The following is a 113,321-nucleotide window of genomic DNA, read 5'->3' as shown; positions in this document are numbered from 1 at the left end:
CTGAAAGATCACTGGTTCAATTCCGGGTCAGGGCCCATGCCTGGGTTTCTGGCCAGGTGCTGCCCTGGGGCATGTGAAAGGCGATCAAGTAACGTTTTCTGTCACGAATTCTCCCTCCCTTCCCCTATCTGAAAATAAATAAAATCTCCACCCCCCCACCCCCGGCCAAAATACCAAAAGCCAAAAAAAAAAAAGGGCATGGAACTCAGAAGTGCTGGGAGCTGAGATGAGGCACCTGAGTAGGTGAGGCCGCCAGCAGAAGGCGGAAGGCTGGGTCGGCAGGGACGGGGGCACTCGGCCACCGCCCGGCCGAGTCATTGACAGAGGCTGGTCTGAGGGAGGGTCTAGGAGGCGCACGAGGCCTCGCCCAGGCATCACCAGCAAGTCCAGAGGGGACAGGAGAATAAAAGGCAAAATGACAAAGAATCATTTGCTGTCAGGAAAATATTTTCCTCAGGATGCGTATTTTTCAAGTTTTGTGGTTTAGCCCTTGACACCTGAAATCTATCAATTTCACTTGAACTGTGTTAATGCCAAGTCGAGACCAGACAAGATGCCAAGCAGCTCAAAACGCCGTCATTGCTATGCAGGTCCTACGGGCCCCGGAACGCCCACCCACACCTCCGCCCGGGCGCAGGGGAATGACAAATGGACCACACTGCTTGATGCAGCCATTAAAACGAAATTAATCTGCCATTTCTGCTGCCCCAAATTGATGAGCATATAAGAACTCATTTATAATTGCTTATTTCTACTTCACAACATTCCTTCCAGTATTTCTGTTCTCTAAAAAAGTCCATTAACATCACATTATTTTTTATAACCTTTAAAATTAATGTTGATTGGAAATATGCTCTCACATCAACCTAAGTAAATCTGACCATCCCCACACACGGGCGGGGCCCCAGCCTCCCGGCCGAGTCGGCCTCTGGCTCTGTGAGTGCAGCCTGACCACCTCGGGGGCTGTGACGGGAGGAGGAAGAGACGCATTTTGCTTTACAGGAACAAAAAAGGAAACAAGGTTAAAATGAAGTTTATTGTTTTTTTTAATTTTTTTAAATAAAACTGTTTGTGAAACAGCTATTGTACCCCCTCGGCAGAGTGACCCCTGAAAGATGCACTAACCCTTCTTAAGGCCTTAACAAGAATTTTTTTTGTACTTTTTTTCTTTTTCTTTTTTTTAAAACTCAGATATTTAAAAAATTATACACTTTACAAAACAAAACAGAACAAAACAGAACAAAACGATACAACATAAAGAATCGCGTAGCTCGGGGCTGCTCCCCGGACAGGGCCCCTTCTCCTTTACGGAAATGGAAGCGAAATGAAAACTGGGTGTCCCGGTCAGCGCGCCCCACACAGCCTGCACCCGGCCCCCCGGGCCCACCTCCTGTCCCCCCGTCCTGGGGCCTGGCGGGGCCCTGCCCGCCCTGCACTCAGCGAGGCACTCGGGGTTCTCACCGGCCACAGTGACCCAGCTGTGACCTTGGGGCATCTGCCAATTTCACCCCCCCAAAAAGATAAAAAATTTAAAAATAATAAATAAATAGTGTTTCTGGAAATGAAAAAATTTATTTTTGTGTTCAAACATCGTTCTCCCACTCTTGAAACTGTGGACCGCCCCCACTCCCCTCCCCCGAAACCTCCCCACTTTGAGACAAATGGACGACAGAGGTGGAGTCGTGTGGCTGTTCCGCTTGAGTCCCGGGTCTGGGGGGGGTCTGTGAATCCGTGTGAGGCAGGCTGACCGTCAAAGCCACACCCTCAGCCTTTATGAGAGTTTGAGTTCAATTTCACATTTAAATTTCACTGTTATTGGAACCAATTTGGAGTTCTTTAACTAGATAATTTTAAAATAGAATCAATAGGGACAGCGCACCTTTCATTTAAACAAAGTCTTTCCAGACTAAAAATAGATTTATATATATATATTTTTATCCCTCCCTTTTAATACCCCCCACCCTTTCCCATCACCCACCCTCCCCCCACCCCCCACACTGTCACTATGGAGATTGTGTCCATGGAAACAGCCATCGTGACGTCTTGGGTCTGTCTTTCCCGCGGAGTCTCGGGTAGAGTGTGATGTGAGGACTTGGGAAGAGGAGCTGTGGCAGGCGCGGGGGGCCATTTCCATTCCATCGCGCGAGTCCACCACCGTCTCACCTCCACAGTCTCACCTGCAAGACAGAACAGACGCTGGGGCTGGACACCTCCACGTGGCCCAGCAGCCGCAGACCCTGTGCATGGGCTGCTGACCTGGGAGACACTCGACACCAGGGGCAGAGCCGTCGCGTGGCCCTGGGCCTGGACACGGCTCAGGGGGGTGATGACCTCTGGCTGTGAGGGACCAAGACTGAGCACCCACCCCTGAGAGTGTCCGCCTCCCCAGAGTGGAGCGGGCTTCGGGAAGGGCCCTGGCCTGGGGGCCGCCCACCCAGGGCCCGCAGTGCGCTCTGCATTCCAGCAGCCCACGGCCACTCCCAGCTGTTCCCCGCGGCTGTGTGCTCAGAGCCCTGTCCCTGGGCCCCTGGGCCCGGCTCCCCAGCCTCCCCTGTGGGTGGCATGGCGTCTTTCAGCCCAGGCTCCAGGCTCAGGGAGACCTGAGGACCCACGTGGGGTGCACGGGGCTGTACCGATGGCCACCTCCTCCTGGGCCATTACGTGAGCGAAGGTCTCGGAGAGACGCAGCCGTTTCCGAGGACTTCAACCCAGAGAAATGGCCCAGGCGCCGAGTGCAGCAGGGCACAGCCTCACCCTCACGTGCCGCCTCACCCACGCTGCCGCCCGCGCCCGACAGAACCTGGGACAGCCTGGGTGCCGCCTGCCCCTTCGATTCCATAAAACTTACTGATCTGCACAACTTAAGGCTGGTTTGTGTGCACAGGATGAGAACACTCTATTTGGGACACACACACACACACACACACACACACACACACTCTCTCTCTCTCTCTCTCTCTCTCTCTCTCTCTCTCTCTCTTACTCTCACTCTCTCTCTCGCTGCCCTTGCCAGAAAGAGTCCGAACTGCCTGGTCAAAAACACAGGTCAATAGGAAGACACCCTATAAAAACAGCAGGACAATGTCCCCATGGAAACCCTACGCTCCAGCCACCAGGCCCTGGGGACACAGGCCAGGGGCGGAGCCACGCTGTTCCTGTGAGGATGACCACGGGGACAGTGGACTTCAGCCCTCGTGGTCACCAGGAAGGACTCTCCACACCACACCTCAGCTTTCCTGAGGCTGCAGCCGCCAGTGGGGGGACAGCAGTGGTCTCCTCCGATGCCGCCTCAAGGACCGAAGGTCCTTTGTAAACGTTGTGACAAAAGTGGAACTAATGGGGGACCTGGAACAATGACCAGAGGGGCAAACCTTGGTGGGGTGTGGGACACCACCATGAAGAGCGCTGTGCACGCCCCGGGAGGCTCCGCCCCAGCAGCCTGGGCCCCCACCCCCACCCTGCCCCCGACTCTCCTTGGCAGCACCCCCCAAGCCCCCAACCTCGAAATGAAGCTCAGCTTCTGGACTGCCCGGCCCGCAGTCTCCCCCTCGGGGCCACAGGGGCGCCCCCTGGCCTTCCTGCCTTGCCAGCAGGGACCGGTCCCCGGGCTCAGGGACTAGACCGGCCCGAACGTGCGACCCCCAATGGAATGGGACCCTGACTTCTCAGCTGCCTCAAAAAAACTGGTCCTTCAGGAGGGAAGACAGGAAGAGAATTCTCGAAGCACCTACTATGTATCAGGCACTCTCCCAGGGCTTTACAAACATTTTTTCATGGTGACAGTGAGAGGCCTGACCCCGTATCCTGGTGGAGCTGGGAGGTGACACATGTGACCCAGAGGACTCTGACTTCCAGCCACCACTGCTGTGTGGCCCCGTGTGACCCATGGGACAGAGCAAGAGCCCAGGAGCAGATGCTGGGCCGGCCTTGGAGCCGGGTGAGCGCGCAGCCCCAGGCTGAGGGTCTGCCCCTGGTGAGCAGGGTCTCCCGGGGGCTAACCCCCCCACATGCCCTCGCCCCTGCCCTGCGTCCTCCACGCAGGCGCCAGGCCTCTGGCCCCGGAGCCAGCCCGGCCGGGGACTCTCCGCTCAAACGGGCCCGCGGGCCACCTGTAGGGGCTGAGAGGGTCTCACTCTGAACCTGCACTGACCAAGGGCACAGTCAGGGGAGGGGACACCTTCGGGGGGCACACACTCCTTCACCCACGACTCCCTCAGCACCTCACGCTCGCTCTGGGCCAACAGCCCTGGTCACCATCCTCCCCGAGGAGCCAGCCTGGTGATAATGCAGATGACAGTGAACAGACGGCTGGGAGCCGAGGCGATGCCAGGACAGGGTGGGGCGAGGGTCTGGACTCAACTCCTAGAGTGACGAGGGCCTCTCAGGGGGAGGAGGGGCAGGACTGGAGGGACGTTTGCTAAGGGCCACGTAGCTGCTGCTGGGTAGCTCATACACGGGTGGCTACGTGCGACTCTCGCACCACGGAGGCCACTCGGAAAGGCTGGGGGCATCCAGGTGGCGTCCCCTCAAACCCAGAACAAGGCAACGACCAGATGGAGGTCCTGCTTCCCAACCACTGGGCGGGGTGAAGGGCCCTGGCAGGGGAGTGGGAACCCCTGTCCACTACGGGAAGTGACAGGGGACAGGTACAGGGGTGCGCCATCAGAGTCCCACCCACTGGCCACGTGGGGGCAGCCAGGCGACTCAGTACCAGGAGAGAGCGGCGACCACAGGCCGACCACATACCCTCAGGAATGGGCGGGAGGTGGCCCGCTGGATGGCCGCCCACTGGCCCGGCAGGGGGTGAGTGCCGGGCACCTCGCCAGCTGTGGGGGTGGGAGTTCGGGGCCCGGGGCCCGCGTTTTCTGGGAGGCTGCACCCTGCCTGCCCCCGCCGTGCGCAGCGCACCCGTGGCTGTGAGGGCGGAGTACCCAACACGTGCTGGGGCCTTGCCCACGCCGGGCTGCGCCAGGCGCGCTGCAGGCATCTCTTAGCCGGTCTTGGAGCACAGGGACAGTCGGGGCCTGACCCTGGTCACACGACACCGTGCACTCTGTGTGAGAAAGGGGGGTACCAGGCAACGGGACTCACACGTACACCCACTGTCCCCTCTCTGCCTGGAAGGGAGGCCCAGCGAGGGCGGCTCCGGTCTCTGGCACGGAGCCCAGGTGAATGCTCCTTTTGTACGGGTGTTATGTCTCTGTCCCTGATCACTCGGAGAGGTAAAAGTTTTAAAAAAGATTTTACTTATTTTTAGAGAGGAGGAAGGGAGGGAGAGAAAGGGAGAGAAACATCAATTGCTCGCCTCTTGCGCTTGCTTCCAACCCAGTACCAAACCCACGCCCCAGGCATCTGCCTCGACCGGGAGTCAAACCCCCAACGTTTCGGTTTCTGGGACGATGCCCAACGAGCTGAGCCACACTGGTCAGGGCCCTAAAAGTCAATGTTCTGACCTCGACAGACACGAACCTGCCCGCAATGACAGGCCGCTTGTCACCGAGCACAGTTTCTTTTGTGTCGATGGGGACAGCACCGCCCACCTCTGAGGAGTGAACGAGGCTGCTGTCCCCGCGGGACAGGGTCACCCAGCAGCCCGCAGCCAACGCGGGGGGGCCCCCAACAGCGCTCGGCTCTCGTCCGAGCCGGGCCTTCCAGGGCACTTCCGGGATCTACTCTGTGGTCCCTACGGAAGGAAGCCAGTGCCGACCCCCTGGGCTGGGCAGAGGGATGGTCGGGGCAGCGGCAGAGCATGCCCAGGCACAGTGACACCATCAACACTGGGGACCTGGGGGAGGACCAACAGAAATGTCCTCGAAGAGCCGGCCCGGCTGCCATCTTTCCTGGAGGGCTGCTCAGCCAGAAAGGACTTTGGCCGCCGCCGATGACGACCACCAGGTCCACCCGCTCGACTGCTTTCAGTGACCCAACTGCCTGTCCTGTCCTGCTCCCCACTTCCCACCTCAACTCCCTGGAGACGGAAGGGAAAAGCAGGACTGCGACGTCCCCCACCCCACCGAACCTCTGAGAAAGCCCTCGGGGCAGCTGGCACTGGGACCCACCCAGGAGACGACCACAGTGAGGACTCCTGGGGTCAGAAGCCTGCCGAGCCCCGTGGTGACCCTTCTTCCCTGTCGCTCGCTCCCTGGGGTTCCAAGCGCTGCCCCGCTGAGCCGACCAGGCCCCAACGCCCCTGTGACTGTAGTGTCCCGTTTTGGTTCTTCTTTTGTCTTCAGGAGCTGTTCTCCTCACCCCTCGGTGACTGGGGAGGGCGGGGAGCCAGCAGCAGGCGGCAGGCCCGAGGCTTCTAGAGACCCAGGCTTCCAGGGCCAAGCCACCAGCCCCGACGGCAGCCCACGGACACGGACACAGAGGGCACAACTCAGCCCCGGGAGGTTTCAAGGAGTAAAATGAAACTGGATGCCAAAGTCTACTAAATCTTTGAGAGGGCTTTCCTCCCCTTTGTACTTCTGGGGGGAAAAAAATCCTTCCTAGTACCATGAGAAAGAAGATTTCAAGTAACAAAACTTGGGGCAATTTTTAAAGGAAAACAAAGACAAAAACGAGACTCACCAAGGCCTTCCGGACACAAGAGTAATTAGGAAGACGCCGCCCGGCTTCCAGAGCCTTTCCGAGCCGGGCGGTGGTGCGTGCCCTGCGGGAGCACCGCACCAGGCCGGTTCAGCACGGCCCCCGGCCCTGCAGCGAGGGGACTGTTGAAAGCCCCATACCACCTTTCCTAAGCAAAAAAGGACCAAACATTCTCTCCACCTGGCGGTGGCAGTTCACACGCTGACACGCTGGCGGCGGCCGGCAGGGGGCAGAGCCGTGACGCGCGGTGGGAGCGGGCAGGGGCCGCGCCGACTCACCTGTGCTTGCTGTACTTTCCACTCCCACGGCGCACCGCCCCCCTCACCCCCGCTCCGACTGCTCTGCGCTGAGGCTGCCTTTCGCTGGCTTGTTCTGCAAGGCGGGGAGAGGGCACGGGAGTGGGGGCTGACGCCGGCAAAGCCCAGGTGGCAGGCGGGAGGGACAGAGGAGCGAGCGTGGGGGTCAGGGCGGGTGGAAGGGAGGAGAGGAACGGCACATGGAAAGGAAAGAAAAGGCAGAGTCAGTATTGAGTGACAAACAGGAGGGACCCAGACAGGGTTTTCTGAGGCAAAACCTGACCATTAAAAAAGGGAAGTTTTAAAAACAAAAACGTAGATTAAGTAAAAACAGACAGAACACTGTACTTTCCTAGGATCGTCTGTGGACGTCATTTTTAAAGAAAAGCTGAAGCAAGCACATTTCAGGAGTGGTCTGAGGGCAGACCTGTCCGCACGATCGCTTTCTAGTCCTTTCTGGCTCTACTTGGAGGCAAAGACTGTGAGCAGCCCGTGGCCACCAGGTGTCACTGTGACCTCGGCCAGAGGAGAGTGGCCGCTGCAGGAGACTCCAGGCAGAGCGCCCTTCTCGGGTCCCCTGTCCAAACCCTAGCCACTCGCGTGCACCGCACCTCAGAGGCAGACTGCCGCCCCTGACCTTCCACCCTTTCCCAGAAGAGGCAGCCAAGAGGCCACCGCCAGGACCCGAAGGGAAACGTGGCGGTAGCAGCCCCTCAATCGCCAACTGCAGACCACGGGTTGCTTCCACTGAGCCGAGACCTGGAAGAGCCGGCGCCTCCCCCAAACCCTGGTCATCTCCATCTCCCCTGGTCCGGGAAACCGCTTTGCTTATGAATCAAGGCCCATAACCAACCTTACCTCACGCCAACCTGGGAACTGGGTTTCCATTTACATTACAGAGGAAATCAGTACTGAGTCTGATCTTCTAATTTCTGGTAACAAACACGATTCTCCAACACACTTCTCCTGGCGCCCCCCACGCCACCGGGGGTGCTGACCCTGCGGCCACAGGTCTCCCAGGGCCAGGAGGGGGCGTCTTGGGGGCCTCGGACTCACCTTGTGCTTGGGGCACCTCACCGAGAAGTTCTCCTCGTGTAGCAAACAATCTGTAAGACACAAGCGGACAGTCAGGCCGCGCTGGCGGGTGGCAAGAGGAGCAGGGCCCAGCGACCAGAAACCCCTCCACCGGGGCTGCTAGTAGGGACACATTAGAGACACCCCGGGGGAGCTGCAGGCCCCGACACAATGAAACGTAACTTAAAAATTAACATTTCAAAATAGTTAATGGTACACAGGAAGCACTCATGATACAAAATCGCTTGAAAAACCAGGATATATAAATGTGTGAGTACAATCCTGACTTGATCAAAATGTTTTATATGCATTAAAAAAGCATAAAAGAAATCTACCAAATGTAACAGTGTCTCTTTGGGTAAGATTATTACAGTGAAATTATAGGTGATTTAATTTTTTCTGTATTCCCATCATGTTATCATATCATCTTAATCAGAAATGACCTCAGGCCCTGGCCGGGTAGCTCAGCTGGTCAGTGCATCGTCCCCATGGGCAGAGGCTGTGGGTTTGATCCCCAGTCAGGGCGCACACAGGAATCAGCCGACGAGCACATAACTGCAGACAAATTGATGTCTCTGTCTCTCCCTAAGATCAACTGGAAAAAGTCCCCGATAGATGTGTTTAAAGTCTCCCGCTCTGGGCTCAGCCCCCTGCACAGGCCGCAGCCAAAGCCTCCGGGTGAAAACGCTGACTCTGGAGGCACCATGTCCCCGCTGCTGACAGCCTCGGGGCAGACGGGAAGGAGGCCAGGCCCAGGGCGCCCCGCTGTCCCCTTCGCCCACAGCCCACATAGACAGGGAGCAGCTCCCACCCGAGCTGCAAAATCCACGCTAAATGCTTCACAGGAGAAACCCCGAGAGGGGGGTATTAGTCCCGGGAGGAAAATGATGCATGCCCACTTCCAGCACGGTGACAGCGGCCTCGATGGCAGCCTCCAGGTGAGTCCAGCTCTGTGGCACCAGGCGGTGAGCGGTGCAAGGGAGGAAATCTCATTATGAGTCTGCGCCGCGCACCACAGCTCCCGGAGAATGACAGCCGGGTCACTGGTGCAAGATGCGGTGGCAGAATGCTAATAAATATTGATCGCACATTCCCAGACTGCTCTCAGGCAATGTGGCTGGAGGCAGTCGTGGTACTTAGCCTTGCTAAATTTGCAGTTTAACTCGGTTTAAACGGAGGTCCAGATTAGCAGTCTGAGTACCCACAGACTCGAAGGGAAATGGTGAAAAAGCAGTGGAACACACGAATGAAAAAGTCTGAGGTCCTCCTGCCCTGAGTAACCAAAAAGGCCCTTTCACAGTTTGGCTCAGGCCTGCGGCATCCCTGCCTCCCTCTGCAGTCCTGGAGTATCTACGAGGCAGGCCAGGGCCCAGGCTCGGCAAGCCCCGCGCCCCTCCCCGTGAGACAGGACACAGCAGCACGTGAAGTGTGTTCATCTGAAACCCACGAGCACACGGCGTGACCAGGGCTCCCGCTGTACAATCTGCGAGAGAGAGAGAGAGCCTCTGAGTTGCAAGGGGCAGAACGGTGCTCTGCTTGCTGGCAGTCTCTAGTTTTGGGACAAAGAGAAAGGGCAGCACCCACGTGGGCCGCACCACCCTTCTGTCACAGTGGTTTTCAGGAAGGAGGAAGGGACCATGGCACCTGGCAAAGGTGCACCAGAAAAACAGAGGCGCCTCAGTTCCCCTCGGCCATGAAGAGCTGCAAAGGGCCATTCATTCGTACCATACGTCTATAGTTAGGAAAAGAAATGAAACAATGTAGGTACACACTAAAAGCAACTTGGAAGTAATGCCAGGCACTTCTGGAAATGGAAGTCTAAATGAATCTGCCAGAGACAGTGCCCACCTCCGGCAAAGCCTCCCACACAGGAGCCTGTGGACAGACGCTCTCGTCTGGTCCCGTTACGCCCACGGGCCACCCACAGGGTGGCCCTGGCCCTGGCCCTGGTGGGGAAGAGCCAGGAGTGGTAAGAGGGGTAGCAGACTCTCCCGAGGTCTCTGAACAGGGGCCTGTGCCGACTGGTCGACAAGATGGCGTCCAGACGCGCCACCTCGGCAGCCCTTCAGGGCAAGCTTACTTCTCCCGGTGAGCTTCCCCGAGAGAGGGCTCTGCGGAGCTCCTCCTCACCAGCTGTGTGGACACCCACACGCACACACAGCCCTGAGGCTGCTGAGCCGCCCAGACGCCCCGCCAGCCCGCCCCTCTATAACAGAGCTGGGGCCAGGCAGTGCTCGTCCTGAGGGGGTCCAGGCGAGGGGAGCAACAGGCCAGGAAGCCCCACAACTGGATTCTGTGGGGCTGACTGGCCTCTGCAGGGAGGTGCCAGAGCCCCGTCATTCCTACTGACTCACCCAGGGCTGAACCCTGGCCCAGGAGATCCAAGTGCGCAGCGGCGGGGAGGGCAGCGCCCTGAGGCTGCAGAACAGCCTCCCGGCTGCGCCTCCTGGCGGGTCGGAGCTGAGAGCCCTCCGGGCGTGATTCTTCATGCACAGCGGAATTATTAATGAGCCAGCGCAGCACTTTTTTCCTTTGGTCTTAATTGTTGTGGCTCATTGCACTGAATACATTAAACCTTTCTCTTTTTTTTAAACCAGAGCTCATGTTCTTATCAATGCATTTCCCGCCTGGAGCCAAATCTGGCGCCTGTGATGAAACAAGCCACACAGGTAACAGTGATGCCACAAACTTGTTGGGGGGGGGGGAATGGGACGGTGGGAGCCACAGAGCCTCATGGAACAAAGATTCTGTTTCCATGGGGATGTCCCCAGCAATCAAAGTTTCCCTGAGACAGCAACGGCTCTGAAAAGTCTGCACGGTGGATGGCAAGGTGGACCCGGGCGCCCTGACTTTCCTGACTCCACAGGGACATCAGGGACTTGCTGTTATCGTAATCAGAAAGAACGGCAATCGGGATCGCCTTTCCTGGGGGCAAAGGTCCTTCGCACACAGAACAGAATCAGGGCAATCCGCTGGATACTCAGCCACCAACTCTGCCAAATAGGGATGTTACCTACTTACCTGGGCAGGCCACACAAGACAAGCTCAAACAGAGGGAGGGACAAGTGCCATCTGTTTACTACCCTGCAGCTGGTAAAGCAGCCCCACTGGAGAGAAGAGCCATGCCTTTCCCAGAGAACCCACCCCACCCCCGAACTTGACCAAGGCGGCACCAAGCCACGAGCTGTCCAACTGCCAGCCACACACGGCCAAGTGCATCTAGGTGGAAAGAAAAAGTCCGGCCTGGCATTCCTGCTACATTTCGGTGCTCCATTGGTTACCTGTTGCTGTGGCTACTGCACTGGAGAGGGCAGCCTGAGGACACTTCCACCCTCCTAGGAAGTTCTGCAGGGCAGCGCGGCCTAGTCTCTGGACGAACTACCCGGAGCCTGGTGTGCAGACAGCAGAGCACCCTGGGGGCGCGAGGCCACCTGCCTGTGCTCACCTGGCTCACCTGACAGGGCGGGCAGCCGCCTCTTGCAGTCTCCCCCATGTATAACTTACAAACAACTGCCAAAAATATGATACCCAAGATTCTTCATTTAAAATCACAAAGCTTAAGTTAGAAAATAAAACGCTAGGATGTCAGGGCCATCTCGTCAAAATGAGAAAAGGCAACGGTTGGCTCCTGAGAGAGAAGGATTTAATAGCTGTTCCACAGAATATGCCAGACCACCTCCCCGGGGGAAGTGCGGCTTGGCCTCCACGCGGAACATTTAGGGGAAGAAAGAGAATGAGAGGGACAGGCCACTAAAGCCCACACTCCCTGCACCGACATTTAAGGGGCCCTGGCCACCAGCTGCCCTCAGTGTGTGCAAACACACACTTTGATGAGAATCTAACCTTGGCATGAGTATTATCTTCCTGTACCTTTCTTGTGGTGTGTTTTTTTAAGCTGCTTCTCCTTCAGAAACTTGGAAAGAAAAGAAGAAAGAAAAAGGAAAGGAGGGACAGAAGGATGTGAAAGGCGGGAGGCCCGCTTGAGGAGATGTGACTGAGCTGGAGGGAAGGGCGGATGACGACTCAGGCTCTCTCCCTGCCAGTGGGATCCCTGGGCGCCAGGCCTCGCACCTGCTCCAGCACCGGGTGGGCCACGCCCCCTCGCCTCTCCTGCCGACCCCACATCAAACCCCACCCCCCAGACAGCACAGCTGCTCCTGAGGGAAGTCAGTTCCCCTCCTAACCTGGAAGAGGCAGAGCTAACCAGCGCGAGGCCACTGGTCGCACTGCTCCTCTCCCTCCTTCCTGACAGCCAGCACCGCGGAGGGCCAGCTGGGTGAGGGTCTCAGAAGCACCTAACGCTCAAAAAGGAACTGGGAAACGCCCACTGAAGGGACAAGACTTCAGGGAAAAAGAGGTTCTCCCGGGCTGCCCGGGCTCCGAGCTGGGACTCAGGTCTTCTGCATCAATCCCTGGACGACACTCCGTGAACACAAGGTTTCTCTTCTTTCAACAGTTATCACATGGCCAAACGCAACTCTGATCATCCCAGTGGGCTTAGGAAAAGCGTCTGGCAAAACGCAGCAGCCTGTCGTGATGCCCCCCCTCCAAACTAGGAACAGAAGGGACCATGCTCAGTGCTGACGAACATCTGCACACAACCACAGCTCTCGCTGCAGGTAGGGGTCAGCTCCCCCCGACTCTGCCCTACACTGCGCCAGGGGCTCCAGCCAGGGCAATTAGGCAGGAAAAGAAATAAAAGGCAACTTATGGGAAAGAAGTCAAACCATTTGCAGATGACATAACTTTTATATAGAAACCCACTAAAAAAGTATTATAACTAAATCAATGAACTGAACAAAGCTGCAGGACCTAAGGGCAAAATAACACAATCAATTGCATTTCTATACACCAACAATGAACAATATGAAAATTAAATTAAGGAAATTCCATTTAGAATTGCATCAAAAATAAAAAATGCTTAAGAATAAGTTTAACAAAAAGATGAAAAACTTATACTCTGAAAACTGTACAACTCGGCTGAAAGAAATCAAAAACCAAAGTAGGTGGAAGGACGCCTGCGACCACGGTCTGGAAGACAGGGCACTGGGAAGACGGTGCCTGGCCTCATCGTCTGCAGACTAATGCAGGCCCTGCAGGAGTTTCAATGGCTATTTTTTAGAAATCGACAAGCGGATCCTAAAATTCATATGGAACAGCAAAGGACCCAGAACAGCCAACACGATCTTAAATGAAAGGACCCAAACCGGAGGACTCGCCCTTCTCAGGGCCAGACCACACCACGGAGCTGCAGCATCACGACAGGCGGCCTAGAGAAGCCCAGAAACAAGCACACGCCTGCGACAACTCGCTTTCCACGCAGGTGCCAAGATTACCGAGTGAGGGAAGATCAGTGTTTTCTACGAGCGGTGCTGGGGCAACTGGAATCCACGCGCCTAAAAAAGGAGTGGACCCTTGCTTCACACCACGTGTGAAAATTGACTCAAGCTGGACCAAAGGCACACGTAAGGGCTAACGCTGTGGAACTCGTGGGAGAAAACACAGGCATCAACCTTTGAGATTCTGGATTACACAACAGTTTCCTAGACACAAGAAAAAGCAGCAAGTAGCAAAAGAAACCATAGACAAACCGACTCCCCCAAGACACTCAACACCACCAACCAGCGGGGAAACGCAAACCACAATGACACGATGCCACTGCAACCGGCTGGGGTGGCGACAGCAGAAAGTCGTGACCGGTGCCTCTGAGGGCACTCGGAGGTCCCGGGCCCCTCACGCCTGCTGGAGGGGACATAAGATGGCGCAGCCACTCTGGAAAACAGCCTGGCAGAACCCCAAAAGGTTACACGTGGAGTCCCCACGTGACCCAGGAATCCCACTCCGGGCCTCACGCCCGTGAGAACGGAAACATTACGTCCACACAGGGCCCTGCAGGCGAACGCTCACGGCTGCATCATCTGCAACCACCAAAAAGCAGAAGCAACTAGGGACGGATGACACATAAAAATAAAGGTATGTTCTTCTAATAAAATTTTGTCTGGCAATAAAAATGAAGTTTGATAAGACACTACAACACGGATAAACCTGAAAAACGCTGTACTATGTAAAAGAAGCCAGGCACACACGCTGCGTCTTTTACTCGAGTAGAAGAGAAGTGACCCACCTCTACGGGCAGTCCGGAGGAGACAGACCCACGGGGCAGGAGGCAGACCAGCAGCTGCTCAGGGCTGGGGGTGGGGGTGGGAACTGACAGCTAAAGGACACGGGGCTTCTACCCGAGATGACGAAGTGTCCTAAGATTGACTGTGGTGATGGCTGTTTATTGTGAAGCCACTAACACCCACTGAACTGTATACTCAAACAGGTGAATCATCTGTATTCTATGAATAAAGCTCAAATGATCAAATTAACAGTTATTAAAGCTGTAGTAATTGTTATAAAACAACGATCTCACTTCACTCCTTTCTGCTCCCCTCTCTGCATTCCTTCACAATTTACAGACAGAACAGGCCAGAGGAGACAAAGAACTGCAGGAGGGAAAGAAGGCACAGTGAGCGCACGCACGGCCCTGCGCCCCGTCTTACCTGCGTCGATGGCACACGGGTAATGGTAGCGGAAGGAGCAGCCTTTGTTGTAGCAGCCCAAGGTGGCACCTGCCTCTTGGCAGTGGGAACATTTCTGAAAGGAAAGGAGAAGCCAGACTTCAGCATCCCAGACTCAGCTCCCTCCCTCCGGGCTGTCCCCAGACCCCACTGGCCAGACACTGGCATGTGTCCTCGTGGTTACTGGAGTCTGTGGTGGCAGGAGGAGCGGGCCAATCCCCGACCGCCACTCACTGCCCACACAGGGAGGCAACCCAGAAGTTCCGACTCAGGGCAGGCCTCACACCTGCTCACAAACCACCCTACAGAATGCGCGGTGGGGAGAGGCCGGGCCGCGGCCCCGCCCCTGGCACGCCCGGCCTCTCCCTCATTCCCCAGCCGCCTAGAACCGCCTGCAGATCTCGCCTGTTTATCTCCGCCGTGCGAGTCTCGGGAAGAAGAGGAGGGTAAGATAGTAGAGTTATATATAAACCTTTCAGAATTAAAAGTGGAATTTGGTTTTCAGTTCTTATATTTGTAAGACTTTATTTTTATCCCACTTATCCCAAATGCCCAATACAAGTATATTTCCCTTTTCAGAAAATATGGGCTCCTGTGAGCAAATGGTATTTTTATACACAAATCCTATTTTAAATGCACTAGGAAACCTGCCATGAGTTTCTGGCCAAGTGAGACATTATTTTGTAATTGAGATCTCCTCCTTAAATGGTCAGCTTTTCTTACAGTGGGGCACTTCTCCGTCATCACTCTGAAGTTGCTGCTGTAAGCAGAAGAAATGTAGTAAAAAGAAACAAAAAAAGGGGGAAAAGGAAAAACAAACAAAAAAAAAGAAATAGAAAATAAAATAAAATAAAATTTTAAAAAAGAAAAAGAAATGTGTCCCATCACCAATCACCACGTTTGTAAAAGTCAACCGCAGTGGCCCACTGGAGGAAGGATGCAGACTCTTCTAAGGCTACCTGGAAGACAGCAGCACTTGGTCCCGATTCTGGGAAAAATAAAAGTGATCCCTAAGCAGTCACCCCCGTGGAAGAGGCTTCCCCACTCGCCCACACCCTCCCCAGGTACAATGCCCCGGAGTGCAGCCTGGCGGGCGTCAGTGGGGCTCGCAGGCCCACAGCAGTCAGGAGCACCTCACCTCGACCCACGGCGCCAGGCGCAGGACAACAGGGAGCTGGACGAAGCTCCGCATGCTGACACTGCGGGGAAAACCACACTAACGCGGCGCGAGGGCTCACCACGCAGCAGGCATCGCTATGCTTGACTGACTCGGACCAGCTCATCCCGTCCTCGTCAGTGCCCTGAAGCACCAGAAGGGGCGGTGACCTGCTCCATGTCACAGATGATCTGGGCTGACCACGGCTGGCATCCTCCAGAGACAAACGGGGCAGGAACAGGGTCGAAAAGCAAGTCTTTCCATAGTGTCACTTCCTCTCAGAAGCAACTCTCCTTCTGGGTGCATGTGCCCTCACTCCCGGGACAAGAAATAAAAGCCTACTGGGCCTGGAGTAAACCAAGGACAGCTGGCAGCATTCTGGGCAGCTGTAGACGTCGTCGACTTTTGGCAGTGCCACCAGGCACCCTCGGAAAAAAGGACTCACCGCCACCTGGAGGAGCGAGTGAGGCTGATCCACCGCTGTCCTGCCAGCAGCCAGTCCTGCTGCACCGCTCTGGCCACGGGAGCCAGGGGAGCCTGCTGTCCAGGGGGCTGCTGCTCCAGGCCCTCCCCACCCCAGGCAGCGGGGTGGGCACACTACGTAGAAACGGGTGTGTCTAGGATTTCTGGTAGGACAGTCTGCAGGGAAAGGAGCTTCTGGGAACATTTCACTCTTTCAAAAACAAGAGGCTGGAACAGGCCACCTTCTCACTTGGCTTCTATTGGGCTGGCCCGAAAGTTCATTATGTTTTTTCTGTAGGATGGCTCTAGTAGTGCTTAGTTGTCTTGGACTTCATTTGAAACAATTTTGTTAGATTGTGTCACAGCAGCTGTCATATCTGTGTGCATTTAAAAAAAAGTACCAAAAACTGGGGCATTGTTGTGCAGCCATTTTAATACTGAAAATGGAAGAAGATATACCAGATTTTTGGTGTATTATGTTTTCTTATGTCAAGAAAGGTAAAAATACAAAAAAATTGTATGGAGAAGGTGCTGTACTGATCAAAGGCATCAAAAGTGGTTTGTGAAGATTCTTGGTATCAGTGACATTTCAACCAAGTAAGCCTTTGCTGTGGGGCTGTCTTACGCATTGGAAGATGTTTAGCAGCAGCCCTGGCCTCTACCCACTAGAAGCCAATAGTGGGAGACAGCTGACATACTCAAAATAGCCAAATCAATAAAGTTACTGGGGAAAATGATAAATGAGTCTTTTATTTTATGAGTAAAACTAAACAGACTTTTTGACCAACCCCACGTGGGGAGAGGGACCATGAGATCTCCTGCAACCATCCCATCGCCACCAGAGGTCAGCTCTAAACACAAAGCCCAGCGCACCGAGGACAGCAATGACAGGACAGAGAACAGGGACACTTTGTGACACTGTCGAGCACTAAATTAACCAACCTCAGGACCACTCCATCTCCAGATTAGGGGGAGGACATTAAAAAAACCCCACCTTTTAGTTTAATTGTGTAACTTGACGTCAAAATATCAACACAGGACAGCACTTCGTGTCTGGGGTGCCGCTGCGCCGGACTCAGTGCTGGAATCCAGAACCTACTTCACCCTGCCAGTCAGTGACCCCACCACTCCTCACCCATGTGTTCACGGCCAAACTCCTAACCTGTGTTTCCTCAACAGGCAAACATGGACCTAATCACACTGTCCAACTCAGAGAAGTGCTCTGAGGGCTAAACATGTCAACCCAGGCTCAGGATGGTGGCCAGGCCAAAAGTGCTCCGTAAATGTGACCCAACGTGACCACATGCCAGACCTGCGCTGGACGTCCCACCCAGATCACCTACCACATGAGCAGCCGGCAGAGCGGCCTTACCTTCGCCTACGTGTACAGACAGGAGAGAAGCCGTCCAGTGCGTGTATGAACAATGGCCATTTCCTTCCTGCCTCAACACATGCCCCTCTGCCCCTGCAGGGGGCAGCTCCTTGCCCTGAACAGCCCACAGCCCACAGTTCCCATCTTTTTCATAAGGAAAGCCAATTCATCTACCTCAACCCAGTGCTTGCTGCTTATTGCAATTCAAAAGCACAGTCAATTCACTATACTGCATTCAGAGGAGAAAGACCCTGCACGGTACATTAGGGCCTAAAGAGAGGACCCCGAAGAGATCAGTTCAGTCATTCTCCAAGTGCGGTCATGGGACCAGCAGCATCAGCATCACCTGGGAACTTACCAGAAACACAAATTTTGGGACTCTGGGAAGATGGCAGAGTAGGCAGCACAAGGGCTGCCTCCCCACCTGGCCAACACCTGCACTGGCAGGATCTGTCTGCTGTAACTGTTCTGAAGCTCTGGAGTCTGCCCAAGGGTTGCAGTTCCAGGGGAGGCCTGGGTGGTAAACTGCAGATCGCTTTGGTCAGTTTCATGTCTGAGCAAAGCAGCAGCCGGCACGCAGCCTTGGGCCAGGGTGGGCAGGAAGGACCCCATCCTCCAGCTGCTGGGGGTCTCTGAATGATGCTTCCAGGAGCAGCGGTGGAGAGTCTAAAGAGGCAGGCCGCCACTGCTGCTGCTCTCTCCCCCGCCAAAGTGACTTCCATGGATTTAAGAGAGAGGCACTATTGGCCATCCGCCCTTCATTTTCTGCTTTCTCCACTTTTGGGTGCCAGACGTTAAAGACCACAACACTCAGAACTGCACCAACAGGGGAAATTAGTAGGGACCGCACCCCAGGGGAAAGGCTCGGGGAAGGCCTGAGAAGACCTTAGGTTTACACCCAGACTGACTCTGGGCACAACAGGGACAACCTGCAGTGACCGCCACAACCACAACAAAGTGAACCCTGGGGAGGTGGGCGGAGGTCTGGTTCCCCTCGTTGTCACAGTCAGATATCCAGTGTTCAACAAGAACCTCACTGGCATCCAAGTAGTAAAGTACGTCCCATTCAAAGGAAAAAAAGTCAACAGAAACCATCTCTGAAAAAGACTCACTGGCACTTACACTGGACAAACGACTTTAAAGAACTTGCTCAAAGACTCACGAAAGACATGCAGAAAGCAGAACGATGACAACGACGACGTGTGGACAAGCGAAAACATCAATGAAGAGACAAAAAAACCTAAAAAGGAACCATAAAAATTCTAACGCTGAAAAGTACAATAACTAAAATAAAAATTCGCTACAGGGATTCAAACCGGGGTTGGAGCAGGCAGAAAAAAGAACCTGTGAACTCGAAGACGGGAAATCATGGAGTCTCAGGAACAACAGCAGCAGAGGCTGAAGACCAGGCAACTGAGCCCCAGGGGCCCTGGGACAACACTGCACAGACAACCCGGAGGCCACGGCCGTCCTGGAAAGAGGGGAGAGGGCAGAGGGCGGAGACAACCTCGGAAGGAACAATGGCTGAAATCCCCCCAAATCTGGTAAGAAGCATGACTATAAATATCCAAGAAGCTCAAAAAACTGTCTAAGTAAGGTGGATTCAAAGAGATCCACACCAACACACACAATTAAACTTGCAAAGGCCATAAAAGAGAGAATCTTTTCTTGATCTTCTATCCTCACATGTTTATTGATTTTAGAGAGGGGGGAAAGGAGGGAGAGAGAGGGAAACATCAATTACTTGCCTCTCATATGCACCCGACTGAGGACCAAACCTGGACCCATTAGCCATGTGCCCGGCCAGGAATCAAACCTGAGACTTCTCAGGTACAGGGCAATGCTCCCACCGACTGAGCGCCACCAGGGACAGAAAGGAAATCTTGAGAGAAGGGGGTTATCATAAGTGATTCTTGGTGAGATTTCCTGCAGATCTTTCACCAGAAACTTTGGAGATCAGCAGACAGTGGGCTGCTGTGTTCTAAGTGCTAAAAGAGGAAAAAAGGCTATCATCCGAGAATCCCATACCCTTCAAGAGTGAAGGAGAGATTAAGACCTTCCCAAATAAACACAAGCTGAGTCTGTGACCACTAGACTACCCAGCAAGGAATGCTCAGGGAAGTCCTACAAGGCGAAATAGAAGGATACAGGGAGTGTCCACACTGTATGGAGAAACGAAAGTCTTAATAAAGGTAAATGTGTGGGCAATTACAGAAGCAAGTATTATTGCAGTGGTGATTTGTAACTGTACCCTTTGTTCCCTACGTGATTTCAGAGACCAACACAGTTAACAATGCATTTAAAAACTCAAGGTTTCTGTTTAGGGGCATGCAATGGATAAAGATGTTAACTGTGTGACGGCAACAACTGAAGGGGTTGAGCTGTGAAGGAGCAGCGGTTCTGTATGTTACTGAAGTTATTGCCCTGGCTGGTGTGGCTCAGTGGATTGAGTGCCAGCCTGCGAACCAAAAGGTTGACAGTTTGATTCCCAGTCGGGGCACATGCCTGGGTTGCAGGCCAGGTCCCCAGTGGGTGGCATATGAGAGGCAACTAATCAATGAAGTTACATCACATATGAAGGAAATAACCATGCGATCATGCTCAATTAATGCAGAAAAGCACCTGACAAAATTCAACACTTTTTGATAAAAACATTCAGCAAAGTAGGACCAGAAGGCAAGTACCTCGACGTAACACCAGCCACACAGGAGAAACCTGCAGGGAAGACCACACTCGAGGCGAAAGACCAGAAGCAGCTCCTCCAAGACAAGGAACAAACAAGGTGGGAACGGGCTCTCACTGCCAGCACAGCACCGCAAATCCCAGCCGGGACCCCAGGGAAGAAACAGGCGTCCCAACCGAGGAGGAAGAAATAAACCACCATTTGTTTGCAGGTGATATGATCTCATATGTAGAAAACCCTCAAGAGTTCACAAAAACCAGTGAGAACTAATACATGAGTTCAGCGAAGTAGCAGGATACAAAGTTAACACACATAAATCAGCTGCATTTCTATACATGAAAAATGAACAACCTGAAAAGGAAATTACAAAAACAACTGATTCTCAACAGCATCAAAAAGAGTAAAATACTTCGGAATTAATCAAGAAAATGAACCAAAAGATCGCAGTTCAATTCCCTGTCAGGGCACATGCCTGGGTTGCAGGCCAGTTCCCAGCAGGAGATGCACCAGAAGCAACCATACATTGATATTTCTCTCCTTCTCTCCTTCCCTTCCCTTCTAAAAAAAGATTAAATAAATAAATAAATAAATAAATAAATAAATAAATAAAACCACCAAAACTAAAAAAATAGAAAGAAAAAACCAAAACAAACAAAAAAATAAAATAAACAGAACAGAATAAAAACAAGAAAGAAAATGAAAACTTCAAAACATGCTTAAAGAACTTAAAGAAGACATGAGAATACCTCTAAAACTGCAGTCACCAACAGTGGGGCGCTGGCGGGGGTATGGGACAGAACAGAGTCCAGAAGTAAGCCCTTAAAGACACAGTCAAGTGATTTTTGAGAAGGGCACCAAGATCATGCGGGGGTGGGGGAGGGGGGGGTGGGGACAGGACGACAATGTTTTCCACGAATGGTGCCACAAAAACCGGCTATCCACCTGCCAAAGAATGAAGTTGGACCATTCCCTAAAACCACATACAAAAATCAACTCAAAATGGATCAAACACCTAAATGTTAGACATAAAACTCCACAGCAATAACAAAACATCCCATTTTAAAAGTGGGGCGTGGCTCAGTTAGTTGTGTGTCATCTGCAAAATCAAAGGTCACAGGTTCGAATCTCAGTCAGAGCACAGGCCTGGGTTGCAGGATCAGCCCCTGGTCAGGGTTCGTATGATCTGGTCTGCAGGCCGGCACTCAATCCGCTGACCCACACCAGCCCGGGCCCAGGACACACATGAGGCAGTGGATCGATGTATCTCTCGCATATCAATGTTTCTCTCCCTCTCTTTCTGCTTCCCCTCCCCTCTCTCTGAAAATAAATACATGATTTATTTACTTAAAAAAAGAAAAATGGGCAAAGGACTTGAATAGCCATTTCTCCAAAGAAGATACTCAAATAGACTATAAACACAGGTAAAGATGCTCGGCACTGCTCAGCACTAGGGAAATGTAAATCAAAAACACAAGACACCACTTCACACCCACCAGAGTAGCTACTATCAAAACAAAAGGAAAACAAGTATTGGCAAGGCCGTAGGAGCTGGAACCCCCGTGCACTGTCGCTGTGGCGCACAGTACGGTGGTTCCTCAGAAACTGAAAAATGGAACTACCACATTACCCAGCAATTCCCCGCGCCAGGTGCCGAAGTCGGGGAGTGCAAAGACGTGTCTCTACGTGTCTCTAGCACGTCTTCTGTTTCTATTTTCCCTTCCCGTAGCCAAAATCAATACCCGGGCTAATGCCGCTTCTAATAGATTTTCATTCTTTACTTTCTACCTGAAGAAACTAATTACACCACCATTCTCTCATAATGCAGTGATGTGGCGGTCCCTGCCGAGCCGAGCGCCCCACCCCGTCTTTGACTGCTCTGCTGCAGCTGAATGGCGCTTTTCCCGCGGACAGCGCAGTCCACCAACCAACACTGCTCCCTGCACAGACCAGGTGTGCCTGCGGCTCCCATCAGGGTGTCTCTTTCAAACAAGCTAGGGCCCCCCCATCTCACAACAGTGAAGTTTTCACTTACTGTCAAATGAAATAAAGGTTATTTTAAAGCAACTCTGACAAGAACTCTGCATTTACTGACATCGTAATCTTGGGAAATAAATGATAAAATGTACGCTTAATTTTTTGATACGTCTGAACAACGAAGTGGCCGAACACCCACCCTGACCCTCACAGCAGCCCACGTCACTGTTCCGGAGGCAGGCCTGCGGACAGGAGGCGGCCAGCCGCAGGAGCCGAGTCACCTAAGAGGGGTTTAGTCCACAGCCAGCGAAGTGCCCGGGAGAATTGCGCCTCTTCATTCACAGGAAAGCTCTTTCCTAGGAGCCGTAACTACGACCTGAGTAATCGCTCTGTTTAATAAGCATCTCCAAAGCAGCCTCAGAGCACCAAGGCATTTGGATCAGAGTATTATTAGTTCTGGTGATGATCGGTTCTGTTCGAGCCTTAAAAGATCACACGAGATGGCCTTTCCCCAGCACTGCACAGTTTTGCTCATGCTTACACTATTTATTCATGCCGGTACACCTCCCCTAAACTGTGAGCTTCATTCTTGTATCCCCGGGGCCTGGCACGCGGCAGGAACTGTAAATGTGGGCTAATGGAACGAGTGCAAGGTCTGACAAATTGGAGAGCTTGGAGAAGACTAACGAGGCCGCTCTTCAACGTGAGTTAAAAAGCCAGTGCTGCCAGAGCTCACAGAATGTGGAACAAGGCATGTGTGAATCTCCAGCCACCAGCAAGAGCTCTCTTTCCCTTTTAATTATGCCTCCTATATCTGGGACAGAAGCCTCTGCTGTCGAGCCACGGACTCTAGCTCCAAGGCAGCGACACGGTCTGCATACAAGCAGCTGTCTTCTGAGGCCCTGAAAGCATCTTTCTTCGATGCAGCTCTGTACCTACAAATTTTCCTTCAAGAGCACCTCAAGGTGTTGGTTAAAGCAACACATACCAAACCTTGTTTTGGGTCCTGGCCTCCTTAGGACTAGATAACCTTATGCTCTCTCACGAAAGCTCATGGGACCGGCTGAGGCATGTACTGCTGTTTGCCCCTCTTGACTCAGGAGCTGGGTGCTGCATGCTGGCCTCTGGGACCTTCAGCACAGCCCAGGGCACCACCCAGGCTCCAGAGCCAATCTCAGAGGCCAGAGAGCTGCCTGGTCCTACTCAGGCCCCTTTACTCACTGCTGCGACACACAGTGCATGGGTTTTCAAAGCTGCATTTACGTCTGTAGCTGTTCCATTAAAGGCACCAACTTCAGAAATGGAGTCCATTAAACACACACTTTAATAAAGCACGATGACCCCAGTGTAAGTGCCAGCCAGTCACGCCGGCAGCAGGCACTGGCTGACAGCTGTGTGTGCCTTAAGACAGAAGTCCCAGGTCTGGCTGGCTCTGTGGAGTGCACACGGGCGGTCTGATGTGAATAGTAACCAAACGGGAAGCAGGACAAGAGCCAGTGGAGAAGAAACCCCCGGTGTCAGCCCTTGTGGGAAAGTCAAAAGTCACTCATCAATTTATCTCCTGTCGAATGGGATGCAAGATTTTGCCCTGCCTTCCTTATAAAATTGTTGTGTGAAACAACTGTGAAAGTGTTTTATAAACTGGAGTTACATAATTGTTAGGACTTATAAAATCATATGAGACATCTTCTCCTATAATGTGTCATATTTTTGGCAGTTAGTGATGTCAAACTTAGACACAAGACATACCAAGCAGTTAAAACTTTGCTCTTTGGAACTAATTTGCCCCTTAGAATGCACCTGGAGAGGCAGAGCGGGTGGGCCCCAACGCCCGCTGTCTCCATGGCGAGTGTGTGTTCCAACAGCACTTCACCTCCGAGGGTACTTGGCCGCACAGTCAGCTCCTGCCAAATCCCTGAACACTGCTTCTTAGCTACTGCTCACTGCCACTGCTGTCCCTCCTAATTCGATCCTGAACAATAAAGATCAATGGGAAATATTTGTCATGTTTTGTGAAGCACTTTATGTTGGTGCTAAATAAACAGGGAAAAAAACAACACACTCTCAAGCACAAATTAAATACTAGCAAGCGGTCAAAGGCATGGAAAAGTCCCTCAAAAGTCGTACCGAACCCAAGCAGGAGAAAAGTGTCTGAAGGCCGGTCTGTTCTCCACAGGTACAACCCCTGCGTGTGGTGGGCACCTAGGCTGCCTGCCACCGGGTCAGTCACCTTGCACGTGCCGCTAGCCAAGGCCTCCCAGCTCGTCCCAGCCTGGCTATGCCACCCCCGGCACACACAGCAGAGTACCTATGGTAACCCCCACCTTCCACCCCCCCCAGAGGCCCAGCAGGTGGCACTGCCCCCCAGGGCACACCCCCTCTACCCCCAGGGGCACAGGACACAGGCTTTCTTCAATCTGAGCATAATCTTTCAGGTAGTCATCTGGAATAAAATGACCCATTTAGACCCCCTCCCCGGAAACCCCCAATCCAAAAGTGGTGCTGCTCACCCTGAAAAACAGTAGCTGCTTTGGGAAAACTTTCCACCCCATGTAGAAACCTGTAAGGGCCTTTGCGGCTGAGTGGGGGTTGAGGGGTGGCTGGCCCCGAAGTGGGGTGAAATGCACGACAGCACGACCAAAGTCAGAACCCAAGAGCAGCACCCCGCGTTCCTGGCTCTTTCGATCCACGAGAAAGGTGCACTGAACTCCCTCCTTCCATCTCTGTGCTCTCAGGTGGGGTGGCAGTGCAGTCAGCAGGCTCTGAATCGGCTGGAAGGCTTGGGATTAAAGGCCCTTTTCTTCACTAGCGGTGTCCTTCCTGGTCTTCCTGCACTTCATCTAACAGACGGGCCAGAAGTCAGCCATAACTTTGAGCAAATGAATAATGTATATTCAGAGTGGACATGCCTTCCCACAATGTGTTCATTTTACCACTTGGCAAACGAGTAACGAGAACTTATCAGGTCTAAGAGACAACTGGAGGGGGTCTTTCTCTAGGAGAGCCTAACACATCCACTTCTCCTTCTGCTGTCTTACACAGACGGACCTTCACACGTTAGGTGTGTGGGAAGCAAGGCACACCTGTTGTACCTCCAGCAGACGTGAAGGTGACCAGGGGCCGACAGAGGTAAAAAGCCAGGATGGCACCTGTTTATACAACCATAAAATGCAAGTTATTCCACTGAATATGAAGAACGGATTATGACTTCCTAACAAGCTATTCTCAGGCCTTTAACTAATAGGGCAATTTATTAATGTCTTATTAATATGTCAGTTCAGACTCTATGGCATAAAACTGAAAAGTTCGAAAACTGGAAACACGGGCCAGAAGAACACGAGTGGCAACTCGACTGGCGTGGGATCTGTCAGCTCCATTCTCTTTGCCCCTCACTGTCCCTTTAACCCGCTGGTCTCTCCAGAGGCTGGGAAGGCCCAGATGACCAAGGAGTCTTTGATCCCCAGTGGTCTCTGCTCTGATATTTGAGGGTTTTTAAAAAAAGATTTTACTTATTTAATTTTAGAGAAGGGAAGGGAGGGAGAAGAGATGGAGAGAAACATCAGTGTGTGGTTGCCTCTTGTGCACGTCCCCACTGGGGACCCAGCCCACAACCCAGGCATGTGCCCTGACTGGGAATTGAACCAATGACCCTTGGGCCTGCAAGTCAGCACTCAATCCACTGAGCCACCCCAGCCAGGGCTGAGTTTTCTTAAACGGGTTCAACTTAAAAAACGTAAAAATCTTCCCTTTTTCTTTATTCAACAAATATTTCTTGCATGCCTGTGTGAGGCAGAAGGGCTGAACTGGGGGTGGCAAGCCCATCTAGCGCCTGCCCTCAGGGGACCTACAGAACGGTGGGGGTAAGAAACCAAAACCGGGCTGTTACCACGTACAGGGGACCTCAGAGCTTTGAGGTCGGGGCGGACCTGGTGAAGGAGGTCCGAGCAGCATTCCCGCTGCTTGAGCGCAGTGGAGGGGAACCAGTAGGAGCGCTCAGGCAGGCGGGGAGGGGAAGGTGCCCAGGACAGCGAACAAACTGGAGTGAGCACTCGGGGTGTGGAGGGTGGGCACAGCGGAGCTTGCCTGACAGCAGCCCTCGGTTAGGGGCACCACAGAAGAGTTTGGGGGTGTGTGTATAATGGCATACAAGAGGCCGCACCTACTCCACCGTGGGGAGAAGACCACCAGCACCTGGTGATGAGCTACAGCCATGGGGGTCCATGAGCCGGGCTGCGGAGGCCCTCGTGTGGCGGTGCCTTCCTCGGTGGGTGGGAAGGGCAGCCCTTCGGGCGTCGGTGCAGCAGGATTCTGAGGAGAGGACACCTGCGACCCCTAGGCTACCTACTCTTAGAGAAGACAGTCTGGGCTTAGAGCAAAGTCTCATCTGGGATGGTCAGGAACAGGTTCAACTTCAAACGGTATTTTCTGGGTAACCGAAGGTAAAGCTAGAGAAACCCTTTCTGGAACACATCAGTCCCACTGTACTGAGTTAAACTGATTATGCTCAATTGCCTCAGAGTAATGATTACGTTACTAGGAATATTCTGTTTTTTAAAACAAATTTTATTTATTTATTTTTAGAGAGGAGAAGGGCGGGAGACAGAGAAGGAGAGAAACATCAATGTGTGGCTGCCTCTCACATGGCCCCCACTGAGGTCCTGGCCGGCAGTCCAGGCACGTGCCCTGCCTCAGAACTGAATTGATGACCCTTCCCAGGCAGGCAGGCACTCAATCTACTGAGCCACACCAGCCAGGGCACTAAGAATATTCTTATAAGATGCTAGGTAGAGACTAAACTTTACCAAAGTGATCCCAAGATATGACTTAATTGCTGGCTGGTGTGGCTTAATGGATTGAGCACCAGCGTGCATACTGAAAAGTTGGTGGTTCGATTCCCAGTCAGTGCTCACAATGGGGTCACCTGCCAGGTCCCCAGCTGGGGGCCTGTGAGAAGCAACCAATGAAGATTTCTTTCCCTCTCTCCTTCCCTACCCCACTCTCTGAAAGTGAATAAATGAAACCTTTAAAAAAATTAAAGATTAAAAAAGATATAACTTAAAACTTGCTTAAAAAAAAAAAACCTGTTAGCAAGCTATTTATCTTATCGCTTCTTGTTTATCCTAGAGTGGCTGGAAGAGAAAAAACCCAGTTAAAAACATGTTCCAGGTAGCTGTCATCTCCTGAATGTGCCTTCCATGGACCCGGTGGGGTTGTTTTTTCCTTGTCTCCTGCCTCAAACACAGGCAGTCCAAAAAGGAGACACAGACGAGCAATGAGGAAAACGGGGAGGAAAACTGGGGTGGAGGGGAGGTTCTGGGAGCTCCTCACTTGCACGGAGCTGCACAGTGAGGCTGTGGCTGCGGAGGGGTGAACCTGCACGGCAGGAAGGAGGTGCCCCCTGGCCTGCCTCCCACCAGCTCTGAGCTTGGGCCAGTTAATGCAGTTAAGCCTTGACTTTCTCAACAGTTCACTGTGGATAATACCCAGCTGGGGAAAAAGGAGCAGGGTGGAGAATCTTCTGAGAAAATCAATGAGGGCAATCAATCCCCCCACCGCAAACCCTGAACGTGCTCAACAAGGGAAAGAATATTTTAGACGTGACTGGTAGGGTACTCCTAAGGCACCCTGCGCAAAAACAGAAGGTAAAAAAGGAGTCCCCACAGTGATCCCACACGAGTGGAGGGCCCTGCGAAGGACTGAGGCCTTTGGCTCAGGGGCAAGGCCACAGGGCGCTAGAGAGGATGAAAACCGCCCCCCCCCCCCCCCCCCCCCGCAGGGCTGATATTATTTAGAACCACCCATCCTTGTCATCCGACTCAAAGCCAGCTATGTCACAACTGACGTGCACTTGTTCTGAACATTCACACTTTTATTAGCACATTTTCTACAGGTTAGGCCCAGTATTTTATCCCCATCCACCACTACCTACTTTAATACAGACACTGTGCTGGTGATGAGGTTTCCTAGACCAGCACTGGTACAGGGACCAGTAACTACCTCCACCCAGGTGCCCAGGAAGCTGGAGCCATTCAGGGTTTCGAATGGAAGGAACTGTGGAGATGATGGCCACAGACACTGGCTACTTGCTCTGGGTTTTGAATATTCTAGAATTCCCTAACTCTAATTCTCTTGGGTTTAGAGTCTTCAGGTTCAACAATAATAAATTTATGAAGGCAACCAAGGCAAATAAAGCAATTTCCCAAATAAAACACTTCCACTTGCCACAATTTAAGTTAAAAACCAGTCTTTGCCTCTACCTTATAGGGTATTAAAGCGTTAGAAAACAGATTTGGTTTAATCGTTTTTCTCTTGCACAAAGTGTGTACCTTAAAAAAAAAAAGATTTTATTTATTAACCTTTAGAGGGGAAGGGAAGGAGAGAAATATCAATGTGTGGTTGCCTCTCGTGCGTCCCCTGCTGGGAACTGGCCTGCAACCCAGGCATGTGCCCTGACTGGGAATCGAACCGTGGTTGTCTGGTTCGCAGGTTCATGCTCAATCCACTGAGCTACACCAGCCAGGGCAAATGTGTATTGATAATACATATTCTTCGTAACTCTATTTCTCAAAGAGTCAACACAGATTTCTCTAGGGCTTCCCTAGGCTAGCCAGACCTGGTTTCTTCCTGAAACAGTCTGCACTTCATCTTACCCACAGGTACATACACTCCATTAAAACAGTTCTAATCAGAAAGTTTTCTTTTCTAGCCAGAGAAGAAAGTGGTAACTTTGTTGAAAACACACTTTGTCTAGGGGAGTTTTTATGCATTAAGAAGAAAAGGGGTTTGTGCCCGTTAAGAAGCTAAAAAGGAGGGACTGGGAGTTCAGGAGGTTTCAGGCGTAATTAGTGAGTCTGCCGACAGGAGCAGGAGCACCAGCAGCCCTAAGAGAAGGAAGGGAATGGTCTTTTCTCTAAGTACAGAGATAAATGCTTACCGAGTTTGAAAAGTTTAAATTTAGGTTGTCTTGGGCCCAAGACTGTGTACTAGCTTATTTTTATTTTACCCTTTGTGCAAACCATGGATTGGCTTATACAGAGAAATGATCACCTTTTGTGCTTTCTGAATCTAAAAAGGCATCTTTGCAAAAGAAATTACCTGCCAGGAAAGTGACTCGCAGTATAACCCCGCTCCTCTCCTGGGCTCATCCCACCCAGGAGTTGAGTCTGTGCTTCCAGAAAGCCAATTACGGGAGCTGCTCATTTGCAAGGCACCCAGATTCAGCTGTTTACAATTTCAGAAGCAGAAATGACAAACTGACGGCCACAATGGGCCTCTAACAACATTTCAGTCACAGCGGCTTACGCTGGAACTTAAATCTCCAATGAAGCTCCAAACTCTTGGCTCTGGAGGGCTTTCTTCTTATCTTTACTGCCTTCCTGTCTACTTCCACCTCACCAATCCTTTCATCTGCTCATCCTCTGGACTGAACTGACTATTTACAAGGTCTTGTTGGGCAAAGCCATCCCATTCCTGGAAGTTCAAGGGCAGGGGCGGCCTGAAAAGAAGGGAGAGCAGAAGCACTTTTATATGGGGCGGAATTCCAGCAGAAAGGAAATCTAAAAAAACTAGCACACATTGGCGGATTTCAGCTCCTGCCAACGCAACCATCCACAGGACCACTGGTCTCCACACCCTGGGGCCAGCCTGCCAGATCCCTGCCAGATCCGACAGCCTCTCTGCAGGCTGCTTTATGGGTCACTTAATGAGGTGATAATGTGTGAGATACCTCACAGGGCACTTCAGGTCGCCTGGCTCCCACAGCAGTGCTTTTAACCCCCTTGCCTTTTCTTCCCAGAAACCCTGCCCTGGAAGGAAAAACTTGGTCCAACCCTAGAATGGAAACTTTGGTAGCAAAGTTATTGGACCAGCTTACAATCTAGCTTTAGCTGTCTAGTTCTACATTGGGTTTTACCCAGTTTCTGGAAGCATGCGTTAACCACGCTGCAGACGGTGGCCGCCACCCCTCTGACCACTCAGTATCCTGGGTGTTTCTTAGCCCCAAGAAAGTTTGGGGACGACTGGCTCATCCATCTTTGTGGATATGGACATATCTGTGTGTGTCTGGATTAGAAACTTAACCTCAGAGCAGGAAGATACTCAGGAAGAGGCCAATCCTCACCTCGACAGCTAAAAGAAAACAAACTTGGACGTAACAGGATCAGGATTAGAAATCTCGACTAAATTCAACACTTAACCTCCCCCACCTTCAAGTTTGTATGTCAATCAACTGTCCCTTACACTGTCCTGATAGGGGAGTCCAGGGATTACTATCCCCATGAGCCTCCTGACTCACCTCTCCCCGTGGTCAGCCTCTCTGCGCTCACAAAGACCCGCCCCTTGCAGCACTTACACAGCGCTGATCTAAGCTAAGGACCCCGTCGAAGATGCCTGGCTTCTGAAATGGCCACACTTCACCTGGCTAAGGGGACTCTTAGATTTAACATGACATATGAACATGACATGTTCATGTCATGAACACAAAACCCTTCCTGACTTCCCCACCATGCCTGCTCCTCCTCCAAGCATCCCTACTTCAGAGGACGGCGCCCCACTCATCCACCTGCCCTCTTCCAGTCCGGCCTGCAGAGGCCACAGGCATTAGCTCCAGCCAACCTCTCCTACCACATCACACTCTCTCTCCCTTACCCACTACCCTCGCACCATGCTGGCACTGTTTCCATTCTTTCCTCCAGTCCCTGGACCCTCTGTCTAAAATGCTCTCTGGTCTCAAAGGCTGGCTCATTAGACCATTCCCACATGAGAGAGACACATGGATCAGATGCCTCCCATACGCGCCCTGACTGGGGATCAAGCCTGCAACCTTAATATGTGCCTTGACAGGGAACGGAATCTGCAACCTTTTGGTGTACAGGATGATGCTCCAACCGACTGAGCCACCAGCCAGGGCTATTACATGCTTTTAATACTAAACACTTCAAGTGGCACCCAATGGCCCACCTCCTACCGTCAGATGTTATTTGCTTATCACATGTCTTTCTTAGAGAGCCTGCTAGTTGCAGGTTCAACCTGCACTGATCAGTCCTGGGTCGGCACCATGGTGGGCTCAGGCTGATGCTGCCCTTGGGGGACTAATCCAGGGGAAAAAGACAGTCACAATACACGGTGCTCAGTGGTGATACAGGTATAAAGGTGATACAGGTATATTCTCCCAGTATAAAGAGAGTGCTGGGATTTGCTGCCCGGGGAGCCAGGTGACAGGTGAGCTGTTTTTTTAAAATCAATGTGCTTTTCATGAACAAAGGTGTGTTAAGATGCCCAGGCCTGCTGGGAGGTGAAAAGTCTTGTGTCAGCAAGCAAATATATTTTGTTTTTGAGGGCTGCTCTTTCAAAGTGCTAATGTATTTTGATTCCTTCCAGAGGGAGCTCCAGCTAGAAACAAGTAAAGAGAACCATCTGGCAATTATCCTGTTTCTTATCTTAATGAACTACTATCCCACCAAACCAGCAGCTTTAAAGAGTTTTTTTGAAAAATAAAACAAACAAACACCAAAATAACTTTCAAGCAAACTGAGGGTTTATACCTCACATCTGCCTGAACCAAAATTGAACTTCAAGACACTGTTTTCAAAGTCTGGAACCACCTGAACCGTGACAGAGCCAGGCACACTGAATATGCCTGAGAGCAGCCAATGAGCTTCCATTTTACTGGACAGGCTGCCTCCAGCACCTAGGGAAACGGGTAAGGAACGAATCGCCAACACCGTTGCTGGTCCGGGAGCCGGCGCACTCCCGCCGGGAGGGACCGGCACCACTTCGGAATCGGAAATGCTCCTTTTGTTGACCTTGGTCTTATGCAGCTACCTCTGCAGCAGTTCTCCCGCTGTTCCGTTCTCACTGGGCACATCACAACATTCTGCTGTCAACATATTCAAATCGAGTGTCAGCTCAGGCGCGTATGTAGCCCAAACCATTCCACTGTACCTGGCTTACAGGGGCAGGCTTCACGGGGCTGAATGTTCTCTTCAGTTTCACTTCTACCCAATAAGCTTAATGACTGGACACATCTTTACTAAAATGACACGTGAGGATGCCTTCTAGAATTGACACCAGCCCACAGTTCTCTTAGTTCCTTTAAAACGACCTCAACTCTAAAGCCTCTAGGAATGCTTCAGTACCCACCAAGGAAGTCACCGGATCTCCAGTGAGGCTAATTTTTACCCCAACAGTCCTCAGTCATCATCCTGTTTATAGGTGAGGAGGCTTTACCTAAGAGCTCTAATGCCTCATTTCGGTGGTGCGTCTGAAGGAAGGACTTAAATTAACAGGAAACACTAGCAGTATCACCAACACAAGAGATAAAATTAAAGAAATAGACTTAAATATTTAAAAAGAATACCCAGTGTCATTTGGGTTCACGTGTATCTAACTGTGGGTGACCACGGCTCACTAGGACCCTTTTTGGTACAGCTGCAAGACAACACCTATCAAAAACTATAAAATGTTCACACTTTTTGACCCAGCAGTTCAACATCTGGAAATTTTCCCCCAAATAAACTCCACCAATAAAACTGTTCAGTGCTGCGTGAAAGATGGGACAAAATCAGGTGCAGGAGCAGCACAGACCGGCCCCTGCAGTGCAATGGAGAGGACCAGGCCCGCCTCCGGGGGCTGTGCTGAGGTTTGAGGGTGATAATGCACAGACAGAGCTCTGCAAGCACCCCAGGCACGCTGGCCGTCTTACGACACTCAGTTACGTCTACGGGATAAGTGTATGGACAAAATCTGGAGAAGGGGCAAATCTGCTGGGTTATCAGAACTGTGATGGACTGGCTTGCAGTTCTATTAGTTTTACAATGTGAGTAACATTATTATATTCACCATTATGCAAGTAATCTGTAACACCTTCATAAAAGGTGTTTCATGTTCCAGTGCCCAGGAGCCACCCTCCTCCAGACCCTGTGGCCACCCTGTCACATCCGCTCTTCCCAGGCCCTTCCCTGTGCTTCCCCAGCATGCAGCCGACTTAGGCCCTCAGCAAGTGTCCATCCACACCGACACTCGACCTCAGAGCCTGTGTGACTTCACAGTCAAGTGCGTGCACTCTGTCTAGGCTCAACTCAACCCACAAAGGCCCCGAGCTGCACTCTGGAATGCCTGATAGAATGGGGTGCTACTGGGCACGGCAGAGCTTTTTCCCAGGTACAGGGAAAGAGCAGAAAGGGATCCTATCTGCTCTTTCTCATTGTGATTAAATGCAGTGTTAGGCTGTCAGTAATGTCAGTATCTTGAAGTGATAGAAAACCCAAACCAGCACATTATCCCTTCATATTTCTTTGATAGCCTAATTTCTTTGATACCCTACCTATTCAGGGTTCTCTATGTGGGATTAAAACAACAAACAAGAAATCCCATGAAACAGATTTGATTTCCTCCCCTCCCCTGCCTTTTTAGCAACTCAGATTTAAAAGTTTACCAGTTTTATCTATTCAAAAAGCTAAATAAAAATCAAGCAGTCCTTATTAAAAAATTCTGCACTAGAGACCTAGAGTGTTGACTGATCTGAACATGTGTGTTAGGCTTGCATGCCTAACGTTTTCTTCTGTGGCTACATGTTAGCCATGAAACATAGTGTCTTCCTTCCTCACCCTCCCCCCCCCACTGGAGTCTTCTTACCCAACCCCTCCCCACCACTAACCTGCTGGCGGAGCTACAGGCCTCAGCTTCATTCCTCACTGTCCTTTATCTGCCTAACTTTAAATTCTGAAATGTTTCTAGTTATTTGTCCACTCCTGGTTCCCTTTACCACCACTTACTCCCTTACCATCTCTTTGTACAAATTAGTGCCACAGCCTCTCCACTGGACCGCTCACTTCTCATCTCTAAGCTTTTCTGGAGCCTCCTTCACAACGCACACAGCTGACCCCATGGACACACTCCGACCTGACACACTTAGAGTTGCTAGTGGTTCTGCATGGCTAGAACCTTTCATAAAGGAAAGGCGAACTCCTCAGGTTGCCGCAGATGGTAGTCTAGTCCACAGACACTACACAGAGTAACCACTGGGGTAGGAGGGGGTCGAGTGTGGCTGTCCTGAATCATTGCACAAACTAATCATTTTGGATCTCAGAGTACTGACCTGTCAAGTGTTTATTTAAATAACAACAACTCTGTGACTGTGCAGCCGCTTTACTTTGGCCTTAGGTAATCACTATAAAAAATTTACAGGCCACGAGAATATTAAGGCTTTTACTTAATGTGCAAGGTGATTTTATGTATTCCCTTCCTTTTGCCCCCTCTCTTTTGAGGAATCTAGTTCCTGAGGGTAATTAATATGGCACCTTAAATACCACACACCCTGCTCTCCCAAAACCTGAGTGACCCACAAGAGTAAAAATGAGGAGAAAACATGTTTCACACGCAGATCAACATGCTTATCACAGAGAGTGAGCTCTGGACACTGCTGGGAAGACCCACCACAAGGCAGGGTGGGGGGACACACGAGCTGCAGCTCACGGGGCTGAATGACAGCAACCCATGCTCACCGCAGCCACACATGAGGACAGCACCCTAGGGCACACACCAGCCCACAGCGCCCGCAGAACACCTCCCTCCGCACTTTCCAAAGAGCAGCTCGTTTAGTGCGCGTGACAACCTTCTTTACAGTCAGTGTATTAGTTTCCATATTTTACAGACGAGCAAGGAGAACGGAGGTTACAGGACTTGAGCAAGGGACCAGCTAGCAGTTCACACGAGGCGCTGTGACTCCGAGCTCTCTCCTCAGATTTTTACCGGTTTTCCAGCAAGGACTCAGATATTTACTGAATTGAAATGAATATCCACTTTGACATGTCACCTGATCCTGCTGGCTCTTTTAATATATTAGCAATAACTAGTCTACATTACAGGAATGAATTTTTTGGTCTACTATACAGTGACCTGTCAATATTCTGAATGGTTAGAGTCCTTCAGCATTTTCAAAGAACAGCCTACTCCTTGTAAGTTTTACTTTAAAATTGGGTGCAACTCTTCTTTCATCATCTCTCCACCCCTAAATGAAATAAAGAAACAGACTGCAGGAAAATCAGAGTCTTCCAATTTGTCGCAATTAGTTCTGTAAGGTAATATAGACAATAAAATTCAAGACTGCAAATTTCATGAGATTCCTCAGAATTCAGAAAAGCCAAATCCTACAAGAAAATTAACCCCTTCTCTGCACATTCTGTCTCAAGGTCATTGTGTAGTGATAAAAAAGCAGCAGGTGCTGAGAAAAGTAGGTAGTAAGATAATGATACAGCTCTCTGCTATCTGCCAGGTCGTGGGAACAGAGAGGTGAACAGGCCTGTGCCCTGTTGCGGAAGGCAGACGGGCTGTGACGGGCTGTGACGGAAGTGTGAGCTCAGATAACAAAGACCAAGTGCCTGCAGGACTGTGTGGCAGGGGAGGGAGGGCGAAGGGGAGAGGGGGCCTGTGAGGAAGCAGGAGAGGGAGGGGAACGGGGAATGTGACCAGGAGGGGGAGAGCAGAGGGAGCCTGGGGAGGTCACTGTGGGCATGTGCGAAGGGGAGGGGGCTCCGGAGTTAAAAGCAGGTCTGGGCTGCTGGCAGGCTTGCTAGGCTGCTAACTAACTAAAGGAGCAGACAGATGGGCATTCAAGGAGCACCTAGGATAAATCCTTTATTTTACAGATAACCAGAGAGAGGAACTGACCTGCTTTTGTTGTTTTAACATGCAGTCACATTCTCTTAACGTAATCAATGTATTAATGTTTTTATACTTATTAAATCATGTTTTTGTCATAATTTGAAGTAAATCAAGGAGGATGTTAGCCTGTTAGATTGGGCAAGATAAATTGTTCCTATTATTTAAACTCGTATTAAAAATAAACTTTTAAATCATAATCTGTATATTTGATCCAAAAAAAGTTAACCTAAAACCAGTTCTTCAACATACTATGGGAGTTAAAAAAAAAAAAAGAAAATTTTCCCCTGGTGGTAGTCAATCTCAATCTCTTTCAAAGGGGCGCTGTCAGCCTAGGCCTGGGAGGACGGGACTGGGGCCGGTGCAGGCAGCTCTCCCCAGCACAGAGAGGGGCAAAGCCAAGGTGCACTGTCAAGGGGCACGCCAGAGATCCTCGGTCACCAGACCCCCGTCTGCCGCCACAAGCCTTTAGGAAGTCCTTCCCATTCCTGAACGTATCAAAGGCGGTTTTTACACACCAAGTCAGAGGTATGCCTGTTTAGAGGCAATTAACTCTGTCACAGTGTCCATGCTGCTGGTCACTGGGGATTCACACATATAGTCACACCAAGGTAAGTAAGCAGGGGTAGCAGTTAGATGAAACCAAAGAGGACTGTGCAGAAATGAATGGATTAAGTCCCACACTCAGAAGAGGAAGGAAAGTACAGGTTTCTGTACAAGAACGTTCTGGTTTTCAACAATTTTCAGAGTAGTGGACACTTACAGGGAGGAGGTATTGTCTCTTCAGGACTTCATATTATTTTGTTTTAATATCATGCTTGTCAAAACACCTATAGTCACACAGGCCAAAATGGATCTCTAATAAAATATTTGTGGCCTTATCTCAACATGATGGGATTGAGAGCACGCTTTAATTAAGCAGACCAAAACTGAATGCATCTCCTAAAATCCAAGATAGAAGTAGACTCAAAGTGGATCTGGCCAAGATGGAGGCGTAGGCGGAAACACTGTGCCTCCTCGCACAACCAAATTTAAAGACAACAAAGTTTTAGTAACAAAAATGCAACCAAAACAGACAGAAAAATTGAACTGTACGGAAGTCCGACAACAATGAACCATTTGGCCAGACCGGTAAGAGGGGTGGAGTCAGCGGCTGGCAAGTGGGGTTGTGCAGGAAAAAGTGGCCAGACCGAGACTCAGGTGTGCAGGCGGGTGTTGGCAGATCTCAGGCGTGGGGTGGCAATAGGCGGACCCAGTGAGGATGCAAGGCGGCTGGCTGACCGTGGTCACACATTCGTGGGCACATAAACCAGGCAAAAAACGAGCAGTGAGACAGACTGCGTAAACCAGGGCCCCAGCACCAGGAATTGGAGCCTAAAATCACCAACTGGAAAAATGTTCAGGGGTGGAGGTGCCAGGAGAGATGCCCAGGCTTACAGAGAGTTTGTTGGAGAGACCCACAGGGTCCTGGAGGATGCACAAGCCTACACATCTGGGAACCAGCACAAGAAGGGCCCAATTTGCTTGTGGGAAACAGCAGAGGGGACTGAAATCTGAGAGAGAACAGAACAAGCACCATTGCCCCTCTCTGACCCCACCCCCACATACAGCATCACAACCCAGTGACTGGGCTGCCCCTCCCTGGTGAACACCTAAGGCTCCGCCCCTCATACAAAACAGGTGCAACCTGACCAAAAATGGCTCAATCTGAAGAACAAATCAAAGCCCCAGGGACAATACTTCTAAGCAACCAAAAGATAGCCAACCTATCAGATGCACACTGGTGCATCAGGATGCTTACAGAACTGGTTACTTTGGTCACAAATTTTAGATGAAAAAAATGAAGGCTACACTAAGTGAAACGAAGGAAAATGCACAGGGATCTAATAGAGATGGAAACAAAACTGGGACTCAAATCAATGGAGTGGACCAAAAGGGAGAAAGAAACAAACAAACAGAAAAGAATAAAGAACCAAGAATCCAAAAAAAATTAAGAGAGTCTTAGGAACCTCCAGGACATCTTTCAATGTTCCAACATCCGAATTATAGGGGTACCAGAAGGGGAAGAGGAACAGCAACAAGTGGAAAACTCATTTGAACAAATAATGAAGGAGAACTTCCCCAATCTGGCAAAGGAAATAGACTTCCAGGAAATCCAGGAAGCTCAGAGAGTCCCAAAGAAGGTGGACCCAAGAAGGAACACACCAAGGCACATCATAATTACATTAGCCAAGATTAAAATGAAGGAGAGAATCCTAGAAGCAGCAAGAGATAAGGAGACAGTCACCTACAAAGGAGTTCCCATCAGACTGTCAGCAGGTTTCTCAAAAGAGACCTTACAGGCAAGAAGGGGCTGCAAAGAGGTATTCCAAGTCATGAAATCCAAAAAACTACAACCAAGATTGCTCTATCCAGCAAAGCTTTCATTTAGAATGGAAGGACTGATAAAGTGTTTCTCAGATAAGGTCAAGTTTAAAGAGTTCACCATCACCAAGCCCTTATTATATGAAATGTTAAAGGGACTTACCTAAGAAAAAGAAGATAAAAAAGATGAACAGTGAAAGGACAGCAAACTCACAGTTATTAACAACCACACCTAAAACAAAAGCAAACTAAGCAGATGCCTAAAACAGGAGCAGAGTCACAGAAATGGAGATCACATGGAAGGTTAGCAACAGGGCGGGGGGGGAGGAGGGAAGGGAGAAGGTACAGGAAATAAGTAGCATAGACAGTAGGTAGAAAACAGACCAGGGGAGGGCAAGAGTAGTGTGGGAAATGTAGAAGCCAAAGAACTTACGACACATGGACATGAACTAAAGGGGGGGGAATGGTGGGGGAGGGGTGTGTAAGGTGGAGGGGAATGAAGGGGGGGAATGGAACAACTGTAATGGCATAATCAATAAAATATATATATAAAAAGAATATTATGACTCTGGCTGATAAATCCTTATTAACTATGATTGAAAGTCATTTGTGTAAAACTGTAAGTTTTAAATATAAATTAACACCAAAAACTCTCATCTGATTAAATATTATAATCCAAATACACATTTACGCATCTGTTTCCTTCCCACAAAAATAGGATAAACTTATGAGACAAATTCATGAGGACATGAAGAATGGAAGAGGAACAAACTTCACACAAGAGATGTCCAAATTCTGGCAGCTAGAAACAGAAGCGACAAAGAGCAAGTGATTCAGCAACTGAAAGGAAGCAGAGAGGAAGGAGCGCAGCGGAGGAGCGGCTAGAAAAGAGAGCCTGGGAAGGCAGTGCCTCAGAGAGTCAGGGGTGCAAGATTTCTCTGGCCCTAGAGAAAAAAAGCTTTTCAGGATATCAGAAATTAAGATAAATAAATAAAAGGTTAGATGAGGAAGCACGGAGAAATTAGGGCAAAAATGCAGAGAGAGAGAGAAAACACATAACAGGAGAGAAAAGATAAAGCCAGAGGATCAATCCCGGAGGTAGTACAATACTCCCTAATTAACAGGAATTCCGGAAAGAGAGAACAGAGATGAAAAGGGAGTGAAAGAAATTACCCAGGAAATACCACACAACAAATTTCCTCAACTGAAGGAAAGGAGTTTACAGGTGGCAAACCCTCCCCGAGAGGCCAGCACAGTGCAGGAAAGATCGGCCTCAAGACCTGTCATTTTGAGACATCAGACCCTGAGGAACACGAGAAGATCCTCAAACCTGCCAGGGGAGAAGACAAGACACACACATACAACAACCGAAAATCAGAACTCCAGTCCTCTCGACTGCAACCCTAGAAGCCACAGGACAAGCCAGGAGTCCTGACGCCAAGAGAGCGAGAGAAAACGATTTCAAATCTAGAATCTGACACCCAGCCAATCTTCAATTACAAGCGACTGGAATGGAGATGTTTTCGGCAGACACATGCGCCCTTCCGGGGAACCCGCTAGAGGACGATGCACTCCGCTAAGGGACGGGACGGCCCAGACTAAGAAAGGTGAGGACACAGGGTCAAGGAAAGAGCACTCACTGGGGGAAGGACTGAGTGAAGGAGACAAACCCCGGTACAAGATTATGAAACAGACCTACAGAATAAATATCCCTACTGCAAAGTCTGAATTGGAAAGATGTGGCCCTCCCAAAATAAAAAGCAAGTAATAACATGAATTAATAATTCTAGAGAAATGGTAAGTTTTAGAAGAGAGGAACTATAACCACAGTACACTGCTTAAGTATTAGAGTTAGACACTGAAAAATAGGGAAAAAGGGATCAAGAAATAAAAGTGCAGTAAGAGCTTACTACTTAGAAACAGGAAACGGGCAGAGAAACGAAATCAGGAAGCTGGTCTGAGGAGGAGTGGAGAACAATGTCTGTTTTAATAAGCTATACTGCACTAGCAGGACTCTGTAACCTACAGACACATATTATTGATAAAAGTTTAACAAATTTTCCAATAAAACAGTATGACTGAGACAGGCAGGGGTGGAGGAAACAGAACCAAAGAGAAAAAGAGCAAGCCGGGAAAGATTTCCCCCACTCACCATCTCTCTGGCTATTTCCAGCGCTTCCTGCAGGCCGTACAGCCTGCCACAGACCAGGTAGATTCCATTGGCCCAGAGAATACAACCCTCATGGACCCAAAATTCATTGCTGTCAAGAGGTAGTTCAGGGATTTGTAACTCCAGCTCGGGGCCACCTTCTGAAGTGGTGGGCATGGAGGGCTTTGAGTCCAAAACAGTCTTTTCACTGCTGCCCTCCGTGGTGGCTTTTTTACAGGGGAGGCCCCGGGCCAGGGACCGAGGGCCACCGCCACAGTCTTCTGAGCGGTGTCGCCGCTTAAACCTGGGGTGGGCAGCCAGGCTCCTCTGCTCCTTCTGCTGCTGCTGCTCCTCCTCCTCCTCAGTGTCCGTCTTGGAGCCGTTGGAAGCGCTTTTGTGCCGTACCTTAACTTTGCTCTGCATTTCTGTGGCCCTCTTAGGAGGGGGGTTCTTCGGGAGAGTGGCTGCATAATCTTGGGGATAAAAGGGTCCAAAGAGGTCACCCATGTTCCGGTAACTGGCCCACTTGCCACACAGACAGCAGACCAGGTGCCCCATAACAGAAGACTCTGTCACCACAGGTCCCTGCAGCATGAAGGACGAGGCTGGGAGCGCCTTGCTCTCAGTGCTGCTGGGCGGCGGGGTCAGAGACCTCTGCCCCTTCCGCCCCCTCACCAATTTGGTCTGTTCTTCTTCTTCAGCGTTGATGATTGTACAAACAGCTCCAAGTTCACACTTATTTACTACATGGATATAAGGGAAAAAAGACTTGTTCTTGGCATCGCTTTTATCCAGTGGCTGGGTGGCATACTTCAGTTTGATCTCGGGTTCCTGGGGTTCTACAATGGGAACTGCCTGTTTGGTTTTCCGCTTCCTTGGCTGTGCCCCAGGTTTCCTTCTCTCCCTCCTTTGCCTCTGCTTTTTTGGCTTTGGCTCTCCATCTGCAGAACCTTCTGGTACATGGGGGGGCTGAGGGGGTGGAGGCGGTGGCTGCTGCTGTTTCTTTTGCTTATTCACACTACCAATGGGTCTCCCTTTCTTCTTTCCTGAAGGGAAGTATCCCTTCGGGGGGAAACCCTCTTGTTTGGGGGAAATGGTCACTGTATCTGTCTCCTTCTCTTCAGCCTTAGGATTTGCCTCAGGGGCCAGCCCGCCTGCTGCAGGCACATTCTTTGAGTCAGGAAAGAGTAGAGGTGCTGCCCCGCCCAAGGAACCATCTGGTCTCCCTTGGTTACTCCCAGGCTTCTGTGAGGTGGCAGAAGTCATGGCACCAGGGAGTTCCTTTCCAGCACTGATCGTGTCTGGGTGTGACTCGGTCTTCACTTTGTCATCCCCACTGCCACGCCACTCTTCTGAAGACCTTGCAAGAGGCTTTTCAACGTTCAACTCCTGGTTTGCTGGACAGACAAGGTCAGATACTACCTCACCTTTTCTCTTCTCCAACTCAGCGTCCTGAGCAGCCACACCCCCACCTTCGGGAGGGCCACTCTTCAAAGATAGAATGTCATCCAGAGTCACCGTGTCTCCCCCAGCCTCTGCGCTGTTCGAGGATGCACTCCTCCTAATATTTGGGGATGTGATCTTCTGAACGATAGCTTCCAATTTCAACCCCCGTCCTTTGCGTGGGGGCAGTATTTTGGTCTTAGCGGGACTTGTGAGGGTAACAGCAGGGCAGTTTCTACTGTCTGAACTTGGAAGGTCCTTGGAGGATTCCCTCTTAGGGATGGACTTGAAGTCCTGACTGTGAGAAAGATGGGCATAGGAATTGTACGCTTTATCGGCACCTTCTTTTGGGTGAAGAAGGCGTCCTTTATCTTCAGTATTACTGCTCTTTGAGTCTTGCGACTGTCTCTTACTGGGGATGGGAGAGATAAAAGACCGGACGCGCCTCCTCATGATTAGGGGGTTTTGAGAAGAATGGTCCTCTTGACCAGGAAGCCTCAGCATAACATTGCCAGGTTTGGATGACTGCGTGGGCTCCACCAGTCCATGGCCGTCAGTCTCATGGGGTGGGCCGTACCTCTTCTGATTGGACATTCCTGGAGGGCCGCTGCTTTTGGCTGGAGAAGTCTGCCGAGAAAGATCCCAGCAAGATTCTTGTTGTAACTTCTGGGAGCCATGCTTCAATTCAATGCCTTTGTTAGACAGACCATCACTAGGCATGAGGCAGCGCCCACCTTCCTGACCGCTGGGGTCATGGTAAGTCCCCATCGGTGGGCCATACATCATACCATCTTTGTCGTTCTTCAGAGGGCTCCGCACTCTGTCTAGGAACTGCTGCTGCCTTGGGCTCTTCCGGGCCCCCTCCTGCCTGTGCTGGGCCGCAGCGATCACTCCCTGAGCAGAGCTACTGCTCCAGTCTTTATATTCCTCCTGTTGCTGTTGGTACATCTGTCTCTTGTAATGGAGCTGTGAGTTTAAACCTGCACTGGGGTCCCCATAAGCATGAGCCCGAGTGTTCGCGTGATATGCAGAGGCCAGGCTTTCAGAGTTGGGAGAAAAAGGAGCATGTAATGAACTCCTGTTGGACCTCTCTGAAAAGGTCATGTGTGGGTTCATGTGATGAGGATCTCCTCCTGGACCCCTGCTCCTCCCAGGAGACATCTTCAATTTTTCTGAAAAGTCATGATACTGAGAAGGGGACCGACCCCTCATGCCCTCCCGACCACCCACTCTGCCAGGGACCCTACGCATTGGCATAGGTCTGCTGTCTTGCGGGCCATAGTCCGAGATGGAGTCATGGGTGGCGGCTCCAGGACTGACATTGCCTCGGTAAGACTCGTGCTTGATGCTGGCAGGATGACAGTGGTCTCCAGATTTTTTGTTGTTGAAACTAGCTTGGGATTTGGACTGCTCAAAGTCTTCCTCTTTTATCTGTCCACTCTGGGATTTTAGCTTTGTTTCCATGGACACCAAGCCACCTGGAAGAATGACTGACTGGCTTAAACTTGGATTGAGACGTTCATTCCTCCCAAGTCTGGTATCGGCACCCATGTGTCCCAGCGAATGAGCCCCTGGGTCCCTGACAATCTGTCTTAGTGGAGAAATATCACAGATCACTGATCTTCTTTCAGAGAGGGAACCCCCGGGTTCGTGGGCTGATGACTGAGGCTCTATTTCAAACTTCCGGGGAATTGGATAGTCAGCCAAATTGATCTGCTTCATTTCGGGAGCAGTGCTGCTGGATTTCCTCTCCCAGGGGCCCCAGTGGGGGTTTTCTAATAGGGACCCAATGCTTTTGTTCAAAAGGCCCCTGCTAGCTAATTCATTGGTTTGGCTAATTAAGACATTAGGCCTCGTGGCTCCTTCTAGGCCACCAGAGATGCCCTGATGCTCCTGAGCACTCCTGGAGTATCTTCGGTCAGGGTGGTGGTGGTAGCCCTGAAGCACTTCCTGTAGGAGGCTGGGGAACTTCTCATTTCTACCCTTTCGCTCCCCATGGCCAGTGAAATCCCCCTTATCTTGTCCTGTAGGATACTGAGGAAAGCTACTGACACTTCTTGGCATGGACGACCCGAAGCTTTCTTTGTAACTATAGCGCAGGCTTCCAGGAGACTTGTTAGGCTCAGTTCTGCCTACAAAGCCCGGGCCCACTGCAGGGTGCCCGCTCTGGCCGTTGCCCTCTCCATTGTGGTTGGAGTTATTATCTCCGCTCTTGTTTCCTTTCCCCCCTCCTGCTGGAGGCTCTGGCTGTGGAAGTGATGTGTGTGATGTGTGACTGGTTTCTTTAGCCCCACCAGTGCTGGGTGGCCTCTGAGTGGTTGCAGGATCATCCTCTTGGGAGCCTTTATCTTGTCCACCAGGCTTTTCTGCCCGAGTTGTCATGGCTTCCCGGGAGACAATCACTCCAACAGTCTTTTCATTGACTTTTGGGTTGTCCTCAGATGATGATGGCGTGTCCTTAGCACCTGGCGAGGCCGCCTCTTCTCTGGCTGCCGGACTGGCACTGAGCCTGGGGGCTTCATTCTGAGTACCCTGTGCTGGGGAGGAGCCAGCTTTCTCTGAGGCTCCACCCTTGTAGGTGGTGTCAGAGCTGGTGCTCTGGCCACTCAGCTGCCTCACTCTCTCGCCTTGATCCTCAGAACTGCTGGAGCAGGCTCCATCCAGTGACTCTGCCATAGGGGACTTCAGTTGTTCTTCAGGCTGGGAGGAGCCTTCGGAGTTTGTGCAGCTGTCTGCTTTCTTAGAAGAGGAGGAGGGCCTCTTGGAGGTCTTCTTCTGAGGCGTCAGGGCATCAGAAAGTAGCATGTGCTGAACAGTATTAGGAAGATTGGCCACTTGAGTACTCAGGGCACTCAAACTACTCAACCCAGGATCCGTCAGTCGCTTTTCTGGCACTCCTTCTAGTCCAAACCCTTTGAAGCCTGCAGTGTGAGAATTAGGACTGGGCATCATTGATGGGGTTGGGCTAAGCTGAGGCATTAACTGTAAGATTCTGTTTCTGGAACCCATGGGCACACTGCCTTGCCCACACTGGAGATTCTCCCCACTCTGCATTAGAGGAGATGGGGTAGAGCTACAGCTTGGAGACTGAACCACAGAGGCAGCTGGGGAGGGGTTAGAAATGGGGCTGAAGTTCTGGTGGAATTGCATTGGGGACCTCACAGGAACTTCGGGCTGGTTATACTGCCCCACCTGGCTCTGCAGTGGCAGCTTGGTGGCAGCGTTGGTATACTGCATCACGTGCTGCGGGGCGTGCTGTTGTTGCTGCTGCTGCTGTTGCTGCTGCTGCTGCTGCGGTTGCGGCTGCTGCTGTGGCTGCTGCTGCTGCGGTTGCCCCTGCTGGGTCCCTTGTGGAATCTTTGCCTGTTCAAAATTTTTCATAGATTGAGGCTGATAGCTATAATTTGATTGTGTTCCATAAGCCTGTGCGTTAGAACCCACATTATGCCCTTCATACTGGGATCCAGCATTCACACTGTAACTGCTGTCATAGCTCTGTCCAGACTGGCTGAAACGCTGTGGTGATGGGAAGGAGGAAGAGGAGGAGGAAGCAGCAGAAGACTGGTAGTGCTGGCCAAACTGACCCACTCGTAACTGGTAACCAGTGGCAGAGGATGGCAGAGTTGAGGGCCGCTGCATTGGCTGCAGATGGGATGAACCAGATGCTGGCTGGCCAGTGGCCTGTGGCAGAGGCTGATGGGATTGGTAAAGCTGTTGTCTCAGCTGCTGGACTTGCTGCTGCTGCTGCTGCTGCTGGCTGGAAGCCTGCTGCTGGTACTGAGCACTCCCCGGAGAGAAAGGCCCCGAGTAGTCCTGCTGATAGTGAGATACCCCACCAAGGCCAGAGTGTTGTGCTTGAAACTGGCCCACATGACTCTCACTCCCATACTGATTGCCAAAGCTGCTCCCCTGGGGGGGTCCATAGCTCTGCACAGGCCCAGAAGGCCTTCGCTGAGGAGGCTGCGGGGTGCCTGTCGCCACGGGATCTTTGTTGCCTGCCATGTAGTAGAAGTCTCCGGCCTCTTTCCTGAAACTCTGGTAGCCTTGATGGCCAGAGGTCTCACTAGCCATCGCTGCTGTAGCTGCTGCCGCCCCTCGTCGTCCACCACCACTGCTGCCGCTACTGCCGCCAGTACCACCACCTGTACCCCCAAAATTCTGGAACATCTGGGCCTGGCGAGGGCTGAAATCTTCTAACCGGGATGAGCTGTGTACCTCCTGTGGGTAGCTCTGCTGGTTTCCGTGGTAACTGCTTTGCTCCCGAAAGGACTGCATACTGTTCAGCAGCACAGCAGCGGGCCAACAGCCCTCCTGGAAATGGAAGAAAAAAAAGGAAAATATGAGACATGCACCCCCCCAGCATAAATAAAATCAAGTCTAGATGATGGAGGAGATATAAGTCAGATGCCCAGGTGAAAAGGACTATTTGAATTTCATCTCCTTTTATGTCTTGTCCTACTCATTTCTGAAAATGCAAATATGCAGAGAAGTGGCCTAAAGAGCGAGGCAGGAGCTCTCTGCTCCTCCAGTTTAACAGCCATAACCCTGAGACATGATGGTGAAGGTCAAAGTGAAAGGACTTGGCTGTACTGGGGGCCTGGTCACCAGGGCTACTTTTAACTCTGGCAAAGTGGGATATTATCACCATTAATAATCCCTTCACTGACCTCAATTACATGGTCTACATGCTCCAGTATGATTCTACTCATGGCAAGTTCAACAGTGAAGGCTGATAACAAAAAACTTGCCATCAGTGGAAAGTCCATCTCCATCTCCAAGGAGTGAGATCCCACCAACATCAAATGGGCTGAGGCTGGTGCTGAGTATGCTGTTGAGTCCACTGGTGGCTTTACCATGGAGAAGGGTAGAGCCAAGAGGCTCATCATCTCCACCCCTTCTGTGGATGCCACCATGTTTGTGATGGCTCTGAACCATGACAAGTATGACAACTCCCTGAAGACTGTCACAATGCCTTCTGCACCATCCACTGCTTGGGCCTCCTGGCCAAGGTCATCCATGACATGCTGGAGGGTCTCAGGACCATAGTCCATGCCATCACTGCCACCTGGAAGACCATGGATGGCCTCTCTGGGAATCTGTGGTGTGACGGCCGAGGGTCTGCTGAACTAATTCCTATTCTATTGCTGCTGCCACGGCTGTGGGCAAAGTCATCTCTGAGCTGAATGAGAAACTCACTGGCATGACCTTCTGTGTCCTCATCCCCAATGTATCAGTTGTGGACCTGACCTACTGCCTAGAGAAAGCTGCCAAATGATAAGAAGGTAGTGGCCATGGATTCTACCACCAACAGTGTGTTGATTCTTCGGAAAAGGGTGGGTGGAGGTGAAAGAGGGTATGGGGGGGATAAATGATAATGAAAAAAACACAAAAGAAGAAGGTAGTGAAGCAAGCATCGGAGGGCCCCCTTGAGGGCATCCTGGGATATACTGAGGATGAGGCTGTCTCCTGCAACTTGAACAGTAATGCCCACTCCTCCATATTCAATGCTGGGGCTGGCATTACTTTCAATGACCACTTGTCAAGCTCATTTCCTGATATGACAATAAATTTGGCTACAGCAACACAGTGGTAGAACACATGCCCTCAAGGAGTAAGGAACCCCTGGATCACCAGCCCCAGCAAGGAAGAGAGGCCCTCAGCTGCTGGCAAGTCCGTGCCCCATGTCGATCCCTCAACACACTGAGAATCTCCTGACCTCCGGTTTCCATCCCAGACCCCCAAAGAAAGAGAGGGGCTTAGGAAGCCCTACCTTGTCGTGCAGCATCAGTAAAGTTCACTGTACCCCCCTCCCCAAAAAGAGTGAGGCAGGAGTCTATGGTAGTATGAAAAGAAACACTCTGGGTAAAAACAAATTCAATGCAGTAAAAACTTCATTATCAAATAAATGAGTACTACCCTCCAATTCAACTGGATAAGAATATAGGACTACATTACTACTCTCAATAAACAAAACAGAACAAAACAATTTAAAAATATTTTCCCGTTGTGGTGTGGCAGGGATGAGAAAAACACTTTTTTGCCTTGGCTGGTATTGCTCAGTGGATTGAGTGCTGGACCACAATCCAAAAGGCTGCTGGTTTGATTCCTGGTCAGGGCACATGCCTGGGTTGTGGGCCAGGTCCCCAGTTGAGGGTCTGTGAGATGCAACTGATTTCACTCTCTCTAAGTAAATAAGATCTTTAAAAATCACTTTAATTTATTTGCTTTCATGTTATTAGACTGGTCACTGAAGCAAGAATCTCAAAAAATGATGACTCAGTCACTTCAATGGCTGCCCCCTCCCCAAATTTGAGAAATGGACAGGCTTGATAACAGAATTTAGTCTCTTACAGCCAAATGCATGCCACTGCAGGTTTGTTAGTTACCAACTCCCCATGATGACTGGTGACACGACTTACCACTGCAGGGACTCCTTACTGCAGTCAGTCACACAAACTTAAGGGTTATTTCTTCTTGACACATAATTGTGTCCAAGGCACCCTCTCACCCAGCCATCGATGCCCAGGTAACAAAGAGCTGGGCAGCATAAGCCAAAGAGCAGTGACTTTTCTTGCAGATTCTTTATGGTGGTTTGCAAGAAGTTCTAACACCTCTGACCCCCATGTAGTTTTTTATTTATTATTTATTATTTTTATTTGGCAATTCAGTATTCACTGAATTATTGGTGATTACTGTGAAACAGGGAATTGAACAGTCACTTTGGAGAACAGCACAACAGAGGAAAATAAAAATTCATCAAGCCGAGGACCTGCACTCTTCCTAAAGTCATCTGATTGGGCCAGCCCTTTGCACTACCTTTGCAAATGTAATTAGCATGTGATTTAAAGCTCTTTTTAAATGAACAAGACTAGGTTAAAAACTGCTCCAAATGACTTTAATGCCAATTATTTAAAAAAGAAGTTACGAAACACAAAAGTTAGGACAAAGATTTTCTACAATGGCTGTGAAGCTAGTTTCGTAGTTTCCTTTCAGGGGGGCTGGAAATGGAGTTACTGGCAGGAAAAGTTGGTGATATTTAAAAAGGTTAGTTAGGTTCCTTATGCCCACGCCCTGCAGCGGCTCCCACCTCACTCCTGCTCTGCTCTGCTCCGCTGTTTCATGGCTCCAGGTGGGCCACTGCTGTTCCTACACCAGAACTTCGTTCTCACCTGCACCGCTCTTCACAGCCCCACAGTTTGTCCCTCTTACTTCCTTCAAGTCTCCAGGCAAATGTCGCCTGATTAGTAAGGCCTTCCTCTGCCATCCTACTAAAAAGAGCTTCGCCTTGCCCTGGCTGGTATAGCTTGGTGGATTGAGCGAGGGCCTGTGAACCAAACAACCATGGTTCAATTCCCAGTCAGGGCACATGCCTGGGTTGCAGGCCAGTTCCCAGCAGAGGCCGCACAAGAGGCAACCATATATTTATTGATATTTCTCTCCCTCTCTCCTTCTCTTCCCCTCTAAATATAAATGAATAAAATCTTAAAAAAAAAAAAAAAAGAGCTTCACCTCGACTTTCCCAAATGCCTTCCACCACCTCACCTCCTCCTCAGTACTTACTCCCAACAGACATGAATATGCTGTTTGTGTACTGTCTGTCTCTTTTCCACTAGAATGTAAATTTCTTAAAGGGCAGAGACTTTGAGCCTTTCTGCAATCCTCCCGTCACTGAGACAGTAAGCAGCACACAGCAGGCCCTCCGTGCACCAGTAAATGGTACAAGAACTAGGCCTTAGAGAACTAGGCTAGAACTTAATATAAATAGAACACAATCAGCCTAAAAGAAGGGCTAAAGATACTGGAGACCCTGCCTGTCAAATCTCTCCAGGCCCAGTTTCAAGGGGAAAAGCCTCCAACTTGAATCAATATAAGAGGCATGAGAAGACCCCAGAAAACAAACATAATAAGGGCTGAAGATGGCCAGTAACTCCAAATCCCAGGAGCCCGACCCACTTCTTCCTGAAATATCTTAGGTCTAAAATAGCTAGACAAGGGGCTATTACTTTGGTATAAAATCACATGACCCGAAGTCTCCTTTACACATTCAAATAACCTCAGAATCCAGAGGAAACTGCTTCTCATCCTCCCAAAATGCCCCTGCAACAGACTATTTTCTGCGTTCCAAGGGACCCGCTGGGCAACACCACCGGTTGCTGGAGTGGAGAGGAGTGCCCCCCTGCAGTGCTCGTTCCACACCCTGACCGAACCACAACTGCACGAGACATGGACACCCTCACTTCACAATGAGGAAACCCAAGCACAGGGTTCAAAGCACTCAAACCCCTCAGGCCAAGTTCCTAACACTACAGGACCCAGCGGGTGAATGACAGCCAGGGACAGCTGGCACTCGTCCTGTCAGAAGGTGGCCTTGAAAGTGGGTGGCCGCCAACAACCTTTCTCTCCCTCCCCCTCACAAGGGCGCCTGTCCCCATTACTTCTAGGACTGTCAAGAAGGACTCCATCCTGCCTGGGTACGTTTCCACACCAGCTCTCAAGTGCCGGTGGCTTCTGCATGCGTTCAAGCCAACAAAAAGACTAAGTCTGGCAGTTCAATGGAACGCTTCCTAGAGAGAACTGCTCCATAAGTACACGTTGTTTAATTAATCCTTCAGTAATTGAAATTAGGCTTCTGAAAAATCAAGGGTATAAACAACATTGTCACTTGCTCCAAATTCTTCCTGAACAGGAGCCCTGAGAGCTGAGGACCACTAACCTTGACATCAGCATGTCTCACGTCGGGCTACCCCTGGCTCCTGGGGAAATCCAAGCTCCAGAGAGGGAAACATTTGGGTACAATTCCTTCGAAGGTCTGCCCTTCTCCTCCTGTCGTTACAGTTCTGGTTTATGGACTACAATAGCGATTTTCAACCCTTTTTACCTCATGGCGTACATAAATTACTGAAATTCTGCAGCACACTAAAAAACATATTTTTTGCCAATTTGACAAAATAAGTATAATTCTGAGTCATCCACACCAGACAATTATTGTGCTGGTAAGTCTCATTATTTATTTATTTATTGAAAAGATTTTATTTATTTATTTTTAGAGAATGGGGAAGGGGAAAGGAGGAGAGAAACACTGATCAACTGGCTGCCTCTCACATGTCCCCTAACCAGGAACTGAACCAGAGACCTTTCAGTTTGCGGGACAACACCCGACCCACTGAGCTACACTGGCTCATTTTTTAAAGGTTTTATTTACTTACTTTTAGAAAGAGAGGGAGGGAAGAAGGGAGAAAGAGAGGGAGAGAAACAGATCACCTGCCTCTTGCAGGCCCCCAACTGCAGACCTGGCCGGAAAACCAGGCATGTGCCCTGACTAGGAATCAAACCTGTGACCTTTGGTTTGCAGGCTGCTGCTCAATCCACTGCGCCACACTGCCAGGATGGGGATCATTTTTTTCACCTGATAATCTACGGGAAAAGAAGTCTGTGGCCCTGACTAAACGGGCCTTGCATGTTTTAAAAATTCTTGCCCTGGCTGGGGGGTAGCTCAGTTGTTGGGAGTGTCATTCCGATAATGCCAAAGTTGTGGGTTCAGTCCTCGGTCAGGGCACACATAACAACCATCCAATGAAGATATCAATAAGTAGAACAACAAATTGATGTTTTTCTCTCTCCCTCTTGCTCATCCCTTTCCTCTCTCTCTAAAATCATTAAAATTTTTAAATAATTACAAATTCTTGCAGCACACCTGCTGGAAATTGCTGGACTAGATGAAAAAAATTTCATAACCAAAAGTGTCCTGCAGGGTACACTAAATATTCCTAGTGTACATGAATTATCTCGCACCAGAAAGTGGGTGCAAGTCTATTTTTAGGAGTCCCAAGTAAAGCAGTTAGAAAACCAAGTACACCAGCAACTGAAAAAGCAAACCCAAAGTCACTGTAATTTTAACATTAGCACATAAAATAATCTAAGAGACATCATTCCAATCCTATCCCATTATTTAAAAAGTAAAGCATCAGTGTGATCAGTTTTAAAGCACCATGAATGAACACAGGGGTCATTAAGAAATGTGACACTCCAAAGGAAGCAGGTCCCCACAAGGAGTCTGTATACACGCTCTGCAAAAGAGGTTTACCAATGCACCTGCCTCCCCAACTCTTCCTTGCCCCGACTTTCCCATTCCTGGTTTTCTCCCATTTTCCTAACTTCCTGAATGTTTCAGGAAGCCTCTGGAGGTGCGCTAGTGAGTGAGGTCTAGAACTTACTGCCTTACATTCAATGGCCCAGAGTCCACATGGCAGCAGCCACCCTCTCGTGGGGCCAACAACTTTGTCATCTATAGGAAACCAATGTGAGCTTCCTTTGTCCTTAGTCCTTCACAGGTCCAACATCATCCCACTCCCCGATCCATCTTTTCTCCACAAAGTTCTCCAAACCGCCCCCAAGAGTTTCCTTGAGAGGGCTTTTCAGGGACCCACTTCCTCTTTCATTTCATTCTCCATTGCCATCCTACTCTACGCCCTGGAGAAGGTGCCCTCAGAGACTGTCGAGAGGCTCTGCTGCCTCCCTGGCTTCTGGCCCCGTCTGGCTGGGAAGAGGCACGAGGAGAGTGAGGAGAAGGAATCTGCCCTCACAGCTCCGACCCCGCAGCCACTGAGGCTGGCTGATGGCTGCACTCCGGCCAGGCAACCTGCGCTGCCACCTTCTCCAGGCTGGGAACTGCTTCCTCTGCTTGCCTTCCAGGCCCACAGGTAGTGGTAACTCATGCTGTTGCTAGCCCAGGCGACTCAGCTTTCTCCATCAGTGTCCCCAAACCCTGATTGCCCTTTGTGAACAGTCCCAGCTCTGTACTGGTCAACTCAGCAGCATCATGAGCACCCTCTGCCGATCAGAAGCTGGGAGCTACCTTTCCAGAACCGCTTTCCAGCATGGTTTTGGGTTAGAACTGGCACAGAGAAACACAAGAAAGATGTGGAAGGCAGAAGGAAGGGGAGGTTGATAGGCCTGGAAGTAGCGGCAGCAGACACGGATGCACAGTGGCTTCCCCGGGAGCTCGGGAGAGCCACTCACTCTGGTACTTCGGTCTCAGATGCTCCAGAGCAGCTTCCCTGACCTTCCAGTGGATGGGGAAGCCCTTAATTCCTCTATCAAAACTCTTCCTAAGTGGAATGGAAAGCTTCCCTTTTCCTGAATGAACCCAGAGTGATACAATTAAACGCTCCTCAAATTACCCAGTTTGAGTGTGCCATCTGTTTCCTACCAGGACCCTGACTAATATAGTTCTTCCCTCATTCCTAGAATTTCAGAGCGGACTATTATCACCCGGGGGGTGAGAGACTTCTATTCCACGCAATATGGCACACCAGAGGGACTGGAAACCCTTCCTCAGCAAACACCTAGAAATGTCAGACCAAATGTACAGCCAAACTGCAAGAAAGTCAGAAATGCCCAGGGTGAAAACTGGAAGGCACGACAAAAACAAAACAGCAGGCTGGTGCTGGGTGCTCTGGCTGCTGGGGTGGGGTGGGGTCTGCAGGACTCACTCACCGCACTGCACAGTTTTAACAGCCATGCAGGGACAGAAGACAAGGCCTCTGGCCCTCATTAGGTGGTTGTAACGGGGAGACAGAACAGCCGCTTCTCCTCGCAAAGACACTGCACAGTGTTGCTTGTGGCTGCAATATAATTTCTACAAAGATGACTAAATATGCTTATTCTTGGGCAGTCACCAACTCAATTTCAATGGCAAAAATGGGATTCTTTCCTCAACTGGACCCAATTTATCATCCTCAAGAAAAACCACAACCCTTTCTGTGTGAAAGGGTTACAAGCTTTAGAATAACAAGCTTTAGAATTACCCCAAACTCCTCTGACTCTCTGTGTTTAAGATTTTGCCCAATGCTGCTACTTCCCCATATCCTGTATTTGCCCTTTACCTCTGCAGCCCTGCCCTGGGAGTACAGCAACAACCCTTTCCCAGCGCCAATCACCTGAGCAGCTTCTCTCCACCTGCCACTTGGACAGCACTGACTGCCCCGCATGCTTTGAAGCCCCCCTCACCCACCCTCAGCACCTTCCCACCCCATGTCTGCTCCTCTCCACCCTCTCGCCCAAACCTGCTCCGTCCCCTCTGTGCCACGGCCCCACTCTCACCTGAGGCCCTCTCCGAAACACCTAGTCCATAAACTCCTTCTACCACACCAGGCCATGGGGCTCTGCTCTTGGAATCTTCAGAGCTCCTGAAATATGATCTCCACAAAGTCTTCCTTAGCAGAGACTTTGCTGGCTTTTTTCCCCGAGTAAAAACACACTTAGTGAAGTGAATTTGCCTTTAATCAGTATCTAAGGTATGTGCTACCAAGGTAATAATAACTACAATTTATCCTACGTGTCAGGCACTCTGTGGTTTTACATATATTTCAACTTACGGATGAGAAGAAACCAAATTATACAATTTGCCAAAAGCCACTCCTCTAGGATAAACTGGAGCCGATATTCTATAACTCAAATTCTTTTGGTTCTAAAGCCTGTTCTTTTCTTTCACCACAAATTGAGCAAGAAGCACCCAAACCCAGGTTTTTAAAAATCCTGACAAACACCATGTCAGCTCTATAATAACGGCAGCTGTCACCCCCTTACTGCACGTCTAACAAAAGCAACACACTGTACCAGGTGCTTTACGTAAATAAAGGTACTTAATTTTTACTATAAGAAGTGTTAGTGCTCCTTTCTGTAAACTGAGGTTCAGAGCAGTTAACAAGCAAAACATTCACAGTCAAGAGCAAATGGAATATGCAACACCCACCCCAGTACCAGGTCTGGACTTCCAGCAGAAGCCATCCTTGATCTAGCAGCAAGATGTTCACAAACCAGGAAGCACTTTAGAAAGCGTCTTGGTATCCGCTGCAAGTGAGCTGACCGCGGGCGCCTAGACATATCTTCGTTTTTGTCTTTAGGTGTGAAAACATGGGCTCTTCTGAAGTGGACCAGGCACGAAGATCTGCCCAGTGCTTTGACCTGATAACTCAAATTTGATGCCCTGTTTACAGCTGGGCAGAGCCTAGACTTTCTCAGGGACTGGGGGTCTCCTATAATTTGGCTGATGGTGCTGATTTGCTCCCTGGCTTAGAATCCCAGAAAGCAGTTTAAGGAACCAACTCAGTCAGAATTTGCAAATCAGGAAAGAAAGAAACCCCGCCCTCACTGGTGTGGTTCGGTGGGTTGGGCACTGTCCTAACGGGTGATGATGGGTCAGAGTCTGGTTCCCAGTTGGGGCACATGCCTGGGTTGCGGGTTCGGTTCCCAGGTCAGGGCCTGTGCCACAGGCAGCTGATCGACATTTCTGCCTCACAACAATGTCTCTTTTCCCTTCCTTCCCCTCCTCTAAAAATAAATAAAATCTTTTGAAAAAAGGAATCCACCGAAATACTACAGATATTAAAAGCCTGGATTCTGAGGGTCAAAATTTGAATTATGTTAGTTATGCAAGCTATAAAAAACACCTACCTTCACTTGTGATCATATAAATGCTAGCAAAAAACCCCAAACCCAACAACCACAGGGTCGCAAATGTGTAGCTATAAAATTGTTCCTTCAAGTTAAGAGATGGTATCCCACCTGGCGAGGTTAGGATGGAGCTGGTACAAACAATAACAAAAGCAGCATAAATTATCACAACTCTTTGGAAGAGCAATTTGGTAATACAGTCACGCATCACTTAATGATGGAGCTCTGTTATGAACAACGTGCTCTTGGGCGATTTCCACGTAGCACCAACACCACAGAGCGCAGTTATACAGACCTCGGTGGTGCAGCCATTTACACACCTCGGCTACATGGGCAGCCTAGTGCTTCTAGGCTGCAAACTTGTTCAGCACGTGCCTGTACAGAATACTGTAGGCAACTGTAGCACAGTGGTACATATCTGTGTGTCTAAACAGAGCTACATGTAGAAAGGAGGCTGTAAAATACACTATGAAAGATAACACGTGGTACACCTGCACTGGGCACTCTCCATGAATGGAGCCTGCAGGACTGGCAGCTGCTCTGGGTGAGGCGGTGAGTGAATGTGAAGGCCTGGGACATCAACTGTCCACTACCCTAGACTCTACTAAACATTGTCCCACAAGCCCTCTGCCCGCTTCCTCCCAACACAGTCAGAAACAGAACACTGAAGCTGTCGGTGCTGCTCCAAGAACAGAGAGGTGGGCTGGAGAGACTGGGAGTGTCTGAGAGGAAGGAACTGGCTGGGTGAGGCGTAGCTCACTGTGACACAGACTGTCAGGAGAGTGGAGGTGGTCCTAGGCTGAGAGACAGAGGAACACAGGACTGCCATGGCGATGTGGCTTTGGCTACTGCATGCTGGAATAGTGTTGGATGAAAAAACTGTGGTATTCTTTTAAAAAAGCAAAAAAGGGTGTTTAACATGGAGAGGGAGTAGAAGAGAGGACTCAGTAGAAATTTGACTTTGACTTTAGAAATTTGTTTTTGGTTCCACTGACCCTGTCTAGCACAAAGGATCTCTCTGGCATTGAACTGGAAAGAATAAAACTTATCTATGGCTTATATCATTATCACTTGAGAATAGGTCCCAACTCTAGGGACAGGCTGTCACAGAAAGCTTGTACTACGGTGGCAGTGGCACTGAATACTTGCCCTTGTGAAGGTAGTGCCTGTGGGCCTGTGCAGAGATCTCGGGTCCTCAACCAAGAAGGCACAGTGACAAGCTCTGCAGACCGTCAGGCCAGGTCTGGGAGGGCCGTGGTGCCCTCTGAATTCAAGGCACTTGGGAGGACAGGCCCCTCTGTGCAGAATTGGGTCGGGGGCCGATAGACTGCAATGTCATCGGTGCCCGCAAAAGTGAGCTGCCCTGAGTGAGAGGCACTCTATCGCCAAGCTCTGAGCTACTGCTCCCATCAGAGAGAGAAAAAATTCTTCCGGAAGCATGAAAATTCAGCTCCATTATATCTGATTGGGCCACTGTCATATATGTGATCCTCTGTTGACCGAAACTTCATTATGAGGCATATGACTGTAAAAATATTAGTATCTTTCAATCCAGTAATTCTATTTACTACATTTTAATCTTAGGCAAATCTCAAAACAACCACACAGAAATCGAAGTACCAACATATTCACTCCAGTGATATCTATAAGAAAGGCTGGCAAGAATCTAATTCTTTATCATTTGAAAATGATTAAGCAAATTATGGTATGTCTGCTCAACAAATAGAACATACTCATTAACAATAATTATAAGGATTCTAGCACCAGGGAAATGCTTATTACATACAGTCATAAAGAAAAGCAGCATGTGAACTCAAACCTATGCCACTGTTACAGCTCTCTAGAAAGCGGGCATTTGTTTTGACTGTTCAGGGTGGCAGGTCTGTGGATGCACTTTCTTCCTTTTCATTTCTACTTACATTAATGCCTGTGTAAAAAATAACCACTGTAAAATGTTATAGCCTCATTTTAAAAAATATACCCCTCACTCTATCTCAAAAATATCTTTGCCTTACCTGCTCCTACAGATGAGAAAGAACTCTGCTGCCCAAGGGGAAGGAAGGAAGGCACAGTAGCCCCCGCAGTCCAGAGGCTGGGCAGGGAGAAGGGCACTTGCCAGGAACACTCTCTGCTCCTGGAAATCTAGCACCAACACCAATTGGCAACGTGGTGCCCAAGTGAGTGTGCGCACAGAAACCACCGCCTCTGAGCTTTTTTTCAGAGTTAGGCCTAAAAGCAGCTGAATATCTGCCCTGTAGTGAGCAGGCCTATTTTTAGACATAATCTCAAGCAGCCAGGAGGCTGTGGTGCCCTATCAAGCGCATGCTCTGTCACTGTACAGCAATGCCACAGGGCAGGCCAGGGGATCCTGCCCCCTCAACGACTGCCTATTAAACAGTCACAGGAGCATCGCAAGGTCAATTTAGATGACCAATCTGTGACAAGATGGCAACAATTCTTGGAAAAGGGGCAGGAGAAGCTAGGGGACTGGTGGGGCTATCTCTGGGCCAGCTGAGGCTCCCTGCGGGTTTCCCCTCACTGTTGAGCCTGAGCTCTGAAGATGTTATTAGATTTTTTTTCTCACTTAAAGGTTGTATGAGTACATATTTCTAAACCTTCTCAGACAAAATCACAGAAAGCAATTAGTGTTGCCACTTACTGGCAGAAAGTATTTCACTTTATAGTAACAACAAAATTAAAAAGATACCAGAGGACTAATCCAAAGCAGAACTGGGCAAACGCTCTATGATGAAAGATATAAACTTTACCAAAGGACCCCAAAGAAAAACTCAAAACAATAATAAACAAGGCAAATAATATACAACATATCTAGACAAAAAGAAGTCAAGTTTCCACAGATCAGTTTATAAAACTAAGAGTTCTAGTCAAAATTTCAATACCATATTAAAAAACAACTTCGAAATAATCTCAAGTGTGCAGAAGTACAATACTGTGCGCATGCACCCCTTTAACAAGACTCCCTGGCAGATAATGTTTCACATCGCTTGCCCTATTGCTTACATGCACTCATTACCTACATGTGCACCTACTAGCTTTTCCCCGATGTCCTGAGAGCAGGCTGAGGACCTCAAGCTTCTTCACCCCCGAAGACTCCGATGTGCATTTCCAAAAACAAGGACACTCTTCTACAGCCAGCATACAACCTTCATATATCAGGAAACCAACACACACGCTAGTCCATCCCACAGATGCCACCCTTTCAAATCTGATAAGACTGTCCTAACAATGTCCCCTTTTCCTTTCTGGTCCAGAATCCCACCCAGGAATACAAACTGCCATGTCTCATTAGTGTCCTGTCAATCCACAATAGTCCTCAGTGTTTTCCTGGCTTCCGTGTTCCTGAAAGCACAGCCCTTCTGTTCTGTAAGACGGCCCTCCACCTGTATGTCCAGACTCAAGGGCCGCAATACCAGAGATGTGGAGCCGGGTTCCTTCCAGGGCATCAAGTCCGGAGGGACGGATGGAGAGCCATCCTTCCACCTGGGCAAGCCCATCTCTGCCAGGCTTCCCCACTGTGAGGTTACCGCCTCACTGTGTAACAGGTAAGTACAAGTATCCCGTGGGAGAAATCCTAAGATTATACCAGTATCTTGTTCTTTGTCAGACACACACCAGCTAACAACTCCTGCATGAATCAACCATGACAGCTGCCTAATGGTAAGTCTCTCTCTAGTCATCATTAGCAGGCAGAGCTTTCCCTATTCATTCATTCATTCATTCATTCATTCATTCATTCATTCATTCATTCCTCAAACGGTCCCAGAATTGGCCAGTGAAAACCTTTTGAAACTGGCTCCTGTGTCCATTCACATGACCCATTCACTGAGCAGTCCCATACTTCCTGGCACAAGATGTTCCAGGCTCATCTTGTGTACCTTCCCACCCCAACTCCTGGAACAGCCAGCCACTTCTCCAAGGACACCTGATTCCTTTTAGAGGAGGATGATATTTGGAAACAGAGTAGGATGTCACTGCTTGTAGCTAGACCATTATGTACATATGTGAATAGCCACGCCTACAACCACTTCTGTGTCTACTGTACATACTCGTATGTGTGAAAGAACCATGAGTTCATCTTGGTACCTCCAACTCCAACCCAACACACTCCGGGTCCCTTCTAACCTTCCATTTTTCCTGCTTATAATGCCCTCCTTGGACAGTTAGAAACCCGGCTCCCATGATCAATGCATACTTATATATTTGTTTAATCAATTTACTTGGCTTGCTCAGTGTCACAATCTCCCCAGGCTGTGGCCTCAACCCTCACGTCCACAGCCCTTCACCCCCTTGGACATGGGACCCACTGCTGCCTCTGTGGAGCACCCTGCCATTATGGTTGCAGAAATGAACTCTAATGGTCATCTGAAGAAAATGTGCAAAGCTAATCAAGAAAATGTAGAAAACTATTAAAATGCAAAGATGTTTTGCTCTACTGTATATAACTTTTTCTAAATTATAATTAAAATAAAGGATGTTGGGATAAATACCTTTCTGGGAGAAAAATGATTATGTAAGACCCCATCTCAGGACATCCATAAAAAGAAATTCCAGGTCAATTAAACAGCTAAATACCACACATGCACAAAAGGCAGGCATGGTGGTTTTAGAAAACACTCATAATCTTGGAGACCCAAGCTGACACTTGGCTTTGAGTTTCTAAATTCCATTCCTCAGTAAATGGAACCTGGGCTTCTTGGGGAAGTGGTGGTTTCTCCGAGGGGCAGGCACAAAGTGCAAGGTGCCAGCCTGCAACACCTCACTGTGCCAGGAAGCCAGGCTGTGCTGCCAGCCTGATGGAGACGTGCCACACCAGCCTGAGGGCTACCTGTGGTTTTTCAGGACCATCCTGTTTCTTCTTTTACTATATTTGATAAATTAACAATGGCATCTTTCCAAGTCAGCTATCACTCTGTGTGTTTAAATACAGACGAACTTCAGAAACGATATACGGCTGTCCCCACTTGACCACAGGGGATGCATTCCAATACCCGCATGGATGCCTGACCCCCGATAGTGGCAACCCTGTAAAACTATGTTTTTGCCCTACACATAAAGCTTAACTTACAAATTAGACACAGTGAGAGATTAACAACTAATCATAAAACAGAACAATTATAATGTAGTATAATAAAAGTTTTGTCAACGTGGTTTCTCCCTCTCAGAATTTCTGGTTCTGCACTCACCTCTTCACCGAAAAGAAAACCACTTTAAGACTTCTCTTTGATGCACCCGAGCTGCCGGCATCGCTCCTCTGGTGCTCTGGGGCCATCGTTATGTACACACGGCACCGTGACACTGAGATGCTCCTCAGCGGCGAACAAGGTGGGCGGCGCAGGCAGTGCGGGAACACGACAACGGGATGATTCCCACCCCGTCTGGGACAGAGTAGGATGGCTTGCCATCTCATGCAATTTAAAACTTAAGAATTGTGTATTTCTGAAAATCTGCATTTAATATTTTTGTACCGTGGTTGACCACAGGTAACTGAAACTGAAAAAAGCAAAACCTCAGATAAGGGGGGACTACGGAGCATGAAGAGCATGGTGTCTGGGAACATAGGTCTAAGTGAAGAGTGGGTGGGCAGGTGGGCCTCAGGAGGTTCCAGCTGTGGCATCTGTTAAATCTGGGTGATGGATACAGAGGGGCCATTCTATCTGTGTATCTGTGCTGTTCTATATGTTTGACATATTTGTAAATAAACAAAATCTTGGTTCCCCATTTAACCAGTTTGAGAAAACATAAGAGTTTGTAACATGGAATTCAAGATCCTTCAACTTCTGGCAGTAACATAATTTCCAGCCTCGCCTCTGGGGACCTCATTGCACTCCTCCTACTCCAGTGACACTGACTTTCTCTCTGCTGCCCCCATCTGCTTCAGACCTCCAGGTCTCTGCCCAGGCCGCCACCAATGTTTGGATGCCAGTATCCTGCCCACTAGCACCACGGATTAACCCAGACTCTTCTGCAAAGATCTGCTCAAACGTCCCTTCTCCGGAAGCCTTCTTCTAGTGAGTCTGTCACTCCTGTCTCTGTCCCCACAGCTCTTGGCAACATGAAGCAGTGGGAAGGGCAGGCAGGGACCCTGAGCCGAGACACAGTCGGGTTCTGAACTGAGTTTTGCTGTGAGATCCTGAGCAATTCACTCTCTTCTCTAAGCCCCAGTTTTCTCAGCTGTAGAACAGAAATGCCCCTGGAGTTTGCCCTTGATGGTACCGATGGTACACTGCACTATTCTGCCAAGACTTCTGACACTGGAAGCAAGCTCATTCTTTTCTTTTGTTGCTGATAAATTACAAAACAATGAGTAAGTCCAGAAAATGGCTGGTAAGGATACATACCAAACATTAACTAGAGAAGAAACAACCGTTTACTTGTTTGATTTAAAAGACTACAGTCATGTGTTACTTATGTAAAAAAAGATGTTTAGCCCTCACTGGTGTGGCTTACTGGGTTGGGAGTCCCCCCACAAACGGAATGACTGCAGGCCAGGTCCTGGGTAGGGCGTGTGCAAGAGGCAGCTGATCCATGTTTTTCTCAAACTCTGATGTTTCCTTCCCTCTCTTCTCCCTCCCTTAACCTCTCTCCAAAAATAAATAAAAGTAAAACCTTAAAAAAAAACTGTTTAAAGAAAAATTAAGGAAAGCCCCTAACAGAACAGTTTGGCACTCAACAGCAGACAACCACTGAGGACTGAGGCAACGAGTACCAGGGGTAGGAGAAAACCAGAGTGAGGATTCAGGCTAAATGCAAGGAAGGTCCCTGCCCACAAGGAGCCGTTATCTGACAGGGAACACACACACACACACACACACACACACACACACACACACACACACACACACACGGAGCAAATACTACATTCCAGGCACTGATTCTAGGTTCCGGGGATGCAACTCTCAACAAGGCTCACAAAGTCCTCACACCCCATGAAAACAGCACTCAAACAGACAGAACAATTAACAAATAAACATGTACAGAGAGAAATAAGGAGGCTAAGGGAACAGAGAAGAGTGTAGGGGAAAAGGTGAGGTTTAAATTGGACGGGCCAGGCCAGCCCCTGGGGAAGATGATGTGTGAACAGACTAGAAGGAGATGAGGGGGCAGATCATGTAAAGATCTGTGTGAAAGTCAGAGGCAGCAACACACTCGGTGAGAGAAACGAAGTAGCAGACATGACAGAAATCAGGTACAGGGACAGCACAGGAAGATGCAGCCAGAGAAAGGGGCCCTGAGCACACCAGGTTCACTACCATGGTGTCCACAGACCAGCAGCACTGTGTCTGGAGTCTGCGGCGCTGCTGGAGGTGCGGAGTCCGCGAGTTAATGAGCCTACCAGTGGGTCGCATGCACAACGCAACTGGAGCCCTGCTGAAGGCCCTGGTAAGCTGCGTGAGACTCGGGTTTTATTAGCAGGCCCTGGAAGGTTTTGAGCTAGAGAGTGACATACTCTGGTTTCAATTCTCAAATGGCCATCTGGCTGTTCTGTAGAAAACAGACTTTGGGAGGGGCAAGGGCAGAAGCGAGGAGTTAGTTAAGAGGCTATTTTGGTCATCTGGGTAAGGGATGTTGACTGCATAGATGGATGTGGTGCTGACGGGGTGGTGATATGCGGTCAGATAAAGGACACATTTTTAAGTTAGAGCCAACGGAAATTGCTAATGGATCAGAAGTGGATTGACAGACAAAACGACAACAAACAATACTAGCAGCAGCCAACACTAACTGAGCACCAGCCACTGTCATATTTCCTTTACAGGTAAAAATTCATCCAATTTTCAAAATAGTCCCATAAGGAAGGTACAGCAGGCAACCCCACTTGATTACAATAAAGACAGGGAGGCAGGGAGGGAGGGGTTAAGTAACTGCCTGAGGCCTCAAAGCTTGTCAGAGGGCAGCATGGGGTCTAAGCCCAGGCAGTGGAAATGGGAGCTTGTGCTCCAGAACTGTCCCCTACTGAGCAACTGTGGACACAGCACCACTTGTGGAGAGGGGCAAGGTGTGGATTGGGAGAAGCCGGAGGGGCCAACAGTGCTTTGCTGGACATGTTCACTTCGAGATTCTTAGTGGACTTTCAAGTGGAGATATAAGGGAGACGGCTGGCATGTCTGGACCCCAGGGGAAAGGTGGGGAGGGAGATATAAATGGGAAGGTCATCAGCACAGAAATAGTACTTAAAGCCAAAGGAGTAGATGAGATCGCCCAGAGCAGTTTTTCAAACCGTAGGTTGTGAAATCAATTTAGGGTCATGAACATCACTCCAATAAATAAATGAATGAAGGAATGAATGAATGAAGGAAGGAAAAGGAAAAGGAAAAGGAAAAGGAAAAGGAAGGAAAGGAAAGGAAAGGAAAGGAAAGGAAAGGAAAGGAAAGGAAAGGAAAGGAAAGGAAAGGAAAGGAAAGGAAAGGAAAGGAAAGGAAAAAGAAATAGAACAGAATAATCGAGAAAAATAACTTGGAAAATAACCAAGCCCATGGCTCAGAGTAAGATGAAGTGTAAGAACTTTTTGTGAAACTTTGTTTCAGTTCTGAGTGTCTCTACATGTGTGAGTATAGTGGGTGTTTGTTTAAAAAAAAAAAAAAAAAAGGCTTAAAGCCACTGGTCCAGAGATGATGTGCAGGACTGATGCCTTATCACTCCGACATTTGAGGCTGGGAAGAGGACACGCCAGCCAAGGAGAGTGGAGGGAAGAAAGAGCTAGTGAGGAAGGATGAAAGGCAATGTGGGGGTCCCCAGAACTGAGTGTGACATGCTGGCCATCAGACACGCTGAGGAGGCCCAAGCAGTATGACCCCCAACAGTGTACAAAAATCATTATGGGACAGAGAGGCAATCACACAGAGCTGTAGCAGCACAGGAGGGAGTGCTCTGTTTAAAGCCTGGTGGCCGAGAGCAGAATGAAAGAGGGAAGGGAGAGATGAAATGAGAATTTTACTTTAGATCCTGAGTTTGAGGGGACAGCAGGATATCAAGTCTATAATTTCCATGCACACCAAATACCCTTTACCGGGCCTGCGAACACAGGGACGACAATGACACTGTTCTGTCCTGGAAAGGCTCATCCTCCAGAAGCAGAAAGACAACTGCTACACACTGAGATCAGAGCCCTGAGGAGAGCGCGGAGCTGGATGGGCAAGGGTACTGGCAGTTTTCCTTTCCAACCGCACTGCTCACCACTGATGGACCGAATCCACCACTCCGACCAGGCCGTGCACTCCATACATGTACTCCTCCCTTTTGACTTATGCCTTGTCCCTCCCAAAAATGTTTCCCCAATCTCCGTCATTCATCAAGGCCAGGCTCGCATCTGCCCTCACTTCAGGAAACACACAGCTCGGTGATCTTGCCTTGCCAGCAGAGCTATAGCATTTCTTGTCTCCACACCACCTCTGGGTGCCCGGCCTCTGCCTCGTCCTTTCTTCCCTACTACGGAGTGCCCTGTGCCCCGCCTAGGCAGTGCATTGTGGCCAAAGCAGAACAGAGGTGTCTGACATTTGCGTGGTGCTCTAACAGTCAAGCAAATGCGCACTTCCCTTTAATCTAATTTACATTTCAGCACTGCTACTGAAACCCATCGATCAACTCACCCCTGACCTCCCAAACCTTCGCTGGCTGCTAATTCAGCTCAGCCTCCTCTCTCAGGCCTGCTGCACAGCCTCCCCTTTCCCTGCCTCCCAAACACCCTAAAGCTGAACAGTGATAATCAAAACAAATACAAAAAACAAAGATGTACAGAGATGAAATTAAAAGGAAGACATTCATCAAACTGTTGACAATAGCTGTCTTTGGGGTGGAGCTACAAGGGACATTTACCCTCCAGGGACTGGTTTAATGATCATGGTATCTTGAAAACAAAAAACAAAATTGAATAATGGTAGTTATTTTCATTGGGTGCTTACACTGTGTGCCAGGTGTTTCATTTAATCTTAACAAGTCTATGATGTAGTTAGTAGCCATTCTACGGAGACAAGGAAAGTGAGGCTCGGGAAGTTTGAGTAACATTCACAAGGTTACACACAGCTAGTCAGCAAAGGAGGAATGCTGGGATTTAAACCCAGGTCCAATAAGGAATGTGCCTGTAACCTCCTGTCTCAGATGTGCTCTGTGTATTCCCTGGTGCCCCTGTAACTTTGGTAGCCTTTCCTTTGTCCTCGCTGGTCCTTCTGCCTGAGTGGGAATACTAGCTTTGCTAGTACCCGCCTTTCGAGTCTAGTGCAAACCCTGCCTTCCCCCTGACTTTCTAGAGCACACTATGGTCAGCCTCACCCCAGAGGCACTGACCCCTCTATTCCGTGCCCGCCCCTGGTGTGGCACTTTATCTCCTACTACGATGCACATAGCAAGCATTCAAATGCTGGGGGAATTAAGTTGACAATATAAATTCTCTTTTTAGCCCTGGCTGGTGTGGCTTAATGGATTGAGCACCGGCCTGCAAACCAAAGCGTTGCTGGTTTGATTCCCAGTCAGGGCACATTCTTGGGTTGCAGGCCAGGTCCCCAGATGGGAGTGTGTGAGAGGCAACCACACATTGATGCTTCTCTCCCTCTCTTTCTCCTTCCTTTCCCTCTCTCTAAAAATAAATAAAGAAAATATTTTTAAAATAAAAATAAATAAAACCTTAAAAAATAATTTTTTTTTTCTAAAAAAAGAAAAGAAAAGAAAAGAAAAGAAAAGAAAAGAAAAAGATTATAGATAGAGACTCCAAGTTTTCACCTGGGAGGGGAGTCAATCCTAACAACAGGTCCCTGTAACTCGCCCGGACTCCCTGCTTTGAGACTCACCTCTCACTGGTACCCATGGACGTGCAGGCAGGTCTGTGCCTCTGCCGCAGAGCGCTACTTCCAATGAGTAAAATTACTTAACCAGCTACTTAAAATTTAAATAGTGTGAATCCAAAAGGTTTTTTAGAAATCATTTTAAAGTTCTGAAAATTAGTTACCTTTCCCAAAAGCTCTGACCTTTGGAAAAAAGCACTTTTTAAGTTTAGTACAAACAAAAGTAAAAATATTGAGATGCCTTACATACATAATAACCATGGAAGACAGACACATGACCCAGTGAATCAGACAAGTTTAAAATGCAAAAAGCTCCTTTAACACACAGCAACCACATCTGAACTTATGAAGAGAAGTGGAATCCAAACAAATAGAACATTTTAAACAAAAGCATGGCCCCAAAAGTCTGAGAAAGGAAATACAGGATGGGACACACTGATTTTAACATGTCTTTGGCCTTTTTGGGCAAACCAATGAGAAACACAGTCAACCAAAGCAAGAAGACTGGATTTTACTGGAGGGACCAACCCCAAAGGTCAACCTGTCAAATGAAGCAAAAAGCAGAACTGAGTTCCATGGGCGGAGTCCACTCCAGATAAAAGCCAATGAACCTTTTTACAGATTAAGGGTCCTCTCCATGTGGCTTAGGGATGCAGGCACGGGAGGAATACTGTGTGGGTGATTAACTCCTGCAAAAGAGCACAGGAGGTAGGGGGAGCAGTGCTGAGCTGACGTTCTGCAACCTGCACTGTTGCCTCAAACACGCAACTCCAAAATACTGAGAAACAATGTGTTAGTTCTTGCTATAAGCTAAGCATCCTTCTAAAGATTACTGACCTTCCCACTTGAAAACAAACAGAAAAACAAAAAACAACAACAAAAACCCTACAAATATCCAATATGTATAAATGTCTCAAAGGACTGTCTCAAACATAATACTGCCAACTTAAAAACTTCAATCCAGAACTAAAGAGAAAGACTTGCTTCTAAGTCTCCACAAAGAGACTCAAGAATTAGCATGGTCATCAATAAACTAACGTGAACCGCTATCATTAAACATATTTATAAAAGTTTAAAAAATTAATTTGGGGTTGGAAGACTTTAAGAACTAAAAAGGCAGATCATTTCAGTAGCATAAGGTATTTGTGAATGGATTGAACTCGACTGTATTTCAGACTCTTATTTCATCCCAGAAAGGAAAAAAAAGGGCAAGCCATGGTATAACCGCAAAGAGGGTGCCAAGTACACACATGTGCCCAACAGGCACCGAGAGACAAGAGAAACTGCTCCCGACAACTGTCTGCTATCTCTCCCAAAAGATCTGAGAAGCAATAACCATAACACCCTCCTTCAGTGCAGGCTATCAGAAGAGGGGGCACCAGTCAGCATATAACTATCTCTCCCTGTGGGGCAGCAAGACCACTGGACACGGCTTTCTGACCTAGAATTGAACTAAACGTCTTAAAGAAAAAGACCAAGAAAAACATGTGTAAAAAACCCCCCAACTACCTGGAGGTAGAATGTTATTTTAGTAAGCAAAATGAGCAAAAATACAACTTTCTTTTAGCAAGGTACAACTGCTTCCCTATTAAACTTGTTTTCAGTTGATTCTCCTGGGTGATGCATTGAAAAACATACTATGGGGTGGGCAAAAGTGGGTTTACAGTTGTAATACAAAGGCGAGTGCAATAATTAATAAATAATAGTATAAGAATAAACTGTTTCATGTACTCACAACTGTAAACCTACTTTTGCCCACCTCTGTATATTGAGAATCAGGAAACCGATATTTAAATTCTTACTAGTTTTGCCTCTTGTTCTGTCACTTGAGCAAGTTACTTAACCCACAAGGCTGACTTTACTCATTTGCAAAATGGAGTTAACCTACCTTGCTGCCTCATGAGAATGTTTCATAATATATTTGTGAACTGTTAAGTACCATGTAAATTAAAATAATCGTTATATTATTATTATCTTCCTCTCTCACTTTCCCAGGGAAAACTTTCAACCAATGACAAATCAGGCAAAGACAGGCAACAAAGAAAAAACTGGAGAAGGGTTAGCCATCAATCAAATAAACAGAACCCGAAAAAAACAAAATAACTACAATGACTAATTAGAACGCCATTCTGTGACTGTTTACTTCTATGTGACTCTCTAATTAAGAAAGCACCCACACCGTGGAATCTACAGTCCCTTCATTAAAATCACAGCAGGGTTAAATCCTCATCTGTCCTCCTAGTTCACAATCAAAATGCCAACAGAGCGCATTCTTACTCTTCAGGCGAAAGCCATGAGCCACAAGACCAATCCCCGCTCTCCCCACTGAGGGGCGGGGCCTGACTGTCGGAGACCCACCTGGGGCAGCTGGCCTCAGGCGCAGGCATGTCTCTTCCTTCCCTGACCATGACACTAGCAACCTCAGTCCTTCTGAAGTAAGCCCACCGAGAACAGGTGGCTAATGAGAAGATACCGTCATTTACAGTCCCAAATTTTTAAAAAAAAGCCAAATGGACATAAACATTTTCTGAAAATCAGCTATTTTGAAATTTTCTAGATGGTTGTAATAGTAGCTAAAATTTATCTACAGATAACTATGAGTCAGGCAACATTCTAAAAGCTTCAGTCATAGCTTAATCAGCATAATCACAGGTAAGTGCAATTAAGATTTCCAAGTTTTTAGATAACAGTCACAGAACTGCTATCAAGTGGCAGAGCTGGAATTCATACATCAGGTATTAGGTTTGGACACTAGGCAGGGCTGCCCAACCTGTGGCCCACGGGCCGCATGCAGCCCAGGAGGGTTATGAATACAGCCCAACACAAAATCGTAAATTTACTTCAAACATTATAAGATTTGTTTTGTGATTATGTGTCACAATGTATTCAATGTGTGGCCCAAGACGACTCTTCTTCCAGTGTGGCCCAGAGATGCCGAAAGGTTGGACACCCCTGCTCTGGATACTGAGTCTTCGAGAATCCCCCAGCCAACAGTGCTGGGTTTCTCCGACCAGTTTTGCCATCAAACACTCATTGTCACGGTGACACTTAAACAAGACTACAGTGTAGTCGTCTCTCACTTTATAGTCATCTGTTTCTAGGTGAATGTTAGAATACTAGGAGCCTGTAAAAATAAGGTCTCACTTTCTGCATCCAAAAATGATAAACTAAATAATTTACCCCCCCCAAAAGAATGAAATAGACATATATCTTATTAAAAGTAGCACAAAGCTAACAGGAGAGTCAGGAAAAACCAAATTAATATCCTGGAGAGAAGAGAAATCCAAAGAGATGAGACCTGAGGGCAACAGCTGATCTGCCAAAGGTCGCCAAGAAGCCCCCCAACCCCCCAGCAATGGACTGAGGTCTCAAATGGATGCGTCCAAGAGTAAGAGTGAACTAGAAGTAATCAGCCTGCTCATGAACTTGGCTCCAAATCACCTGGTCAGTCCTGAAACTCTCAAACTCTCAACTTGGAGTAAAGTGATGCTGGTTTGCTAGTGCTCTCAGGCACCTGGAAAAAGCAAATGAAAATCCTCCTCGGAAAAAGATATCCATGGCCTCTAATTATTTCTATAAATAATGTCCCAAATACCACATCCACTACACAAACATGTGACTAGGCAAAACACCAAGAGTAAGAATCATCATAAACAGCCACAGACCCAAAAGGGACTCAATAATAGAATTGAGGGAAGATTATAGAACAATTCTATTTACTCTGTTTTAGGAAATAAAAGCCAAGCTCAAAAAATTCATCAGGGAACCTGAATCCATAAAAAGCAACATAGCAGACTGAAAAGAACCAAAACTGAAAAATACAATGAATTCATCCATTGAGTTCTTAATTTCAATTAACTGTAGATTAGTCAGAGAGAGAACTGGTCAAGTGGAAGCTGGGGAGAATAAGTGACAAAAAGGATACAGTGAGATACAACTGTGTAACTAGAGTCTCAGAACGAGGGAAGAACAGGGGCAAAGCAGTATGTGAACAGACTTGCTGGGAATTCTCTAGAACAGATAAAAGTATCAAGCCACAGACTCAAAATCCCGGTGAATACAAAATCAGTAATCTCTACTATCCTAGAAGGTGACGTGACCTGTTCTGTAAGTACTGTGCCACAGCTACCTAAACCAGCATCTACTGCAGTCCTGGGGGGGCGGCAGGTACAGAGGCTATGAAGATATAAGGCTCCCAGTATGTGAAGAGCCCCAAATCCTAATAATCTAGTACACCCGCTACCTACGCGCTACCAAAAAGGAAGAAAAAGAGAAAACAAGGAGGCACAAAGAAAACACTGGAAAAAAGTATTTAAAAGAAAAGTGAGTTGACTTTAAAAGCAATAAAACTAAAGGGTACCTGTAGGAGTAACAATAAGGACACTCCAATGTTATCCATGGACTGGGTCTAGAAGTTCTTGCCTATTTCCATTCCTTTCATTGGGCTAATTAAAGACGCCTCGCAATCTAAACTGAAAGTCCTTGGCACAAGGAACTCAAAGAAGAATCTTTTCTTCCTGCTCTCCCCCAAGGACACCTAGTAAAGGATTTTTTAAACAATACACCTAGACAATTCTTTCTTGGCTACCACGGTGACACACATAAGCCTAACCAGCACCTTTCCGCTCTCTTACTTGAGCCAACATAGAAAAGCTGGCTCTTGGAAAACCAGGCAAAGGAAGGAGAGTTGTACCAGGAGCCAGCTGAGCGAAGTACAGGCCTGGGGGAGCAGGGTAAAATAGAGCAGACAAGTAGGAAGTGAGTGTCTGTAATACGTGAAACCCTCAAGATCTATGAAAATCAATCTGGTCAAAAGCCCAAGGATCTCTGCCTTCTATTAAGCTCAAACTGCTAAATGACCCCTCTCATTCAAGGGCTAACACACAGGAAAACAGTTTCTGTAACATAGTACATCCCCATACAGGTACTCCAGCAGGAGACGAACTAGCTGAAAGGTAAGTTGTTAAACAAGTAAAACCCTGCACACATCAATGTGTTGATAAAATAAAACGAACCCTTTCTGAAACCCAGTTCTACTGAAGTTTCAGGATAGGCTGCCTATGACTGGGGAGTGCTCCTGTGATTCTGTGCTTGGAATATGACCTTCACACTAAAACACAGGACATTATTCAACACACAACTTTAAATGGCTATGTCTTAGAAATAAAAGTGGCTTACAAAAGTTTATACATGCTGGGGCTGGCTCTCAAAGCATGGTTTCTTGGGGTGCCATGGGCCTTGTGAGCTGTATAGGCTTCAAACAAATTTCAAAATCACTCAAAATTTTTTCTATTTCTAGGATTCCATTACTGTGCAAATCAGCATACAAGTTTACTCATATCTAAACCAATGTGGCTAAACTAACTTCTTCAAATGACACCAGCACAAAAGAACTCCAAATTACCAGACGATAAAATCACGTATCTGATGCCTGATAAGGGTCTAGTTTCTAAAATATATAAAGAGCACTTATAACTCAACAATAAAAAGACAACAACTCATTAAAAAATAAGCAAAGGACTTGTCCTGGCTGGTGTGGCTCAGTGGATTGAGTGCTAGGCTCTCAGGGGGCACATAAGAGGCAACTACATACTGATGTTTCTCTCCCTCTTTCTTCCTCTCTCTTTCCATCTAAAATTAAATAAATCTTTGGGAAAAAATATACACAGAATTACTATATAACCCAGCAATTCTACTCTAGGTATAAAAAGAATTGAAAGCAGAGATGCAAACAGATACCTGTATGCCAATGTTCACTGAAGCACTATTCACAATGTCCAAAAGGTAGAAATAACATTGATATCTATAAACAGATGAGTGGATACATGAAGTAAAGGGATGCTCTATACATACCATGGAATATTCAGCCATAAAGAGAAATGAAGTTCTGATATGTGCTACAACATGGATGAACCTTGAAAACATTAAGCTAGGTGAAGTATTCCAGAAAGAGAAGAACACTACATGATTCCACTTATTGAAATATCTAGCATAGGCAAGTTCACAGAGACAAAGTAGAAAAAAGCTACTGGGGCCTGCAGGGGAAGAGGCAATGGGTAAGTTGTTGCTTAACAAGTACATAGTTTTTGCTTGGGGTAAAGAGAAAGTCTTGGACATACTGGTCATAGTTTCACAACATTGAAAACCACCGTTGCCAGTGAAACGTAGACTTACACAAAAACTGGCACGTTGATGCTTACAGCAGCTTTTTTTATATCTGCCAAAAATTGTAAGCAACAAAATGTCTTTCAATAGGTAAGTGATACACTGTGGTGTATCCCTACAGTGAATATTATTCAGTGATTTAAAAAAAAAAAAAAGAGCTATCTGGCCACAAAAAAACATGGAAGAAATGTAAATACATATTGCTGAGAGCAAGAAACTAGACTGAAAAGGCTATATAACTACCATATTTTGCCATGTATAATTTGGGCAAATTTTTTGCCCAAATTTTTGAGGGAAAAATAAGGATGTACATTATACATGGGTAGTACCTGAAATACCTTGTATCTGTTCTTGTGTTTTGTAATTATTTGTTACATAAAACTTCTTGTATCATAATGTGTTCAAAAATAAATATGCACGGGCTAAGTGGATTGAGCACCAGCCTGCAAACCAAAAGGTCGCTGGTTCTATTCCCAGCTGGGACACACGCCTGGGGTGTGGGCGAAGACCGCCACAGGGTCTTGATGAGACAACAGATCAATGTTTCTCTTGCACATCCATGTTTCTCTCCCTCCCTTTCTCTCTCTCTAAAAATAATAGTTATTTTAAAAATGCTAAAATTCCTTTACAATACATAAAACAAATATCTGAATATATAAATAAATAATTGAATTAAAAAATTAAAACAAAAGACTTTTTCCCTGAAAGCTTGGGCCAAAAGTGTGGGTGTGCATTATACACAGCAAAATCTAGTATATGATTCCAATCAGGTAACATTCTGGAGAAGGCAAAACTGGAGAGACAGTAAAAAGATCAATGGTTGCCAACAGTCCAAGGGGAGGAAGGGTGGAATAGGTGAAAACCAGACACTTCTGGGAAGGTGAAATTTTTCTGTGTGATGGTGGATACATGGCAGGATGCATTTGTCAAAATTCACAGAATGTACATCAAAGAGTGAATCCAAATTTATGAACTATAAAATTTAGTTAATAATAAGGCATCAACATTGGTGCATCAATTATAGCAAATATGCCACATTAATGTGAAATGTTAATAAAAAGGAAACATTTCAGTGTGATACATTTGTTATAACTGAACTGATACTTTAACTTAAGAATTAAAAATAGGTAAACAAATACATGTACAGAAAAAAGAATCCAAAAAAATGAAGATAGTATAAACAGCCTATGAGACAACTTTAAGAAACCCAACACTTGCCTCATAGAGGTGCCAGAAGAGGAAGAGCAAGAAATTGGAAATCTATCTGAAAAAGTTATGAAAGAAAACTTCCCTAATTTGGTGAAAGAAACAGACATGCAAATCCAGGAAGCACAGAGATTCCCAATTATGATGGATGCAAAGAGGTTGACTCTAAGACATATCATTATTAAAAGGCCAGAGGTAAGATAAAGAAAGCAGGAGAAAAATTGTGACCTTTTGGTTCACAGGCTGGCGCTTTTAAGCACATCTTAAAAGCAAGAGAAAAGCGTTAGTTACCGGAAGGCTGCCAGATGGAGGGTGGTGGGGGGAGAACAGGTAAAGAGGTGATGGGATTAAGAAGTACAAATAGGGACTTCTGCCAAGATGGAGGCGTAGGTGCAAGCACTGTACCTTCTCGCACAATCAAGTTTAAAAACAACAAAGTTTTAGCAACAAAAACACAGCCAAACCACAGAAAATTGAACTATACGGAAGTCTGACAACAACAAACCTTTCAGCCAAACCAGTAAGAGGGGCAGAGCCAGCGGCAGAGCCAGCAGCAGAGCGAGGTCGGGCAGGAAAGATCCACCAGATTGACCCGGGGCGCAACCCAGGTGCGCTGGCAGCCGTGGGCGGATCCCAGGTGTGGAGTAGCGGGCGGACCCACTGAGGGCGCAAGGTGGTGGACTCACTGAGGGCTGACCACGGTCACACATTCGCATGCAGATAAACCGGTGAAGGAGCGAGCAGTGAGACAGACCGCACAGGCCCCAGTGGCAGTGGCGGGAAGCGGCACAGGGGACCACTATTGTCCCTCTCTGACCCCGCCCCCACATACAGCGTCACAAACCAGTGACCTGGGTGGCCCCGCCCTGGTGAACACCTAAGGCACCTCTCCTCATAAGTAACAGGCACGAACAGATCAAAACATGGCTCAAGAACAACTCAGAGCCCCACAGCCGATAAATCTAAGCCATGAAGAAATAGCCAAACTTTCAGATACACAGTTCAAAACACTAGTGATCAGGATGCTCACAGAACTGGTTGATTTTAGTCACAAATTAGAGGAACATATGAAGGCTAAACTAACTGAAATGAAGGGAAATGCACAGGAAACCAATAGTAATGGAAAGGAAACTGGGACTCAAATCAAAGGAGTGGACCAGAAGGAGGAAAAAAATGACCAAACAGAAAAGGATAAAGAAACAAGAATTCAAAAAAATGAGGAGAGGCTTAGGAACCTTCAGAACATCTTTAAACGTTCCAACATCTGAATTACAGGGGTACCAGAAGGGGAAGGGGAAGAGGAACAGCAACAAGTGGAAAACTAATTTGAACAAATAATAAAGGAGAATTTCCCCAATCTGGCAAAGGAAATGGACTTCCAGGAAACCCAGGAATCTCAGAGAGTCCCAAAGAAGTTGGACCCAAGAAGGAACACACCAAGGCACATCATAATTACATTAGCTAAGATTAAAATGAAGGAGAGAATACTAGAAGCAGCAAGAGATAAAGGAGTTCCCATCAGACTGTCAGCTGATTTCTCAAAAGAGACCTTACAGGCAAGAAGGGGCTCGAAAGAAGTATTCCAAGTCATGAAATCCAAAGACCTACATCCAAGATTGCTCTATCCAGCAAAGCTTTCATTTAGAATGGAAGGGCAGATAAAGTGCTTCTCAGATAAGATCAAATTCAAGGAGTTCATCTTCACCAAGCCCTTATTATATGAAATGTTAAAGGGACTTACCTAAGAAAAAGAAGGTAAAAAATATGAACATTGAAAGGACAGCAAACTCAGTTATTAAGAACCACACCTAAATCAAAAGCAAACTAAGAGGACAGCTAGATCGGGAGCAGAACCATAAAAATAAAGATCACATGGAGGGTCAGCAACAGGGGAGTGGGAGAAGGAAAAGGGGGGAGAAGGCACAGAAAATAAGCAGCATAGGATGGTAGGTAGAAAATAGATGGAGGGAGGGCAAGAATAGTATGGGAAATACAGAATCTAAAGAACGTGAGACACATGGTCATAAACTAAAGGGGAGAGTGGTGGGGGAGGGGTATGCAGGGTGAAGGGGAATGAAGGGGAGAAATAGAACAACTGTAATGGCATAATCAATAAAATACATTTTTTTAAAAAGTACAAATAGCCCTGGCTGGTGTAGCTCAGTGGACTGAGCATGGGCCTGTGAACCAATGATCGAGGTTCGAATCCCAGTCAGGCACATGCCTGGATTGCAGGCCAGTTCCCTGCAGGGAACGCATGAGAGACAATCATACACTGATGTTTCTTTCCCTCTCTCCTTCCCTTTCCCTCTAAAGATAAATAAATTAAAAATCTTTTTTCTAAAAAAAGTACAAGTAGGTCGTTATAGAATAGGCTCAGGGATGTAAAATGCACGGAGTAGCCAGCCCTGGCTGGTGTGGCTCAGTGGATTGAGCGCGGGCCTGCGAACCAAAGGATCATGGTTTGATTCCCTGTTAGGGCCCATGCCTGGGTTGTACGCCAGGTCCCCAGGCAACCACACACTGATACTTCTGTCCCTCTCTTTCTCCCTCCCTTCCCCTCTAGAAATAAAAAAATAAAAATCTTAAAAAAAAAAAAGAAATAGAGTAGCCAAAGAACTTATATGTATGACCCATGAACATGAACATGAACATGAATGGTGAGGGGACTGCCTGAGGGAGCAGGGGAAAGGGGGAAAAATCAGGACAATTGTAATAGCATAATCAGTAAAATATAATTAAAAATAAAATACTAGAGAATCTGGATACCCTAAAAAGAGAATACATATAAATACATGTTCATAGAAATGCTATTCAAATAACCAGAAGGTGGAAACAAACCAAATGTCCATCAACAGATGAACAAGTAAGCAAATTGTGGCATATACATAAAACAAAGTATTATTCAGCCATAAAAAAGAATGAAATACTGATACGTGCTACAAGGATTAACATCAAAACGTAGATAAACTTCAAAAACACGTGAATGAAAGAAGCCAAGCACAAAAGGTCACATACATGATTCCATTTATATGAAATAATCAAAACAGTCAAATCCATAGACAAAAAGCAGGTTGGTAGCTGCCGGGGGCTGGGGGAGAGGAAAACGGGGAACTAAGTGCTCAGGAGGTGTGAGGCTTCTTCTGGGAGTGATGAAACGTTTGGAACTAGACTGAGGTCGTGTTTGCACAACACCGTGAACGCACTAAATGCCACTGAATTGTTCACTTAAGCAAACCCCCAAAGAGATCTCTTAATCTAAGAAAACCTAAGACACTCAAGAATGAGTGATCTCATCACTCACTCTTCCCCTTTTACCCAACTCCTTTAATCCCGGCTCACCCCCATGGCGCAGACTCCACCTTGCCAACACACCTAATACTAAACAACAAGCCACTACATGGATTTCAAACACTAAATTCACTATTGTTTCTTGTAACTCTTCTCCCTTGAGAGCTAAGCTCAAACACTGAAAGCTAACCTTTTACCATCTCGGTCCTAAAATGTCTGTGAAACCTTCTGCAATGTCCCCCTAGGGGAGACAGGACAAGGGACGCTTGCCCCTGGGACTGCCTCCTGCTGCATGGTGCCAACCTTTCTGCCCACCTGCTCAGGACCACACTCCTAAGATCACCCATGGCTCTTCTAGAATCAACCAATGTTTTCTAGCATCTTCCCTTTTTATGGTCGAATTACTATGATGTATTATCATTGATCTACTTGTGTGTTTCCCTCTCTACACTGTGGAGTCCCCTGAGGACAAGAGGGGACTCTTTCCGACCTCTGAAAACAACTGCCACTGCTCACCTGGTCCGTGCCCCACCTGGCCTCCGGTCTTCTGTTCCAATGTACTAGACCCACCGTACTTCATTCTTTACCACGCTCCTACCCCCACCCCCTGGATTCTCTTCGAAAAGGTTTCTGACCACCAAACAATCCTTGGCTACAGACAAATCTTCCCTGTGCCAAAACTAAATACCATTAATTCTGTCTTTTGTTGACCTTTGTTGTTCTCTACTCCCAAAACGATTCAGTCTGCTCACACATTCAGGGCACTGCAAAGAACACAAGGAGTGTTGACACCACAGTCCCTCCCTCAAAGAGGACGGGGAGAGGAGGGCAAGAACCTGCTGACAAGGGTTTAATAAGAAGTGAAGATTTGATGCACACAAGAAAATTATGAAGTGCCACGAGAAAAACACGCAGTTGAGAGAAGGCTGCGTTCCAGGGGAAAAGGACTATCTGAGAAAGGCCTCGGAGGATGGCAATCTCAATAGACAGAGACCAGGAAAACAGGGCACGGACATAGGCATGGCAATGGGGACACAGGAGCTGCGACAGAGGACATGTGTAGGGAAACTGTGTAGGGACAGTATGGCAAAGGCAGGGCAGGGTCCTGTTACCTGCACAAAGCAAGGAGTCCATATGTAACTCAATGCGCAGGGGAGAGGCACACAGCAGGCTGTGTTGTGGATGTTCCTGCACGAGTCGGGGAGAGACTGGGCCAGCGGCTCCGGCAGGCCTCCCACCTGATTGTCCAAACCCCCTCCAACGTCCACGCCCACAATAGCCTGTCTTCAGAGGTTCATCAGCATCTTTTCAAGGGAACTCTCCTTCAAGTCCTTCACTTAAATCACTAACTAAAGAGGAAAATAACTTAATAGTTTGTCCTACAAAAGTGACTAAAAGTCAATCTTGCCCTGACCAGTGCGACTCAGTTGGAGCATCCTCCCTTAAGCAGAGGCCTGTGGGTTCAATCCCCAACCCGGGCTCATGCGATTCCCAGTCTGTGCGACAGGAGACAGCCAATCGGTGCTTCTCTAGCACTGATGTCTCTCTCTAAAAAGTAACTTAAAAAAAATGTCCTCGGGTGAGGATTAAAAAGAAGCACATCTTATGAACTGATATAACTTAAGGTACAGCCTTGACAACAAATATGTGAGCTCCTACTGTGTGCAATGTGCTGCTCCAGCAACAGGGATGTAAAGGCGAAGGAAGCACAGTTTCTATCCCTGGAGTGTACATTTTTTAGAAGAACTAGATAAAGGAAAATGTCAGCTAAATGCTGTGAAGAGAAAGGGTGGGGAAGGAGGGGGAGAGAGAGATAGGATTGGGATACAGACTGAGACAGAGATAAAGGCAGAGGTAGATAAGTATCGAGAGAGAGAGAGAGAGAGAGAGAGAGAGAGAGAGAGAGCGCGCTGGAGCACGCGAGCTCCGCCCGCTCGCGAGAGATACAGCGAGAGAGCAGAGAGCACATGGGCCAGAGTTCAAGTGGGTGGGGATGGGAGCAGCTAAGCAGTGTGCTTTTACAAGGTCTGCATTTTGCATTAAAAGAGAGAAACCAGTTTTGGAGCCACACAGAGCTGGGTTTCCAGCCCTGATTCTATCACTTAGTGGCTGAGTGATAGACTTTTTTTTTTAACTCCTTGCATATTGCTTCTTCTCTCTTGAATCTGTTTCTTTATCCTAAATATACAGATAAAATATTGGCCTTACACACAGCTATTTTTTGAGAATTAAATAACAATGTATATAAATACTGTGCACTGTGCCTGGCACTTGGTAAAGGATCTATAAATGTGGGCCTTTAGATAAGTGGTTTAATATACATAAATTATCTTGCTCCTATTATCTAAAAACTAGATGAACAAAATTCTCCTCATGGCTTCTGCTACTAGATTAGAAGGAACACTGTGCTATGTTGCTAATAACTTGATTCAAACCACTACCAATGAACCAGATTTCCGCAAGGTTGTAACTGGAAATGAATCGTGGGTCTACAGCTCTGATCCACAAATGAAGGTCCAGTTGTCCCAACAGAAGTCACCTGGTTCTCCACACCCAAAAAAGGTGTGGCAAAGTCACAGCAAGATTAAGACCATGTTAACTGTGTTTTTTGATTGGGAAGGTGTTGTCCATTGTGAGTCCGACCCTCCAGGCCAAACAATAAGGAGCACTACCTTAGTGTTCTTCGTTGGTTGAGAGACGCAATTCGATGACAACAGCTGATTGGCAGCTTCATCACGACAATGAACCTGTTCATGCAACACGTCTCATGCAGAGTTCTTTGGTGAAACATCAAATCACCCAGGTGACTCAGCCCCACTACTGGCCAGATTTGACACCCTGTAACTTCTGGCTTTTCCTAAAACTAAAATCACCTTTGAAAGAGAAGAGATTTCAGATAGTCAATGAGATTCAGGAAAATACAACAGGGCAGCTAATGGTGATTCCGACAAAGGATTCTGCAGACTCTTTTGAACAGAGGAAGAGATGCTGGGAGAACTGTGTGAGGGCCCAAGGCACCTACTTAGAAGGGTACCAAGGCATCACTGCCCTGTGTACAATGTTTCTTGTATCTTCTTCAATAAATGTTTTTCCCTATCACATGGCTGGATACTTTCTGGGAAGACCTAGGTAGTTACTTATTTGAGAGAGAGACATGTAGAAGTGAAAGAGAAACATCAACTGGTTGCCTTCTGTAAGTGCTGCAACTGGGGATCGAGCCCACAACCCGTTGGTGCACAGGAAACACTCCAACCAGCTGAGCCACCTGGCCAGGCCCTATTCCAAATGATTTCATTTAGAATTAACCAAAGCAGAGAGAAAACATTACTCTGCTTTCTCTCAGGTTTGAATGAAATCAGACATGACTTGTACATGGTCAATGGTGTGACCTTACATTAGCAGAGACACCTCTTGAGTTGTATTCCAAATCATGGGTTCCTGGACAAGATTTCTGAATGAATCACTCACTGAAGAAGCTTCTTCAGTGGATACAGATGGATCAGTATCAAGTACTAAGAATACTGGCAAGAAAAATAGTCAGTAGATATAATGCTTGGTCAGTTGAGAAAGGATTCCATACATATAATACCAACCACTATAATTAGAAGTCAGTGCCAATTCTCTCTAGTAACACATTCAAGGTTAGCATCTTTAAATATATGAAAAACCGAAAGCACCAAAAAGAGAAATCTTATTTATACAAAAAAATTTCTGCTGAAATTCTAAAATCTAATATTTTGATTTAAAAAATAAACTGATTATTTAAATCAAGAAAACAGTAGACTGAGCCAGCATCCTCTGAAAGTTAAGCAAGTTAAGTTCAATAAAAACCAGCAAGTAATAAACTCATAGAACTCATGAATTCAGAAAGGGACCATGAACCAAAGGGGAGAAAAGAAATGGAAGCTTCTATGGCATATTCCTTTAAGAGATGGCAGCAAAATTCTGCTTCATTTGTTGACTCACACAAACACTATTTGCTGAGCATGAACTACACACCAAGCACTCTTGTGAGTGTTGGGAATATCACGGGGAACAGAAAGTCCCTGTCCTCACACATCCGCACCCGACCTCTTCCCCTTCAAAGGGTCACACACACTTATCTGCAAGAGTCATCTTCCAGTTCATGCAAATTAAACACAAAATCACTCTGTGCACAGGTGAAGGCCACAGAATCTTAAAAAGTTTTCTTTTAAAGAAATATTTAATAAATGACACGGACTGCCTCATTACTGAAGCCCTTCACTCCATTCTCCTATTCAGTACATTGGACCTTCAATCTCCTATCACAAAGACTTCAACTAAAAGAAAATGAAGATTCTACTGCTGTTACGCTTAAATTCGTGTATCCACTAGGAAAACACACACACACACACACACACACACACACACACACACACACACACACACAAACAGCACTAAATTCAGGTGCTTTTCCACTGTCTCTGTTCAGGAACGTACAGGTTCTTGTAACTCTGTTTGGGCTCATGTGCCCTGACTGTGTGCTGTTCATAGCAGCTGTTCAGCTGGAGTCTTAAGAGCATGTTCTCCACACCTTTGCCTTCAAGAAGGAATTACTGAATACAAATGGGTCTACTCCACTGTTCTAAAACGCCCCAGGAGGAATTCCCAGCCTTCCTCATGGGAAGGGGGCAGGGGTGCGTTCCTTAGTGTGTGTACCTACCCATTTAATACCCCCCAGCCTCACCTGTTGTTCCCGCCTCAGAGTTAGGGAGCAGCCATCACTCCTAGGACCCTTGCTACCTCACTGCTTAGAATACTTAACCAGACTAACAACCCAGTTTTTTGTTTATTATTTTCTCTGAATTTTCCCCATCCTTCATCTGTTTTACTCACTTATAGGAATGCTTTGCAAGTTCTCTACAAATCCAGATTTAACATTAATATCTACTAACTAGAAAGGAAAGGGACATGAAGATTAATGACGCATGATAGCCACCTAAGAACAGACATCTTAGGGTGAAACAGATGGTCTACAGCAACCTGAGGATGAAGGTGGAGGAGGAAGACAGGGCATTCCAGAGAAGAGGATCAGAGGTAAATGGTGCTTTTGCTCTCAATGCACTCGCAGGCCATGGGCCAGCTGCAGGGGCTTCACAATGAAATAGAACATAGCCTTGACCTCAAGGACCTTAAAGCCTAGTGCAGTGGTGTTCAAAAATCTTGGGCCTTTCTTTCCAGCACAAATCTTACACTAATACCCCAAAGATAAGAGAGCGGTGATAAGAGCTGCTCTGGCTGGACTTGGGAAGAGGATGGATGAGGCACTCCTATTTCTCATGCCCCAGGTGCCTCTGCAGCCCCGGGGCAGCTCTGCTCCCAGGGAATAAGAGTGTCCCCTACTTCTCCACACTGTTTTGATACACCACTTAGAACACTGCCACCTACCTAACACAGTGAGTGCCCCCGAAGTACTGGTAAATAAAACATGGGAGCTGTGCCATAACGCACAAGTCACTGGCCTGATGTATCGGGATGGCAGAGGTGTACGGGGAAAGGAGTGAGACTGCCAGGCACAAGGCAGGAAAAGCTGAGTCCAAATCACTGGAATCCAAAGCTAGACAAAGAACTGTGAAGGCCTGACCAGTTTCTCAAAAATCCCAGGAGAAAGAAAACTCACCTCAACTACCTTTTACTTTCCCCCTGAAATGCTGGTTTCCATAGTTGGCGCTATCCGCCTGCCACAGCAGTTTCTCCGCATCTTCCCTACATTCTTCAAGCTTCCAGCTCTGCACCTGGTTCCTGTCCCTAAGCAGAGCACCGTCACAGAATATAAAGAAAAGCACTCCTTGCCTTCCCAACCCTCAAGTTCATTTGCTCCCATCCACATACCTCTGCTTTCTTCAGGGAGGGGGATTCTCACTATCCATGGCCTTGGGTCCGGGGTTCTCCAGGAGGGTCCTCAATCTAGCACCCTCGGGCTCGGTCCCACCTCAGTGCACACAGGCTCAAGGTTCTCCTATGTTTAAAAAGTCTTCTCTTGACTCCGGACTCTCCCTGAAGCTCCTTTTCACTTTAACAGCCAAACTTTAGGAAGGCTGGACTCCAAACTCATGGTTTGCACTTCTTCACCTCATTTTCTCATCCGCACACTACCACTGGGCTTTGCCCCGCACCTACAAAAGCACATCTCCACACTCCTGGCTACTGCCTCTGGCTTGAAGCGTGTTCTTTCCTCGTGCCGTTCATCTGGGTTTCCCTCCTAACCTGTCTGGTTGCACGTTCTCTGCTCTTTAAACACCACCCTGCTTCCTTAAATGTTCGCATTCCTCAGAGTTTTGTCCTGACCCTCTGGACACTTGTCATTATTAGGAACAGTGACTTAACTGACGGGGTGGGGCTGGATGGTGTCTAAAACCACAAGACCTTGCTGGGGTGTCCAACACATGGCCAAGAATGGCTATAAATGTGGCCCAAAGCGAAACTGTAAATTTACTTAAAACATCAGATTTTTTGGTGACTATGTGTCACAGTGTATTTAATGCATGGCCCAAAACATCTCTTCTTCCAGTGTGGCCCAGAGACGCCAAAAGGTTGGACACCCTTGTTCTAGGGGGCTGAGCTCTGTACAGCCTGTTTGTTACTGGTGGGAGACACCCATTACTCAGGGAAAAAGGAACCCCTTCTCTACACACTCACACTCCTTGTTTACCCGCGGGAGCAATCTTGCCCGCTCCGAGGCTGACACTCCCGTGATAACCTCCAAGTCTCAGTACACGGCCAGCTCCTGCTCCTCAATGGCCTGGGCCTCTGGGCCTCAGGCCCCTGACGCATTCCTTACAAGCACCTCCTGCTAAAGTCCAAAACAACTCATCACTATCCGCCCATCTTCGCTTTCTCCACTGTTTTCTACTTCACCAACAGGCACCACCACCACCTCGTTTTCAGGCCAGAAGTCTTGACGGCCTTGACCCTCTTCCCTCACAAGCCCACCTCCTCCAGCATCCTCATCCCAGCACCGCCGTGCTCAATTCCCCCTTAGTCGCTACTTGAAAGCCACTCTGTGCCCAATACTGCTACAGGCACTGAGAACACAGCAGTGAACAAGAAGCCAAGCTAATCCTAGAGGGAGGAGACAGACAGCACATAAATAAAAGACAAGATAATTCCAGATGGTGATCAAAGTTATGAATAAAATAATGGAAGATGAGGTGATGGGGCACTGCTTTAGACGGAGAGGGTGGCGAAATCCTCCCAGAGAAGGAAACATTTACACTGAACCTGAATGACAAACAGAAACAAGTCTCACAAGGATCTGGGAGGTAGAGAGCTCCAAGCGGGGGAGGAGCCAAGAAGTAAGGTCCTCAGGTAGACATGAGCTTGGGCTGTTAGGTCAATGAGGCTGGAACTTCGGGAGCAAGGAGGAGCCAGGTCAGAGGGGCTCAGAGGGAGGCAGGGGTCACATGGGCCCTTGTAGACCACCACGGAAGCAGTGAACAGCTACCAGAGGGTTCTAGGAAGACAAGGGAGGCAATCCAATCTGAATTTGAAAGATCAGCTAACATAAGTAGAAAATGGTTTGGGTTGAGAACGAAAATAGGGGCTTGGAAAACCAGTCAGGAGGCTAATATAGTCCAGATAAGAAGGGGTGGTGCTTGAGATGCAAGGGAACAAATTCAGGACATAAAATGAGCGGAACTTGCTGGGAGATTAAACACTGGGGGTGGGGAGAAATCTAGGACAATTCCTAGGTTGTTTTTAGGTGTGATTTACATACAGTAAAATTACATAGAATATGACTCCATCAGATTTGATGAACGCCTATCAACAGTCAGAACATTTCCATGTTTCTAGATAGTTTTCTGTCCCCTCCCAGTCAAACCCCTCCCACCCAAGAAGCATCTACTGATCTGATTTCTAGCCTCACAGATTAGTTTTGCTTATTCCAGAATGTCTTGTAAGTGGGATCATCCATTATGTACTTCTACGTTTCTGGCTTCCCACTCAGCATAATGTGTGTCAGATTCACCCTCATGACCTGCGCAGTGGTTTGTTCCTTTTTATTGCTGAGTGGCCTTCCACTGCAGGAGAGTGTCAGTCTGTCTATCCATACTCTCACCGGGGGCATCTGAGCTGTTCCCAGTTTGGGGCTATCATGAAAAAGGCCAGTGTGAACATTCTTGTACAAGGTCTGTTTATTTGTGGACATGTACTTTCATGTCTCTTGCATAAGTATCTAGAAATAGAACTTCTCAGTCAGAGAGGAGACATACCTCCAACTTTTTAAGAAACTACTGGCTTTCTGAAGTGGCGGCACCATCTTATACTCGTCTCGGCGTGTACCTACCTAAGTGCTGGCTGTTCTGCTTGAATGCACTCTACCTGTGCCACAGTCAGACTCACTCTTCAGCTCTCCCAAAGTTGCCTCCCCTCCTTGCCCTGTCCCCTCTGCTGCCTATCTCATGCTGTTTATTCATTCAACAAATACCTGAAGAGCAGGTGAGAAGAGGCTGGAGTGGCCAGGGCTCTGGGCAGGGAAATCAGCTTAGCTCCTGAGGTGGGCAAGAGAACCTTCGGGAGACTGAACGTGAGTGGGGCTGGAGGGCGGCAAGCGAAGACAGCAGGGAGGGTGAGGGTATTCAGGCCTTGTGAGAAATGGCAAGGGGTTTGGATTTACTTCTAAGTACTATGAGAAACTGCTAAAAGATCTTAAGTGGAGCAGAGACAGGTGCCTCTTGGCTACTCTGGGCAAAGTGGAATAAAGACAGACAGAGGGAGCCCTGGGGAGGCCCTGGTCAGAGGCACCCAGGTGCCCCGGGTAGGAGAGGAGGCAGCCCAGAGGGTAGTGGCAGCAGAGCAGACAGGCAGTTAGGTCACAGACAGAGCGCTGGCAGGAGCTTGCTGGTGGGTAAGATGCAGGGGGTGCTAAGGGAAAAGGAGAAATCTGACCTGAGACACTGAATGGATGACAAGCCTCTTACGGAGAAGGGAACAAGTAGAGGAGAAAGTCTGAGGAACATGTGTTGTGTTGGACTGTGAAGCTCAAGTCACTGGTGAGACATCCCAGCAGCAGCATCAAGCAGGAGGTGGAGGAGCTAGGAGGGTCTGGCTGAAGATTCCAATGTGGGGTGGTCAGCTTATGGACAACCGTGAAAGCCTGAGGATATCTGAAAACACCAGGGAGACAGCCCAGAGAATGCCAACGTCAAGTACAAGGGGAGGAATGAGCCACAAAATTGGGAAGAGACAAGTGAGAGCCAAGTGGGTGATGAGGAAGAAAACAGTCCTCCTTTGAGAAGCCTCCTATGACCTTTCATGTTAAGGTTACACATCATGCTACAGCACCAGGTCCCCCGCCCCCTACAGCACCCCCTACAGCACTTTTGATATCCCTGTTTAACTGCCTTTCTCCACTAGGCAGATAGCTGAGGATGCACAAGCACTAGGTTCAGCAGGAACCAGTCTTGCTTGAGTCCAGCGTTTTGGTACCTGGCACAGTGCAGAATGGTCAGGGACCACTACCATTCAATGAGCATCGCCTGTGGGTGGCACGCTCTACTACACACTCTCCCTATCTGAGCACTTTTCCCGATGGTCCTGAGGACAGGATACCTCCATTTCATGTGTGAGGAAACTGGCTCCCACAAAACGCCCAAGGTCGCTGCTAATAAGTGATGGAGCCAGACTGAGGCTACACATCTTCCTAGAGATGCTCTGCTGACTCCATAAAGTGCCCATCACATGGCTTTTACAACAGAGTGCCTTCTCACGTTACTGCCAAAGGCATATAAAAGCTGTCCTCAGGCAACTGGCCCACCAGAGCACCAAGACAGGGAAATATCCAGGGAAGCAGGCCTGCTCCTCAAGGATCCCAACTGTTGTCAGGCACAGTGAACCGGCTCCAGGCTCTCGAAATAACACCTGGTACTTAGGGAGCTTTTAAATGCAGAAGTGAAATCCTCCCTGAACTGGGCCCTGGAGGTGAAAATGTAGGACTCCTAAGGCCTCAACTCAAATTCTAGAACTCAGCTTTAAGCCTCATATCAGAAATTTCCCCCTACATGTAAAGGGCCTCCTTCCAACATCACAACTGGTGCTAAACATGGCATAGAGCTTCTCCATGAAGTCCACCCTGGACCAAGACATACCCAGGATGAAGTCAATGAGGCCCAAGAAATCAACACTGCACATCTTTGTGAAAATTTTCTTTGTCTATCCTCTGCTTTCGAGGTGGACATGCTGCCTTTCTCCTGACTTAAGACTGGAATGACACAGGCTTCTCAAGTGAGTGCATCAGCACCCGGAGGCTCCCTTCTTCTACTCAAGAGCAACTGCTAACTGCTCTGGGGAGAGCGTGGGCCATGGTGGAAAAGCACAGGGTCCTAGCCTTGACTCTCGGTGTAAAGCAGCAAAACCCAGGACAAGCCACCACCTTCTCGGCACCTCTCCTGAGCTGTAAAGCCAAAAGGCCAAACTAGGCGATTTCTTAGGTTTCCTTATGCTCTCCACGTAACTCCACAAGCAGAGTGCACAGAAAGGGCAGGTGACGGTATGTACGTAGGATGCAGGCAAGCTGGTCAGGAAAGGCGGGGAGGATGAACTCTCTGGGCTATGGTTAATGATGCCCCTCTGACCTGTGCTGTTTCCTCTCCCACTAGAGCCCCTGCTCTCAGATCTTCCGCTTCCCTCAACAGCCCCCGCCCCCACAACCCAAGTTCCACTCAGTGGCTTTGTATCCTTCATCTGAAGCACTACCTAGCACAGCGCCATGCACACGGGTGTCACCAACAGCTGCAGGCTTCGCCTGGGGCTCTGGCAGAGTATGACGATGACAACACCCCATCCAACTCCCCGATGAAGAATCATACACACAACTAAAAGATGTTTCTAATAATGCCTAGCACCAACCAGTATTTCACATAGTTCTACATTTTTTTTACTGGGATGATTAGGAAGAGCTGACAACATTCCTTTCTTACCCTTTACAGCACAGGTGGCTGAACACAAGGCCCGCGGCCAAATCCAGCCGTCTACCTTGTTTTATCTGGCCTGGCACCTTGTTTCTACCCGGTGGCATCGCCAAGCTCTCGCTTAACTGTTAAGGAGTAGTTACATTTATACAGTTCTAAAATTATATTCTGGCCCTTTATACCTTATTATACATACATACATATATATAATTTTATATATTATACATACAACTTTATATGTTAAAATTCTGTTCTGGCCCCTTGAAGGCAGCCACAAGGCTGATGCGGCCCCTGGTGAAAATGAGTTTGACACCCTGCTTTACAAGGCACCAGTAATGACCCCTCGCAAGCTCTTCTGAGCTGAGTCTCCATTCACAAAGCATAAGGATGTGAACAGAGGGAAGACTTTAAACAAGCCACCTCTATAGTTTGGATTAACTTCTCAAGATGCTCAGGACTAAAGCAAGTTATTTACTATGTTTAATGCCATTTCTACCTATCCCACAGATCAAGTTTGACTGCCCTGCTGGCAGAACAGGCTTCAGAAAAGGGAGCATCTTCACGACTACTTGAAATTGCATCCCCTGAGTCACTATCATATTGTCTTTGTATTCTCTTAATAGCTGTTATCACCGCCTGACATTCACGTTGATGTACTGTTCACAGCCTGTCTCCAGAGCAGGCTCCTTCTCTATCTTGCTCGCCACTGCATCCCCTATGCTTAGAACAGGACCTACAAATACTTGTTAATAAAAATTAGAACACGACACTCCGAGACCTTAATCCATGTTCAAGGATGTGATGCTCGAACACGGAACCACCTTCCCAATCAGGCTGACAGTCAAGTGTTCCAACGAACTTCCACCCTTTCCAGTAGAGCAGCTTACACGTACACACTGCCATACGGATACTTTCCACTGTAGTTAACGTTTTCTTTCTTAACTTCCCCAGAATGAAGCATCAGGTATACCAATAAGGCATATAAAACCTTCGAGTTCACCTGCCTGCTATTACTTACAAAGCAAACACCACTCGAATATAGAAAAGTCCCAACTGCGTTTGTTGCCATGAGAACCTTTCCCTCATACTGCACCATGCACAGGCATTGGTATTAAAAGGACTTCGAAAGCCTAACTAATAATAAGAAACTCTCCAGTCTAAGCGCAATGTGCCCAAACTGTCCATTGTAAAAGCCTTGCTTTCAATATGTAGTTGAACTATATAGGTTTGAGCTGTACGGGTCCACTTCTACACAGATTTTTTTTCAATAAATACTCTAAATGTATTTTCCTTACAATTTTCTTTTCTCTAGGTTACCTGATTGTAAGAATACAATATATAAGACATATACCAAATACATTAATCAACTGTTTATGTTATCAATAAAGCTTCTGGTCGACAGTAGGCTACTGGTAAAGTTTTGGCGGAGTCAAAAGTTATATGCCAGGGGATGGAGGGGATAAGCACCCCAACCCTTGTGTTGTTCAAAGGTCAGCTGCATTGTATTTCAAATGTATAACACTGATGCAGTTTTGCTATGATGTAAACAGGGCTTTATTGTTTTGCTTTATTTTTACCTCCACAAAAAGAACATAAAGGCAGCAGAGTCAGAAGCCCCAGACAGATCTAATGAGCACCGAGGTGCCTAGAATATTAAGTCTCCATGAAGAAGAGCACCTAAGGCATACTGGGAAAGAACTGTCCTTTGTAAATGTGTTTTTTGAGTCCCATCTGGTCTAACTGAGAGCAGTCCCCAGATAACATGATTCCTGTGCACTGTAAAACAGTAACTGAAAAGAGACAGCCCCTTATACATTACTGTATATCATTCTTTAAGCTGATAAAGATTTCAGCTCAGGACACAACTGCAGAAATGAGGATGAAAGAAATAGGGAGAAACATTTTAGATTAAATCTCAGGTGCACTGGCAAAAGTGGCCAAGTGTGGGGAAAATGAAAGTTTAGAAAACTCCCAGAGGTCACTAAACCACAATGCACAGTCACAAAGATCATGCTTTCCATTATTTTGTTTAAGTACAGATTTGAAGTTCATTATAACTTTAAAGAAAAAGAAAATATGGATTCCAAGACCAATCTACCACTATCTGATTGTGCCTTGAGCAGGCACTGAGCCATGCTGGACCTGGTAAAGGCTTTAAAGTGGGGGGGGGGGATGACGGCAGTCACATCCAGGCCCCTCATCAGCTAGTTCTATGCCCTCTCAGAAAAAGGAGAGAGGATCAACCTCTCAGGTATGCTGGGTGGATGTGACTTTTCTTCTTCTTTTTTTAATCCTCACCTTATTGATTTTAGAGAGAGAAGAAGCGTGAGGGAGAGAGAAAAAACACACTGATGTAAGAAACATCAACTGGTTGCCTTACATATGCACCCTGACCAGGGATCAAATCTGCAACCTAGGTGTGTGCCCTGACTGAGAACTGAACCTGCAACCTACTGGCATATGGGACAATGCTCCAACCCACTGAGACACCTGGCCAGGGCTGGGTGGATTTTTTTTTAAGGCAACTTAAAATACCTTGAACAGAACTTAGCATACTGCATCTTTTTTTAAAACAAACAAACAAACAAACAAGCAAGCAAACGTTAGTATACAAGACACAATCGCCATAGGCTAGAACATAATACACTTTCTGAAAAGCACAAAACATCTAGCATTTAAGGAAAAACTGTATTCTGACCAAGTTTTATGCTCTGTTGGAGCAGGAAAAGGCCGGAAGCTAAAAAGTGAGGTAGGCTCTTAAAAGCCAGGTAAGGCACAGCTTGCCATTTCTCAGGAAGGAGGCTTCTGGCTGAAACAAAAGCACAGAATGGGAGAGACAAGAACAAAACAATACCCCAAACCACCCCCCCATGTTTGCTCTGGAAGAGAGTTCTCACTTAAGAGATGAGGAAACTGGAACCTTGAGAAGGCAGGTAACTTGGCCAAAGTTATGGTTCATTGGTGGCAAAGCTTGAAGATTCCTGGTCCCCCAGGCTCGGACTTCAGTGCAGTTTCCCACTCCACCAAGCTACCACCCCACATAAAATGTTTCATAAAACTCTTCACCGAGGCTGTTAACATAAGGGTCCAATTATCATCCAAAGATATGCCTGTTAGATAATAGCTCGAAAATTCCATCCATTTTACAGCAGTTACCAGAGTCATCTAATCTTTGAGAGACGGAGGGGGGAGGAGCAGAGGGAAGGAGGGGGAATCCTAATGTCCTAATTTTGATCTGTCCCCTAAAGGCAAACTAAAGTGTTTCACACAGGAAAACAGAGCTAGTATCCACAACCACAGAAACAGACAATAATCCCCACCCACAAGCCCAGGAAGGCGGCTGCTCCTCGGCACCCCCCACCCCCACCGCAACTCGCTAAATTCCACTCCCATCCCAGCGTAGGAGACACCTCCCGCCGCTGCTACAGCGGGCAGGGCCGATCAGGCACCTTCCTCCAACACCACTTTCCCCCTCAAAAAGGAAAGCTGAGAGGCTAGGGCCCCCAAACATGCGCTCCCTCGCACGCGGGGACCACCGCATCAAACACCCCGCCCTGCTCACCGCGGTCGAGAAGGGGGAGAAAAACCCCACGCAGGAAGTGTGTTCTGCGCTCCGCTCCCCACCCCGGGACCTTACGCCCTGCCAGCCGGTACCTGTCCTCCGCCCCCAATAGGCACGAAGCAGCAGCGTCCACATGGCTTCAGGTGTTCACAAGGCAATAAACCGGACTCTGTCCCCTCTCGCGGCCGCGGCGCGCTCCCACTCCCGGGCGCCCCCGCGCCGCTCCAGTCCGCCCGGCCGGCCCCTCCCCGCCCCAAGCCCGGCCCTCCGCCCGCTGGCCTCGCCCCCAGCCCGCAGAGAAGAGGCGAGCGCAGCCAGGTCCCCGAAGTGGCCAGGGGCCCCAGGGCGGGCGTCGCTGACCCAGTCGATCCCCGGGCACCGCCTGCTCGCACCCACCTCCCAGACACCCGAGGCTACGATGAGCAGGTACCTAACTAACCCCACCCAGGCACCCTCAGGCTAGAACCGTGCCCAAGCTCTGCGGGACTCTCAGGCCGGACCCAGACACCTCACGCCGATGCCAGGCCGGGCCACTTCCCCTCAACAACCCTAGACCAGGCCGGGCCGCACCTCTCTGCACTCCGGGTCAGACCGGGCGGGGCCATTCCCTTCAGCACCCCGGGTCCCGGCCCTGGAGAACAGGGATCTCAGCACTCCCAGGTCGGCCCAGCAAGGACCTCTGCCCCTAGCCGAGACCAGACATCCCGGGCGGGCCCCAGCCCTGGCGCTAGTCCCTCAGTCCTGACCTCTGCCCCTTACCCCTTGCCCCCCAGCCCGGGCGACGGTTACCTGCGGGAGCCCCCCTCCCGGTCCCTCGGCCTCGGCCGGGGGCGGGAGGGGAGGGAGCGGCGTCGGGCGGTGCTGCGCGGGGTGGGGGTGGGGGAGCCTCCGCCGCCTCCAGCTCAAGCGCCCAGGACGGCGGCGGGGCGGGCCGGGGCCGCGGCCCCTGAAGGTTCCCTCTGGCCCGCGCACTCGCTCCCCAGTCGGGCACGCCTCAGGGCGGGCTCCCCCGACGGAGGCCGCGGCAGCCTCGCAGGGGCCGAAAGCCGCTCGGTTCGGGATTTTTTCTCTCCATTCTCCCAACACACAGGAAATAACAGAGCGTCAGGTGACGGCGCACGGCCAATAGGGAGGCTCAAGGCCGCAGCGCGCGGGCGGGCGGGAGGGCGCGCGGCGGGGGCGGGGCGCCAGGGGGCGGGGCCGGCGCTCGCGCGCGCGCGCGTGCCCACCCGCGTGCGGCGGCGCCTAGGCCTGCGCTCACTTGGCCGACCCTAGCTTCGCCACACTGGTCGCGCGGGGTTCCTCTTCGCGGCTGCGATGCGCAGCGCGGGGGGTCTTGCTGCTTGCCCAGTGCCATCTTGGCCCGTAGCTCCCGTCCGTCGGCCCTGGCAGTGGCCACAAGCCAACTTTTTGGGGAGTTAGCGGCCCGGAATGTCTCTTTGGGCTTTATAGAGTTCCCTGAGGTCTCCAACTTCAGAATCACGTCTGTGGCAGCAAGGCCCGACCTCCTCTGGTAACCTGTTTAGTAGGGCTTGGTACGGGGGCGGGTCTTGCCAGCCAGACACCCTCAGGGCCCTGTAGACCTAGTTCCTTTGCCTCCGCCACCCCTTTCGCCCCACGTGTCTTTGAATGACTTGGGCCCTCAGTTTCCTTCGCTTTCATTAAGCGAGGTGTAGGGAGGCCCACCAACTTCTCAGGTAAAATATACGCTCACCAAATGCCAGTTGCTTTCGCCTGCAGCGGCATTAAAACCTGCAATGCCTGGTTGGCTGGACATAGAGTCCGAAATTAATTTGGAGATAAGGTGGGGGATTCGTGGTGCCAAGTCCAGGCTGTTTCCAGACTTCCTTTGCAAATCTTACATATGTTTGACGGAGCAAAGGAATGGCTTGATTTTTTGTTTTTAATCTCAGTTGTAGAACCACTGTGATGTTTGCGTGGTGTGACCCACTGCTATCAAAAGTGAGGCCTGTGATGATGTGTTTGGAGTGTTTGTGACCCTGCCTGTGACTCACCTGGATACCTGGCCAGGTTCTCTCCCCACTCTGGGCCTCAGTTTCCCATTGGCACAATGGGAACAGGAGAGATCCCTAACGTTGGCTAAAATCCTAAAGTAGGCTTCCACGTCCCTGAATGTTGGAGTTAATCCTTTTCTGAAGCAACCGAACTGGTAAGTAAATTGGAGTTTGAAGAGTGCTTTGCACAACAGGTGGAGGCTGATAGGAACCAGGCGCATCCTGGGGCTCAGATTTAGGTATACTTGAGGCACACAGCTCCCCAGGGTCTGGCTCTACCCCTCCCCTCTCACTCCACCTAGCCAGACTCCTTAACATTTTGCCTTGCCTCAGGCCACCCAAGGAGGATCCTGACTGCTGTGACACCTGTCCCCAGCACAGGGATGCCCAGCAGGGCCTGAGGTAGTTCTACAACCCCAGGAAGATAAGAGCAGGGATGACAGTTATATCTCCTGCCTTGTCCAGTCTCACAAATTGGGGGCCCGGTCCAACGTGGGTCAAGGCCATTCTTGACCTGTTTCCCAATACCTCCTGCATGCCAGGTGGGGTGCGGCTCTTCCAGGGCAGAGCTGAACAGGCCGTCAGGCCCTGCCCTTTGGCTGTTCCCATTGTTCTGTGAGTTTCATTTTCAAATTCTTTGGCACCAGTTCTTTTAAAAGACCAGTGCTGGCTTCTGCTTAGATCAGGGCCACAGAGGGAAAGGTTGCGGGGGACTCTCAACAGAGACCCATATTTTCTGGACAAACATGGAAGGGTCCAGGGGACCTTCTTGAACCCTGGGTGTTGGGGGCACCCTCAATTTCTTGAAAGAACTTATGAAAGAAAGGGAAGCCTTGTCTTCCTTGTCTCCTGCCCCGTTATTCCCCCCTTCCTTTCCTCTCTCCTTCAGCTCACTCAGGTTTCAGCCTGGGGGACTGGAGCATGGAATGGGTGGTGAAAGAGGGAAAGAATGCAGACAGATAACTGGAATCCAGGCTCTTGTTTGCTCCTGGCTTCTGTCCTGGGACTGACCTGGGAGCCCCCTCCACCCCTTTGGATTCTGCAGGAACATTGCTCAGCTGACCTCCACCTGGAAACTTCCCAGTCCTAGGGTTAGGCCAGCCTCAGCTTCTTCACCCTTGGCAGTCTGTCACTGTCCCTTTTGGTACCATTTGGAATAAGAACATGTGGATGTTACCACCAACGGACAGAATGGGGTACTCTTGGGCTGTGTGGCCTTGACAATTCACTTCACCTCTCTGATCTTCGGTTTCCTCAGCTATGAAATGGGGATAATATAACCTCACTCATAACATAGGTGTTATGAGAATCTAGAGATCTGCATAAAAAACTCAGGACACTAGCAGGCACATATTAACGATGGCTACAGTTCTATGATGTGGATACAATATGACACATGAGCAGACAGAGGCTCAGAAAGATTAAGTCGCTGCCCTAAGTCCTGCAGTGACTGGAGCTCAATCAGTAACTGGGAGCCCCCCACCCCCAATAATGTTAGCTAGCATCTTCTGTTGTTCTCTCATTGTTTCATGTGTGAGAGTCCTGTTTTTCTTTCCACACTTTAAGAAAAAGACAGTAGATTCCTTTTTTTCCTCTTTCCAAACCCAGTCCACTAAAAAAATACTTATTGAACTGAATCAGTGGTTTCAATTCCAGAAGCAAAATTAATCCTTTCCCTCCTTCTCTGGCTCAGAGATAGCTTTTGGAAACCCTGTGTCACTCCCTTTATTACAAACTCCTCTGCCCTCCTCCAGGCGCCCGGGCCACTCTGGGATTACAAATGGAGCCTTCTGCCTCTAGGTCACTGATTCCGCTACCATGTGTCAGCGCAGATTGATTGAGGAGACTGGCCCTGCCCGGCAAATCAGTGACTTGTGCGGTGAGCCGCCTGTCGTGCCTTCAGCGGCGAGCGGATGTCCTTCCTCTCGCTGGCAGGCTTTCTTGCACACACGTGCAGCCCTCACCTTTCTCCTCTGGGCCCCGGCTTTCCTTCCTCATGGGAGGGGCCTCCTGCTAACTCGAGCACACCAGGAGGTTGGCCTCCTGTTTTCCAGAGACAACGGGCAGACGCCTAGGGTTATCAGAGTGGGACCCCCACACAGCACCCTGCAGAGCCAGTCCCAAGCCAGGCATATTCCCCATGCAAAGCAGAGGGAAGCAGAGTACACAAACAGCATGGTGGCCAGATCCTTTGTGGCTCGCCTTCATTCCACACAGCACGTGCTGTGTGCTACGCTGTCAGCACTGATGGAGAAGGCATAGGGGCTTGGGATAAGTCTTTCTGGGGCAAAGTCAGGGCCAGCTCCAAAGCTAAAGGGGTCAAGGAGGCTCCAGAGGGCCAGGGAATACCAAGACTTGGCAGGGTGGAGACAGCCATCTGTTCTTCGAAGGAGGGCTGTGCCCAGTGTAGTGCTATGGGAATCTTAAGAGGACAGCAAGGGTAGGATCCTGCAGGGCTGGGTATCTGTGACACGCATGGCATGAATTTGTATCATAGGATCACTCACAGTGACCTCTGCTCAGGAGGTGAGCCCCACCCCCCAGGATGGAAGTTGTGGCTCCCTCCTTAGCTCCCACTGGTCACACTGGACTGTGCATATGACCGTGTCCATCTCTCCCAGGAGTGTGAGCATTTGCAGGGCAGACACCTCTGCTTCCCTAAGGTCTCCAGCATCCTATGCAGGGTAGGGGACTGCATCCACACCCACCAGAGCCCAGAGAAATGCAGGGTTTCTGTGAACAGGCACTGTGTTTGCTACAATGTGATGAGGTTAGTGCTGCTATCACCTTCACTTTAGATGGGGCCACTGAAGAAGCACAGAGAGTTTAAGTAGCTTGTCCCAAGTCACACAGCTTGGAAGAGGCGGAGCTGGCATTTGATCCCAGGTCTTCAGAAGTTCTACTCCTAACCACTAAGCTTCCTAGCACTCAGTAAACACTGGAAAGATGGATGGACACAGACAGTTGGTGGGTCCCAGCAGGTGGACAGGGAAAGAGATGTGAGAGGACGGCAGGGTCAGCACCAGCTTCTCCCCTCAGGTAACATGTTATTACCCGGAGGCTGGGCACTTGGCCTGCCCAGCAAGTGGCATTGCTGTCCGTCATTTGCCCACAAGTGAGCAGAGAGAGAACAGCAGGGGAGACCCAGGTGAGCAGCTGGAGGTCCATGCAGCCTGGCCCCACAGGACAGCACCCCCTCAGTCCACTAGGCACTCCTGCTGCTAGTGGCCCAGTGCTCCCGGGGTAGCCCCTGACGTGGTGGCCCAGCACAGGTCACAATGACGTGTGCCCTTCAGCATATCTTCCAATGGCTCTGAGTCTGAATTTCTTCATCTGGAAAGTGCAGTGGGTGGGCAGAGGGGCTGAGTGGTCTTCGGCCTCCAGGGAGTCAGGTCTCTTAGCTGGCTGACCCCACTCACCCCTCCCAACAGCCTTATGAGTTAGGGACTGTCATCACCATGGTACAGACGAGGAAAGGGGCAGAGAGGTTAGGAGACATCCCAGAGTCACACAGCTAGCAAGCAGCATAGCTGGGCTCTGAACTCAGCCTCGTGCCTCCGAGCCCCCACTGAGCCACTTAGAGCACTACAGAGGCTCTCGGTGAGAGTGAAGTAATCTAACCGTCCGGTGACAAAGGCCTGTTCTGAGCCCTTCACCTGCATCAACCTGCTTAATCCTTACAAGAGCCCTGTGAGGTGGATGCTGTTATTACCACAGTATCTTGTGGATGAGGAAACTGAGGCCTGGAGCCAATAGGAAGAGGCAGAGTTGGAATCTGAAGCCGGGTGGGCTGGGCTGCAGGCTCCTGGGCCGTTTTATCAAGCGATAACAATAGGCAGGGTCCTTTCCATTGGGATTATTTCTGCTTGAAAGCTCGAGACTTTTAGCCCCATCTCTGTGGGGCTCCACGGGAAGGCAGTGCCACATGCTGAGGCATGCTGGGAAAAGACTTTGTTCTATCCTGTTTTGTTGACATGCTCTTCATTTTAAGCCTGAAACCCGAGCTTCCTGCGAAGAATTCAAACCGGGGAGAAAAGCGCAGCCATGATACAGCCATCACTTCCGAGCTTCCAGCGGTCCCTGTGCTTGGGGCCCCACGCGTGTCCGCGCCTCTAACTCTCACAATGCCCGAGCAGCTCCCACTTCACAGCCGAAGAAACCTGAAGCCCAGAGTTGCTAGCACAATGCCCAAAGGCACACAGCTGCTAAGGAGTAGATCTGGGACTTGTCCCCAGGTACTTCTTGAGAATCCTGCCTCTCCTGACCACATCAGCTGTGCCCTGCTGTGGGGGCATGGAAGTGGTTCTTGTTTGCTAGGCCTTGACGGAAATGCTTCTGCTCATCTACCACAGGCTGGTCCTGCAGTGTCACGATTCCTGGACCACTGGGAAGGCACCGGGACACAGGTGCAGAGCGTGAAGCTGGATGCTGCCTTCTCAATCTGGGAAGCTGAGAAATGTGGGCGTCAACACTCCCTCTACGCCGTCTCTCCCTCCAGTGACTTAGGAATGGCTCCCTTGCCACCAAGGTGATTGTCTTCTGGAAGCAGCCGTGCCACGGGAGGTTTCTCGTCACTGCCCTGCATCTCCCTGGCGAGGATAACTGCTAAGGCAAGTGTGGTTCCGGGGAAAGAGAAAGCAGCAGCGTCGACGGCTTCTCCACCACCCAGCCGGTCCTCCTGGCTGCAGCAGCCTCTTCCGGGCCCACCCCTCCCTGCAGCAGGCTTGCAGGCTCAGCAGTTACCCAAAGCCAGCTCTGACCCTACTCCCTCTGGCTCAGAGGTTTTCAATGGGTTCCAAATGACTTCAGAGTTCAAGTCGATTCTCATGCACCTGGAACACAGAGCCCTCATCTGACCCCAGCTCAGTTCTCCAACCTTCTCTCACATGTCCCATTCTGCCTCTTTGCCAAAACAAATGATTGTATTCCTGCCATGTGCCTACCTATGCCCTGAAGCAGGAAGTTCTTCCTCTTCACTACAGATTGAAATTATCCCTCTTTCAAGTTATACTCAAATGCCACCACCTCCATGAAGCCTTACCTTAATACTAATCATACATTCACTCAACAAACATTAGCTGAGCCCTTATCATACACCAGGCATTGAGCCCAAGGGGCCCTGTCGTCATGGAGCCTACAGTTCTAAGGGGCCATTAGCGAGAATAACTTGTCACATATAACAATCATCTGGTAACAGCCGCAACACACATTAGTAAGAAAGCATGGCAGGTGCACAGAGGGTATATAATGGGACCCTGGGTCTTGGGGATCCAGGACATTTGAGACAACTGAAGGACAGATAGGAAGTGACTGCATGATGGTTCTGGAAGAGAGCTCCAGGTGGCAGGCACAGCATGAGCAAAGGCCCTGAGGCAGGAAGGAGCAAGCAGATTCCCAGGAAGGGAAAGTAGGCTGGTGCGACATTTGCGAAAGGAAAAGCTAGAGATGCAGCTGGAGCAAGACAGTGCAAGCCACAGGCTTGGGGACTTATTCCCATGGGGGAAAGGGGAGCCTGCTGAAGGATTCCAAGCAGAGGAAACAGTCAATATGCATTTACAACGATCCTGCCAGCTGCCCTATGGCCGAGCATCTTCTGGAAAGTCCAGGCCTTGCGTCTGGCCACTCCTGAACCTCAGACATTTGGTCATTTGGGTGTGGAATTTTCAAATCCTTCCTCCTGGACTGAGTTCTCAAGGGCAGGGCTGACCTCCAGTTCCCCCACATCATCCCCCGCACGTGGAGCTGATACAAAAACATTGTGCAACAAACCAACAGAGACAACAAGACACTTACCAGCATTTCCCCTGGAAGGGGCCAGGCTGCCTGAGGGGCCTTCCACGTTCTCTGGAAATCACAAAAGTCAAGGGTTTTAGTAAGGCCACTACTCAGGGAACCCTGAGAGCAGAGCCGGCATCCCACTGATATCCACACCCCAGGTCAGGACCCAGCATGACACCGCTGGTGGCCATTTCATGAGTGACAAGAAACAGAACCAAAACCCCTCAAGGTGCTTTGAGTTTACAAAGCACATTGCACATGCGCAGTCTCACCGAAGGCCAACCCTCTTGGGTGGGTACGGCGACTGCTCCGATTTACAGATGAGGGAACGCAGTCCCAGGAAAGGGAGGTTCTGCAGCAAGTCATGGCAAAGCCATGACAAGAACCTGACAATAGTTCAGGCTATTAGGGCCCCCATGGGGTTAAAAAAACTTTCCGGAAATTTCCTTTAAAAATGTTGTAACGTGACATACTTCATCAGGACATCTGTCACGCCAGCAGTGGGAGCCAACACACCAATTCTCGCAGGCTGCTCCCCCTCCAGTTAGATCCACACACTCAGGCCCTGAGGTTGGCGGCTTGGCCCAGGGCACAGGAGGCCTGGTGCCGGCACCCAGCAGGTGCTCAGTAAATGCTGTTTGAGGGGGGTCTGAGCTCTTGGAGGGGGCAGCAATGGAGAACATTCCTACAGCTTCTCTGGGGCGTGCCGAGTTACCTACATTAACTCATTGTCACAGCAAAGCCTCTGAGGTGAGTTTACAATGATCCCGTTGGCAGGTGTGGAAACTGAGACTTAGAGCAGTAACTACTTAGCCCGCGATCACAGCCAGTGAGTGGCCAGGCTGGGATCTGAACCCACAGAACCCCTGGGCTGACTCCCATGCCCCGGCCGAGTGAAGGTGGGCAGATGCCTCCCAGGCAAAGGAAACGGCACCTGTGCATTCCTTGCAGGCCCTGACCGTGTGCGGTGCCCCTCCTCCTCCATGTACCAGATGACTACTATTCCCATTCCCCATAGGTCCTATGAGGTCAGTGACAAGCTGGCGTGGTAACCACCTCATCACAGCTTTCACGTCTCCCCACCCTTCTTCCTGCAATGGTCTCTGGACTCCCTTTCCCTGCCCTGCCTCTTATGAGCTCCTAGCATTATACCCCTCCTCGGCTTCTTTTTGGTAGTAGGTCGGGGGTGACGCCACCTTAAGTGAGCTCCCTAAGCCCTTGGAGCCTCGGCCTTCTCATCTCTCACCATGAGGGCGGTGCTGTGTCCATGATCTCCCAGCCCTCACAGAGTGATGCAAAAGGTGAGGAGTCTGTCCAACTCCAAAGCTCGTGCTGAGGAGGAAAGGGGGAGCACGTGGCAACTCAGACCCACAGTCAGGTGTGGGCTGGACAAAGCTCCCCAGCCCTGGGCACTCCCTGAAAGTGGTGTGCACCACATGGTGTAGGGACAGCCCCAATGCCTTCAAGGGGCCTTCTGGGAGCCACGGCCCTGTGGGACCCTCTGGGCTCCCGGCTGCAGCCCAGGTGGGGTGTGCTGGTGGGAGGAGGGAGGAGCCATGGGAAGGCCAGCACCAAGGCTGTTCATCTGTGGGCCGATGGCAGAACAGAAGGGAAGAAAGCATCCTTTCTGGAAAAAAATCATTGGGCAAATGCTACCGCCCAAATCACAACCTACATGGATGCCATCCAAGAAAATTGGAGACAGGAGAATCACAGCCCCTTCCAGCAGCTGGGGACCTAAGAAGTGAGTGAGTCCAAGCCGCCATTCTACACAGAGGAGAACCGAGGCCAATGGGTGGGGCCATGACTTGCTCAAGGCCCCAAGAGGTTTTGGTGGCTGTCGTGTGCGAGGGGTGTCTAGCCCAGGTGGCTCACTTACAGTGGTAGGTGGGCCCTTACTGGTCCCCAGCCATCTGATTCACTCTAATCTTGTCCACACTACCAAGGCGCTACTCTGCCTCATCCAGAAAATACTAAATCTCTGGGGCTCTTCCCTGCACGCTTTTGGGATGTCCTGTCCCTTCACCCCCATCCTAACATGTTTGGCAGAGTTGGGGGAAACTGCCTAATTCATAGTGAGTGCTCAGAAATGTTAGTTATTACCAAGCACAGTTACCACCCCCATTTTACAGCCACGGAAACTGAGGCTTGGAGAGACTGGCCCACAGACGCTACACCCTTCACTTTCCTAGGCTGATTTCTCTAACCCAACAGTTACTGAGTGCCCAAAGGAGCTGGCTCCATGCTAACTGCTTTGTCAAGATTATCTCACGTAATCTTCACCCCAGCCCTGTGACTTGGGTACTGTTATTACCCCAGGAGACCAAGACTCAGAGAGGGCAGGCCACTTACTTGAGGCCACACAGCTGGTAAATGGCAGGGCCAGGGTTGAATCCCGGCGACCTGGTCCCTGCTATGTTCCCATCCTAGCCAGGGATGGATTGAGGGGAGCAGCCCTCCTGGCCTCACAGGCGCTTCCAGTCGCCTCAGGGCTCCAGGCTGGAGAAGCTGCTCCAGGAACCCTCACTCTCGTCAGGGAAGAGGCACGCACCCTGCTTCCCCGGCAGTGTCGACGGCAGCTCAGAGTGGGGCTTGGGCTGGTCCTGCGCCCCAGGAGTCCTGAGGCTCCTAATGAGAAGGCCCGGGCTGGCCCTTAAATTCAAACAGGGGGCCTTCTGGGATTCCCACATGACAAGGCCAGCCTGAGAGGCCTGACTTGGGAGGAGCTAGAACTAGCCAGCTCGGCAGGGTCCTGGAGACCTGTCTGAAGTTCTAAGACACAGACACCTCCAGAAGGTGCATTTGCAATGGCCGTGGGATGTATGTGTGAAACCTGCCCGCTCCGCCATCGAGTCAGGTTCTCCCTCCAGGACTGGCTCCCACTGCAGAGAGAAACAGGGCCCCCTCTTCCCTTTCCCCTCACTGGGCTTTGGCCACACGGGATGACTGGCCTTTTACACCTTGAAGCTCTGCTCTTGCACTTCCTTTGGTGGTACGCCCTCCCCTGCCTTAGCCTGGCTAACTCATATTCATTCTTCCAGGCCCTCAAATGCCAGCTCCTCTTCAAAGTCCCTGTTGATTGGCCCGCCAGGACGCACAGCGGTAACTCCCAGGGAGAATGTTTTTGTCGTGCTCCTAGGCTGCTGGCACAGCCCTCTCCCTCACGACCACAGCTGCCACGAACTGCACACCTGCAGTCTCTCTAATCCTCATAAGGCTGTAGGTAGAGGTCACTACTCCCAGGTCTCTGCCTTTGGAAACTGCGGCTCTGAGAGACTAAGTTACTTGTCCAAGGTCACATAGCTAGAAGAGGCCAGGGAAGACTCCCACTCAAAACCATCTGACTCCAAAGCTCCTGAGGTTCATCAGATTGGGGTGTCTGCCGGGCGGGAGCCAGCTGTGCTTCTCCCATCTCTGTACGCCTGGAGGGTGCCGACTCCGAGTGGGCAGGCTCTGTGAACATGGGTTGGGTGACGTGAGCTGACCAGGCCAGCTGGGCCTCTCTGGCTACCTGCCTGGTGCTCCTGTCATCTTGGCCTTGGGCAGAGCCTGTCCACTCTTCCTTCCTTTTCCACCTGGCACAGAAAGCTCCATGGGGTGCCAGAGCCTCACAGACCAGGCTGAGGCCAGGCAGGCAGCTGCTGCTCACACCGCCCGTGCAGCACCCTGTCTCCCCTGTGCAGGGCCCAGAACCTGAAGGAAATGCCGGGATAGATACACAAGGCTACCGCCAGTTTCCAAGGGACATTACTTAACTACATGAAGCTCTCCAGCACAGGACAGATATCCCCCTCACAGACATAGCTGCAGCTTACCCCCACATACCAGGCTCAGTGGGGAAAAACCCCCTTGGGTGGGTTTGCCCTAAGGAAGTGAGCCCATCACCCCTTCTCGGATGTGAGGCTGGGTGACTGTTCCCTCCTGGTGCCCCAACTTCCTGGGGGATCTGTGAGTCTGGACCTGATCCCCTGGGTTCCAGGCACAAACCTCCTCATTGCTCAGCTCTGGGCAGGTGCCCAGAACACTGAGGATGCCTTAGAATTCCTGCACCCAAGTGACCACAGTGTGGTCAGTGCTGTGAGGGGGGATGGAGGTGGGCATGGTGCAGGCCCCAGCCTATCCAGATGGAGGGCAGGGGAGGCTTCCTGGAGGAGGTAAAATGAATCCAGAAGGACTTGACCTGGCAAAAAAGGAAGCAGTGAGGTCAGGGTGAGGAACCAGCTCCCAGGGAAGGAACACGATGAGGCCATAGCCCGAGGCCCAGTGTGTGTGGACCCAGCTGGCCACTCCTTCCCCTGGCCGTCCATGGGAGGAGGGCTCCTGCCTCGGCTTCTCAGCTGAGAGCTCTCTGTCCCCGCCAGGGCCTGAGCTGTGACCTGGCCCTGGCGAAGCCCCACCCTATGCATTTTCTGGAGACCTGCTCCGAAGACTCACCACCTGTGTGCCAACCACGGCACCTGCCTGAGCCTTGTTGCAGCCCAGAGCCTTGGGCTGTGGTTGCTTCCCAACACAGACCAGGCTTAAGCTCCCTGCCCCCATGGGCCTGCCAGAGGAGCCAAGGCCCTGGGACACTCGGCCAACACTGGCCCGGCCACAGAACCCTTTGCAGGCCTCCCAGGCAGGCCAGGCCAACTGCAGCCGGAGAGCCCTGCACCTGCGTCTCTGATGCCCCATCTCCAGCTCAGTCCTGGGCTTTTGTTCTCTGCTCATCCTTGGGAGGCAGCTGTGGGCAGAAGTAGCCTTCTGAGACCATCCAGGCTAAGGGGATGACAGGAACCATGACCCTGTCTGGGGACAGACCTAGCAGAGAGGTAGCCAAGACAGGGCAGTGTCTGGGGGTCAGGAGAGCAGCCTGGGCCTCCCACAGGGTGAGGAGGGAGCAGGACGGGCAGAGAGGAGGGAGGACCGCCTCCTCCCCGCCATGCCAGCCTGTCTGTCTTCTGCACTTCACTGGAAAAATAAATGGAAGAAGCACACGCCAGACAGAAAAAAGGGAAGGAAAAAAAAACTCAAACCGCCCCACATGGGCTCCCTCCGCGGGTTTGGGCCAAGGCCTTGGCCTGGGTTACTTGCTGCTGCTTTTCCCAGGAAGCTGCCAGTGCCAAATTTGCATTTACCACAAACAGAGACAACACAATGTCATAATCCTTCTCCTGTCATTCTCCCCTCTTCCTCCTCCCACCTCAGACACACACACGCTAACACAAAATGACGGCTCCCTCGACAGCCTGAATGAGCAAAGCCCTGGATCTGCCTCTTAATTGTTGGCGTTTCTCTCTGGCCACACGCTCCGTGCCCGTTGCCCAACTTGCAGTAGACCCCCCACTGCCCCCTCCTTTGTCCCAAATCGCCGCTGACAAATGGCCTGCTGGAGGTGAAGAATATGCCTGGAAATAACGGGGAGGGGTGTGTGTGAGAGGGAGAAGCCAGCTCCCCCCACCCCCGCCCTGCTGCCTCTGCACCCTCACTGCCGGCACCCGGGCCACTGATGCTGGCTGGGTCTGAGGGGACAAGGGGCAGTAGTTTGGCCCCCCGGCCTCTGACCTGGGGCCTCACCCTTCACGCCCCTGCGGCTGCCCAGCCGCTGAGCGACCAGAGCAGCCCCTGCTGCCCCTCCTCTGCGGGCCAACCTCTTGGGCACTGCTCCGAACATCCCCCGCGCTGCCCCTCCCTCCAACGCTCTTTATGGCAGTTTCAAAGCTGCAGCCGCCACTTGAGCAGCTGCAGCCTTTGATGGGGACAAGGCAGTAAAGGCCGCCAGGGAGGCCCCTGCCCGCCCTGCCCTGGCCCTGACACCCCTGCCCGCGCCCCCCTCCAGGAGCCTGGGCCGGGCAGCGTGGCGCGGCAGGGTGCCCAGCGGGCACGCCTCGCACACCAGAGCAAACTTTCACGACCGGAGGGAGAGGCGCCGTGCATGCCGGTTACCTTTGCAGCAGCATCATTCCTGGCACTTGCCCCAGACCCCCTCGACAGACCACGGCTGATGGACGAGGAGAAGAACTCCAGAGCAAGGATGGGGAGGAGGGAGAGGGAAAAAGGAGAAGGAAGAGGAAAGGGGGGTAGTTTCTCAGCTCTCAGCTTCCTCGTGGCTCCTCCTGCCCAAGCCGGCAAGTGAAGTCACGGCCAGAGCGGTGACATCAGCTGAGCCTCTGACATCATGGCCCTGCCGATCTCACCTCAGCAGGGTGGAGATGGAGGAACAGCAGGGAGGAGGGGATGGATGGAGGAGGGAGGGGAGCACCAATCCCTCCGAGAGTGTGCGTGCCAGCGTGGGGGGGAGGGGCGGGCAGCTCATCTTGGAAAAATGTTTTATCTATATAGATAGGGGCGATTATGTGTCTATTTATAATTGGGCCCAGAGTGAATGGCTTAAAAGGGGTGACCGCCCACCACAGCCAAGAACTAGAGTCACTGCTGTTCTTGGAACCTATGGGGTAAAGGCCAGCAGATTGGGCATGGAGCACCTACTGTGCGCCTGAGATGCCTACCCAGTACCTCCAGTGGTTTTCAGGAAGATCTGGCAAGGCTCACAGAGAAGGGGCTTCTCTGAGCCTGCTCAGCAGAAAATGAGCTGGGATTTGAGGCAGGTACATGAGAGGGTGGGAAAGGGGCTCAGAGCCTAAAGGGCCAGCCAGGCAGCTTTGGGCTCATTGAAGCCTCAGGGGCTGCTGGAATGAGGGCTTGGGTCTGAGAACTCAGCCGGGCCACCCTCTGCAAAGGTGGGCTTCAGCAGAGGGGAGCAGTCCCAATCACCCCAGTCCCAAGTGGGTGCGGGGAGTGGGGGAAGGTGGGGGAAGGTGGGTTGCAGCAGCAGGAGGCCTGCCCCTCAGTGTGTGGCCAGCAGGGATGGTTCTGATGGGCTCACCACTCAGCACTCGGACTCCTCCTCGGACTACTCCACAGCAATGTCTAGGAGGTAGGTACCAAAGGCCCCGTCAAGATAGGGCAACCCGCCCTGGCTGGGTAGTTCAGTTGGTTGTAGCATCATCCTGATGTGCCAAGGCTGTGGGTTCAATTCCCAGTCAGGGCACATTCAGGAGTCAACCAATGAGTGCATTAATGGGTACATCAACACATCAATCCCTCTCTTTCTTTCTCTCTCTCTCCCCCTTTAAAAATCAATAAATAATTTTAACAATTTGAAAAAAAGAAGATAGGAAAACTGAGGCCTAAGACTGATGGGACAAAACGAGGACTCAGGTGTGCAGCACCTGGCCTCCAGCCCAGGGCCAGATCCTCGGCCCTGCAATCCCCTCAGCCTGTGTCTCCCATGCTGCAGCTGCTGCAGGCCATCCCCAGCCTGGCAGGGTCTCCCCTAGTCCAGTGCCCACCTCCTCTGAGAAAACCATGGGGGCTCCCAGGCTCTGCCCTCAGATGAGAGCCCACATGGACTACTCTGCTGTGTTCCCTTCAGCCCGAGACCCAAGCCCAGCCCGGGTCCCCCCCGGGCCCACGTGCAAACACCCGGCAGCACCCGGGCTGCTGACCACTGACTGCCCCAAACTTGGCACACCTTTCATTTGAGCTTCTGGTCCTGACATTTGATGAGGACCTACTATGTACCAGGCTCCAGTTCTCCAATTTCATCCTTCCTATGTCCAGAATGTCAGGGTCACAGCCAGGACACAGACTGTTCCCGAGGTCTGGAAAGTACTTCCATTTCTCCCAGGCTTTCCCTGAAGCCCAGAGCTAACATTCCCGTGCACCTCCGCTCTCAGGACTCTCTCCAGGCTTTGCACCAGTCCTTCCCCCCTCCCCACTTAAGACTCTACATGGCACAGAATCCACGCCAGGCACTCACCAAAACCCTTGTACAGAGGGTAATAAAGTGACTCCACTTACAAAATATGTGTACAACTGCACACACCAGCCAGGAAGCCCAGAACAAACCTCATTTGGTTCCCTGCACAAACCATGCTCTCTCTCACCTCTGGGCCTTTGCAGATGCTGTTCCCTTTGCCTGGAACACCCCCATCCATTCGCTGGTTACATGAAGCTCTCACCTGGGACATCACTTCCTCTCAGAACCATTTCCTGACCCTCAAATCCAAGTTAGATGCCACTTTCCATGTTTTTCCCCCATCATAGCTCCTACTCACAGTGTCCTTGGAGACAGCAGAAACTGGTAAAAAGGGATGGGGGCTTTAAAGCAGACTGCCAGGTTCAAATTCCACCTCCCCAACTTGCCCACTGTGTGACCTTGGACAAGCCCCTTGACCCCTCTAAATCTGTTTCCTCCTCTGTGAAAGAGGGACAATAACAGCTGTGCTGTCAGGAGGGTCTCGCCATAGTACAGACCCCACTGTACCCGTCCTTTCATCTGCCCTCTTCCCAGCTAGGCGGAAGGAGATGGGTCTGTCTTATCTTCTGACCCCTGGCACAGTGCCTGCACACCATGGGCACTCAAGAAATACACACGGTGGAACTGGGTAAGGTTGGCTGAAGCAGCAGGCTGGAGAATTTAATTCACTTCAGCAGGGACCTACATCAGGATGTCTGGTTTTAAATCTTGGCTCTACCACTTCCTTCCTCTGTGATCTCTGAGCCTCATATGCCCCACCTGTAAAATGGGCATAAGAACAGAGCCTGCCTTATAAGGTTATCATGAGATTAGAGAACGGAAGGGATCGGGAATGATTAGTGCAGTGCAGACTCTCAGCAGGACCCACACCTGTGTTAGCAAGGTCATTACTACTTTATCTGATCAAGGCCTGCCTGGTGCCATGGAGGGAAGGCTGCGAGATGTGGGAAGGAAGTAGGCTTCGGGGGAACAGGCTGGGCTCCAACAGAACCTCACTGACACTGAACTCAGGTTCCCACTCTCGAGGTGACTCGAGGGAGCTCTCCTGGCTTCTCTGAGTTTTTGAGGGGTAACTGCAAACAGGGAATCTGAAAGCGCTCAGCACAGGGCCAGGCACTTAGTAGATACACAATAATGTGGGTTCCCTCCCATCTCCTTGATCTGTGGACACACATGCGCAGTTATTGAATAACTTTTCACAAACATCCTGGCATGGGTGAGGTGGGATCACAAGCCAGGAGCGACAGATGCAGGAAAAAGGCTTAGAAGGAGAGGCAGCTGGCAGGGAGACCTGGAGGAGGTGTGCAAGCTGGGTCACAAAGCACAAAGGCCAGGGAAAGGGAGGAGGGCCCCAAATGCATAGAAGAGCTGGGGCACCCAACCTCCCCCAAAGGCAAAGCATGTTTCTGAGGCAGCAACCCAGGCACACGGGGTCAAGGGGAGCATGTGTTTTTGGTGGAGTGCTGGCTGACAGGAGGGCTCCATGAGCACCCAGCCTCTGTGTTAGGTGTGTTATTGTCAGGAATAAAGACCAAGGACACAGAGACCAGACAACCAATCTCGGGGGGAGGCTGGCATCACCTGGCCCAGCCACTCTACAGATGTGGAAACTGAGGCCCAGGAAGAGGAAGGGACTTGTCCAAGGTCACACGGTACGTCAGTGGCAGAGCTAAGACCTATACTTAGCCTTGTAACCCCTCAGTCAGAATTCTTTTTATTTTCCAGAAGCAATTCTTTTTTAAATGTTTTTTATTCATTTTTACTTTTAGAGAGAGGGGAAGGGAGGGAGAGAAACATCAATGTGTGGTTGCCTGTCACACGCCCCACACCGGGGACCTGGCTCACAGCCCAGGCATGTGCCTTGACCAGGAATCGAACCAGCAACCCCCTGGTTCGTAGGCCAGCATTCAATCCACTGAGCCACACCAGCCAGGGCAAAGAATTCTTTTAATGATAACAATAATAACAACAGTTAATGATACTTAGGTAGTGCTTACTGCATGTACCCCATCTTAGCTTCTTAGGAGAGTTGTGAGTTTATTATTACCCCCATTTTACAGATGAGCAACCTGAGGCCCAGAGAACTGAATCAAGTTGCCCCAAGTCACACTGCTAATAAAAAGCAGAGCCAAGATTCAATGCCAGGCCATCTAGCCCCAGAGTCTGGGCTTTTCACCAACACACTCTACTGCCTATTACCGAAGGCACCCACCCCATTGTGCATGCATGCACCCACCCATCCATCCAAAGGAGCATGCGTGCATCCATTCAGGTGGTGCTTCCGTCAGCTCCCACACTGTTCCAGGCCCTGGGGAGCCAGCCATGAATGCACAGCTGACCCCGCAAAGCCCCACCAGCCTCTGCATGACCCTTGCCACCTCACACTGTGCCCGGCCGTTTCAGAGCTCACTAAAAACTGTCCCGAAAAGCCCAGTTTCAAATTTAGCTGCTCACGACCACAGACCGCCCCACTGCTGGGACACCACAAACCAACCCCCTTTCAAAGGCTGTTATGTCACCTGCTTAGGAAAGGGGCAGTGAAGACGAGTGACCCGGTATCAATTTCTGGGGACAATGGTGAGTTTTGTGGCGGCCTGAGGCCTCACTGGCAAAAATAAACAAATGAACTAAAACAAAACTCCTGCAAGTCAGATTTGGAAATGTTCAGTCCATGGGGCTTGGAGCAACAGAGGGAAAAAGTACAGGAGTGGATTTCTGCTGCCCCGAGAGCTTTCACCAAGCCCGGCCCCCGGGCACAGGGGAGGCAGGCCAGTTACACGTACTGGGCACCCTTTCAAGCAGCCTGGGGGCTCCCAGAAGACCTTGACCTTCTCCTGCTAACAGCAGAGCACCTGCTCTGCCCCAGGCCCACTACACTGTTCTACCCTTAAATGCTGGCATGACTGCTCCATTCCCCAGGTGAGGAAACTGAGACTCGGAGAAAGGAAGAGCTGCCCACGGTCAGCGCAGTCTGTCTGGATGCAAAGACTGGGCGCCCCCTCAACACTGCCGCTTCCGCGCAGCCTTGGGCAGGTCCTGTGTCTTCTCGGACCCTCTGCTTCCTCTTCCTTACAGTGAAGACATGGGGGAAGACGAGCACTCGGTACAGGGTGCTTCCATCTGACAAGGCCATGAGACTGGGTCCACGGACAGAAGGGCCGGGCAGGTATCCCCTGACTCACATCACCACCACCTTAACGTCACCTCTGTCACTACCCTTAGTCAGTTTGTAAACAGCCAGAACGACAGGTCTTACAGCAGGAGTCCACTTCAGGGCAGAGCGGTATTTTGTACCCATTCCACAGATGGGGCTGCAGATTCAAATCTGTGAGACGATCAGTGTGCTGTTGCTGCCTCTGCTTCCCCCACACACTCTGGGAGGTCCCACACGTCATCTGCTGTGGCCCATGGGGCCCAGAGTGGGAGGGACTGGGTGGCTGCTGAAATCAGGTTATCAGAACTATTTATGATAACTCCCTTGCCCTGTCCAGTGTGTCAGCTGGTTGGAGTGTGTCCCATAACCAAAAGGTTGTGGGTTCAATTCCCAGTCAGTGCACATGCCTAGACTGGGGGTTCGAGGCCTGGTCCAGGCAGGTGCGGGAGGTAGCCAACAGATGCTTCTTTCTTCCATTGATACTTCTCCCTCCCTTTCTCTCTCTTTAAAAGCAATGAGAGAATGTCCTCGGGTGAGGATTAGAAACTAATAATAACTCCCGACACCTGCATAGCACGGTACCACTTCCTAGCTGCGCAAAGGCTCACAGCCTCGGTGCCTTCCTCCATAAAATGGGAGGAACAGTAGTTATCCTTCCCAGAGGTGGCAGAGCAGGAATCTACATCCTGCTGCACAGATGAGACAGAGGCCTGGAGAGGTGGCAGGAAGTGCACTGAAGCCACAGTTCAAACGGGGGTCTGTGACACCTACGTAGGAGGCTAAAAGGACAGAAAGGCCTGGGGTGTGGGACGGGCTGAGATTCTGAACCCAATACACTTTTATCTGCGGCACTCTGCCAATGGCCACAAATGAGGGTGATCTGCCCGCCTGGGGGCCATCAGGGGCCTGTAGCCCGCCCCAGGCACAGCTGCTGCCCTGGCAGACCCCCAAAGAGCCCCCGGAAGAATCGCTGTGCTCCCAAGCTTTTTTCCCATTCCAAACATGCCGGAGCCCCACGGACCCCGGAGGCTGCTACTTAGCGCCAGATTAATCACACCGAATTCTCCATCCAGATATTGCGTGCAGGCCGAACTCCCACCGCTAATCGCCGTAATATTCTCCTCGGCGTGTGCAGGCTGCCGGGGCGATGTTCCAGGAATATTAATTCTCCACAGCCGGCTCACTCCCGCCGCACGCATGCGCCCCCCTGCACTGCCAGGCTGCTGCTTGGGGATCAGGGGACAGGGGGCCAGCAGGAGGCCGAGCCCGGGCAGAGACCCTCCTTGAGGGCCAGGGCCTGCCCAGTAGGGAAGCAGTGGTGTCAGGCCCAGCCAACGTTTTAACATAAGCCACTGCAGGAAGTAGCTCGTGCCTGTGCTGAAGATCACCCCGTTCACCCTCCTCTCCTCCAGGTCCCGCCCCCAAGCTCCCTGCCCTCTGGGCCTGCAGAGGCTCGGGACCCCTGAGAAGCCGCAGAGCAAAGGGCCCTCTGATGTCCTTTCAACACAACTGAGCTTTGAGGAAACAGGCAGCTAGGGACCCGCTAATTTCAGCCCCCCACAACCCCCCCCAAACATACACACGAAAAGGGATGAAAATCTTTCATCTGCTCAAAATATAAAAATGTGGGCAGTGGAGGTGGTGGGAGGTTGGGCTCTGCTGTGGGCCTGGTTGGGGCATGGGAGGGGCAGGCCTTTGCTGTTGGTAACTGAACCCTTGGGGACACTCTCCCATGTGTGGCCATTAATAAGGACAGCCCAGGGCAGGCCAGTGGGGAATGGCTTCTAGATGCTGGGAGGTCCCTGAGCAGACAGCACACTGTTCCAAGCCCACAAGCTCTGGCTGAAGTGTACAGGCTGCTGGGCCCAGAGACGAGACACTGGCCTGTCCTCAGAGAGTGCCCAGCACGCCTGGAGTTCAAGGCACACATCAGCCCCCTCCCTACCCACCTTGACCCCGAGGCTCCTGGAACGGCACTGGAAAAAGTCACATTTTCAGGGGCTTTGGAAAGTGCCCCCTCTTGCCTGGGTTCAATCTCAATACAGCCTTAGCAGGCAACTTCAACACACCAGTCTACAAATAAGGAAACTGAGGCCCAGAAAGGTAAAGTAAATGGCCCAGCCAGGTCAGTCCCAGGCTGCTGGGGTTTGAACCCAGAGCCCCCTCTCTCTCTGGGACTCCACCTCCTCTTCTCTGAAATGGCCTCAACATCCTTCCAGCTCCCAGAGCCTGTCCAACCAGCAAAAGCATTTATTGAGCACCTATCATGTGCCAGACCCAGGATGCCAGAATGCATAAGATTGCTCAAGGAACTCATAGTCTGATGGGAAGAAAAATAAGTAAGCCGGAACCAGAATCTAGCCTGAGCCCCAGGGGAAGGGCCCTCCCCTATGGCCTTGGAGGTTAGGGGGGCTTCCCGGAGAAGGCGGTCACTAAGGAGTGGAGACCTGGGGCCGAGAGCCATTTCTGTGACCAGGCCTCCAGGTGGGGATCAAATGAGAAAAGGGGGGGTGTGGCAGACAATGGGATGGTTTACTGGGTGTGACGGGAGCCCCAGGCCTGGTGTGGATCGGGGTGGCCTGAATTAGTCCCTGACTCAGCTGTCCAGGCAGGCCCAGAACAGGCAAGGGCAGGCTGGGGCCACGAGACAGTGAGGAGAGGGGCCTCTTGAACTTGAGTTGCCTAACTCTTGGTCCAGTGCTCTGACTAGGAGCCAGAGCTGGTCAGAACAGCCAAAAAAGTGGGTCTATCTAGCCTACCAAAGTGAGCCAAAGGGGGCTGCATAACAGTTTGGGAGCTCGATCCAATTCCCTTCTGGCACACAGATTGAAAGAATCAAGGTTTAAATTATGGAGGTAAGTGATGTAGTTCAAACCTCTGGCCTCCCTGACAGCTGCCAGCACCTGTCCAGTTGCCCATCATGCCCCCTGGACCCAAGCTGTCTGACTCAGGCAGGCACCAGGCGCCTCTCTCACACTGCCCCTTACGTAAGTCTCATAAACATTAGAGAAACAGCTGGTCTTGCACCCATTCTTCAGATCAGGAAACTGAGTCTTGGAGACAAAAACACAGACAGAAACAAACACTGATGGGCTTCCTACATGCTGGGCTCTCTCCACCTACAATCTTGCAGGGCAGGACATAAGGAGGGAGCTCACCCAGGTGCCCTAGGCAGCAGGGGGCAGCTTTTCTGGCTCCCAGATCTGGGACTGGGTGTTCAGTGTCCTGCTCCCCCAGGCCATGTGCCTCACTCCCCATCTGAGCACGCACACTGGGGCCAGGATACTGTACAAAGAGCTCTTCCTGCCCTCCTGCTATGCCTACAGTCCCCGAGCACCAATTCCATTCTTGGACTCACTTAACACATGAGAAATCCCAGGCAGA

General features: G+C 49.8%; 1 protein-coding gene across 5 annotated transcripts; it reads right to left on the bottom strand.

Annotated features, from left to right (window-relative positions):
- Positions 1-1,989: 1,989 nt before the first annotated feature.
- On the bottom strand, positions 1,990-99,013 carry TCF20 (transcription factor 20). 5 transcript variants are annotated; one of them, XM_037160612.2, is made up of 6 exons: positions 91,979-92,276; positions 40,344-46,094; positions 14,504-14,597; positions 7,941-7,990; positions 6,867-6,993; positions 1,990-2,177 (listed from the first exon to the last, which is right to left on the bottom strand). In XM_037160612.2, the coding sequence occupies exons 2-5, from the start codon at positions 46,056-46,058 to the stop codon at positions 6,910-6,912; spliced, it is 5,943 nt and encodes a 1,980-aa protein (XP_037016507.2). In that variant the 5' UTR covers positions 46,059-46,094; positions 91,979-92,276; the 3' UTR covers positions 1,990-2,177; positions 6,867-6,909. The 5 variants fall into 5 exon arrangements, with proteins under 5 accessions (XP_037016507.2, XP_037016508.2, XP_053517450.1 ...); XM_037160613.2 differs by lacking the exon at positions 91,979-92,276 and adding an exon at positions 91,282-91,369; XM_053661475.1 differs by lacking the exons at positions 6,867-6,993; positions 14,504-14,597; positions 91,979-92,276 and adding an exon at positions 98,998-99,013.
- Positions 99,014-113,321: the final 14,308 nt, after the last annotated feature.

The sequence above is a fragment of the Artibeus jamaicensis genome, unplaced genomic scaffold (genome assembly GCF_021234435.1).
Source record: "Artibeus jamaicensis isolate MK-2021 breed Jamaican fruit bat unplaced genomic scaffold, CSHL_Jam_final contig_233, whole genome shotgun sequence".
Taxonomy (NCBI): Eukaryota; Metazoa; Chordata; class Mammalia; order Chiroptera; family Phyllostomidae; genus Artibeus; species Artibeus jamaicensis.
This window is presented reverse-complemented; position numbering and strand designations above follow the sequence as displayed.

What these genes read in the sequence shown, in the direction of transcription:
- TCF20 (XM_037160612.2), bottom strand. Translation starts at nt 46,058, where the DNA reads ATGCAGTCCTTTCGGGAGCAAAGCAGTTACCACGGAAACCAGCAGAGC. An exon ending in TGGAAATAGCCAGAGAGATG is followed by an intron (nt 14,598 to 40,343) that starts GTGAGTGGGGGA and finishes CTTTCCTTTCAG; the next exon opens with AAATGTTCCCACTGCCAAGA. An exon ending in TGAGGTGCCCCAAGCACAAG is followed by an intron (nt 6,994 to 7,940) that starts GTGAGTCCGAGG and finishes TGCCGGCGTCAG; the next exon opens with CCCCCACTCCCGTGCCCTCT.